Source organism: Salmo salar, chromosome 28 (assembly GCF_965601325.2).
Source record: "Salmo salar chromosome 28, fSalSal1, whole genome shotgun sequence".
NCBI classification, from domain to species: domain Eukaryota; kingdom Metazoa; phylum Chordata; class Actinopteri; order Salmoniformes; family Salmonidae; genus Salmo; species Salmo salar.
In genome coordinates, this window is record NC_138318.1 from 34684310 (window position 1) to 34828488 (window position 144179).

A 144179-nucleotide genomic window follows, 5' to 3' on the forward strand; every position below is an offset into this window, starting at 1 on the left:
CAGTAATAGATAGGATAGGCCTTGACTAGAATATAGTATATACATATAAAATGAGTAAAACAGTATGTAAACATTATTAATGTGATCAGTATTCCATGACTATGTACATAGGGCAGCAGCCTATAAGGTGCAGGGTTGAGTAACTGGGTGGAGGCCGGCTAGTGACTAAAGTTCAGGGCAGGGTACTGGGCGGAGGTCGGCTAGTGGTGACTATTTAACAGTCTGTGTGTGTGTGTGTGTGTGTGTGTGTGTGTGTGTGTGTGTGTGTGTGTGTGTGTGCGCTCCACACAGAGGAGGGCGTTGCAGTAGATGACAGGGGAAATCTAGACCTCTGCAGCGCTTCACCTCCTGGTTTCAGGCCCTGCTCTGAAGGGTTGGTCTCTGTGATATTGGGCCAGTCAAACAAGACCTTGTTGCTTCTCCTGAAAGGGAGCTAACTATTTTGAGAGAGGAGGACCATGGTCAGAATACTGCAAAAATATATCTGATTTGACTGAAACGTCACTAGTTTTATCAGTTAGTCAGTGAACTGTATAGTAAGGAGAGACTGTTTAGCCATTGTATAGTTTCTTAATTTAAGCTAGCACCTCTACTGCAGTTTGAGCACAAATCCATTTTTCATTCTGTCACTTACAATTTTAAAGATAGAATGATCAAACTATTAAAAAGTGTAAATTAAACTGTATGCTAGGAACTGTCAAACTGCTGCTATGGAATGAAAGTCCTGCTACATTACTACCTTACATTGAACCACAGCCAGATGGCTGCTACATTACCACTCCACATTGAACCACAGCCAGGTGGCTGCTACATTACCACTCCACATTGAACCACAGCCAGGTGGCTGCTACATTACCACTCCACATTGAACCACAGCCAGATGGCTGCTACATTACTACTCCACATTGAACCACAGCCAGGTGGCTGCTACATTACTACTCCACATTGAACCACAGCCAGGTGGCTGCTACATTACCACTCCACATTGAACCACAGCCAGGTGGCTGCTACATTACTACTCCACATTGAACCACAGCCAGGTGGCTGCTACATTACCACTCCACATTGAACCACAGCCAGGTGGCTGCTACATTACCACTCCACATTGAACCACAGCCAGGTGGCTGCTACATTACCACTCCACATTGACCCACAGCCAGGTGTCTGCTACATTACTACTCCACATTGAACCACAGCCAGGTGGCTGCTACATTACTACTCCACATTGAACCACAGCCAGGTGGCTGCTACATTACTACTCCACATTGAACCACAGCCAGATGACAGCTATATTACAGGTGTTGTTCTGCTGTTGTCATTTGTTGGCAAGTACATTTTTGTTGCATAAGAAATATAAGAATAGTCTCTCTCTCTCATATATATATATATATATATATATAGGAGTTATACACTACACAGTTTATTAGGACACCCATCTAGTACCAGATCGGACTCCCCTGTAGCCAAGAAGGGATGCACCTGGTCAGCAACAATGTTCAACGTTGCTCAATTGGTATCAAGAGACCTAACGTGTGCCAGAAAAACATTCCTCACACCATTACACCATCACCACCAGCCTGTACAGCCATTACACCATCACCATCAGCCTGTACCGTTAACACCAGGCAGGATGGGGAATTGGACTCATGCTGCTTACGTCCAAATCCTGACTCTGCAATCAGCATGACGCTACAGGAACCAGGATTTGTCGGACCAGGCGATGTTTTTCCACACCTCAGTTGTCCAGTGTTGGGGGTCACGTGCCCACTGGAGCTGCTTCTCCTTGTTTTTAGCTGATAGGAGTGGAACCCAGTGTGGTCGTCTGCTGCAATAGCCTGACGAGTTGTGCATTCTGAGATGTCGCTCTGCACACCACTGTTGTACTGCGCTGTTATTGGCCCGTTTGTGGCCTGCTAGCCCTTCTCCTTTGACCTCTCTTATCAATGAGCTTTTTTCGCCCACAGGACTGCCGCTGTCTAGATGGTTTTTGTTTGTCGCACCATTCTCAGTAAACCCTGGACACTGCCGTGCATAAAAATCCCAGGAGGCCGGCCGTTTCTGAGATACTGGAACGCTCACACCACGCTCAAAGTTGCTTCTGTCACTCGTTTTGTCGATTCTAACGTTCAATGGAACATTAACTGAATGCCTCGATGCCTGTCTGCCTGCTTTATATATCAAGCCACGACCACGTGACTCACTGCCTGTAGGAGCGAACTGTTTTCGTGAACGGGGTGGTGTACCTAATAAACTGGCTACTGAGTCTATTTCAGTACAGTATGTCATCAGTGGTTTTGCAGATCAGAGATGCTTACTTAGCCATTTCAATGAAGGAAAAAAAGACTAATCAAATGTTATTGGTTGCATTCACATATTTAGCAGATGTATGTATGCGTGTGTGTGTGTGTACGTATGTGTGTGTGTGTATATATATATATATATATGTTTGTGTGTATATATGTGTGTATATATGTTTGTGTGTATTAACTCAGCAAAAAAAGAAACGTCTCTTATTCAGGACCCTGTCTTTCAAAGATAATTCGTAAAAATCCAAATAACTTCACAGATCTTTATTGTAAAGGGTTTAAACACTGTTTCCCATGCTTGTTCAATGAGCTATAAACAATTAATGAACATGTACCTGTGGAACGGTCGTTAAGACACTAACAGCTTACAGACGGTAGGCAATTAAGGTCACAGTTATGAAAACTTAGGCCACTAATGAGGCCTTTCTACTGCCTCTGAAAAACACCAAAAGAAAGATGCCCAGGGTCCTTGCTCATCTGCATGAACGTGCCTTAGGCATGCTGCAAGGAGGCATGAGGACTGCAGATGTGGCCAGGGCAATAAATTGCAATGTCCGTACTGTGAGACGCCTAAGACAGCACTACAGGGAGACAGGACGGACAGCTGATCGTCCTCGCAGTGGCAGACCAGGTGTAACAACACCTGCACAGGATCGGTACATCCGAACATCACACCTGCAGGAAAGGTACAGGATGGCAACAACAACTGCCCGAGTTACACCAGGAATGCACAATACCTCCATCAGTGCTCAAACTGTACGCAATAGGCTGAGAGAGGCTGGACTGAGGGCTTGTAGGCCTGTTGTAAGGTCCTCGCCAGACATCCCCGGCAACAAGTCCGCTATGGGCACAAACCCACCGTCGCTGGACCAGACAGGACTGGCAAAAAGTGCTCTTCACTGACGAGTCGCGATTTTGTCTCACCAGGGGTGATGGTCGGATTCACGTTTAACGTCAAAGGAATGAGCGTTACACCGAGGTCTGTACTCTGGAGCGAGATCGATTTGGAGGTGGAGGGTTCGTCATGGTCTGAGGCAGTGTGTCACAGCATCATCGGACTGAGCTTGTTGTCATTGCAGGCAATCTCAACGCTGTTCGTTACAGGGAAGACATCCTTCTCCCTCATGTGGTACCCTTCCTGCAGGCTCATGCTGACATGACCCTCCAGCATAACAATGCTACCAGCCATACTGCTCGTTCTGTGCGTGATTTCCTGCAAGACAGGAATGTCAGTGTTCTGCCATCGCCAGTGAAGACCCCGGATCTCAATCCCATTGAGCACGTCTGGGACCTGTTGGATCGGAGGGTGAGGGCTAGGGCCATTCCCACCAGAAATGTCCGGGAACTTGCAGGTGCCTTGTTGGAAGAGTGGGGTAACATCTCACAGCAAGAACGGGCAAATCTGGTGCAGTCCATGAGGAGGAGATGCACTGCAGTACTTAATGCAGCTGGTGGCCACATCAGATACTGACTGTTACTTTTGATTTTGAGCCCCCCCCCCCTTTGTTCAGGGACACATTATTCCACTTCTGTTAGTCACATATCTGTGGAACTTGTTCAGTTTATGTCTCAGTTGTTGAATCTTGTTATGTTCATACAAATATTTACACATTTTAAGTTTGCTGAAAATAAGAGCAGTTGACAGTGAGAGGACGTTTCTTTTTTGCTGAGTTTATATGTATGTATGTATGTATGTATATATATATATATATATATATATATATATATAGTGTGATGGGATGTATAGACATTATTTACAGTATATTAATAGAATATGTAGTATATCTGTAGAATATATAGAATATTATATGTACAGTAATAGATAGGATAAGCCTTGACTAGAATACAGTATATACATATAAAATGAGTAAAACAGTATGTAAACATTATTAATGTGATCAGTATTCCATGACTATGTACATAGGGCAGCAGCCTATAAGGTGCAGGGTTGAGGAACTGGCTGGTAGCCGGCTAGTGACTAAAGTTCAGGGCAGTGTACTGGGCGGAGGTCGGCTAGTGGTGACTATTTAACAGTCTGATGGCCTTGAGATTAGAAGCTGGTTTTCAGTCTCTCGGTCCCAGCTTTGATGTACCTGTACTGACCTCGCCTTCTGGATGGTAAACGGGGTGAACAGGCCGTGGCTCAGGTGGCTGAGGTCCTTGATGATCTTCTTATCCTTCCTGTGACACCAGGTGCTGTAGCAGTATGCCGCCGGAGATGTGTTGGGCAGACCGCACCACCTCCTGGAGAGAGAGCTGTAGCAGTATGACGCCGGAGATGTGTTGGGCAGACCGCACCACCTCCTGGAGAGAGAGCTGCGGTCAGCATTTTGTTGTCTCCAAAAATGTTGATGTAGTATTGGAAAGGTCATTGTGTTTTACACCAGAAATTACTCTCAATTTGACTTCATTCAATCCTGCCAGGTTGCCTGGATAGAAATTCTTTAAAATGGAAGCAAGACATTTTTTATTTTGATCATTTATTTTGTGCTTTAGAGACAGGTATAATTTCACTTGTCTTTGGCAGTACTATATTGCTGTATGCTGTAATGACTCATAATCTACTAGTGAGATATGCTGTAATGATTCATAATCTACTAGCGAGATATGCTGTAATGAGTTCTTCATTAAATTGCTTCTCTTCAGCAGTCAGCTCCGCCAGTCTCGGCACAGAGGCAGCAGTGGGCATAAATTAACTCCTGGCTCTCAAGACATTACCACTGGCTATCTGTAGCTCGCTCCAGAGGTGTGCCCTGAGTACTTATAAGTGCTTAAAAATAACAGAGAAGTGGTGTGTGCATATGTATTCCCCCCTTTGCTGTGGAGCCCCTAAATAAGATCTGGTGCAACCAATTACCTTCGGAAGTCACAATAAAGTCCACCTGTGTTCAGTCTAAGTGTCACATGATCTGCCACATGATCTCAGTATACATACACCTGTTCTGAAAGGCCCCAGAGTCTGCAACACCACCAAGCAAGAGGCACCATGAAGACCAAGGAGCTCTCCAAACAGGTCAGGGACAATGTTGTGGAGAAGTACAGATCAGGGTTGGGTTATAAAAAAATATCTGAAACTTTGAACATCCCACTGAGCACCATTAAATCCATTATTAAAAAGAATATGGAAAGAATATGTCACCACAACAAACCTGCCAAGAGAGGGCTGCCCATGAAAACTCACGGACCAGGCAAGGAGGGCATTAATCAGAGAGGCAACAAAGAGACCAAAGATAACCCTGAAGGAGCTGCAAAGCTCCACAGCGGAGATTGGAGTATCTGTCCATAGGACCACTTGATGCCGTACACTCCACAGAGCTGGGCTTTATGGAAGAGTGGCCAGAAAAAAAGCCATTGCTTAAAGCCATTGCTTAAAGAAAAAAAATAAGCAAACATGTTTTGTGTTCGCCAAAAGGCATGGGGGAGACCCCCCAAACATATGGAAGAAGGTACTCTAGTCAGATGAGACTAAAATGTAGCTTTTTGGCCATCAAGGAAAACCCTATGTCTGGCACAAACCCAACACCTCTCATCACCACAAGAACACCACGTGGCAGCATCATGCTGTGGGGATGTTTTTCATCGGCAGGGACTGGGAAACCGGTCAGAATTGAAGGAATGATGGATGGCGCTAAATACAGGGAAATTCTTGAGGGAAACCTGTTTCAGTCTTCCTGAGATTTGAGACTGGGACGGAGGTTCACCTTCCAGCAGGACAATGACTCTAATCATACTGCTAAAGCAACACTCGAGTGGTTTAAGGGGAAATATTTAAATGTCTTGGAATAGCCTAGTCGAAGCCCAGACCTCAATCCAATTGAGAATCTGTGATATGACTTAAAGATTGCTGTACACCAGCAGGAACCCATCCAACTTGAAGGAGCTGGAGCAGTTTTGCCTTGAAGAATGGGCAGAAATCCCAGTGGCTAGATGTGCCAAGCTTATAGAGACATACCCCAAGAGACTTGCAGCTGTAATTGCTGCAAAAGGTGGCTCTACAAAGTACTGACTTTTTGGGGGTGAATAGTTATGCACGCTCTAGTTTTCAATTGTTTTGTCTTTTTCTTGTGTGTTTCACAATAAAAAAAATATTTAGCATTTTCAAAGTGGTAGGCATGTTGTGTAAATCAAATGATACAATCCCACCAAAAAAATCAATTTTAGTTCCAGGTTGTAAGGCAACAAAATAGGAAAAATGCCAAGGGGGTGAATACTTTCTCAAGGCACTGTAGGTAGGGCATAGTGTGCCATTTGGGATGCATCCTGGTATCCAGGTGTTTATTAGGAGAACGTGGGCTCCCAGTAGGGCTGACAGGAATACAAAACCCACATTTTCCCTTCTAGCTATCGATCCGTTCGACCTGTGTAAAACCAGGCATTGCAGATATTCCTGGTACAAGGCAAAACACTTGATGCAAGGCCATATTCATTAGGCATGAAATGTCTACGGATTGAAACAAGGAGAGACTACCTGGACTTTCTTTTCCTATGCAAAATACTTTCTTTAACGTTGTGCCTTAATGAACACGACCCAGGTCTGTTTTCTCATATTAGGACAAGAAGTGAGAAAGATCAGTTATGAGAGACCACACCGACACGGCAATTATTACAGTAGCTAGCCGTCGCCAGGCAATAAACCTGCTATCCTCTCCATGGTACAAGATCTTCTTCAAGAGGTAGACGTATCCACAGAAAAGCATTGAACGATATACAAATCAAAGTCCAGACACCAATACTGGTTTTACTTAAAACCCTCTAGATCAATGGAAACTGCACTAGATATGTTTGACTTAAAAGCCTCTAGATCAATGGAAAGCACACTAGATATTGGTTTTACTTAAAAGCCTCTTAAAAAGTGCATGCACTATAAAGTGACTGTATTTGTATCACTTAGTCATTTTATCTTGTGGATATAATTCATTATTTTTTAGACCATTACTCTCTGATTCCAAGAATCACCTGTGGATGTTTAGATTATTTTTGTTGTTGTTGTTGCAAGATGTTCTTTATTACAGGTGTCACGGTTGTCGTAGGATGAAGTGGACCAAAGTGCAGCGTGATTATCGTTCCACATATTTTATTGAACTGTGAAACTATGCAATACATACAAAATAAACTGAATGAACAAAAACAACAAACCGTGACGAAGCGTTAACATACACTTACTCAAAATCAATCTCACACAAACCCAGGTGGGAAAAACACCTACTTAAGTATGATCTCCAATTAGAGACAACGATGACCAGCTGCCTCTAATTGGAGATCATCCCACACAAAGCCCAACATAGAAATACAAAACTAGAACATCACAACATAGAAAATCTAAACTAGAGAAACCCCCCTGTCACGCCCTGACCTACTCTACCATAGAAAATAACAGCTTTCTATGGTCAGGACGTGACAACAGGAGTCCGTATATACTGAATAGTCAAATATAAAACTATCTAAGCCTGACACATTCTGTGCTAGGTCAGTGTCTACTTACGAGGAGGTTGTTAGTCATAAATACACACTGGAAACCAATGGTTCACCTGATTTCAACTTGTTAATACAGCACAATGGAATTTTAACAATATAACACAGCTATTAAACCAGAATAAAAATGCTTTATCGTTCTACAAATAACTTTTGAGATTGAGAAAGGTTCTTTATAGGAGGCTGTTAGTCATATGTACACACTGAAAACCTAACCTCCTGTAAATGTTTATTTGAATTAAATGTAACCTAGGCAAGTCAGTTAAGTACAAATTCTTATTTTACAATGACGGCCTACCCCGGCCAAATCCGGACGACGCTGGGCCAATTGTGCGCCGCCTTATGGGACTCCCAATCACGGCCGGTTGTGATACGGCCTGGAATCGAACCAGGGTCTGTAGTGACGCCTCTAGCACTGAGATGCAGTGACTTAGAACGCTGCGCCACTCGGGAGCCTTAAGAACCATTCTCAATCTCAGGTTCTATGTAGAATGATACAGCACTTTTATTCTGGTTTAATAGCTGTGTTATATTGTTAAAATTCCATTGTGTTTTATTACCAAGTTGAATCAGGTGTGCTAGCTCTGGAACAGCTGGGGGTCTCTGAGGAGAGAAGAGAGAACTACTACCTCAGTAGCCGTTCTCAAGTGACACAAGGCCATACACAAGTCTTTCACGAGACACCATCACTGGTCATAGTCGTATATAACATGTAATAGCGTAACACAACAGAGTAGATTAACCGGAATGACACTCTCACTCTCGGTTGCACAAAAAGAGCTGTGAGCAAACCACGCCACAAAATATTCTTATGAGCCACCTCTACATTTTAACTATTGCTAAAATTTAAAAGAACACTTTTCTGAACTGTAAAGAACCACTGAAGGGCTTAAAGGGTTCTTTGGGTCAGTATGGTTCCAGAATCATCATTCTAGAACCATCATCCTTCCTAAAGAACCCTTGAGGAACCCTCATTGGTTTTGTGTGTAATGGGTGATATCACCATTTTCAGATGAAGATCGGAGAAAGAATAGAAGACAGAAGAGCATTTCACTGTTTGCGAGGGAGGTGAGGCTCCATGGTGTAAACCTTTCCAATCCTGTTCACTTTTAAGGACGAACAATACAAATAAAACACAAGACAGTACTGACTGTTAACTGTACCTCAAAGAACAGTGAAACAGCCATTTAAGAATCCAATATGTAAAGATTTGAAGAGATATCCAGTGTATATAAACATTTGATGACATGGAAGCCTTTTCCCTTCTACTCTATTCCCTTGTACAGACAGCATCTGTTGTACCTGTGATGCCAGACAAACCTGTGATGCCAGACAAACCTGTGATGCCAGACAAAACAGTGATGCCAGACAAACCTGTGATGCCAGACAAAACAGTGATGCCAGACAAAACTAGCTGTGTGTCATCAGGTAAAAGGATAAGTAAGACTTGTACCTTTTACAGCCGGTTTTCACAGTATCTCCCCACCTGTCTCACAGGTCCCCGTGTCTGTTGTCCTGCCAGGTCCCTACCACTGCAGCCGCCGGTGACAGTAACGACCCACACAACCACTGGAGAGGAGGAAGAAGAAGATATGAAGAGGAGGAAGAAGAGAACTGGGCTCCCAGCAGCAAGCTCATCACTACGGCGAGTGTAAGAGTGAGTGAAGGAGGAGAGGAGAGATGAGACAGAGAGGAGTGAAAGAGAGAGCACAAAGGAAGGAAGAGAGAGAGTGAGATGGACAGAGAGGAGAGAGGGAGAGCACGAGGGAAGAAAGACAGACAAAGAGATGGACAGAGAGGAGAGAGGGAGAGCACGAGGGAAGAGAGACAGAGTGAGATGGACAGAGAAGAGTGAGAGAGAGCATGAGGGAAGAAAAAGAGAGAGGGAGAGGGACAGAGAGGGAGGGGTGGGGATAAAGAAAATGATATTGATCTATGGATAGATAGAACAGGTAAAGGAGGGGAAGTGGTCATCTTGGGATATATAAAGAAACAAAGAAACAGAGAGAGAGAGAGAAATTTGAAAGGATATCCAATGGCAAACAATATAGAAAGTAAAAGCCTTCAGTCACCTAGTGTCACCTGTTGGGTCCTGAAACGTGCTATGGCCTGCCTACGTCTGCTCTACTCTGCTTTAATGAGGTCTTAGAGCCGTTCACAGGTTGTGATCAGAATGCACATAACCATACAGTCCAAATACAGCTGCACGCTCCCTAGACTGACACCAGGACGTGAGACAGACCAAATGACACACAGGCAAACCAAGGTGATTATTTAGATGGATTCAGTATGAATACAGACATACAGTAGGACCACTAATACAGCTACATACAGTAGGACCACTAATACAGTTACATACAGTAGGACCACTAATACAGCTACATACAGTAGGACCACTACTACAGTTACATACAGTAGGACCACTAATACAGTAGGATCACTAATACAGCTACATACAGTAGGACCACTAATACAGTTACATACAGTAGGACCACTAATACAGCTACATACAGTAGAACCACTAATACATCTACATACAGTAGGACCACTAAAACAGTTACATACAGTAGGACCACCAATACAGCTACATACAGTAGAACCACTAATACATCTACATACAGTAGAACCACTAATACAGCTACATACAGTAGGACCACTAATACAGCTACATACAGTAGGACCACTAATACAGCTACATACAGTAGGACCACTAATACAGTTACATACAGTAGGTCCACTAATACAGCTACATACAGTAGAACCACTAATACAGCTACATACAGTAGGACCACTAATACAGCTACATACAGTAGAACCACTAATACAGCTACATACAGTAGAACAACTAATACAGCTACATACAGTAGGACCACTAATACAGCTACATACAGTAGGACCACTAATACAGCTACATACAGTAGGACCACTAATACAGTTACATACAGTAGGACCACTAATACAGTTACATACAGTAGGACCACTACTACAGTTACATACAGTAGGACCACTACTACAGTTACATACAGTAGGACCACTAATACTAATACATACAGTAGGACCACTACTACAGTTACATACAGTAGGACCACTAATACAGCTACATACAGTAGGAGCACTAATACAGTTACATACAGTAGGACCACTAATACAGCTACATACAGTAGGACCACTAATACAGTTACATACAGTAGGACCACTAATACAGCTACATACAGTAGGACCACGAATACAGTAGAACCAATAACACAGTTACATACAGTAGAACCACGAATACATCTACATACAGTAGGACCACTAATACAGCTACATACAGTAGGACCACTAATACAGCTACATACAGTAGGACCACTAATACAGCTACATACAGTAGGACCACTAATACAGCTACATACAGTAGGACCACTAATACAGCAACATACAGTAGGCCCACTAATACAGCTACATACAGTAGGACCACTAATAGAGCTACATACAGTAGGACCACTAATACAGCTACATACAGTAGGACCACTAATACAGCTACATACAGTAGGACCACTAATACAGTAGGACCACTAATACAGTTACATACAGTAGGACACTAATACAGTAGGGCCACTAATACAGTTACATACAGTAGGACCACTAATACAGTTACATACAGTAGGACCACTAATACAGTAGGACCACTAATACAGCTACATACAGTAGGACCAATAATACAGCTACATACAGTAGGACAACTAATACAGTTACATACAGTAGGAGCACTAATACATCTCCATACAGTAGGACCACTAATACATCTACATACAGTAGGACCACTAATACAGCTACATACAGTAGGACCACTAATACAGCTACATACAGTAGAACCACTAATACAGTTACATACAGTAGGACACTAATACAGCTACATACAGTAGCACCACTAATACAGTTACATACAGTAGGACCACTAATACAGCTACATACAGTAGGACCACTAATACAGTAGGACCACTAATACAGTTACATACAGTAGGACCACTAATGCAGTAGAACCACTAATACAGTTACATACAGTAGGACCACTAATACAGTAGGACCACTAACACAGCTACATACAGTAGGACCACTAATACAGTTACATACAGTAAGACCACTAATACAGTTACATACAGTAGGACCACTAATACTGTAGGACCACTAATACAGCTACTTGCAGTAGGATCACTAATACAGTTACATACAGTAGGACCACTAACAAAGCTACATACAGTAGGACCACTAATACAGCTACATACAGTAGGACCACTAATACAGCTACATACAGTAGGACCACTAATACAGCTACATACAGTAGGACCACTAATACAGCTACGTAGAGTAGGACCACTAATACATCTACGTACAGTAGGACCACTAATACATCTACATACAGTAGGACCACTAATACATCTACATACAGTAGGACCACTAATACAGCTACATACAGTAGGACCACTAATACAGTTACATACAGTAGGACCACTAATACATCTACATACAGTAGGACCACTAATACAGTTACATACAGTAGGACCACTAATACAGCTACATACAGTAGGACCACTAATACAGTAGGACCACTAATACAGTTACATACAGTAGGACTACTAATACAGTAGGACCACTACTACAGTTACATACAGTAGGACTACTAATACAGTTACATACAGTAGGACCACTAATACAGCTACATACAGTAGGACCACTAATACAGCTACATACAGTAGGACCACTAATACATCTACGTACAGTACGACCACTAATACAGCTACATACAGTAGGACCACTAATACAGTTACATACAGTAGGACCACTAATGCAGCTACATACAGTAGGACCACTACTACAGTCACATACAGTAGGACCACTGATACAGCTACATACAGTAGGACCACTAATACAGCTACATACAGTAGGACCACTAATACAGCTTACTACAGTAGGACCACTAATATAGTTACATACAGTAAGACCACTAATACAGCTACATACAGTAAGACCACTAATACAGCTACATACAGTAGGACCACTAATACAGTTACATACAGTAGGACCACTAATACAGTAGGATCACTAATACAGCTACATACAGTAGAACCACTAATACAGCTACATACAGTAGGACCACTAATACAGTTACATACAGTAGGACCAATAATACAGTAGGACCACTAATACATCTACATACAGTAGGACCACTAATACAGCTACATACAGTAGGACCACTAATACAGCTTACTACAGTAGGACCACTAATACAGTTACATACAGTAGGACCAATAATACAGTAGGACCACTAATACAGCTACATACAGTAGAACCACTAATACAGTTACATACAGTAGGACCACTAATACAGCTACATACAGTAGGACCACTAATACAGCTACATACAGTAGGACCACTAATAGAGTGCCCTCCATAATTATTGGGAATTAAAGAATGTTTTCTTATTTTGGTTCTATACTCAAAATGTTTGTAATGAAATCAAACAATGACCATGAGGTTAAAGTGCAGACTGTCAGCTTTAATTTGAGGGTATTTTCACCCATATCCGGTGAACCGTTTAGTAATTACAGCACGTTTTGTACAAATTCCCAACATTTTTTCGGACCAAAAGTATTGGGCCAAATTTGTGTGTTAAAGTACGTAAAAGTGAACTATTTGGTCCTGTATTCATAGCACTGAATGACTACATCAAGCGTGTGACTCTACAAATGTGTTGGATGCATTTGCTGTTTGTTTTGGTTGTGTTTCAGATTATTTTGTGCCCAATAGAAATGAATGGTAAATAATGTATTGTGTCATTTTGGAGTCACTTTTATTGTAAATAAGAATACAATATATTGCTAAACACGTCTACATTAATGTGGATGCTACCATGAATATGGAACCAAGTACTTTACTTTCTATTACTTGAATAGGTTGGACACATAGTGTAGGTGGATTTGTCCCAGTACTTCTGGTCCCCTAAAATGGAGGGGTTCACCGGATATATGGATTAAAAAAAACTCTAATTAAAGCTGACAGTCTGCACTTTAGCCTCATAGTCGTTTGATTACAAATCCAACATTTTTACTTTAAAGCCATGAGAAGAAACAATGCTTCACTGTCCCAATAATTACAGAGGGCACTGTATTAGCTTCTTACATACATTATGCAAAGTAGGTAATTCGTTTGGCCCACTCCTCTTGTGCAAACTGCTCCAGTTCTCCAAGTTTTGAAGGGTGCCTTCTCTCAGCTGCCGTTTTCAGATCTCTACATCAGTTTTCTATGGGATTTAGATCTGGACTCATTGATGACCACTTCAGAACAGTCCAGCGTTTTGTCTTGAACCATTCCTGGGTGCTTTTTAAAGTGTTTGGTATCATTGTCCCGCTGGAAGACCCATGACTTTCGACGGAGGCCCAGCTTTCTGACACTGGGTCCGACATTGCGCTCCAAAATACCTTGGTATTCTCCTGATTTCATGATGCCATGCACATATTCAAGGCACCCAGTGCCAACGGCAGCAAAGCAACACCAAAACATCACTGGAACTTCTCCATATTTAAATCAAATCAAATGTATTTATATAGCCCTTCTTACATCAGCTGATATCACAAAGTGCTGTACAGAAACCCAGCCTAAAACCACAAACAGCAAGCAATGCAGGTGTAGAAGCACGGTGGCTAGGAAAAACTCCCTAGAAAGGCCAAAACCTAGGAAGAAACCTAGAGAGGAACCAGGCTATGAGGGGTGGCCAGTCCTCTTCTGGCTGTGCCGGGTGGAGATTATAACAGCACATGGCCTAGATGTTCATAAATTTAACTATAGGGAAGGTGTTATTTTCTTTGAATGCTTACTTTTGTTTTCTGTAAACATAAAGATGGTGTGCTTTACCAAAAAGCTGTAATTTGGTCTCATCGGTTCACAGGACATTCTCCCAGAAGGATATTGTCAGTGTCCGTGTATAGGAGATGAGAAATAGAGTCAATCGCAGGACACTGAACTGAGTAAAACATACATCTTTACTCTAGGAAAAGTTCATCATACAAAATCCACGCCGGGATAAAACAATAACTATACATACAACGAACACGACCAACAGTAAAACAATAACGCACAAAACATCATGAATATCAGAGGGTTTAAATAGGGAAGTAATCATAACGAAATGGGAACCAGGTGTGAACAATGAAGACATAACAAATGGACAAGGAGAGGCACCAACTTCGGCGGAAGTCGTGACAGATATTGACTTGTTCTGGTTTGTTTTGACACATTGCAGCCAGGCTTTCTTATGTCTCTTTCATCAGTGGGCTCCTTCTGGGTCTCCTACCATATAACCCCCTTTCAATGAGTTAGCGACGGATGGTGCGAGTTGAAACTGTCTTACCTTGTTTCTGAAGGTCAGCTTGAATCTATGTGGCAGTTGATCGAGATGCTTTCTCCACCATTCGAACAATCCTTTTGTCACGGTTGTTGTCGGTGAATGAGGACCAAAACGCAGCAGGTACGTGAATGCTCATCTTGATTTTTAATTATCTTCAAAAATGAACATACAAAATAACAAAACCGAAAAACGAACAACTAACAAACAGTCTGGCAAAGCAAAGCTCAACACAGAACAATCACCCACAAATCACAAACACAAACACACCCTAATATATGGGACTCTCAATCAAAGGCAGATAGACAACACCTGCCTTCAACTGAGAGTCCCAACCGAATTAACCAAACATAGACATACACTCACTAGACTCCACATAGAACTACCTAGACATAAACCAAAACCCGGAAATACTAAACCAAACACCCTTTTAACAAACACACCACCCCGAACCACATAAAACAAATACCCTCTGCCACGCCCTGACCAAACTACAAAACAATTAACTTTATATACTGGCCAGGACGTGACAGTACCCCCCCTTAAAGGTGCTACCCCGGAAGCACCTTAACAAAAAAAAATAACCCCAAACAATACCCAAAAGAAAAATTCCCCCTTACTAAAGGGAGGGAAGGGAGGGTGGCTGCCGTCAACGACAGCACTGTGCTACACCCCCCCCTCCCCAACCCACCTATTTTTTGGAGGTGGCTCCGGCTCAGGCCGTTCCAGGCTGTCTGGGCAGTCTGGTAGCTCGGGACAGTCTGGGCAGTCTGGGCAGTCTGGCAACTCGGGACAGTCTGGGCAGTCTGGCAACTCGGGACAGTCTGGGCAGTCTGGCAACTCGGGACAGTCTGGGCAGTCTGGCAGCTCGGGACAGTCTGGGCAGTCTGGCAGCTCGGGACAGTCTGGGCAGTCTGGGCAGTCTGGCAACTCGGGACAGTCTGGGCAGTCTGGCAACTCGGGACAGTCTGGGCAGTCTGGCAACTCGGGACAGTCTGGCAACTCGGGGCAGTCTGGCAACTCGGGGCAGTCTGGCAACTCGGGGCAGTCTGGCAACTTGGGGCAGTCTGGCAACTCGGGGCAGTCTGGCAACTCGGGACAGTCTGGGCAGTCTGGCAACTCGGGACAGTCTGGGCAGTCTGGCAAGTCGGGACAGTCTGGGCAGTCTGGCAACTCGGGACAGTCTGGGCAGTCTGGCAACTCGGGACAGTCTGGGCAGTCTGGCAACTCGGGACAGTCTGGGCAGTCTGGCAACTCGGGACAGTCTGGGCAGTCTGGCCGCTCCGGCAGTTCAGGGCAGTCTGGCCGCTCCGGCAGTTCAGCGCAGTCTGGCCGCTCCGGCAGTTCAGCGCAGTCTGGCCGCTCCGGCAGTTCAGCGCAGTCTGGCCGCTCCGGCAGTTCAGCGCAGTCTGACCACTCCGACGACTGTTGACTGACGGGCAGCTCCGACGACTGTTGACTGACGGGCAGCTCCGACGACTGTTGACTGACGGGCAGCTCCGACGACTGTTGACTGACGGGCAGCTCCGACGACTGTTGACTGACGGGCAGCTCCGACGACTGTTGACTGACGGGCAGCTCCGACGACTGTTGACTGACGGGCAGCTCCGACGACTGTTGACTGACGGGCAGCTCCGACGACTGTTGACTGACGGGCAGCTCCGACGACTGTTGACTGACGGGCAGCTCCGACGACTGTTGACTGACGGGCAGCTCCGACGACTGTTGACTGACGGGCAGCTCCGACGACTGTTGACTGGCGGGCAGCTCCGACGACTGTTGACTGGCGGGCAGCTCCGACGACTGTTGACTGGCGGGCAGCTCCGACGACTGTTGACTGGCGGGCAGCTCCGACGACTGTTGACTGGCGGGCAGCTCTGATGATGACTGTTGACTGGCGGGCAGCTCTGATGATGACTGTTGACTGGCGAGGCTGGGTTTACGCACTTGCAGTTTAGTGCGGGGAGCGGGAACAGGACGAGTCGGACTGGGTGGACGCACTTCCGGGTCCGCACGAGAGACAGGAGCTGGAAACCCAGGGCTATGGAGGCGCACAGCCGGTCTAGATCTTACCTCCTGCACAACCCGCCTTGGCTGGATGGAACTAGTAGCCCTGTACGAGCGGGGTGCTCGTACAGGGCAGACTGGGCTGTGCAGGGGCCTGATGGTAGCCGTGCGTAGAGCGGGAGTTGGGTAGCCTGGTCCTCGGAGGCGTACCGGCGACCAGATGCGCTGCGCAGGCATCCTCCTACCAGGCTGGATGCCCGCTCTAGCACGGCACCTGCGAGGGGCTGGAATAACGCGCACCGGACTGTGCGTGCGTATGGGTGAGAGTGCGCTCCTCAGCCAAACATAGCGCTCTCGACCCCATACGCTACTCCATATAACCACGGGTAGCTGGCTTCCGGCTCTTCTTACGCCTAGCCAAACTACCTGTGTGCCCCCCCCAAAAATTTTCTTGGGGGTGCCTCTCGTGCTTCTCCTTCAGCGCGTACTTGGCCTCGTACCACCGCCTCTCTGCCTTGGCTGCCTCAATTTCCCACTGCGGGCGTCGATAATCCCCAGCCTGGTGCCAAGGTCCGGCCCCGTCCAGAACTTCCTCCCAGGTCCATTTCTCCCGCCAGTCCAACTCGAATTCCCTCTGCTCCTTCTTCTGCTGCTTGGTCCTTGAGTGGTGGGTGATTCTGTCATACAATAAGTTGTACTCATCCTTAAAAATGTCGTACTGGAGAGAAGAGGACCAAAACGCAGCAGGTACGTGAATGCTCATCTTGATTTTTAATTATCTTCAAAAATGAACATACAAAATAACAAAACCGAAAAACGAACAACTAACAAACAGTCTGGCAAAGCAAAGCTCAACACAGAACAATCACCCACAAATCACAAACACACCCTAATATATGGGACTCTCAATCAAAGGCAGATAGACAACACCTGCCTTCAACTGAGAGTCCCAACCCCAATTAACCAAACATAGACATACACTCACTAGACTCCACATAGAACTACCTAGACATAAACCAAAACCCGGAAATACTAAACCAAACACCCTTTTAACAAACACACCACCCCGAACCACATAAAACAAATACCCTCTGCCACGCCCTGACCAAACTACAAAACAATTAACTTTATATACTGGCCAGGACGTGACACCTTTGCTGCAATATTCCATCAAGTTCTCTCTTGTGGCCACATCCAGGGAGGTTGGCTACAGTGGTATGGGCCTTAAACTTCTTGATAACATTACATACGGTGGAAACTCACCACAGGTGATTTCAATTCCAAAGTAAAGATGAATCACCTGCTTGAAATCTCATTATTTCGAACTAATTCTAGAAGGTGCCGATAATATTGTCCGGACCTTTTTAGGATTTATTTTGTTGAATAAGCTAACATTTTAGTAAATTATTCAGATTTGTTTTGTTCAACTGCAACACAAAGACATACATATGTGGATACCTAAAGTTATTTATTTCTTTCAAATGTTTTTCTGGAAGAAAGTGCAAGGGTACCAATATTTTTGTCCATGACTGTATGTGTGGCCAACCATGTGCCTGACGAACTGTCCATCTGTTCTAATATGGCTGCCCTGCTGTGTCATGTAGGTTAGGGTGGTGAGGTGGGTTGAGGGGGATCAGAGATTGGTGGGGGCCACTAGACCCACGGGTTCTACCGATGATTTGCTCCATTATGGCTGTGCTGTGGTAGGACTGCAGATTATAGTACACAGCAGGGGGGGTTGGAGATAGATGGGGGTCGTCAGAGTGAAGCAGGGGGCTCTTCATAATCACCATATGTAATATAACTCTACGTACCGCCCCCTCACCTCTCCCATCACAGGCTCAGTCAAGCACGTAATGAACCCCAGAGCCAATGATCGTGCACAGGCATGGGTCGCTATCAATCAGGCTGGGCCGGGGCTGGGGGGGGGGTTGGGGGTGCGTGGGAGGAAGAAGAGGTGCTAGGGGGGTCTTGACACACACACACACACACACACACACACACACACACACACACACACACTCACACACACACACACACACACACACACACACACACACACACACACACACACACAGGGCGGATACTGATTCTGAACATACAGAAACAAGGATAGATGTCGGTGTAATTGTACTCTGGACAACACTCTGAAGGCATTGATGTGAAACTTAGATACAAAGCTGATTAGGGATGCGCACTTGCCTATCAGGTGACGTGCCTATCAGGTGGCAATGGAGGAAGAAGGAGATGGGGGAACAAAGTGAAAATGACATGGCTTGGGAACACCTCTCGGAGCCTGTGGCCGGAAAGGGGAAGACTGGGTGAAAGCATGAGGAGGTTTTCTAGGGCGTTCATTTCTGTGGAATCCAGCAGAAAAGTATCCTGAAGGCATAGAGCCAGGTGAAGAGAGAGTGGGAATTGTCATGTTATCAGACTTTGGGTTTTCATGCCTATATAATTATGCATAGCTTACCACCTTGTTAATACTGTTATGTTTTGTGTTTCTTTTTGTTTTTCAAGTCTTGTGCAATCACTCTCTTAGGAACCAGAAGGAGAACGTTGAAATGGAAGAAGTTGACAGCTCCAGTGGACATGTTATTATCAGTGTTCTATGAGAAATGGAAATAAGAGTGTGCTTGGTGTGACTATAGAACAGAGGCCATATGTCTCTGAGTTTGTATGGTGTGACTATAGAACAGAGGCCATACGTCTCTGAGTTTGTATGGTGTGACTATAGAACAGAGGCCATATGTCTCTGAGTTTGTATGGTGTGACTATAGAACAGAGGCCATACCTCTCTGAGTTTGTATGGTGTGACTATAGAACAGAGGCCATATGTCTCTGAGTTTGTATGGTGTGACTATAGAACAGAGGCCATACGTCTCTGAGTTTGTATGGTGTGACTATAGAACAGAGGCCATACCTCTCTGAGTTTGTATGGTGTGACTATAGAACAGAGGCCATATGTCTCTGAGTTTGTATAGTGTGACTATAGAACAGAGGCCATATGTCTCTGAGTTTGTATGGTGTGACTATAGAACAGAGGCCATACCTCTCTGAGTTTGTATAGTGTGACTATAGAACAGAGGCCATATGTCTCTGAGTTTGTATGGTGTGACTATAGAACAGAGGCCATACCTCTCTGAGTTTGTATGGTGTGACTATAGAACAGAGGCCATATGTCTCTGAGTTTGTATGGTGTGACTATAGAACAGAGGCCATATGTCTCTGAGTTTGTATAGTGTGACTATAGAACAGAGGCCATATGTCTCTGAGTTTGTATGGTGTGACTATAGAACAGAGGCCATACCTCTCTGAGTTTGTATGGTGTGACTATAGAACAGAGGCCATATGTCTCTGAGTTTGTATGGTGTGACTTTAGAACAGAGGCCATATGTCTCTGAGTTTGTATGGTGTGACTATAGAACAGAGGCCATACGTCTCTGAGTTTGTATGGTGTGACTATAGAACAGAGGCCATATGTCTCTGAGTTTGTATAGTGTGACTATAGAACAGAGGCCATATGTCTCTGAGTTTGTATGGTGTGACTATAGAACAGAGGCCATATGTCTCTGAGTTTGTATAGTGTGACTATAGAACAGAGGCCATATGTCTCTGAGTTTGTATGGTGTGACTATAGAACAGAGGCCATACCTCTCTGAGTTTGTATGGTGTGACTATAGAACAGAGGCCATATGTCTCTGAGTTTGTATGGTGTGACTTTAGAACAGAGGCCATATGTCTCTGAGTTTGTATGGTGTGACTATAGAACAGAGGCCATACCTCTCTGAGTTTGTATGGTGTGACTATAGAACAGAGGCCATATGTCTCTGAGTTTGTATGGTGTGACTATAGAACAGAGGCCATATGTCTCTGAGTTTGTATAGTGTGACTATAGAACAGAGGCCATATGTCTCTGAGTTTGTATGGTGTGACTATAGAACAGAGGCCATATGTCTCTGAGTTTGTATAGTGTGACTATAGAACAGAGGCCATATGTCTCTGAGTTTGTATGGTGTGACTATAGAACAGAGGCCATACCTCTCTGAGTTTGTATGGTGTGACTATAGAACAGAGGCCATATGTCTCTGAGTTTGTATGGTGTGACTTTAGAACAGAGGCCATATGTCTCTGAGTTTGTATGGTGTGACTATAGAACAGAGGCCATACCTCTCTGAGTTTGTATGGTGTGACTATAGAACAGAGGCCATATGTCTCTGAGTTTGTATGGTGTGACTATAGAACAGAGGCCATACGTCTCTGAGTTTGTATGGTGTGACTATAGAACAGAGGCCATATGTCTCTGAGTTTGTATAGTGTGACTATAGAACAGAGGCCATATGTCTCTGAGTTTGTATGGTGTGACTATAGAACAGAGGCCATACCTCTCTGAGTTTGTATGGTGTGACTATAGAACAGAGGCCATATGTCTCTGAGTTTGTATGGTGTGTCTTTAGAACAGAGGCCATACCTCTCTGAGTTTGTATGGTGTGTCTTTAGAACAGAGGCCATACCTCTCTGAGTTTGTATGGTGTGTCTTTAGAACAGAGGCCATATGTCTCTGAGTTTGTATGGTGTGACTATAGAACAGAGGCCATACCTCTCTGAGTTTGTATGGTGTGACTATAGAACAGAGGCCATATGTCTCTGAGTTTGTATGGTGTGTCTTTAGAACAGAGGCCATACCTCTCTGAGTTTGTATGGTGTGTCTTTAGAACAGAGGCCATACCTCTCTGAGTTTGTATGGTGTGTCTTTAGAACAGAGGCCATATGTCTCTGAGTTTGTAAAACTCACTGTGAATGTTAATCATGGTTTTTTTTGGTTCATGTTTTTTTATCATTGTTTGTTCGTTTATAAGTAATTTCCAGGTTTATGTAACTTGAACAGTAGGAAGCTATTGTTCAAGAAGAGGGACTGTTGGGTCAGATTTCTTGACTAATTGACTGAAATATACTTATTCATAATCTGAGGGAAGGAGGGGAATGTATATGGTGGACGCAATTAAGCTTGGAATGTACTGGGAATTAATTAGAGCTGGGGATTAGTGAGGAAGGGGGTCGAGGTCAGGTCAGGTCACGTTAAGGGAGAAGGAGCAGTTTATTGCCCGTGTCACTTCATTTTCTGCCTAGCAACAGAGATCTAATGGTTAGAGAGAAGGAGGAGATTCCACCCCAAACTGGAGTAAATATACCATCAGTGGTGGAACCATGTCTTTGTCTGATGCAGCTGTATTGACCCAATGGACGAATAAACTTGGTTTAAGCTTTCATAGTGTCCGTCGAGTTCTGACTCTGATAATTAGAACCTAACACTACTAATCTCTCAGCAGATATGCCTTATCACAGACAATTAAAATAAAATAACAAATCCTGGTTGAAGGTGTTCCTGCTTATTCCCTCCCATTTCCAGGAATCTTTCAACAAATGATTGCTGGAAAACTTGGGAAAATTACCAGAATTTTGCAACCTTACCTGCAAGTCATATTATGCTTGCTTGCAAAATGGTTTGTAATTCCTATTGGTATCCAGCCAGAGTTAGGATACCCAACAGTTGGAATTGTTATTCACCCGTAACCTGCATTCATAGTGTCTAACCATTCATAACGTCTAGCCATTCATAGTGTCTAGCCATTCATAGTGTCTAGCCATTCATAGTGTCTAGCCATTCATAGTGTCTAGCCATTCATAGTGTCTAGCCATTCATAGTGTCTAGCCATTCATAACGTCTAGCCATTCATAGTGTCTAGCCATTCATAGTGTCTAGCCATTCATAGTGTCTAGCCATTCATAACGTCTAGCCATTCATAGTGTCTAACCATTCATAGTGTCTAGCCATTCATAGTGTCTAGCCATTCATAGTGTCTAGCCATTCATAGTGTCTAGCCATTCATAGTGTCTAGCCATTCATAGTGTCTAGCCATTCATAGTGTCTAGCCATTCATAACGTCTAGCCATTCATAGTGTCTAGCCATTCATAGTGTCTAGCCATTCATAGTGTCTAGCCATTCATAGTGTCTAGCCATTCATAGTGTCTAGCCATTCATAGTGTCTAACCATTCATAGTGTCTAGCCATTCATAGTGTCTAGCCATTCATAGTGTCTAACCATTCATAACGTCTAGCCATTCATAGTGTCTAGCCATTCATAGTGTCTAGCCATTCATAGTGTCTAGCCATTCATAGTGTCTAGCCATTCATAACGTCTAGCCATTCATAGTGTCTAGCCATTCATAGTGTCTAGCCATTCATAGTGTCTAGCCATTCATAGTGTCTAGCCATTCATAGTGTCTAGCCATTCATAGTGTCTAACCATTCATAGTGTCTAGCCATTCATAGTGTCTAGCCATTCATAGTGTCTAACCATTCATAACGTCTAGCCATTCATAGTGTCTAGCCATTCATAGTGTCTAGCCATTCATAGTGTCTAGCCATTCATAGTGTCTAGCCATTCATAACGTCTAGCCATTCATAGTGTCTAGCCATTCATAGTGTCTAGCCATTCATAACGTCTAGCCATTCATAGTGTCTAGCCATTCATAGTGTCTAGCCATTCATAGTGTCTAGCCATTCATAGTGTCTAGCCATTCATAACGTCTAACCATTCATAGTGTCTAGCCATTCATAGTGTCTAGCCATTCATAGTGTCTAGCCATTCATAGTGTCTAGCCATTCATAGTGTCTAGCCATTCATAGTGTCTAGCCATTCATAACGTCTAGCCATTCATAGTGTCTAGCCATTCATAGTGTCTAGCCATTCATAACGTCTAGCCATTCATAGTGTCTAGCCATTCATAGTGTCTAGCCATTCATAGTGTCTAGCCATTCATAGTGTCTAGCCATTCATAGTGTCTAGCCATTCATAGTGTCTAGCCATTCATAGTGTCTAGCCATTCATAGTGTCTAGCCATTCATAGTGTCTAGCCATTCATAACGTCTAGCCATTCATAGTGTCTAGCCATTCATAGTGTCTAGCCATTCATAGTGTCTAGCCATTCATAGTGTCTAGCCATTCATAGTGTCTAGCCATTCATAGTGTCTAGCCATTCATAGTGTCTAGCCATTCATAGTGTCTAGCCATTCATAGTGTCTAGCCATTCATAGTGTCTAGCCATTCATAACGTCTAGCCATTCATAGTGTCTAGCCATTCATAGTGTCTAGCCATTCATAGTGTCTAGCCATTCATAGTGTCTAGCCATTCATAGTGTCTAGCCATTCATAGTGTCTAGCCATTCATAGTGTCTAGCCATTCATAGTGTCTAGCCATTCATAACGTCTAGCCATTCATAGTGTCTAGCCATTCATAGTGTCTAGCCATTCATAACGTCTAGCCATTCATAGTGTCTAGCCATTCATAGTGTCTAGCCATTCATAGTGTCTAGCCATTCATAGTGTCTAGCCATTCATAGTGTCTAGCCATTCATAGTGTCTAACCATTCATAGTGTCTAGCCATTCATAGTGTCTAACCATTCATAGTGTCTAGCCATTCATAGTGTCTAGCCATTCATAGTGTCTAGCCATTCATAGTGTCTAGCCATTCATAACGTCTAGCCATTCATAACGTCTAGCCATTCATAACGTCTAGCCAAGTTTCCATCCAATTGACAGCAGATTCATGTGAATATTCTAAAATATGTGCATTTTCCCACCACTAGTGTGTTTCCACCAAATAGACTATATTCTTGTGGATAAAAAAAAAATCAGTGCGTGAAGAATTAGTGCTTGAACATTTTTCATTTTTACAGCTGGCAGGTACCGTGCTGGTAGGCTAGTCTACATGAGGAGATTATCATGGATCATTTTTGTTGTTGACTAAATGTTTCTACCAAGTAACAAATGATCTGTCAGCATTTATACCATTTCATGACTTTACTCGCATAACAAAACGTGGCGACAGTCAGGGTTAGGAACATTGTGAGGAGACTACCTAAGCCGTTTAAACTGGAACAACCATTTCAGAAATGGGTGCAAAAAAAAATCTAACTAACTGATCTTATTTGTTTCGAAAAAATGTGTTATTCATCTTTATAAAAAGCATATGTATGTAAACATATACTATGGTAGCAATTGAAAGAACAACTTGTGGATTATGGGGAAATGATTAGACTAAAGGTGAGGACACAACAGTTCACCTGACACAAGACTGTTAGGCTTTCAAAAGGCACTTCAGACAAACTGATGGTCATTTTGGTGTACATAGAATTGAGTCATGAGTGCGTTCAAGTGCGTGTTCCGTGTTCCCGCGTCCGTGTTCCGGGTTCCGTGTTCCGCGGCTTATTTTCTTCACAATACGACAAACATAGGCTCATTATGTTCAGGACAACCCAGGGTATAACACATGTCAACATTGTAACTGCCGATCAAACATAGCGATCATAAATGTTGATTCTGTAAATGGTATGGGTTACTTACGGCTGTGTGGTTTGCTTAGTATGACATCAAAGCGGTATTTATTATAATACTCAACTTTTAGTTGTTTTCAGACGACAACAAATATGCACAAGTAGCCCGATTAGCAGGAGGAATGGGTGAATCTTCTTGTCACGCGAGGTTCTCAAGTTCACAACAGCTGAAACCCAAACAGAGCTGTGAAGCAGAGACCCTGAGCTCTGACTTCGTGTATAGCATGTTACTGTACAGCCAATGTGTTCCAATTTAGGCACTTGTCAATGTCAAAATCTGGCATTTTCAACCTGTATTTGGGATGACAGGGGCTGTGAGTGGAAAGGCAGACATAGTGAAATAGTGCAGTCCCTATTATTAGTTTTTAGCATAGGCCTTCATTTTCTGCAAAAACACTCCCTCATCACATTCTAGGCTAAGCAAGGTAGAATGGCAACTTGGCTGGGCTGTTAGATGAATCAGCCAGTTAGCTATGATGTAAAAAAAAAAGCTAACTAGTCTTTACATGATTTGAATTACCCAGAAGCAAGCACTTATTCCAGAGTATATCTTGGTCAGCACAGGGGAGGTGTGTGTGTCACTTCACATACAGTGCCTTCGGAAAGTATTCAGACCCCTTGATTCTTTCCACATTTTATTACATTACAACCTCATTCTAAATGTATATAAAAAATAGTTATCTACACACAATACCCCGTAATGACAAAGCAAAAATAGGTTTTTAGAAATATTTACACATTTGTTACGAATAAAAAACTGAAATATCACATTTACATAAGTATTCAGACCCTTTAGTTTAGTCAGTACTTTGTTGAAGCAACTTTGTCAGCAATTACAGCATCAAGTTTTCTTGGGTATAACACTACAACCTTGGCACACCTGTATTTTAATAGAGAGTGCTTCCATTCTTCTCTGCAGATCCTCTCAAGCTCTGTCAGGTTGGATGGGGAGCATTGCTGCACAGCTATTTTCAGACCAAAAATACATACCTTATTTACAAAAGTATTCAGACCCTTTGCTATGAGACTAAAATTGAGCTCAGGTGCGTCCTGGTTCCATTGATCATTCTTGAGATGTTTCTACAACTTGATTGGAGTCCACCTGTGGTAAATTCAATATATTGGAAATGATTTGGAAAGATAAACACCTTATAGTTAACAGTGCATGTCAAAGCAAAAACCAAGCCACAAGGTTGAAGGAATTGTCCGTAGAGCTCCGAGACAGGATTGTGTCGAGGCACAGATGTGGGGAAGGGTACCAAAACATTTCTGCAGCATCGAAGGTGCCCAAGAACACAGTGGCTTCCATCATTCTTAAATGGACGAAGTTTGGAACCACCAAGACTCTTCCTAGAGCTGGCCGCCCGGTCAAACTGAGCAATCGAGGGAGAAGGGCCTTGGTCAGAAGGACAACCATCTCTGCAGCACTCCACCAATCAGGCCTTTATTGTCAAGTGGCCAGGCAGAAGCCAGTCTTCAGTAAAAGGAACATGACAGCCCGCTTGGAGTTTGCCAAAAGGCACTTAAAGTACTCTCAGACCATGAGAAACAAGATTCTCTGGTCTGATGAAACCAATATTGAACTATTTGGCCTGAATGCCAAGCGTCTGGAGGAAACCTGGCCTGAATGCCAAGCATCTGGAGGAAACCTGACACCATCCCTACGGTGAAGTATGGTGGTGACAGCATCATGTTGTAGGGATGTTTATCAGCGGCAGGGACTGGGAGACTAGTCAGGATCGAGGGAAAGATAAATGGAGCAAAGTACAGAGAGAACCCTGATAAAAACTTGCTCCAGAGCGCTCAGGACCTCAGACTGGGGCGAAGGTTCACCTTCCAACAGGACAACGACCCTAAGCACACAGCCAAGACAACGCAGGAGTGGCCTTGGACAAGTCTCTGAATGTCATTGAGTGGCCCAGCCAGAGCCCGGACTCTAACCTGATCGAACATCTCTGGAGAGACCTGAAAATAGCTGTGCAACAGAGTTTGATCGGCAGAGAAGAGTGGAAGAAACTCCAGAAATACAGGTGTGCCAATTTTGTAGCATCATACCCAAGAAGACTCAAGGCTGTAATCGCTGCCAATATAAGGGCACAAGGTGAGAACCAAATGCAGACACAGGAGGCAGATGGTTGAGCTCTGATATTTATCATAACAAAAGGGGTAGGCAAAAGGCAGGTCGGGGACAGGGGAGAGTTCATAAACCAGGTCAGAGTCCAAACCATACCAGCCGATAGGCAGGCTCGAGTTCAGGAAAGGCAGGGGTTCAGTGATCAGGTCTGAGTCCAAACAGTACAAGGGGATAGGCAGGCTCGAGGTCAGAACAGACAGAGTGGTCAGGCAGGCGGGTTCAGCGTCAGGACAGGCAAGGGTCAAAACCAGGAGGGCTAGGCAAAAACAGAGACTGGGAAAAATAGGAGCTAGGAAAAACGCTGGTTGACTTGGCAAAACAAGATGAACTGGCACAGAGAGACAGGAAACACAGGGATATATACACTGGGGATAATAAGCGACACCTGGAGGGGGTGGAGACAAGCACAAGGACAGGTGAAACAGATCAGGGCATGACAGCCAAAGGTGCTTCATCAAAGTACTGAGTAAAGAGTTTGAATACTTATGTAAATGACTTATTTCTTTCTTTTTTTTAAATACATTTGCAAACATTTCTAAAAAACTGTTTTTGCTTTGTCATTATGGGGTATTGTGTGTAGACTGATGAGGGGGGAAAAAACGATTAAATCGATTTTAGAATAAGGCTGTAACATAACAAAATGTGGAAAAAGTCAAGGGAGTGATCCCCGCGCCCCCCCCTGCTGAGTTTGGGAACCACTGCCCTAAGGTACAGTATTGACTCTTAAGGTACAAACTGCAATTGGACAATTGCGTACAGTGGGGTATTATTGACATCTTTGATAAAGATGAGCAAAATTGACCGTATAAAATTATTTCAGTGGTGTGTTTGGTGTCGAAATGAGAATACACGGTTGACAGTTCTGGCAGCATGTAGGTCTAGTGTGTCTTCTGGTATGGTGGAGGAAAGTGAGGGGGATATAGCTAACGGTTCCCCTACAATCCACATGGATGGTCTTTAAGAGTTGGCTGAAGTTGTGGCCGATGTTCACTTGTCCATGGTGGTATATTATGAAACCAATAACTAGCCTACTGATTTTGCTGCACTCGTTATGTCTAGAGGTCCTAGCTACATGGTCTGTAACCTGACTCATTATGTCTAGGAGTCCTAGTCCTAGCTACATGGTCTGTATCCTGACTCATTATGTCTAGGGGTCCTAGCTACATGGTCTGTAACCTGACTCATTATGTCTAGAGGTCCTAGCTACATGGTCTGTAACCTGACTCATTATGTCTAGGGGTCCTAGTTACATGTAACCTGACTCATTATGTCTAGGGCTCCTAGCTACATGGTCTGTATCCTGACTCATTATGTCTAGGGGTCCTAGCTACATGGTCTGTAACCTGACTCATTATGTCTAGGGGTCCTAGCTACATGGTCTGTAACCTGACTCATTATGTCTAGGAGTCCTAGTCCTAGCTACATGGTCTGTAACCTGACTCATTATGTCTAGGGGTCCTAGCTACATGGTCTGTAACCTGACTCATTATGTCTAGGAGTCCTAGTCCTAGCTACATGGTCTGTAACCTGACTCATTATGTCTAGGGGTCCTAGCTACATGGTCTGTAACCTGACTCATTATGTCTAGGGGTCCTAGCTACATGGTCTGTAACCTGACTCATTATGTCTAGGGGTCCTAGCTACATGGTCTGTAACCTGACTCATTATGTCTAGGGGTCCTAGTTACATGTAACCTGACTCATTATGTCTAGGGCTCCTAGCTACATGGTCTGTATCCTGACTCATTATGTCTAGGGGTCCTAGCTACATGGTCTGTAACCTGACTCATTATGTCTAGGGGTCCTAGCTACATGGTCTGTAACCTGACTCATTATGTCTAGGGGTCCTAGCTACATGGTCTGGAACCTGTCTTGTTATGTCAGGTTGACTCGTCCTGTTGCATCACCCAACTTCTGTTGAGCTTCATTTGGCAGACAGATAGCCTAACATTCTCCTGCAAAATGTCTTGATAAACTTCTGAATTTATTTTTCCGTTGATGATTGCAAGCTGTCTTACCGTGGACTGATGAACATCAGGGCTTTTAGAGAAACTTTTGTAACCCTTTCCAGCTTTATGCAAGTCAACAATTCTTAATCTTGGGTCTTCTGAGATCTCTTTTGTTCGAGGCATGGTTCACATCAGGTAATGCTTCTTGAGAATATCAAACTCAAATTTTGTGAGTGTTTTTTTATAGGACAAGGCAGCTCTAACCAACATCTCCAATCTCGTCTCATTGATTGGACACCTGACTCCAATTAGCTTTTGGAGAAGTCATTAGCATAGGGGTTCACATACTTTTTCCATCCTACACTCTGAATGTTTTTAAATTATGTACTCAATATAGACAAGAAAAAGACAATAATTTGTGTGTTATTAGTTTATTATAAGTTCAGGCGCCACACCCTAATAGGGAAATTATTTCCCCCTTAATCAATTCACAATCAACTTTTTTTGTTTTTTTTATGTATTGTTTTTTATGTTTTTGAATGTGGACACAATTCGAACACTTTGTTTTTGTTACAATTTTTCTGAAATGTTTTATTCAAATATGCAAATGCATATCTAGGCAAAATTCATTTTTCTGGATGCTGGATGAAGTCAGCCTAAATATGTTTGTTTCATTTTGAAAAGACCGTCCAGAACCGTCCATAGCAGTTTGTAAATAAATACTTTTTAAAATTCTTCTATGTGTAGATAATAGGTATAATATATTGCACACCCAAAGCTGACTTGTGAAGGTGCTGGAGGGCCCTTTCTATCTGTAAAATACAGTTCTCTCTTCTCTCCTCAGGGACCTCCAGCCATTCCAGAGCTAGCACACCTGATTCAACAAGTTAATAAACACAATAATAAAACCTATGGAATTATAATTTGGCTATTCAACCAGAATGAAAAACCCTGTATGGTTCTACAAAGAACCTTTGCGATTGAGAAAAGTTATTTATAGAACCAATATCCATAAAGGTTATTTAAATAACAATAAAAAAGTGTAATAAAAAATAAAAAAGTGTAACCATATGGTTATATAAAACCTTTTATTTTTTGTTCTTTGTAAAATCTTAGGAAAAGGTTATTTATAGAACCATACATGTTCCTTTTAGAACCAGATGAGCATGGTTCTTTATAGAACCTTCAAAAAAGGTTCCATGTAGCATCATAAAGGGTTCCGCTATGGTTACAAGCCAATAAACCCTTATTTGGCACTATATAGAACCATTTGTTTTTACTGTGTACTCAGAGGTATCGTGGAAAGGACAAACATCATTACGTTGTCAGCCAGAGTCCCATTTGTTTATTTTCAAGCTACACACAATATGTTACATACAGCAGGTTTTTAAAGGACTAAAGAGTTTGGTCTGCTTCGTGTTTTCATTTTTGGCCATGGAAATTCAAGTATTGGGATATCCTGATACTAGTATCGTGAAATCCCGATACTGATAGCGTCACAACCCTACTATTGGGACACACCAAATGATTATTGGTGTAAGTGATTTCTCTGACTCACAGTAAGCTGATTTGCTATGAGAATGAATTAATCTGTTCATCTACAATGTGTACATACACTAATGTGATTGGTTATGGAAGAACACACACAGAATTCATTTCGTTTTTAGTTAATTAAAATGGATTGAGTTAGCAGGGGTTTAACATGTAATCAAACACACGTGTGCATTCATGCAGGCAAACACATGCACGCACACGCATGGACGTACTCACACACACACAGACACACACACACACACACACACACACACACACACACACACACACACACACACACCACACATACACACACACAGATGGAGAGAGCTCAGATGGAGAGAGCTCAGATAGAGAGAGGAATCACAGATAGACATCGTTAGCTTCTTACTGTTTCCATGGCGAACGCAAGGCAATACCCAGAATTAGATAGCCTTTGTAGCCTCTGTGCTGCGACTCCTTTCTATCATACAGACTGTCAGGCAGTTTGTGTTATATATGAAGTGAGGCTGCCCTCTTGTGGCAGTGAGATGCTAGTTTTGATGATCGGCCAGATTCAAGACTACCGTGCAAAATGTATAATCAAAACCAATGGGATTATTGAATATTTTCTGTCAAATAAGTTCTGCAATCTGAACACGCATTATAAAAAGAGGGAAGTAAATAGAAGAGGAAAGAAAAAAGGAGAGATGTCTCTGAGACCCTTCTGGGATTCTTGCCCAAGTTGTAAAAGTCCATAATGCACTCTCTGTCAACCAGGCATTTGTACTTTGGGATCCAGACAAGGTTACTCTCTCTCATACTGTATCTCCTTTCCAAAAACAGACGGAGGTAAATAAACCCCCTAAAGATACTGACTTTGACAGGTTCATCACGCGTGATCATTAAATCTCCCCAGCACAGCCAGAATAGACTAGCGTCAACATTGACATGATACTGGACTACTGACTGCTCATGCTTCTGCTACTTTAGCAGCCCGCCATTGATTATATTCTGTCTCAGTCTTTGCCTGGACTTTTTATGTTGTGTTTGAGTCATTGTGGGATCTTGGGGTAAATTAAAGCCAGTGTATATTTAACTGGCAGAAATGAATGGTGGCAGATGGCGCTAAGCTAACCAAATGTTAATCTTCATGCCTTTCCACATACCCTAACCTGAACCTGAACCTGAAACTACATAACCTTAACCTAAACCTAAACCTAAACCTAGTTCCTAAACTTAATTTGAACTCGTACCTTCTGTAGTGTGGTCACAAGACCTGTGTTTCAGCCACGTTCCAAAGAAGTTTGCAAGACACAAAAAGATGGAATAATTGGTCATTGATCATCACATTTATTTTGCGTCTAATTAATTAAAACGTGCTCTCTCTCTTGTTGCCTGTAGCAGCGCATACGTTAATACCTTGGGTCGCCGTGTCACGCTTATGGACCGATCTAGCTGTTTACACAATCACATGTGCAGACTATCGCTACCACAACTAATCAATAAGTTCTATGGCCTCAATTGTCCCCTTTTGTAGGCCTAAGCACCTGATGTTGCCAGCATACAGTACTAGCTTTAATCCTCTTGAATCGATCAGATACACAGTATTTTGTTGGGTTGATAATAGGCCTACAATGTAACAAATTGCTGTACATTTACAGCAAAAACTTTCACAGTTAGCTACTGAAATTCTATATTACAGTACAGTACTGTAAAGAGCAAAGCATTAATGGGGGCTCAACGGCGTTCCGCTACACTACAATTTTACACTGAAATATATCTGTTCTGCTATACAGCAGCATACTGTGAATTATGGTGCATTTGGGGAAATTGTTATGCGCGGTGAAAGAATCTTTGGCTCGTTAATGTATTTTGAGGCGAGCCTTGTAAGAGGCTTTATTGGTTGCATGCATTAGTGAGAATGCTGTACCCAACAGAATACAGTACCATAACGTTTTTTTTAAATATTTGTCCTGTAAATCTACACTAACTTACCAGCTACTGTGCTGTCAGTAATGTACTGTAATTCAGCACTATACTGTATTTTTCTAATCTAAAAACCTTTTCCTGTAAATCTACAGTAATTTACTGGCTACTGTGCTGCCAGGATTTTACTGTAATTCAGTACCACCCCCACAGAATACGGTACCATACTGTAATTTTGGAGCACCCAAAACCTTTTGTGGGTGCATGGGATTGTTGTGGCTCATTAACAAATGTTGAGGCGTGCCTTGTAAGAGGCTATACTTGTTGCAACCGTTAACGAGAGTGCTGTACCAACTTAAGTGGTATGTGGTAGTGGTTCCCTAACAATGAAATGTATATAGGGAACAGATCAGAGTGGCAGCAAGTCTCAAACCTTTAATGGTTGAGTGTTTAGCCATGTCCTTTTGATCTGTTCTGTAGTCACTACCAGTTTAGAAGCCTTTGTTAAAGCTCCTTAAAAGTCATTCTGAAAATCACTTTTTTCTCTCATGGCTAACTACCAGGAAGTTTGAAAAGACAGAATGAGTGGGCGGGGATCTTATATTCATGAGCTCTCCTTGACTGACAGCTCTTTGAAATGCCTATGTCAAGCAACTTGGATGCAGTGAGCAGTGCTGCAGTAGAAGCTCTAGCTGAGCCCTCAGAGCATGTGCAGACCAGCTGGCTGTCGTGTTCTCTGACATGTTCAATCTCTCCCTAGCTCAGGCCTCTATACCCACCCGCTTCAAGATGTCCCTGTGCCCAAGAACGGGAAAGTAACTGAACTGAATGACTTACTTCCATCATCATTAAGTGCTTGGAGAGGCTAGTCAAAGACCAAAGACACACTCAACCCTCTCCAATTCACCTACCGTCCTGACAGATCCACGGGCGACGCAATCACCATTGCACTGCACACTGCCCTTATCCACCTGGACAAAAGGTTGTGATACAGCCCAGGATCGAACCAGGGTCTGTGGTGACACATCTAGCACTGAGATGCAATGCCTTAGACCGCTGTGCCACTCGGGAGCCTCAAAATACAATTAAACTGTTGCAAAATATGCTTCATGAATTGTAGGACAGGCTGGTGAAATACCAATGACAAAACAGGTATTGAAAGTATTGAAATACTTATATCAAATATATGTAACAGTAATGCACTGTAAATTCTAGAAATACAGCATGTTAGTGTAGTCAGGTGTTCCATTAATATGCTGTAAATATGTGATACAGTAAAGGTCCTGTAAATCTACAGTAATGGTTACTGTGCTGGCAGTAATTTACTGTAAAACATTACAGGATTTGTTTTTCTCAAGATACTACCAATATGTTCTGTTCAACCTTGACAATTCTGCCCTGCTTCAACCTGATCATGGGCTTCTCAACTTGAGAATTAACCCCCCCCCCCCCCCCCCCATAGCCTGCTCTGACATGCCCCAGCAGCACTACACCCAAAGAAGAGACAGAACTATACAGATCGATGTGGTTGTCATGGCAATGGCCTACCCGGGCAGATTCATTTCACCAATCGATGGGGGGGGGGGGGGGGGGGTTCTTTTCTATCATGTGCAGCATCAGTTGGTCTGAATGGGAGGATGTGTCTATAGAGCTAGAAGAACCAATGTCCCACATACAGAACCCTCTTTCCTCTCTTTCCTCAGCATTAGGCCAGACAGACCGAGCAGGACACCACAGGATACTACACACCCAGCTGAGGTCAAGGAGAGAGAGAGAGAATAGACGGAGAGAGGAGGTGAGAGACGGAGAGAATAGACAGAGAGAGGGAGAGAATAGACAGAGAGAAGAGGAGAGAGAGAGAGAGACGGAGAGAATAGATGGAGAGAGAGAGAGAGAATAGACGGATAGAGGAGGTGAGAGACGGAGAGAATAGACAGAGAGAGGGAGAGAATAGGCGAAGAAAATAGACAGAGAGCGAGATGGAGAGAATAGACAGAGAATAGACGGAGAGGGAGAGAGATGGAGAGAATAGACGGAGAGAATAGACGAGAGGGAGAGAGATGGAGAGAATAGACGAAGAGAGAGAGAGAGACGGGGAGAGAATAGACAGAGAGAATAGACAGAGAGGGAGAGAGAGAGAGAGATGGGGAGAGAATAGATTGAGAGAGCGAGAGACGGAGAGGGAGAGAGACGGAGGGAATAGACAGAGAGGGAGAGAAAGGGAGAGAGACGGAGAGATTAGACAGAAAGAGAGCGAGAGAGGGAGAGAGACGGAGAGAATAGACAGCGAGAGGAGGTGAGAGACGGAAAGAATAGACAGAGAGGGAGAGAGAGAAGGAAAGAATAGATGGAGAGTGGTGAGAGACGGAGAGAATAGATGGAGAGGGAGAGAGAGAAGGAAAGAATAGATGGAGAGGGAGAGAGAGAAGGAAAGAATAGAGAGAGATGAAGAAAAAAGTCGGGAGGGAGAGAGAGAGAGACGGAGAGAATAGACAGAGAGGGAGGGATAGAGAGGAGAGAGACAGAGAATGGATGGAGAGGGAGAGAGAGAGGGAGAGAATAGACAGAGGGAGAGAGAGATGGAAAGAATATACAGAGAGGGAGAGAGGGGGAGAGGCGGAAAGAGACAGAGAGGGGTAGAGAGAGAGAGAGAGAAGGGGAGTACAGAGAGAGAGACAGAGAGAATAGATGGAGGGAGAGGCGAAAGTGATGGAGAGAATCGACTGATAGGGAGAGAGAGACAGAGAGAGAGAGAGAGAGTGAGAGACAGAGGGATTAAGAGAGAAGAAAAGTACTTTCTGGAAGAGAAAAATAAGAGAAGATATGTCTGTGGCCCTTCCCAGGATTTAAAGGGCCCCTGGTTCAGATCAAGCTCATGGGGATGCTGTTGTTGTCTCTCTGTCTCCACACCGGCCCCGTCACTGGAGGTAAGGCCACCCAACACCACCACTGTCTGTCTGTTCCCATTGACAACTCACTTTGCAGGGTAAGATGACACAGAAGCCCAGGGGGTAGGGGAATTGAGATAACAAAACACTTCAGTGTTTCAGTATTGTAGAGGGTCATTTTAGGTGCGTATAAACCGGTATAGAATATGTAACAGTTGGAGTGCTGGATTTGTAGTTTGTATTTGTTTGATAATTTATACAGGGAGAGACTCATTTTTCATTTATTTGATACAGTAGTATGACTAATGCTTGAAAAATAAAATGTCTCCCCCTGCATTTGAACTTGAGGTATTCTTTACTTTGATACTGCAAATGAGGGTAGTTTACAAATATATTTAGGAACTGATACATTCAACTTTAAAACCAATGTTTAAGACAATTAGTCTAGTCGTATAGTAGTTTCCACTGTCAACCTCGTGGCTGTGTGAATCACGACTGGAGGAGGGTTAAACACTGACACAATAATTCAGTTTTTTTCTTCTTGTTCCCTTTTCTTCCGGAAAAGGAAGTTTGACCAACAGACTTATTAGAAAAAGCGGAACTCCCTCTGACAAATTAATACAACTAAAATAGATCCTTAATTCAAATCATATACCATTTCTGAGTCCCATTTGAATCTGGTCAGGGCATCTATCCAAGCAGCAGCACGTGAATCAAAGTTTCATTAAAACTGACCTACAATCACCTACATGGTGAATCACCTACACGGTGTGCACAGCTACAATGATTGATCCCATGGATTGGGACTCTACCCCCTCCTCCCAATAGCCATGGTGAAGGTTGAGGGGGCCATAGATTGTCCTGTCTTTATTTAACGACCACCGCTTCCCCCTCCTTCTCCCTTCCCTGTTCACGGTGACGGGGCCCATGACATCTCCTGCGATTGTATCCTTGCTAAAGGGTAATAGCACCACTTTTCAACCTCGTATTCATTATCTCCAGCACCATACCAGTGTCTGCGTATGTGAAAATGGCACATTTGTAGGTTTTGTAGCAAAAAAAAGAGTTAAACAATAAAATGTGGAAACACACCATTTTCATTGCCCTTTAAACCCTAAAACTGTACAATAAAGTATTCTTCCTCTTCTAGGCATAATGAAGGCTGATGAGATCCAGAATTATGGCGGTGACACCATAAGCCACTCCCTGGCCCTGGTGCAGCATCTGGAGGCCCTGCTGGCTCAGGGGAACGGCAGCAATGTGGCCCTCAGGGTTCAGGTAGGCAGCTTGCCTAGAGGGTTAGTGAGGTGGGCAGAGACCAAAGGGTTGCCGGTTGAAATCCGAGGTCTGACTGGGAAAACTCTTCTGGGATGTGGGTGGCTGACCTTGTCCTCGAACCTGTGTGTGTTTGTGGGAGGGGATAAAGTGAAAATGACAAATCGTCTCTGTGACATTTGAAACAAACAAAGTAGTCTTCCTCCAGACGGTGGAGGTGATGAAGATGATCCAAGCCCACTCCCTGGTGCTGTCCAAGCCCACTCCCTGGTGCTGTCCAAGCCCACTACCTGGTGTTGTCCAAGCCCACTCCCTGGTGCTGTCCAAGCCCACTACCTGGTGCTGTCCAAGCCCACTCCCTGGTGCTGTCCAAGCCCACTACCTGGTGTTGTCCAAGCCCACTCCCTGGTGCTGTCCAAGCCCACTCCCTGCTGCTGTCCAAGCCCACTACCTGGTGCTGTCCAAGCCCACTCCCTGGTGTTGTCCAAGCCCACTACCTGGTGCTGTCCAAGCCCTCTACCTGGTGCTGTCCAAGCCCTCTACCTGGTGCTGTCCAAGCCCACTCCCTGGTGCTATCTAAGCCCACTACCTGGTGCTGTCCAAGCCCACTCCCTGGTGCTGTCCAAGCCCACTCCCTGGTGCTGTCCAAGCCCACTTCCTGGTGCTGTCCAAGCCCACTCCCTGGTGCTGTCCAAGCCCACTCCCTGGTGCTGTCCAAGCCCACTCCCTGGTGTTGTCCAAGCCCACTACCTGGTGCTGTCCAAGCCCACTACCTGGTGCTGTCCAAGCCCACTCCCTGGTGTTGTCCCTGCAGAGCCCTGTGTTTGAGGAGCTGCTGCTCAGCCGTTACGGCACCACCCTGGTTCTGCTAGAGACCGCTGAGTGTGCTGAGGTCTTTGATAAGTTCATCAGGTGAAAAGGGAGACACATACAGTGTGCTGCCGTCTTCAACAGGTTCATTAACAATAATAATAGTTTGGTGGGTGCTTAGATTTGTCCTATTTCACACATGTACAAGTGTGTATTAATACACGTGTGAATTGAAAATGTTTTTGTTTTTTTGCATATCCCAACACCCTGAGACACCCTTGGAGAGTGGGGACACGGTATGCCATTATCAACGGTGACCCTGGAGTAAATTAGGGTTAAGTGCCTTGCTCAAGGGCACATGAACAGATTTCTCACCTTGTCGGCTCGGGGATTCAAACCAGCGACCTTTCGAGGAAGAAAGTAATAAGTCACAAGAAATGATATCATAAGGAATTCCCCTCCTGACAAGTAATACATGGTTTAGGGTTCATGGAGGGGGAGGGAAGCAAAAAGTGTCAGGAGAGGGGGGGGGGGGGTTAACTCTAGATGTCATTCTACTGCTTTAGACTGTGTACTCTATATGGGTAACACGCTCAAACAGTTTTACTGTGTATTTTTATATAGCCATCTAGTGGGTGTACTTGGTAGCTGCAACCTCGTGATTCAGCTAGTCTCGGAAATCCCAGACCTAAATGCTGAATACCAGTGGAGGCTGGTGGGAGGAAGCACGGTCGGTGGGTGTCATAATATATTAATTAGTAAGTAATGAAAACCTAAATTGGTTTATGGAGGTGTAACCACATTGATCATAATCTACTGTTGAGGCTTACTCTGGCTGGCTACTGCAACCATAGAATTAGAATTCCTGTATAATTCCACTCATTAAGTTGAATGGAAAAACTTGTTCTAGGAATTATATCTCTATGACTGCAACACTAGACAGCGGTATATTGTGTACATCCTATAGGGTATAGGGTATTCTATAAGGTATAGGGTATTATATAGGGTATAGGGTATTCTATAAGGTATAGGGTATTCTATAGGGTATAATATAAGGTATTATATATATATATATATATATATATATATATATTATTTTTCTCACCTTTATTTAACCAGGTAGGTAAGTTGAGAACAAGTTCTCATTTACAATTGCGACCTGGCCAAGATAAAGCAAAGCAGTTCGACACATACAACAACACAGAGTACCACATGGAGTAAAACAAACATACAGTCAATAATACAGTAGAAAAATAAGTCTATATACAATGTGAGTAAATGAGGTGAGATAAGGGAGGTAAAGGCAAAAAAAGGCCATGGTGGCGAAGTAAATACAATATAGCAAGTAAAACACTGGAATGGTAGATTTGGTAGATTTGCAGTGGAAGAAAGGGTATTATAGTGTATAGGGTATTATATAGGGTATAGGGTATTCTATAGGGTATAGGGCATTCTATCCTATAGAATACCCTATACCATATATAATACCCTAAACCCTATAGAATACCCTATACCCTATAGAATACCCTATACCCTATAGAATACCCTATACCCTATATAATACCCTATACCTTATAGAATACCCTATACCTTATAGAATACCCAATACCTTATAGAATCCCCTATACCCTATATAATACCCTATATAATACCCTATAGAATACCCTATACCCCATATAATACCCTATATAATACCCTATAGAATACCCTATACCCCATATAATACCCTATATAATACCCTATGGAATACCCTATACCCCATATAATACCCTATATAATACCCTATAGAATACCCTATACCCTATAGAAAACCCCATATAATACCCTATACCCTATATAATACACTATACCCAATAAAATAACAAATACCCTATAGAATACCCTATACCCTGTAGAATACCCTATATAATATCCTATACACTATAGAATGCCCTATACCCTATAGAATACCCTATACCCTATATAATACCCTATACACTATATAATACCCTATACCTTATAGAATACCCTATACCTTATAGAATACCCAATACCCTATAGAATCCCCTATACCCTATATAATACCCTATATAATACCCTATAGAATACCCTATACCCCATATAATACCCTATAGAATACCCTATACCCAATAGAAAACCCCATATAATACCCTATACCCTATATAATACACTATACCCAATAAAATAACAAATACCCTATAGAATACCCTATACCCAGTAGAATACCCTATACCCTGTATAATACCATATACCCTATATAATACCCTATACACTATATAATACCCTATACCTTATATAATAACCTATACCTTATATAATACCCTATACCCTATATAATAACCTATACCTTATAGAATACCCTATACCCTATATAATATCCTATACCCTATAGAATGCCCTATATCCTATAGAATACCCTATACCATATATAATACCCTAAACCCTATAGAATACCCTATACCCTATAGAATACCCTATACCTTATAGAATACCCTATACCTTATAGAATACCCAATACCCTATAGAATACCCTGTACCCTATACCCTGTAGAATACCCTATACCATATATAATACCTTATACCTTATATAATACCCTAAACCCTATAGAATACCCTATACCTTATAGAATACCCTATACCCTATATAATACCATATACCCTATATAATACCCTTTATCCTATAGTATACGCTATATCCTATAGTATACCCTATACCCTCATAGATATCATCCTAACCAACTTGCCCTCTAAATACACCTCTGCTGTTTTCAACCAAGATCTCAGCGATCACTGCCTCATTGCCTGCATCCGTAATAGGTCAGCGGTCAAACGACCTCCACTCATCACTGTCAAACGCTCCCTGAAACACTTCAGCGAGCAGGCCTTTCTAATCGACGTGGCCCGGGTATCCTGGAAGGATATTGACCTCATCCCTTCAGTAGAGGATGCCTGGTTATTTTTTTTAAATGCCTTCCTCACCGTCTTAAATAAGCATGCCCCATTCAAGAAATTTAGAACCAGGAACAGATATAGCCCTTGGTTCTCTCCAGACCTGACTGCCCTTAACCAACACAAAAACATCCTGTGGCGTTTTGCATTAGCATCGAACAGCCCCCGTGATATGCAACTTTTCAGGGAAGTTAGAAACCAATATACACAGGCAGTTAGAAAAGCCAAGGCTAGCATTTTCAAGCAGAAATTTGCTTCCTGCAACACAAACTCAAAAAACTTCTGGGACACTGTAAAGTCCTTGGAGAATAAGAGCACCTCCTCCCAGCTGCCCACTGAACTGAGGATAGGAAACTCTGTCACCACCGATAAATCCACTATAATTGAGAATTTCAATAAGCATTTTTCTACGGCTGGACATGCTTTCCACCTGGCTACCCCTACCCCGGTCAACAGCACTGCACCCCCCACTGCAACTCACCCAAGCCTTCCCCATTTCTATTCTCCCAAATCCAGTCAGCTGATGTTCTGAAAGAGCTGCAAAATCTGGACCCTTACAAATCAGCCAGGCTAGACAATCTGAACCCTTTCTTTCTAAAATTATCTGTCGAAATTGTTGCAACCCCTATTACTAGCCTGTTCAACCTCTCTTTCGTGTCGTCTGAGATTCCCAAAGATTGGAAAGCAGCTGCGGTCATCCCCCTTTTCAAAGGGGGGGACACTCTTGACCCAAACTGCTACAGACCTATATCTATCCTACCCTGTCTCTCTAAAGTCTTCGAAAGCAAAGTCAACAAACAGATTACCGACCATTTAGAATCCCACCGCACCTTCTCCGCTATGCAATCTGGTTTCAGAGCTGGTCATGGGTGCACCTCAGCCACGCTCAAGGTCCTAAACGATATCTTAACCACCATCGATAAGAAGAAATACTGTGCAGTCGTATTCATTGACCTGGCCAAGGCTTTCGACTCTGTCAATCACCACATCCTCATCGGCAGACTCAACAGCCTTGGTTTCTCAAATGATTGCCTCGCCTGGTTCACCAACTACTTCTCTGATAGAGTTCAGTGTGTCAAATCGGAGGGCCTGTTGTCCGGACCTCTGGCAGTCTCTATGGGGGTGCCACAGGGTTCAATTCTTGGGCTGACTCTCTTCTCTGTATACATCAATGATGTCGCTCTTGCTGCTGGTGAGTCTCTGATCCACCTCTACGCAGACGACACCATTCTGTATACTTCTGGCCCTTCTTTGGACACTGTGTTGACAACCCTCCAGACGAGCTTCAATGCCATACAACTCTCCTTCCATGGCCTCCAACTGCTCTTAAATACAAGTAAAACTAAATGCATGCTCTTCAACCGATCGCTGCCTGCACCTGCCCGCCCGTCAAGCATCACTACTCTGGACGGTTCTGACTTAGAATATGTAGACAACTACAAATACCTAGGTGTCTGGTTAGACTGTAAACTCTCCTTCCAGACTCACATCAAACATCTCCAATCCAAAGTTAAATCTAGAATTGGCTTCCTATTTTGCAACAAAGCATCCTTCACTCATGCTGCCAAACATAGCCTTGTAAAACTGACCATCCTACCGATCCTCGACTTTGGCGATGTCATTTACAAAATACCCTCCAATACCCTACTCAATAAATTGGATGCAGTCTATCACAGTGCCATACGTTTTGTCACCAAAGCCCTATATACTACCCACCACTGCGACCTGTACGCTCTTGTTGGCTGGCCCTCGCTTCATACCCGTCGCTAAACCCACTGGCTCCAGGTCATCTCCAAGACCCTGCTAGGTAAAGTCCCCCCTTATCTCAGCTCGCTGCTCACCATAGCAGCACCCACCTGTAGCACGTGCTACACCAGGTATTTCTCTCTGGTCACCCCCAAAGCCAATTCCTCCTTTGGCCGCCTCTCCTTCCAGTTCTCTGCTGCCAATGACTGGAACGAACTACAAAAATCTCTGAAACTGGAAACACTTATCTCCCTCACTAGCTTTAAGCACCAGCTGTCAGAGCAGCTCACAGATTACTGCACCTATACATAGCCCATCTATAATTTAGCCCAAACAACTACCTCTTCCCCTACTGTATTTATTTATTTATTTATGTATTTATTTTGTTCCTTTGTTGGTGACAGAGTTTCCTATCCTCAGTTCAGTGGGCAGCTGGGAGGAGGTGCTCTTATTCTCCAAGGACTTTACAGTGTCCCAGAAGTTTTTTGAGTTTGTGTTGCAGGAAGCAAATTTCTGCTTGAAAATGCTAGCCTTGGCTTTTCTAACTGCCTGTGTATATTGGTTTCTAACTTCCCTGAAAAGTTGCATATCACGGGGGCTGTTCGATGCTAATGCAAAACGCCACAGGATGTTTTTGTGTTGGTTAAGGGCAGTCAGGTCTGGAGAGAACCAAGGGCTATATCTGTTCCTGGTTCTAAATTTCTTGAATGGGGCATGCTTATTTAAGACGGTGAGGAAGGCATTTAAAAAAAATAACCAGGCATCCTCTACTGAAGGGATGAGGTCAATATCCTTCCAGGATACCCGGGCCACGTCGATTAGAAAGGCCTGCTCGCTGAAGTGTTTCAGGGAGCGTTTGACAGTGATGAGTGGAGGTCGTTTGACCGCTGACCTATTACGGATGCAGGCAATGAGGCAGTGATCGCTGAGATCTTGGTTGAAAACAGCAGAGGTGTATTTAGAGGGCAAGTTGGTTAGGATGATATCTATGAGGGTATAGGGTATACTATAGGATATAGCGTATACTATAGGATAAAGGGTATTATATAGGGTATATGGTATTATATAGGGTATAGGGTATTCTATAAGGTATAGGGTATTCTATAGGGTTTAGGGTATTATATAAGGTATAAGGTATTATATATGGTATAGGGTATTCTACAGGGTATAGGGTACAGGGTATTCTATAGGGTATTGGGTATTCTATAAGGTATAGGGTATTCTATAAGGTATAGGGTATTCTATAGGGTATAGGGTATTCTATAGGGTTTAGGGTATTATATATGGTATAGGGTATTCTATAGGATATAGGGCATTCTATAGGGTATAGGATATTATATAGGGTATAGGGTATTCTATAAGGTATAGGTTATTATATAGGGTATAGGGTATTATATAAGGTATAGGTTATTATATAAGGTATAGGGTATTCTATAAGGTATAGGTTATTATATAGGGTATAGGGTATTATATAGTGTATAGGGTATTATATAGGGTATATGGTATTATACAGGGTATAGGGTATTCTACTGGGTATAGGGTATTCTATAGGGTATTTGTTATTTTATTGGGTATAGTGTATTATATAGGGTATAGGGTATTATATGGGGTTTTCTATTGGGTATAGGGTATTCTATAGGGTATTCTATAGGGTATTATATGGGGTATAGGGTATTCTATAGGGTATTATATAGGGTATTATATAGGGTATAGGGGATTCTATAGGGTATTGGGTATTCTATAAGGTATAGGGTATTCTATAAGGTATAGGGTATTATATAGTGTATAGGGTATTATATAGGGTATAGGGTATTCTATAGGGTATAGGGCATTCTATAGTGTATAGGATATTATATAGGGTATTCTACAGGGTATAGGGTATTCTATAGGGTATTTGTTATTTTATTGGGTATAGTGTATTATATAGGGTATAGGGTATTATATGGGGTTTTCTATAGGGTATAGGGTATTCTATAGGGTATTATATAGTGTATTATATGGGGTATAGGGTATTCCATAGGGTATTATATAGGGTATTATATGGGGTATAGGGTATTCTATAGGGTATTCTATAGGGTATTATATAGGGTATTATATGGGGTATAGGGTATTCTATAGGGTATTATATAGGGTATAGGGGATTCTATAAGGTATTGGGTATTCTATAAGGTATAGGGTATTCTATAAGGTATAGGGTATTATATAGGGTATAGGGTATTCTATAGGGTATAGGGTATTCTATAGGGTATAGGGTATTCTATAGGGTTTAGGGTATTATATATGGTATAGGGTATTCTATAGGATATAGGGCATTCTATAGTGTATAGGATATTATATAGGGTATAGGGTATTCTATAAGGTATAGGTTATTATATAGGGTATTATATAAGGTATAGGTTATTATATAAGGTATAGGGTATTCTATAAGGTATAGGTTATTATATAGGGTATAGGGTATTATATAGTGTATAGGGTATTATATAGGGTATATGGTATTATACAGGGTATAGGGTATTCTACAGGGTATAGGGTATTCTATAGGGTATTTGTTATTTTATTGGGTATAGTTTATTATATAGGGTATAGGGTATTATATGGGGTTTTCTATAGGGTTTTCTATAGGGTATTATATGGGGTATAGGGTATTCTATAAGGTGTGGGTATTATATAGGGTGTTATATAGGGTATTCTATAAGTTATTGGGTGTTATATAGGGTATTATATGGGGTATTATATAGGGTATAGGGTATTCTATAGGGTATTCTATGTGGTATTCTATAGGGTATAGGGAATTATATAGAGTATATGGTTTTATATAGGGTATAGGGTATTTTATAGGGTATAGGGTATTCTATAGGGTAAAGGGTATTCTATAGGGTATAGGGTATTATATTGGGTACAGGGTATTCTATAGGGTAAAGGGTATTATATAGGGTAAAGTGTATTATATAGGGTATAGGGTATTCTATAGGGTAAAGTGTATTATATAGGGTAAAGGGTATTTAATAGGGTAAAGGGTATTCTATAGGGTATAGGGTATTCTATAGGGTAAAGGGTATTATATAGGGTATAGGGCGGGTTTTCCCAAACTGGGGTACGCGCAATGCCGTCGGGGGTACGCCAAATAAAAATGTGATTTACATAAGAAAATTTAAATAATAATAAAAATATTCACAATTTCAAACAGTCCATTTATATTTTCCAACGGGGCTATACATCTGGGTGAGGTTTTTTTCTCACCTGAGTAGCCTCGTTTCACGCCAAAAATACAATGAAACCATCTAGTGTTCAGCGAAATAACAACACAATGTCAAATACAGGTAGCCTAGTAAAATAATTAACATCCAATCACATTAACGCTTTCGCGGGAATTCCACTAACAGTCCGTATGTAGCCAAACATCGCTGCTGCTCATTCCATTTGCTCGAAAATTGATAAATGGTTAAAAAAAGAAAGACCCGCATCCATAGAGACACATACCAGCTCTACTGGTAGTACTGCTACTACTAGCAGTACTACACCTGCACCTGTCGACAACACAAGTTGTTCTGCTTCCACGAGCACATCCAATGCTAGCATCATTAATTCTACATTTGATGTTAGCCCAGCTAGCATGGACACTGACCGTTGTGAATCTGATAGTGACAGTTGTGAATCTGATGCAGCCAAAGCGCTACTGCCCCCTTACCCGTGAACAACAGACAGGGACGTTGGACCATTGAAGAGGCGCAAATATGATGAGAACTACATTGATTTGGAGTTCACTTATATTGGGCTTAGTGCCTTTCCTCAGCCACAGTGTGTTGAATGTGCAAAAGTACCATCTCACAACTCGATGAAACCTTCACTCTTGTGCAGACATTTAGAAACAAAACATGACAGTTTGAAAAACAAGCCACGGGAGTTTACAGGGAGTCTCTAACTATATTCAATGTGCGGGACAAAACTGAGGCTATGATTAGGAAGTTGGAGCTCTTCTCTGTCTGCATTAACAAGGACAACACACAGGTCTTTCCATCATTGTATGATTTTTTTTGTGTGCAAACTAACTCAAGCTTACAGACAATGTCAAATGTGATATAGCGAAGCACCTGAGTGAGTAGGTGTGCAATTACACAGGTACTTTCCTGAAACGAATGACACAAACAACTGGATTCATTAACCCTTTCATGCCCTGCCTCCAGTCCACTTACCTATATCTGAACAAGAGAGTCTCATTGAAATTGCAACAAGTGGTTCTGTGAAAATTGAATTTAATCAGAAGCCACTGCCAGATTTCTGGATTGGGCTGCGCTCAGAGTATCCTACCATTGGCAAATCGTGCTGTTAAGACACTGATGCCCTTTGCAACCACGTACCTATGTGAGAGTGGATTCTCGGCCCACACTAGCATGAAAACAAAATACAGGCACAGACTGTGTGGAAAATAATTTAAGACGGAGACTCTCTCCAATACAACCCAACATTGCAGAGTTATGTGCATCCTTTCAAGCACACCCTTCTCATTAACCTGTGGTGAGTTATTCACAATTTTCGATGATCAAGATGGCTAAATAAAGAGCAAAATTATTGATTATTATTATTTGTGCCCTGGTCCTATAAGAGCTCTTTGAGCTCTCACTTCCCACGATCCGGGTTATGACAAAAACTCACACTCATTCTTATGTTTAATAAATGTATTGTGTGTGTGTGACAGGCTTACAATGAAGGTAAATAACAACATTTGAGAGTGCGCTGACCCCGGCGCTAGAGGGGATACACAGCTGGAGGTTAAATGTTTGAAGGAGTACAGGACTATAAAAGGTTTGGAAATCACTGATATAGGGTATTCTACACGGCAGGGTTTCCCAAACTCTGTCCTCGGGACCCCAAGCGGTGCACATCTTGTTTATTTGCCCTAGCACTACACAGCTGATTGAAATAATCAACTAATCATCAAGCTTTGATTATTTTAAAAATCTGTGTAGTGACAGGGCTCAAAAACAAATTGTGCACCCCTTGGTGGTCCCGAGGACAGAGTTTGGGAAAAGCTGCTACAGGGTGTTTAGGCCAGGGCTATTAACCTCTGATCCTACGAGGTCCAGAGCCTGCTGCTTTTCTGTTCTACCTGATCATTAATTACACCCACCTGGTGTCCCAGGTCTAAATCGGTGACTGATTAAGGGGAAGGAAGCTTATTCTGGCTGGCTAACAATAGACACCACTAGACAGGAGAAAATACTCTCTAGGCTTCTGTATGCCAGGTACAGCCTACTACCATAAATAGCTTTGCTCTGTTGCCATTTTGGTTGGGGTTTGAGTTTCTGTCTTGGCTGGAGATACCCACGATAAAGTCAGACTTTTAATAATAATAATAGCAACTCAGACTATTCTGTGGAGGTTGGATGTATTTGGATCAAGTACAACATAATTTCCTTGGGTATAACATAACATGCATTTGGATGATCAAAGGCTTACTGTGTGTGCAGGTGTGGGTTTAGAGAGGACGTCATTACTTTACATACATGACCTCTTTCCCTTGATCGACCCCATTCTCATCTCTCTCTGTCTCTCTCTGTCTCTCTCTCTCTATCTGTCCCCTTCTCATCTCTCTGTCTCCCTCTACACAAGCTGGCCACTAAATACCGAGTCCAGGGCCTTCAGCAGGGGGTCACCCAGTACGACTCAGAACCTGGCCAGCTCCTCTGGACACGCGGTGGAATGGTACTGTACTGTTTATTTATTTTTATCTCACGTTTATTTAACCATGAAGTCCCATTGAGGTCAGAGGACGTCTCCCTTGGGAAAAGGTAACCTCCCTCTTTATGTTGTAATATAATGTATATGTTGTGGTTATATGAATGGAGGTCGGGGTGTCGTCTGATATAGTTTGGTGAACTCTGTAAATATTTATTTTTTTAACTACTTGGAATAACGTTTCCAGCTGAAGTCTATACATTATGAAGTCCATACATTAGTCTTTACAATAAATATTGCATTCATTAAAGGCCCAATGCAGTCCAAAACCATTTTGGAATAATACTGTGAAATTGTGAAAATTATGATATGACCTTTTAGTGTAAGAGCTATTTGAAAAGACTGCCTGAAATGTCCCCCTGTTTTAGTGGGTCATCACCAGGCGGTAAATTAGTAATTTGACCAATAAGAAAGAGTTCCAAACCGCTCTGCCAATAACAGCTAGTTTTCAGTTTTCCCCTCCCCATTGAGACCACACTCAGACAGTCTTTGCAAAATTCTTCCTTGAGAAACTGCTTTTCGCTAAGAAGATATATATTTTTTTTTTACCATTTTAATTGAAAACAATCACAGTAATATAATTAATTGTTACCCAGTAATGATTTGATATTGAGATAAAAACACTGCATTGGACCTTTAACAATTAGTTAAACTAGTAAAACATGGACTGGACAATAATAACGTTGACAACATTGCAGGTATGCCCTTCAGACTGGAGAAGTGGCCCTGAGGGACACCTGTCTGCAGTATCTGTCCTGGAACCTGTCCTCCGTACTGCAGAGTGAGGAGTGGACCACCGTCAGCATCGACCTGCTGATGAGCCTGCTGCAGCGTTTAGAACTCATCTCGCAGGTACAGTAGGCCTACTCCTTGGTAGCCTGATTGCAGATCTGTTTGCACTGTCTGGCCGACTCCTTGTCAATAATTGTCACATAATTGTCTGCCTCATCCCAGCTCTGTTTTATGGCAATACAGCACAAACAGATATGGGAGCAGGCTAACTCCTGTGTATTACTCCATCTTATGATCATGTACAGAACTATTGAACAATTTTGAACTTGTATGTGTGTCTTTGCAATGTGTATACTGCATTTATTTAGTTACTTTTATTTCTTATTCTTATTCTTTTGTTAAAACTGTATTGTTGGTTTAAGGGCTTGTAAGTAAGCATTTCACTGTAAGATCTACACCTGTTGTATTCGGCGCATGTGACTAATAACATTTGATTTGATTTGATTTATGTACTCCTGGCTGCAAAATGAATTTCCCTGATCTGAAGGAACAATAAAGTTCTAAAATGTGACTTTGAATTTCAGAGTGAGATGGAGCTGTTCACGGCGCTGGAGGCCTGGATCAACCAGAACGAGCCGGATTCTCTAACAGCGGAGAATGCTCTCAGAGCCGTCCGTTACGGCATGATGCTCCCGTGGGAGCTCTTCCGGCTGCAGACCCTGTCTCCTCTCCTGGCCCGCTACCAGGAGTCGGTCCGTGGCCTCCTCTACCATCCCACCAGTTCCACTCTGCCTCCCCCCTCCACATGGCAAAGTACTTTGACGTGAACTGTAGTCTCTTCATGCCCAGGAACTACCTCTCCACAGCCTGGGGGAGTCCTTGGGTCATCAACAACCCCACCAGCTTCCAGATGCATGCTGGGTCCCAGCAGCCATGATGTCAACAAGAGGGTAACCTGGAATGCCCTGTTCTCGCCCCGTTGGTTACCCCCAGTATGAGGACCATACACTCTGAACAGAGCTACATGCAGCTGACACAAGTCGACGGAGGGCGGCCGCACATCATTATTACCCCCGCTACATCGAGTGCAGACTTCGCCGGGGTGAGTTTCCAGAAGATGGTGGTGGTGATGAAAAGGCAGCAGGGGAACATGGTGGTGAGACATGTTTATAACTTCCACCAGAGCACAGAGGAAACTGGGGACTTCCTGGTGGAAGCCAATCTGCACTGCAAGATGTCTGAGTACCTGGTTGATGGTTCCCTCCATCTACACATCGTGGTCAAGCCGCTCTACCAGACCCTCATCTCTAGCAAGAAATGACCCCCTTCACTCTTTCTATACATCCCAATTCTGTATCATTCTGCCCTAAGTGTGCACTTGTTCACTTCCCTTCATTCATGTGGAGGAGTGCATGAGTGCACACTTCGGGAGAAATTAGCCTCCTCCATTTTCGTACATGCAGTGACACAATGTAAGCCAAGCACTGTCCTCTTTAAACATCACACTCATATCACATAATACACAAAGTCAAGGGAGAACCAACTAGCCAACCAACCCCATCATGTCTGCAACCAGCCAACCCCATCATGTCTGCATTCAACCAACCAGCCAACTAGCCAGCCAGCCAGCCACCTAGCCAACCAACCTAATCATGTCTGCAACCAACCAGCCGACCTACCAGCCAACCAACCAACCAACGAGCCAGCCAGCCAACCAACCAACCAACGAGCCAGCCAGCTAGCCAGCCACCCAACCAACCCCATCATGTCTGTAACCAACTAACCAACCCCATCATGTCTGCAACCAACCAACCCCATCATGTCTGTAACCAACCAACACACCAACCAACCCTATCATGTCTGCAACCAACCAACCCTATCATGTCTGCAACCAACCAACCCCATCATGTCTGCAACTAACCAACCCCATCATGTCTGCAACCAACCAACCAACCAACCAACCACATAATGTCTGCAACCAACCAACCAACCAACCAACCAAATCATGTCAGCAACCAACCAACCAACCCCATCATGTCTGCAACCAACCGACCCCATAATGTCTGCAACCAACCAACCCCATCATATCTGTAACCAACCAACCCTATCATGTCTGCAACCAACCAACCAACCAACCCCATCATGTCAGCAACCAACCAACCCTATCATGTCTGCAACCAACCAACCAACCAACCAACCAACCAACCCCATCATGTCTGCAACCAACCAACCCCATCATGACTGCAACCAACCAACCAACCAACCAACCAACCAACCAACCAACCAACCCACCCCATAATGTCTGCAACCAACCAACCCCATCATGTCTGCAACCAACCCCATCATGTCTGCAACCAACCAACCCCATCATGTCTGTAACCAACCAACCCTATCATGTCTACAACCAACCAACCCCATCATGTCTGCAACCAACCAACCCTATCATGTCTGCAACCAACCAACCAACCAACGAAATCATGTCTGCAACCAACCAACCCCATCATGTCTGCAACCAACCAACCCCATCATGTCTGCAACCAACCAACCAACCCCATCATGTCTGCAACCAACCAACCAACCCCATAATGTCTGCAACCAACCAAATCATATCTGTAACCAACCAACCCTATCATGTCAGCAACCAACCAACCCCATCATGTCTGCAACCAACCAACCAACCCCATCATGTCTGCAACCAACCAACCAACCAACCAACCCGTAATGTCAGCAACCAACCAACCAACCCCATCATGTCTGCAACCAACCAACCAACCCCATCATGTCTGCAACCAACCAACCAACCAACCCCATAATGTCAGCAACCAACCAACCAACCCCATCATGTCTGCAACCAACCAACCAACCAACCCCATCATGTCTGCAACCAACCAACACCATCATGTCTGCAACCAACCAACCAAACAACCAACCCCATAATGTCAGCAACCAACCAACCCTATCATGTCTGCAACCAACCAACCAACCCCATCATGTCTGCAACCAACCAACCCCATCATGTCTGCAACCAGCCAACCCCATCATGTCTGCAACCAACCAACCAACCCCATAATGTCTGCAACCAACCAACCAACCCCATCATGTCTGCAACCAACCAACCAACCAACCCACCCAGTCATGGCTGCAACCAACCAGCCAACCAACCAAATCATGTCTGCAACCAACCAACCCCATCATGTCTGCAACCAACCAACCAACCCCATCATGTCTGCAACCAACCAACCAACCCCATAATGTCTGCAACCAACCAACCCCATCATATCTGTAACCAACCAACCAACCCTATCATGTCAGCAACCAACCAACCCCATCATGTCTGCAACCAACCAACCAACCCCATCATGTCTGCAACCAACCAACCAACCCCGTAATGTCAGCAACCAACCAACCAACCCCATCATGTCTGCAACCAACCAACCAACCCCATCATGTCTGCAACCAACCAACCAACCAACCCCATAATGTCAGCAACCAACCAACCAACCCCATCATGTCTGCAACCAACCAACCAACCAACCAACCAACCCCATCATGTCTGCAACCAACCAACACCATCATGTCTGCAACCAACCAACCAAACAACCAACCCCATAATGTCAGCAACCAACCAACCCTATCATGTCTGCAACCAACCAACCAACCAACCCCATCATGTCTGCAACCAACCAACCCCATCATGTCTGCAACCAGCCAACCCCATCATGTCTGCAACCAACCAACCAACCCCATCATGTCTGCAACCAACCAACCAACCAACCCCATAATGTCAGCAACCAACCAACCAACCCCATCATGTCTGCAACCAACCAACCAACCCCATCATGTCTGCAACCAACCAACACCATCATGTCTGCAACCAACCAACCAAACAACCAACCCCATAATGTCAGCAACCAACCAACCCTATCATGTCTGCAACCAACCAACCAACCAACCCCATCATGTCTGCAACCAACCAACCCCATCATGTCTGCAACCAGCCAACCCCATCATGTCTGCAACCAACCAACCAACCAACCAACCCCATAATGTCAGCAACCAACCAACCAACCCCATCATGTCTGCAACCAACCAACCAACCCCATCATGTCTGCAACCAACCAACACCATCATGTCTGCAACCAACCAACCAAACAACCAACACCATCATGTCTGCAACCAACCAACACCATCATGTCTGCAACCAACCAACACCATAATGTCAGCAACCAACCAACCCTATCATGTCTGCAACCAACCAACCAACCAACCAACCCACCCAGTCATGGCTGCAACCAACCAGCCAACCAACCAAATCATGTCTGCAACCAACCAACCAACCCCATCATGTCTGCAACCAACCAACCAACCAACCAACCCACCCAGTCATGGCTGCAACCAACCAGCCAACCAACCAAATCATGTCTGCAACCAACCAACCCCATCATGTCTGCAACCAACCAACCAACCCCATCATGTCTGCAACCAACCAACCAACCCCATAATGTCTGCAACCAACCAACCCCATCATATCTGTAACCAACCAACCAACCCTATCATGTCAGCAACCAACCAACCCCATCATGTCTGCAACCAACCAACCAACCCCATCATGTCTGCAACCAACCAACCAACCCCGTAATGTCAGCAACCAACCAACCAACCCCATCATGTCTGCAACCAACCAACCAACCCCATCATGTCTGCAACCAACCAACCAACCAACCAACCCCATAATGTCAGCAACCAACCAACCAACCCCATCATGTCTGCAACCAACCAACCAACCAACCAACCAACCAACCCCATCATGTCTGCAACCAACCAACACCATCATGTCTGCAACCAACCAACCAAACAACCAACCCCATAATGTCAGCAACCAACCAACCCTATCATGTCTGCAACCAACCAACCCTATCATGTCTGCAACCAACCAACCCCATCATGTCTGCAACCAGCCAACCCCATCATGTCTGCAACCAACCAACCAAGCCCATAATGTCTGCAACCAACCAACCCCATCATGTCTGCAACCAACCAACCAACCCACCCCATCATGTCTGCAACCAACCAACCCCATCATGTCTGCAACCAACCAACCCCATCATGTCTGCAACCAGCCAACCCCATCATGTCTGCAACCAACCAACCAAGCCCATAATGTCTGCAACCAACCAACCCCATCATGTCTGCAACCAACCAACCAACCCACCCCATCATGTCTGCAACCAACCAACACCATCATGTCTGCAACCAACCAACCAAACAACCAACCCCATAATGTCAGCAACCAACCAACCCTATCATGTCTGCAACCAACCAACCCCATCATGTCTGCAACCAACCAACCAACCCCATCATATCTGCAACCATCCAACCCCATCATGTCTGCAACCAACCAACCAACCCCATAATGTCTGCAACCAACCAACCAACCCCATTATGTCTGCAACCAACCAACCAACCAACCCACCCAGTCATGGCTGCAACCAACCAGCCAACCAACCAACCGGCCAACCAACCCCATCATGTCTGCAACCAACCAACCCCATCATGTCTGCAACCAGCCAACCCAATCATGTCTGCAACCAACCAACCCCATCATGTCTGCAACCAGCCAACCCCATCATGTCTACAACCAACCAACCCCATAATGTCTGCAACCAACCTACCAACCAACCAACCAACCCCATCATGTCTGCAACCAACCAACCAACCAACCCACCCAGTCATGGCTGCAACCAACCAACCAACCAACCAACTGGCCAACCAACCAACCCCATCATGTCAGCAACCAACCAACCAACCAACCAAATCATGTCTGCAACCAACCAACCCCATCATGTCTGCAACCAACCAACCCCATCATGTCTGCAACCAACCAACCCCATCATGTCTGCAACCAACCAACCCCATCATGTCTGCAACCAACCAACCCCATCATGTCTGCAACCAACCAACCCCATCATGTCTGCAACCAACCAACCAACCAACCCCATCATGTCTGCAACCAACCAACCAACCCCATCATGTCTGCAACCAACCAACCCCATAATGTCTGCAACCAACCAACCCCATCATATCTGTAACCACCCAACCAACCCTATCATGTCAGCAACCAACCAACCCCATCATGTCTGCAACCAACCAACCAACCCCGTAATGTCAGCAACCAACCAACCAACCCCATCATGTCTGCAACCAACCAACCCCATCATATCTGTAACCAACCAACCCTATCATGTCAGCAACCAACCAACCCCATCATGTCTGCAACCAACCAACCAACCCCATCATGTCTGCAACCAACCAACCAACCCCGTAATGTCAGCAACCAACCAACCAACCCCATCATGTCTGCAACCAACCAACCAACCCCATAATGTCTGCAACCAACCAACCCCATCATGTCTGCAACCAACCAACCAACCCCATCATGTCTGCAACCAACCAACCCCATCATGTCTGCAACCAAAAACCTACACTCGATCCCTCCGATGTCAACAACTACAGACCAGTATCCCTTCTTTCTTTTCTCTCCAAAACTCTTGAACGTGCCGTCCTTGGCCAGCTCTCCTGCTATCTCTCTCAGAATGACCTTCTTGATCCTAATCAGTCAGGTTTCAAGACTGGGCATTCAACTGAGACTGCTCTTCTCTGTGTCACGGAGGCTCTCCGCACTGCTAAAGCTAACTCTCTCTCCTCTGCTCTCATCCTTCTAGACCTATCTGCTGCCTTTGATACTGTGAACAATCAGATCCTCCTCTCCACCCTCTCCGAGTTGGGCATCTCCGGCGCGGCCCACGCTTGGATTGCGTCCTACCTGACAGGTCGCTCCTACCAGGTGGCGTGGCGAGAATCTGTCTCCGCACCATGCGCTCTCACCACTGGTGTCCCCCAGGGCTCTGTTCTAGGCCCTCTCCTATTCTCGCTATACACCAAGTCACTTGGCTCTGTCATATCCTCACATGGTCTCTCCTATCATTGCTATGCAGACGACACACAATTAATCTTCTCCTTTCCCCCTTCTGATAACCAGGCGGCGAATCGCATCTCTGCATGTCTGTCAGACATATCAGTGTGGATGACGGATCACCAGCTCAAGCTGAACCTCGGCAAGATGGAGCTGCTCTTCCTCCCGGGGAAGGACTGCCCGTTCCATGATCTCGCCATCACGGTTGACAACTCCCTTGTGTCCTCCTCCCAGAGTGCTAAGAACCTTGGCGTGATCCTGGACAACACCCTGTCGTTCTCCACTAACATCAAGGCGGTGACCCGATCCTGTAGGTTCATGCTCTACAACATTCGCAGAGTACGACCCTGCCTCACACAGGAAGCGGCGCAGGTCCTAATCCAGGCACTTGTCATCTCCCGTCTGGATTACTGCAACTCGCTGTTGGCTGGGCTCCCTGCCTGTGCCATTAAACCCCTACAACTCATCCAGAACGCCGCAGCCCGTCTGGTGTTCAACCTTCCCAAGTTCTCTCACGTCACCCCGCTCCTCCGCTCTCTCCACTGGCTTCCAGTTGAAGCTCGCATCCGCTACAAGACCATGGTGATTGCCTACGGAGCTGTGAAGGGAACGGTACCTCCATACCTTCAGGCTCTGATCAGGCCCTACACCCAAACAAGGGCACTGCGTTCATCCACCACTGGCCTGCTGGCCCCCCTACCTCTGAGGAAGCACAGTTCCCGCTCAGCCCAGTCAAAACTGTTCGCTGCTCTGGCACCCCAATGGTGGAACAAGCTCCCTCACGACGCCAGGACAGCGGAGTCAATCACCACCTTCCGGAGACACCTGAAACCCCACCTCTTTAAGGAATACCTAGGATAGGATAAAGTAATCCTTCTAACCCCCCCCCCCCTTAAAAGATTTAGATGCACTATTGTAAAGTGGTTGTTCCACTGGATATCATAAGGTGAATGCACCATTTTGTAAGTCGCTCTGGATAAGAGCGTCTGCTAAATGACTTAAATGTAAATGTAAATGTCTGCAACCAACCAAATGATGTCTGCAACCAACCAACCAACCAACCCCATAATGTCAGCAACCAACCAACCAACCCCATCATGTCTGCAACCAACCAACCGACCAACCCCATCATGTCTGCAACCAACCAACCAACCGACCAACCAACCAACCCCATCATGTCTGCAACCAACCAACACCATCATGTCTGCAACCAACCAACCAAACAACCAACCCCATAATGTCAGCAACCAACCAACCCTATCATGTCTGCAACCAACTAACCAACCAACTAACCAACCCCATCATGTCTGCAACCAACCAACACCATCATGTCTGCAACCAGCCAACCCCATCATGTCTGCAACCAGCCAACCCCATAATGTCTGCAACCAATCAACCAACCAACCAACCCCATAATGTCAGCAACCAACCAACCAACCCCATCATGTCTGCAACCAACCAACCAACCCCATCATGTCTGCAACCAACCAACCAACCAACCCCATCATGTCTGCAACCAACCAACACCATCATGTCTGCAACCAACCAACCAAACAACCAACCCCATCATGTCTGCAACCAACCAACCAACCCCATCATGTCTGCAACCAACCAAACCCATCATGTCTGCAACCAGCCAACCCCATCATGTCTGCAACCAACCAACCAACCAACCCCATAATGTCTGCAACCAACCAACCAACCAACCTACCCAGTCATGGCTGCAACCAACCAGCCAACCAACCAACCGGCCAACCAACCAACCCCATCATGTCAGCAACCAACCAACCAACCCCATCATGTCAGCAACGAACAAACCAACCAACCCCATCATGTCAGCAACCAACCAACCAACCCCATCATGTCAGCAACGAACAAACCAACCAACCCCATCATGTCAGCAACCAACCAACCAATGCTATCATATCTGCAACCAACCACCACCAACCAACCAACCAACCAACCAACCAACCAACCAACCACACAACCAACCCCATCATGTCAGCAACGAACCAACCAACCAACCCCATCATGTCAGCAACCAACCAACCAACGCTATCATATCTGCAACCAACCAACCAACCAACCACCCAACCAACCCCATCATATCTGCAACCAACCAACCAACCAACCAACCAAGTCATGGCTGCAACCAACCGGCCAACCACATCATGGCTGCAACCAACCAGCCAGCCAGCCAGCCAGCCAGCCAATCGGCCAACCACATCATGTCTGCAACCAACCAACCAACCAACCAACCCCATCATGTCTGCAACCAACCAACCCCATCATGTCTGCAACCAACCAACCAACCAACCCCATCATGTCTGCAACCAACCAACCAGCCAACCCAGTCATGGCTGCAACCAACCAACCAGCCAGCCAACCAACCAACCAGCCAGCCAGCCAGCCAACCAACTGGCCAACCACATCATGGCTGCAACCAGCTAACCAACCAACCAGCCAGCCAACCAACTGGCCAACCCCATCATGTCTGCCACCAACCAACCAACCAACCAACCAACCAACCAACCAACCGGCCAACCACATCATGTCTGCCACCAACCAACCAACCAACCAACCAACCAACCAACCAACCAACCAACCAACCAACCAACCAACCAACCGGCCAACCACATCATGGCTGCAACCAACCAGCCAACCAGCCAGCCAGCCAACCAACCAACCAGCCATCCAACCCATCATGTCTGCCACCAACCAACCAACCAACCAACCAACCAACCAACCAACCAACCAGCCAATTGGCCAACCACATCATGGCTGCAACCAACCAGCCAGCCAAACAACCAACCAACCAGCCAGCCAACCAACCAGCCAGCCAGCCAACCAACCAACCAACCAGCCATCCAACCGCATCATGTCTGCCACCAACCAACCAACCAACCAACCAAACGGCCAACCACATCATGGCTGCAACCAACCAGCCAGCCAACCAACCAACTGCCACCAACCAGCCAGCCAACCAACTGCCACCAACCAGCCAGCCAAACAACCAACCAACCAACCAACTGCCTCCAACCAGCCAGCCAGCCAACCAACCCCATCATGTCTGCAACCAACCTGCCAACCAGCCAGCCAACCAACCAACCGGCAACCAACCAGCCAACCAACCGGCCAATCAACCAGCCAACCCCATTATGTCTGCAACCAACCTGCCAGCCAACCAACCAACCAACCAATCCCATCACGTCTGCAACCAACCAGCATGTCTGCAATGTATGGAATAAATGGATAGCAGACAATACCTGTTTGATGTTTGATAACATTTTGTACAGTATGTATATTCAAGATCAATATGACTTACAAGCTTTGCTTTAGCGATGTTTCAAAAGCTATTTCTCTGTGCTATTATACCCAAAAGGAGGAGGTTGATAATATCTGTTTCCTCTTCATTGACATTACCGTTGATGATATCTCTTGCTTGCAGTACTATTCAGTAAAGCAAAGTTATTCCAGGACAGATTGACTGTGTTTGTGTTTCCAATATTTAAGAGTGATGTATTACAAGTAGCCTATGCCTATTGTTATTGATTATGTCGGCATATGAGTGCAAACAAAAGTGGAACTTCAAGTTTCATTTCATGTAAATCATAATACACTTGAAATGAATATGTTGTATTTAGCCTACAAGAAAACATGCGGATCATTGATCACACATAGCCGTACTCAGATACTGTAATAAAGTAATACAATACTGTAATACAGTACGCACAACTACAGTATGGACTACAGTTCCCACCATCCTTTACGCCCAAGCAGGAAGAACGTTCGTAATATAGGCCAATGCCACTCACTCTCTGATCCAAGTTAGGAGCTTTCAGCTGCCAGCCGTGGCCCATTATGTAAGTGCCGCTGAGAATTATTTGCAGTGCCATTGCAAAACGACCCGTTTCCTGACCGTTTTGCAAGGTGTGCAATTGTAATATTGCTCTTTGCACGGACACACACGGTTCAGACGCAAAAAGGCTCCAAGTGCATGAAGATCGCGGCTTGTATTCTGCATCCTTGTTGCAAAGCAAGCCGCTGAAGCAAGCTTCGGTGCGAGTGCGATGGAGGGAGGGAGTGAGAAAGAAGGCAAAGTCTCTAGTGCATCCCCTCCCCCCCATCAAAGCAAAGGGGAAATGTCTCAGCCAAAGGGAGGTAAGACTATATTACATGCGATCTGTGCAAAACGACTGAAATGCAATTAGTTATGCATTGTCTGCAATGTGCATTGCTACAAGTTGAATATCGTCAATGCATGTTAAAGTTTATGCGGTAAAAGGGTCAGTTGCATTTCCTGTTTAGATCTTCCCCTTTGCAGAGTTCCTGGTAAAACGAGTCTGTCTGTCTGTCTACTCTCAGCATATAATAGCTAGATGCTTTTTGCTCATGTTGGTGGTATTTGCAGTCCTCTTGTACCAGGGATGTTATAACCTAATTAAAGCTGTCACATAGTCAGCAACTCCCTGCAGACATATTGCAACGCCTTTTATATAAAGCATGTACGGTCACATGCACATTTCGACGAGATGTTGCCTTTGCAAGGTAATGAATCAAATGCATTTATTGCAGTGTATCGAGTAACTGTAAACTTTACTATTACAGTACGTGCGTTGTAAACGGGGAGTCAGGGGGCACGATTACAATGTGACAACATGCAGCTTTCAATTGGTTAAGTTCAGTTCAAACTGCTCAGGATAATCACACTGAACTTCTTCTGACAATTTTATTAAATGCAGTTTTATTTTCACTGTTAGTGGTGCATAATGGAAATTATTGGGACGCCTATAGACCTAGGTAGACATTTTATAAAAAGCTAAATATAGATTTGCTGTATTTAAGTCTACTGTATTGAGGTGAACAGTTCAAGAAACAGGGCAGTAGGCTATTTAAAATACGAGTCTCCAAGCAAAACATCCCTGCCACATTCACCAAGTAAAAGCTCAGACACAGGTAGGATTGCCAAACGGTTACCTGCTGACAGTACTTAGTGCCTGCAGTCAATCTCTAGTGTTCACACAGCAAAGACCTTGGAAGTTGTCAGCCACTCAGCCTGGTTAAAATTCTACTAAGCAGAAGATGGCAGAGTTTTTTGTTTTGTTTTATTTGGCAATGCATAGCTGTGTGTATTGCTTATGGTCTAGATTGCAAGCTATCTGCTCAAATGTTGCTATTTTGTAGAAAACCCTTGTTGATACTAGCCAGATGGCCACAGGTGTATAACTATCTAGCAAGATGACGAAGAAAACGATTTAATTCACTCGCCATAATCCCATACTGCCAGTCCAGCCCATAATCAAATGTTTAGCTAGCTAACGTTAGCATATTCGCTAGCTAAGGCCACTGCACTAACTCAGCAGCTGTTACATGGATGCTAGCTAATCCATTGTGATTTAATTATAATGTCAATACCTGCTACAGTGGTTAGCTAGCTTGGAGGAAGTATTCAGTGCATTGCGTCTGCACTAAGCTAGCTACTATCCCATAGCCCACATTGCATATGAAGTCTGACTGGCTCATCTATGGATGTACGGAGAAAATGCCCTCTTTTTCCTTTTTTTGGCTCCCCCATGTGGGGGGTTCGTGCTCTCTAATTGGCTCAAAGTCAAGTTGTTGGCTACTGATGAGCATTGCGATTCTACAAGTATAATCAGTAGGTTCGTGGCTACCGGGTCGGCACGCAGCAGGTACAGCTTCTGTGCTAGCAAGAGAAAGAACAGCTTGCCACTGTATTACGTGTCTGTCGACAGTCAGATTCTCATTTGTTTCTTGCTTAAGTTTCTCTCAAGGTGGACCACTGAACAAGAAGACTAGACCTAGAGACAATCTCTATAACCCTCTGGAATGTATTGCTATTGATCTCCGTTGTGCTTGATTAATTAATCAATTAAGGTCACTGATCAATTAGAAACTCCCCTCACCTGGTTGTCTTGGTCTTAATTGGACACACAGTGACAAAAAAACACAAGTCACTCGTCTCGTACCTCCATGGAATGAGTTTTGACACCCCTGATGAATATTTTCAGAGAGTATTTTCAGCGTTTTCACAACATGGGCCTAATTGTCCTGTTACTCCGATCCATCTAAACTCATTCATTGGATGATTCCTTTCCACTTTCCACCTAGACAGTGGAGTTCTTAACTAATCAGTGGCCTTACTTGATCAATGAAGAACAAAGGGAGAAGTGAAAATCCGCAGACACTCAGCCCAACCATCTGCAATTGGAATGGTGTAAAGGATGCACATGTCCCATAGCTGCAGTCCTCTGCACTTAGTGGACCCTACTGCATTCCTAAGGCCAAGGCAAACATCTATTTTAACACATCATCAAGGAGAAACATGCGTATGATTTGCATAGCCAGGAGGGCTATTATTGGGTGTGTCCCAAATGACACCCATATTCCCTGAATAGTGCACTACTTTTGACCTAAGCCCAACGGGTGCTGGTCTAAAGTAGTGCACTACATAGGGAATAGGGTGTCATTTGGAACGCATCCAACTACTTTGTGAGGTCGTCTAGTATGGGCTCTCCAATTGCAGATGGTTGGTTTTCACATTCCGAGGCTCAGGTTAGATTATTGCGTAACTAACAGGTTACACACCTGTTTTGTTGAAGTAAATGTTTTGTCTGTAATCCCCCACCAAACACACACACACACGTGAATGTACAGACGACACATGACGGTGTGTTTAGCAACCAAGCCGATGCGTGCGCATCTTCGGCGCAAAACGGACAGGGTTGGCTTAGAATCATGGGGTTATTGACAACATATAAAGTATATTTAGTCTCCAATGTTTCTTGAAAACTTAAATACATTTGCACAATAAGCACTTGTTGTCGCTCAAATACGTCATTACAGTTATTAGTTACTTAGCTATCGAATTTTTCCCATATTGTCAGACTTGGTATGAATCAAAACGCCTAAAAACACTTAAATAAAACTAGCTGAAACAAGCCACCTACGAACCCCCACCATAGTAGCTTCTTGTCTTTGTTTCTAGCTATCTGGCCATCCAGAATCACAACAACACACAGCTTTCTACACCTGCACACGCACAGCACACACTCTGGCTGGCTGTGCAGGATATGACCAGCTAGTGGCTCGCCCCTGATTGGCAGCAATGTTTACCTTTACCTGTGGGCTTCTGTCAATACAGGTGAAACGTCAACCTCCCCACACACACACTGGTGTTGCAGCTAATGATTAGGTGGACGCTTTCGATGTGGTTAATACAAAGCCATATTTTAATTTATGGACTCGGCTGGTTTGGAACTTTTATGTGATATTAAGACGGAACACTGTGTTCACACTTTTTTGTTTAATCTGTGCAAAATAAAATGCCTGCAAAACAGTTTCCATTGAGTATTTCCATTGTTAGAAATGCTGCACACCAGACGTTGTAGTGTGAGCATGCCTTGCAGATACATATGTTCTTTTCTTTAGTAAGGACTCTGGAAAAGCATTAAAAAAATAAATAAACTCAAATGCTGTGATAGCAAATGCCAAAGAATTGATCAAGAATTTAGATATTCTGCAAATGATACTGGCTCCTGCTCTAATTGTTGTGCAAGATAAGTGCATGCGAGTGTCAGGCCTAGGCTAGGATGGGTTTACAAAAGGGGGGGGGCTACCAGACACATCTATTACAACGTGTGTTTCCGTCATGTCAGTAGGGACTAGGGAGTAAATGATGCTGTGAGTCTTTATAAAAAAAAAGAAATACAAAAAATGCAGTTTGGCCCAGAGATGGACCGTTGTGCTTTCATCATTGTCTGTTGTACTGTGCTGTGACACTGGGGATGGTGATGGCAGCAAGTCAGCCAGTCAGTGGCCCGCTCAGTGCGTGTCCCTGTCCTCTGCCGTCTGCCACTGTAGCCCAGCCTCAGCCGACCCTCTTGCCCCAGCCTGGCCTGCACAAACACCCCATTTGTCATGCAAATAGACCCTGCGTCGTTTTCAGCTGCACAGATAGTAAATTTGCTGTTTCGACGGGCCTATTGTTGGTCCTGTTCCAAGCCTATAGTGGCTTTCTGCTGCAATAACAGTAGGATTGTTCACTGCATTGTTAGCTGATGATCCACTAAGTGTGTTGTGTGTGTGTGTGCAGAGATGGAAAGTATTTGTTACGTATATTTGAAATACAGTGCCTTTATAAGGTATTTATACCCCTAGAGTCTAGGGGTATAAAGCTGTAAGACAACAACTTGTGGAATAAGTCTAGGGCCTAGACTTATTCCACAAGTTGTTGTCTTATAGCTTGAATTGAAAATGGATGAAATATTTTTTTCTTCTCTCACCCATCTAGACACAATACCCCATAATGACAAAATATATATATATTTTTTTAGAAATGTTTGCACATTTGTTGAAAATGTAAACAGAAATATATCATTTACATAAGCGTTCACACCCCTGAATCAGTACTTTTTTTTTGCTAGAAAGGCATTTCACTGTACTTCTGACATTGACACTTGTAGAACCACCTTTGGTAGCGATTACAGCTGTGAGTCTTTCTGGGTAAGTCTCTCAGAGCATTCCACACCTGGATTGTGCAACATTTTCCCATTTATCCTTTAAAAAATTCTTCAAGTTCTGTAAAATTGATCATTGCTAGACAACCATTTTCAGGTCTTTCCATAGATTTTCAAGTAGATTTAAGTCAAAACTGTAACTCGGCCACTCAGGAACATTCACTGTCTTCTTGGTAAACAAGTCCAGTGTAGGTTTGGCCTTGCGTTTTAGATTATTGTCTTGCTGAAAGGTGAATTCATCTCCCACTGTCTGGTGGAAAGAAGACTAACCAGATCTTCCTCTAGGATTTTGCCTGTGCTTAGCTCCATTCCATTTATTTTTTTTATCCTGAAAAACTCTCCAGTACTTGACGTTTACAAGCATACCCATGACATGATGCAGCCACTATGCTTGACAATATGGAGAGTGGTTCACAGGAATGTGTTAGATTTGTCCCGAACATAACACTTTGACTAAAGACATTTCAGCTTTTCATTTTTTTATACATTTGGAAACATTTCTAAAAACATAATTCCACTTTGAATACTTTCTGAAGGCACTGTATGTATTTCAATACTTCTGAGTATTTGTACTTTGTATTACACTGGACTGAACTCCCAATGTATTTTGCAATAAGATACTTTTGAGGGCTTTAATTTGTATTTTTTGAAAATCTTTTTTCTGTACCATTTCTTTTTGGCCCCCTTTCAACCTGCATTGGTATCAGAAGTTTGATTTGCGCTATGGTCTGATAATAGTGTATTCTAAATGTGTATGTAAAAATGAACAATTGCAATGCATGCTGAGTATTATTCTAATGAGCTCCACCCTGGAGCAAGGCCAATAATAATACCCAGTGTGATTTGCAGTTCATTTTGGTATGTTCATTTTCACATTTACATATAAGCAATTCAGCAGACACTCTTATCCAAAGGGACTTACAGTCAGTGCATTCAACTAAGGTAGATAAAGAATCACATTTCAGTCATAGCAAGTAAAACGTTTCTGTAACCGTTGCTAAGAATGTTGTTGCTGTTCGAGCCGACTTCTTGCAGATTTAGCACATTGATTCACAGTCCGGCATGCATCATGCTCCCTAGTACAGTAACAACTTACACAGTTACAAAATCAAGATGTAGCAGCAGGAATAGAAATGTCTACTCAAATTCCAACATAATAACACTGTCTGCAAGAGGGCATGTACTGAACTATACTCTACTTTAATGTACTGAACTCTACTCTGCTTTACTGTGATGTCCAAACTTGTGAAACATGAGGAGAATGACATTCATATCCTTAACAGATCAGGGACCCATGATGTAATTCCGGTACGGTAATTCCGTTACCGGGTGTAAATCCACTTCACATACTGTAGTTCAATAACCAAAATAGATTTTTCTAACTCGAGGTGTCATGTCATAGCTGACACCCCATTCTTTCTGCAGACATTTTTTTTCATCTTAATTCGTAGCAGATATTCAGCAGTTTTTGGAAAACGTGGTCGTGTAAACCTGAGGGGGATTTTACTGTATTTTCATTACCAAAGTTTGCATCTGCATATTTCTTCCATTAAAATCGTTTTTGTAACATTTTCAGTGGAAATTAAGTATTCCTTGTGCATAGAGTTGTATGGTTTGTTAAACTTTCAAATCAATGGTTTGTTTGGCATACATTTGAATATAAAAATTAATCAAAGCTCAAGTCCGTTATCGTGGAATTGCCGGAGACCACCACACCAAGCCATCTGTGCAGGATAAAGCTTGATGCGTCAGGACAGTGGTTGGCAAATAAATGTCAACACAAAGTACAACTTAGTCAGACTGCGAGACAAGACAGTAGATGGCTCCACAGGGTTAATATGACAAATGCATCTTCACGAGCCTTGAGCTCTCTGTGACGATCTCTGTGCTGGAGCTCTCTGATAGGAGCATAAATCTAGTCTCATCTTCATTCATCCTGCCTGGAGCCAGCCACCCCGCGGTGAATGCGATCACAGCAGGTCTCCAACAGTGTTTTCTCGCTCCCTGATCTCAAAGGGGAAGGGGAAGAAGTCTGCATCTACTCTGTAGCTGATCTTTACCGCACATCAAGCAGGTCAAAATAATACATTCAATGCATCACAGCTGAATCGTAACATTCATCTTGAAACCTCATCAGGCTTCCTGAATAAGCAATCAGCTTTCTCTACACGTCATTGACGCGGCTGACACACATTTCTCCTGGCATAACCTCCCTCCCTGCAACTATAATCCTACAATTGTTTTTATTTAACCTTTTATTTTACTGAAGGGACGTTTTTAGGACAATCAGTTTGGTGTGTCTGATGGGCTATAGTTAATGTATGTTTTAGTAAATCAATGTCATGTGTCTGAAACAACATTTCTTGGTTCCTCTATGGCTGCGTTTACACATGCATCTAAATTCGGATCTTTTGCCCAATTATTGGCAAGAGCTGATCTGATTGGTCAAAAGACCAATTAGTGTTAAAAGATCAGAATTGGCCTGCCTGTTTAAACCCAGCCTATCAAGATAGAGGGTGAACTTTGGCTCCCTGGCTCTGCTGGATGCAATAAATAAGCCTAGCCATTGTCATCATGGATGGATCAAAGGTGTTTTGATATTAAAGCATTCGGGTGGCAGTGCACTTAGCTGCCCCCTGCCTGATTACCAGTTGGACCTTGTGTGCAATTGACCAATAAAGTGATCTCTCTTAAATCCCCCCAGCTAGCACACTGAGAAAAAGAGAGCTTGATGACCTGCAAATTACTGCTCTCCGGTTACCACCGAGAGAGTACATCTCATCGCATGGCATGCTATCCCACAGTAACTTTATCCCAAATGGCACCCTATTTCCTACATAGTGCACTACTTAGGGAAAATCTGTGCACTATATAGGGAATAGGGTGCCATTTGGGATGGTATGACAGTACTCTGGATGTGGGACAGACAAGCTTTCTGGAGGTAAATAGACAAGACATTTTGATCCATGTTTTTAAAATGGTGATTGGGAAAAGTGCCTGGATTTGAATAGGAAGTGCTTTTAATTATGTGAAATCCAGCTAAAAAGAAATGGTGGTCTAACTTGCACGTTAACAACACCCCTGTTAGGGTTTTATAAATGTAATGGATGTTACGCTGCTTCCTTAGCGAGTACTGTGGCTTCCTGCTTCGGCTCACACCGAGGCTCAAACCCAGCACTTCTGCCTTCCTAGCACCTATGATCGCCCTCCTGAAACGTCTTACCAGTTGGCGCCACGCAAAAAAGCTAACTATTCACTGATGCAGGTGAGGACACTATACAGTGAGGGGAAACAAGTATTTGATCCCCTGCTGATTTTGTACGTTTGCCCACTGACAAAGAAATGATCAGTCTATAATTTTAATGGTAGGTTTATTTGAACAGTGAGAGACAGAATGACAACAGAAAAATCCAGAAAAACACATGTCAAAACTGTTATAAATTGATTTGCATTTTAATGAGGGAAATATGTTTTGCAGAGGGGGTCAAATACTTGACTTAGTACTTGGTGGCAAAACCCTTGTTGGCAATCACAGAGGTCAGACATTTCTTGTAGTTGGCCACCAGGTTTGCACACATCTCAGGAGGGATTTTGTCCCACTCCTCTTTACAGATCTTCTCCAAGTCATTAAGGTTTCGAGGCTGACGTTTGGCAACTCGAACTTTCAGCTCCCTCCACAGATTTTCTATGGGATTAAGGTCTGGAGACTGGCTAGGCCACTCCAGGACCTTAATGTGCTTCTTCTTGAGCCACTCCTTTGTTTCCTTGGCCGTGTGTTTTGGGTCATTGTCATGCTGGAATACCCATCCACGAGCCATTTTCAATGCCCTGGCTGAGGGAAGGAGGTTCTCACCCAAGATTTGACTGTACATGGCCCCGTCCATCGTCCCTTTGATGCGGTGAAGTTGTCCTGTCCCCTTAGCAGAAAAACACCCCCAAAGCATGTTTCCACCTCCATGTTTGACCGTGGGGATGGTGTTCTTGGGGTCATAGGGAGTATTCCTCCTCCTCCAAACACGACGAGTTGAATTGATGCCAAAGAGCTCCATTTTGGTCTCATCTGACCACAACACTTTCACCTAGTTGTCCTCTGAATCATTCTGATGTTAATTGGCAAACTTCAGATGGGCATGTATATGTGCTTTCTTGAGCAGGGGGACATTGCGGGCGCTGCAGGATTTCAGTCCCTCACGGCATAGTGTGTTACCAATTGTTTTCTTGGTGACTATGGTCCCAGCTGCCTTGATCATTGACAAGATCCTCCCGTGTAGTTCTGGGCTGATTCCTCACCGTTCTCATGATCATTACAACTCCACGAGGTGAGATCTTGCATGTAGCCCCAGGCCGAGGGATACTGACAGTTCTTTTGTGTTTCTTCCATTTGCGAATAATCACACCAACTGTTGTCACCTTCTCACCAAGCTGCTTGGCAATGGTCTTGTAGCCCATTGCAGCCTTGTGTAGGTCTACAATCTTGTCCCTGACATCCTTGGAGAGCTCTTTGGTCTTGGCCATGGTGGAGAGTTTGGAATCTGATTGATTGCTTCTGTGGACAGGTCTTTTTTACAGGTAACAAACTGAGATTAGGAGCCTCCTAATCTCAGCTCGTTACCTGTATAAAAGACACCTGGGAGCCAGAAATCTTTCTGATTGAGAGGGGGTCAAATACTTATTTCCCTCATTAACCTTTATGGGCTAGGTCCCACCTACTCAACAGCCAGTGGAATCCCGTGGCGCGATTTTCAAATACCTTAGAAATGCTATTACTTGAATTTCTCAAACATATGACTATTTTACACCATTTTAAAGACAAGACTCTCGTTAATCTAACCACACTGTCCGATTTCAAAAAGGCTTTACAACGAAAGCAAAACATTAGATTATGTCAGCAGAGTACCCAGCCAGAAATAATCAGACACCCATTTTTTCAAGCTAGCATATAATGTCACAAAAACCAAAACCACAGCTAAATGCAGCACTAACCTTTGATCTTCATCAGATGACACACCTAGGACATTATGTTACACAATACATGCATGTTTTGTTCATTCAAGTTCATATTTATATCAAAAAACAGCTTTTTACATTAGCATGTGACTAGCATGTGACTAGCATTCCTACCGAACACTTCCGGTGAATTTACTAAATTACTCACGATAAACGTTCACAAAAAACAGAATTATTTTAAGAATTATAGATACAGAACTCCTTTATGCAATCGCTATGTCCGATTTTAAAATAGCTTTTCGGTGAAAGCACATTTTGCAATATTCTGAGTAGATAGCCCGGCATCACAGGCTAGCTATTTTGACACCCACCAAGTGTGTCACTCACCAAACTAAGACTTACTATAAAAACAATTGGATTACCTTTGCTGTTCTTCGTCAGAATGCACTCCCAGGACTTCTACTTCAATAACAAATGTTGGTTTGGTTCAAAATAATCCATAGTTATATCCAAATAGCGGCGTTTTGTTCGTGCGTTCAAGACACTATCCGAAGGGTGACGCGCCCGACGCGTTTCGGTGACGCGCCCGACGCGTTTCCATTACCGTACTTCGAAGCATGTCAAACGCTGTTTAAAATCAATTTTTATGCGATTTTTCTTGTAAAAAAGCGATAATATTCCGACCGGGAAACCCTGTTTTAGTTCAAAGACGAAAAAATAAAAACATGGTGTCGCCTCGTGCACGCGCCTCAGTCTCATTGTCCTCAGATCGACCACTATCCAAATGCGCTATTGTTTTTCAGCCATGGCCTGCAAAGCCACCATTCATCGTTCTGGCGCCTTCTGAGAGCCTATGGGAGCGTTAGAAAATGTCACGTTATGCCAGAGATCCCCTGTTTTGGTTAAAGATGATCAAGAAGGCCAAGAAATAGTCAGAGAGAGCGTTTCCTGTTTGGAATCTTCTCAGGTTTTGGCCTGCCAAATGAGTTCTGTTATACACAGACACCATTCAAACAGTTTTAGAAACTTTAGGGTGTTTTCTATCCAAATCAAACAATTATATGCATATTCTAGTTACTGGGCAGGAGTAGTAACCAGATTAAATCGGGTACGTTTTTTTATCCGGCCATGCAAATACTGCCCCCTATCCCCAACAGGTTAAAATGCATATCAATTTATAACATTTTTGACATGCTTTTTTCAGTTTTTTTGTTGTTATTCTGTCTCTCACTGTTCAAATAAACCTACCATTAAAATTATAGACTGATCATTTCTTTGTCAGTGGGCAAACGTATAAAATCAGCAGGGGATCAAATACTTTTTTCCCCTCACTGTAGGTTCAGGAGTTCGTTTCACACATTCCCATGTGCCACGTAAACATCTCTCTCTCGACTCTCCAGCCACTTGTGGTGCGTGTGGGTGTACTGTTGAATAAAACAGGACGTCACCTGGTCCACTTGGCACCATATACAGTTGAAGTTGGGAGTTTACATACACCTTAGCCAAAAACATTTAAACTCAGTTTTTCACAATTCCTGACATTTAATCCAAGCAAATATTCCCTGTCTTAGGTCAGTTAGGATCACCACTTTATTTTAAGAATGTGAAATGTCAGAATAATAGTAGAGAGAATGATTTATTTCAGCTTTTATTTCTTTCATCACATTCCCAGTAGGTCAGAAGTTTACAAACTCAATTAGTATTTGGTAGCATTCAAATATTTGGTAGCATTTAAATTGTTTTAACTTGGGTCAAATGTTTTGGGTAGCCTTCCACAAGCTTCCCACAATAAGTTGGGTGAATTTTGGCCCATTCCTCCTGACAGAGCTGGTGTAACTGAGCCAGGTTTGTAGGCCTCCTTGCTCGCACATGCTTTTTCAGTTCTGCCCACAAATCTTTGATAGGATTGCGGTCAGGGCTTTGTGATGGCCACTCCAATACCTTGACTTTGTTGTCCTTAAGCCATTTTGCCACAACTTTGGAAGTATGCTTGGGGTCATTGTCCATTTGGAAGACCCATTTGGAACCAAGCTTTAACTTCCTGACTGATCTCTTGAGATGTTGCTTCAATTATATCCACATAATTTTCCTCCTCTTGAGCCATCTATTTTGTGAAGTGCACCAGTCCCTCCTGCAGCAAAGCACCCCCACAACATGATGCTGCCACCCCCGTGCTTCACGGTTGGGATGGTGTTCGGCTTGCAAGCCTCCCCCTTTTTCCTCCAAACATAACGATGGTCATTATGGCCAAACAGTTCTATTTTTGTTTCATCAGACCAGAGGACATTTCTCCAAAAATTACCATCTCTGTCCCCATGTGCAGTTGCAAACCGTAGTCTGGCTTTTTTAATGCGGTTTTGGAGCAGTGGCTTCTTCCTTGCTGAGCGACCTTTCAGGTTATGTCTATAGGACTCGTTTTACCGTGGATATAGATACTTTTGTACCTGTTTCGTCCAGCATCTTCACAAGGTCCTTTGCTGTTGTTCTGGGATTGATTTGCACTTTTTGCACCAAAGTACGTTCATCTCTAGGAGACAGAATGCGTCTCCTTCCTGAGCAAAATGACGGCTGCGTGGTCCCATGGTGTTTATACTTGCGTACTGTTGAACGTGGTACCTTCAGGCGTTTGGAAATTGCTCCCAAGGATGAACCAGACTTGTGAAGGTCTACAATTCTTTTTCTGAGGGCTTGGCTGATTTTCTTTTGATTTTCTCATGATGTCAAGCAGAGGCACAGAGTTTGAAGGTAGGCCTTGAAATACATCCACAGGTACACCCCCAATTGACACCAATGATGCCATTTAGCCTATCAGAAGCTTCTAAAGCCATGACATCGTTTTCTGGAATTTTCCAAGCTGTTTAAAGGCACAGTCAACTTAGTGTATGTAAACTTCTGATCCACTGGAATTGTGATTAAATCAAATAAGCTGTCTGTAAACAATTGTTGGAAAAAATACTTCTGTCATGCACAAAGTAGATGTCCTAACCGACTTAACAAGAAATGCGTGGAGTGGTTGAAACACTTAGGTTGGAGTCATTAAAACTAGTTTATGTAAATTTCCAACTTCAACTGTAAGTAACTGGAAGAAATGTCCCTGCAGTTCCACAGATTGTGTGTCATCTAATCTCGGGGACAAATTTGTTTTCTTTCCTTCTTTCTGGACTGTAACACCCTAGCCTCTCACATCCAGCCAACTCAACAAGGCCACTAGGCCTACATCCTGTTGTAGCCTGGCCAACTCAACCAGGTCACTAGGCCTACATCCTGTTGTAGCCTGGCCAACTCAACCAGGTCACTAGGTCTACATCCTGCTGTAGCCTGGCCAACTCAACCAGGTCACTAGGCCTACATCCTGCTGTAGCCTGGCCAACTCAACCAGGCCAGTAGGACCTACATCCTGCTGTAGCCTGGCCAACTCAACCAGGCCAGTAGGATCTACATCCTGCTGTAGCCTGGCCAACTCAACCAGGCCAGTAGAACCTACATCCTGCTGTAGCCTGGCCAACTCAACCAGGCCAGTAGGATCTACATCCTGCTGTAGCCTGGCCAACTCAACCAGGCCACTAGGCCTACATCCTGCTGTAGCCTGGCCAACTCAACCAGGCCAGTAGGACCTACATCCTGCTGTAGCCTGGCCAACTCAACCAGGCCAGTAGGACCTACATCCTGCTGTAGCCTGGCCAACTCAACCAGGCCAGTAGGACCTACATCCTGCTGTAGCCTGGCCAACTCAACCAGGCCAGTAGGACCTACATCCTGCTGTAGCCTGGCCAACTCAACCAGGCCAGTAGGACCTACATCCTGCTGTAGCCTGGCCAACTCAACCAGGCCAGTAGGACCTACATCCTGCTGTAGCCTGGCCAACTCAACCAGGCCAGTAGGACCTACATCCTGCTGTAGCCTGGCCAACTCAACCAGGCCAGTAGGACCTACATCCTGCTGTAGCCTGGCCAACTCAACCAGGCCAGTAGGACCTACATCCTGCTGTAGCCTGGCCAACTCAACCAGGCCAGTAGGACCTACATCCTGCTGTAGCCTGGCCAACTCAACCAGGCCAGTAGGACCTACATCCTGCTGTAGCCTGGCCAACTCAACCAGGCCTCAACCAAACCTACATCCTGCTGAAGCCTGGCCAACTCAACCAGGCCTCAACCAAACCTACATCCTGTGGCTAATATGCTATGAGAGAGTTTGCAGACTGCAACGCTTGGAATCCTAATTAATGCTAGCTCATGTTAGGCTGCTACCAGGCCAACAACTGTTACGTCGGTGCTTCCCTTCATTTACAAGTTATCCACTTGATCTTACTATTGCTTTGGCCCATTCTTCATACTCTTGCAGATGTGGTCTAAAACCAGGTATACTAAATAGGATCTGAAGATCGCATACCCCCATAGTTGAGCAGTGATCTCATGTTGTAGTCATGGAGGTGAAGTTAGCTGCCGACCTAGTTAACCGCTACTTAGGCAGCACTGTGCTCTGCCGTGACCTGGAGCTGATACCCTCAGCACGCAGAGCACTGCCGTCAGTATCGTTTAAGTCAACCCCAGCCGTGTAGGAAGTGTATCGCCATGTGACTGCTGGTGAAGACATGGTTCCCAAAAGAGCTTCATAATATAACAGCTGTAACCTAATGGATCCATATGTATCTGACATCTTTGAAAGTGTATGGTATCTGACTGCCAGGACGGTCAGAAGTGGCATAACAGCCGCAGGCTCAAGAGGAGTTATTTTCATCCCATCTCTCTGTCTCCATTTCTTTGCCCTGGCCCTGTCTCTCTTTTCCACTCCATGGCTGCCCCCCCCCCCCTCCCCATCTCTCGTTCCCTCACTCCCTCTCGCCTTCCTGCCATCCCTCTCGCGGATGTCTGATTCATCTTTCTTCCTCTGGGTCTGTGTAATTCCATTGAGGGACTTTTGGGATTGTTGGAATTCCCGGCATGCGTGTGTGTGTGGGTTTGGAAGAGTGAGAATGAGCGGGTTGGTTGGTTCCGCCTGCTTTGAATGCCATCCTGGGTTTATTATCAGCATGGCTGGGCATGGGCCTGTCTGGCTGCACTCTCACACTAAAGCTTTTGCTCCAGATTTACAGTGCTCAAAGCACTCACTCTGAGGCCGCCTTGGTTTCAGCACAGATCGCTCTGGCATAGTCCCCTGGCTGTTAGCATGCCGTCTCTGACAGGACATGTTTCCCCTGGCTGTTAGCATGCCGTCTCTGACAGGACATGTTTCCCCTGGCTGTTAGCGTGCCGTCTCTGACAGGACATGTTTCCCCTGGCTGTTAGCATGCCGTCTCTGACAGGACATGTTTCCCCTGGCTGTTAGCGTGCCGTCTCTGACAGGACATGTTTCCCCTGGCTGTTAGCGTGCCGTCTCTGACAGGACATGTTTCCCCTGGCTGTTAGCGTGCCGTCTCTGACAGGACATGTTTCCCCTGGCTGTTAGCGTGCCGTCTCTGACAGGACATGTTTCCCCTGGCTGTTAGCGTGCCGTCTCTGACAGGACATGTTTCCCCTGGCTGTTAGCGTGCCGTCTCTGACAGGACATGTTTCCCCTGGCTGTTAGCGTGCCGTCTCTGACAGGACATGTTTCCCCTGGCTGTTAGCGTGCCGTCTCTGACAGGACATGTTTCCCCTGGCTGTTAGCGTGCCGTCTCTGACAGGACATGTTTCCCCTGGCTGTTAGCGTGCCGTCTCTGACAGGACATGTTTCCCCTGGCTGTTAGCGTGCCGTCTCTGACAGGACATGTTTCCCCTGGCTGTTAGCGTGCCGTCTCTGACAGGACATGTTTCCCCTGGCTTCGTTACATGCTGAAGGAAACCGATTACAAGACCTGCTTGGTTGGTGGAATTTCATGTTAACATTAGGTGTGGCAAAGACAGCAGGGCAAAGACTCCTTCAATTGTCTTTTCTTTTGGCTTCAGTACTTCTCGCTGGTATTTTAGTTTTGCCGTCTTCACCCCTGACGCTAAATCTTTGAGAGAGCGAGCTTCTCCCCAGTGACCTCTTGCTGGCATCTCACAACATGCTTGTCTTCAGCCCATGTGCTGCAAATCACTGGGAATGATATACTACTTTTAATTAGGTTGCATTTCAAAACAAACTACATCGAATGCTGAGATCAGCGAGGAAAAAGCTGATGCTTTGAATATTTTGACTTCAAATTGTGCAAGATAATGTGGAATAACTAAAAACAGCAACTGTATTTGCATAGCTTGCAATAATTTCCTCTCACAGTTGTGAAAATATATGATACAAGAATTGTAATGTTAGGAAGGCCTGTTGAAGAAGACATGTTTTTGAGATGAAAATATTCTATTGGCTCAGGACAGACAATGCAGCGTATTATCTTATTCCTGCCCTGTACACTGTAAATTATATAATTTATTGATTAGTGGAAAAATATATATCCATTACATATCAGGATATTTATTTATGACAATATAGGCCTATCGCAATATTATTTTGGACGATATCGCAATATTATTTTTGCGCTAGTCAGCTCAGCTGTAAAAGGTGAGCCAATATGTTTTCAGCACTTTTTTAAAAATTTTATTTCGATGACTTTATCAAAACTTGTTTTATCACGGGTCTCTTTTTTGTTCTGCCGCAGGTTCTGTCCCTTGTGATTTTTCTTTCTGGAGAAATCTGCCAAAGTCTGCATCACAAATGGTGCCCTATTCTCTTTCTAGGGCTCTGGTCAAAAGTAGTGGATTCTATATGGAATTGGGTGCCATTTGGAAATGGCTCTGATCTAACCACTTTAACATGTTGCGTGACTGTGTGAGTGAATGCAAAGTTAATTCTTTGGCATGCAGCTCAGTGCATGACTGTCTCTTTCTATCATTATGAGTTGCTGCCCTTTGCTTACATGTCTCCCATCTCTCATGCATGCAAATGTGAAATGAATGTATAGCTTACAGTATAGGTAAGCTGTTAAGTCAGTGTGTGACGTGCATGCAGCAGGGATCTCAGGGGGCTGTGTCTGTGGACTGGAGATGGAAGCTGTTGTCTTCGCAGAGCGTGCCGCATCTTGTTCCATCCCATCGAGCCAGAGACTTGGAGGCTGAGGACCGTGGAGTTTTGCTGAATCCCCTGTCAGCCTTAGCAGCATGGCATGCATAGTCATGGAGATAGCCTGGGGAACCTGGTACTCAGCCATGGCCACTCACCAATTTCTTCATTTTGGCAAAGTGTTGGTAATGAAACGGTTAGAGAGCCTGCCTGTAGCATACCCTGCCAGCCTGGCAGAATGGAAGAAAGCTTGGTGGTGCTTAACCAGTTTTTGTTTTGGCAAAGTCCTTGTAATGAACTGGAGAGTCCCTCGCCAGCCTGCCTGGCATTGACATGCATAGGCTAGTCATGGAAAAAGCTTGATGAATGTGGTGCCTGGTGCTCAGTCATGTTAATAACCACTCACCAGTTCTTTATTTTGGCAAAGCCTTGGTAATGTGCGGCAGGTAACCTAGTGGTTAGAGCGTTGGACTAGTAACCGAAAGGTTGCAAGATCGAATCCCCGAGCTGACAAGGTAAGAATATATCGTTCTGCCCCTGAACAAGTAAAAATGTCACAGCACTATTTGAGGGAGCAGTGGGAAGCGCTAAGTGCTTGTCCAAGAGGATGTAACATTGCAAAGCATTCAGTTCAATGCATTGTTTGTCAGCTCTTGAAATAAAATGAATATAAAACGTTCTACATCACTGAATACACTCCGGGTGTTGAATGGAGCAGTGAACTCCTATTTTTACATTCTGAAACCTGCAGTTGGTAGAGTACAACTCCTTTGTGGTTTGGTTTGGTTAATTTCCATTCAAACAGTCATAGACGTAGGCCTATTAGAAGACTAGCTAGTGTCGGTTTGCAGATGCTATTGTTGTCTGTGTTAATACGTGTGGGAGGGGCCCAAAGTGACATTTTGGTGCAACAAAGCTGCTTTTGGGAAGTGTAAACCGTGAGGCATTGAGGCCACGGGGACGTTACAGCGGCGCATAGAGATAGTGGTGGCACGCTGGACTGTGTGTGTTTGTCTGTGCTTGTGAGGTTTCGATCAGAATGTGTTTTTTTTTTTTTTTCTGTGACGGAATTAATGTTTTCCAGCTAATGGGGATCCTAATAAAATAGACAATTTTTCTTAAAAGTGAATAATAATTGTAGTTGAGTTCATTGAGTATCTTTTTTATCACGGCTTACTGGAACTGCACCTGCAGTACATCGTAGCACAGACGTTGCATTGTCAGGTATGTTTACCATCAAGTACTGCTGTGTGTGCGTGCAATGTGCATAGCATTCTCACAAATACTCAGGAAGAAACTCCACTTCTACGATTCAGATCATCCAAACTGCCAGTTCAGTTACTTGAAACAGTTCCTCACGCTCCCAAACATTCCGATCAAGCCAAAAAACAAAACAATAGGCAATATGGTTCCTCCCTCCTCCTGGGAGGAAGCATAAGTATACTCCCTCCACTTTAAAGATCTATGTACTTACTAGGTGACGCCACCACCGCCCATAGCCAGGTGGTGGGCGTCGCCTCGTAAGTACATAGATCTTTTAAAGTGTGGGCGTGTCTGTGTAGCTCTGCTGCGTGAGTGAGCAGGATTAGAAATACTATTTGAGATCTTTTTGAATATATTGAGCGTTTGCTTTAGTCTGCCTGGAGTACCAGGTGGGTGTGGTTTCCACTTGTGGGATTTTCTATTGGTTCTGTTGCAACAGGCAAGCTCTATCAAGCACAGCTAAAGTACATGACAGGATTTTGAAATAGTACTTGAACCCAGGTCTGTGTGTGTGGAAGCACTAGCTGCTGTGGTCCAGTCAGGGGAGGTGTGATCCAGATGCTCTGGTGAACCACACACACACACACACACACACACACACACACACACACACACACTCTTTGTCGGCGACGGCAACCTGTCACTCACACCCTCAGGAGTGTCCATAATGCCTGTTACCGTGGCATGGAGCCCAGATGTAGAGAGCTCTAACTCACGTGGCTCCAACGCTGCAGACATATCTCACAATCGCAGCGGCCTGTTACATTCAATTAGGTTCTGGAGTTAGTCACCGCATCCAACCGTAAGTGTCTGACGGGCTGTGGGCTGCTGGACTCAGGCTCTGGGCCCTACAGCAGTGGAAATACACTGCAGGATGAGACATCTGAGATGACTAGAAGTAACATTTTAAAAACTCAGGAAGAAACTGCACTTCTACGATTCAGATCATCCAAACTGCCTTTCTAACTTTGTTGAACGTGAATTGCTGTCTTCAGGTGTATGTGTTGGTTTATAATTGTGTTGTTCTACCAGTTGTTCATTGCTGTTATTTCTCTCCTTTCAGGTAAAAGGAAGCCTGGGCTCAAGCTCTCCAAGGAAGTGTTTGAGCAGCCTCCTGCTGCTGCTGCTACGTAAGCCTTTCACTCTTCAATATCTTCTTTACATCTACATCTACATCTTTACATTAAAATTTTTACATGTGTGTGTCCCGTGTGGCTCAGTTGGTAGAGCATGGTGTTTGCAACGCCAGGGTTGTGGGTTCGATTCCCACGGGGGACCAGTATGAAAAAAAAAAATAATAATAATAATATGCATTCACTACTGTAAGTCGCTCTGGATAAGAGCGTCTGCTAAATGACTAAAATGTAAATGTAAAAATGTACATCTTTGCCTTCAGAGTGTATTCATACCCCTTGACTTATTCCACGTTGTGTTGTTTTACAGCCTGAATTAAAACATTTGATTAAATATAGAGTACCAGTCAAACAGTTTGGACACACCTACTCATTCAAGAGTTTCTTTATTTTGACTATTTTCTACATTGTAGAATAATAGTTAAGACATCAAAACTATGAAATAACACATGGACTCATGTAGTGACCAAAAAAGTGTTAAAACAAAATCAAAATATTTTTTATATTTGAGATTGTTCAAAGTAGCCACCCTTTGCCATGATGACAGCTTTGCACACTCTTGGCATTCTCTCAACCAGATTCACCTGGAATGCTTTTGAAAAGGGAATTAATCTCCCAGTGTTTGGTGGAAAACAGATTGAACCAGGTTTTCCTCTAAGATTTTGCCTTTGTTTAGCTCCATTTTGTTTCTTTTTTTTATCCTGAAAAACTCCCCTGTCCTTAACGATTACAAGCACACCCATAACATGATGCATCCACCACTATGCTTAGAAATATGGAGAGTGGTACTCAGTGACATGTTATGTTGGATTTGCCACAAACATAACACTGTATTTAAGACAATTTGTTGTTGTTGCAGTATTCATTTAGTGCCTTGTTGCAAACAGGATGTATGTTTTGGAACATTTTTTTAATAATGTACAGTGTTCCTTCTTTTCACTCTGGTATTGTGGAGTAACTACAATGTTGTTGATCCATCCTCAGTTTTCTCCTATCTCAGCCATTAAACTCTGTAATGGTTTTAAAGTCACCATTGGCCTCATTGTGAAATCCCTGAGCGGTTTCTTTCCTCTCCGGCATCTGCGTTAGGAAGGACGCGTGTATATTTATAGTAACTGGTTGTATGTTTTTAAGCACATTGTTACTCCTCAACTTATTTAGGCTTTTCATAACAAAGGGGTTAAATACTTATTGACTCCAGACATTTCAGCTTTATATTTTTAATTAATTTGTAAAATAAAAAAAATAAAAATGTATGACATCATTCCACTTTCACATTGTGTGTAGGCCAGAGACGCAACATCTCAATATAGTCAAGGGATGTGAATACTTTCTGAAGGAACTGTATATCACAGCTCTTTGTATTACGACACTGCATTATTCACCTTGTGTAATTACAAAAAAAAACTCAAGTACAATCCAGTCACTAAAGTAGTAATAGTACGTGTATTTGTACCAAACAGTTCGGTACAGGAACCTCGGTTTGGTCTGTGAACCTGAATGAAGACATATAAATCACTAGGCCTATAGGCTGTGCCTACACTGTGTTGTATGCCCCTTTTAGTAAATCTAAGCTGAAAAAACATTGTATGCTGTTCTGTTAAAACAACTAGAGCCTATGCGCACATTGTGATCAAAATCCAAATCTTAATTGCCACATTTCAAACTGTCATTTTGTGAGGCGCAGCCGGGAACTTGTTCTGTATGAAGCTGAGTGGTGAACTGAACAAACCAGGAAGATACTCCATGATCATTTAAAAATCTCCAGTTTGGGAACATTTTGGTTTCCCAGTAGAAGAGTTAGTAGGAAATCAACTAAATATATTGAATTTATAAGATAATTAATTGATTTTCCCTAAGATAAGAGATATTAATAGAATGCGTCAGTGCTTTGTATTTTCCTTCAACTTCCTGAAGACCCATTGGGAGCGGAAATGTGTTTGTCCGGCACTATGTAGACGTCAGCATGATGCTAATGACAACCTCTTCTGGTAGATGGAAAGCCTTTCTCAAAAACATTCTCATTTAAATGTTAACTACAAAGTAGACTATGGATATCTGGCAGAATGATATCATTATTTACATCAATCCCGTGGCGATTTTGTTCGGCAAACTCTGCAATCACATGCACGCTACAGAAGCACAGCTAACCAAGCAAGGATCTTGCTGATGGGCACATAAATTAAAGTTGCGCTATGCAGAAATCGCTCCGCCATTTCCTGGTTACTAAAACTCTTAGTTCGCCTAATTTCAGTTTGTGACAAAATAAACTAGTATTGTGTAGAGAATCATTTTACCATCTAAACCGCTGTGAAATATATTTTCCATAACCAAAAATATTGTTGTTTCACCCCCCCAAAACTACAGCAACTGTTGGCATTTTATTTCCCCACTGTACCAAATCGAACCGTGCCCCCCAAAACCGCAATACATACCAAACCGTGGGTTTGGTGAACTGTTACACCCCTACCTACTATGTAACAAAATTCTATTACCATTTTATTATTAAGTTGTTACTAGTGTAATTACAAAACTCTTTGGGCACTCCGAGTCGCCTCCATCACCTAAGCCGCCCGCTGTCATGCTGTAACACAGGTGGTGTCAGTGGACTTGGAGCCTATATTGACTGTGGGCACAGAAGCCCTTTTTACTAGCCTCAGATTCATGTTGAATCCAGTCTTCCACTGTTGGTAGCCATCGTAATCCTTTGGGACGAAGTGAGACTAAAGCTCAAGGGATTTCCCTGAGCCATTCTGCCCCAAGCGGTCCAACTTCTTTTCCAATAGACCAAACATGCCTACCGTTAAACCGTGTACCCTGCTCTTGACATCAAAGCCGCAATGTATTGTTGGTATGAGTTTATGATGCATGTAATTCCATTTTTATAAACTTATGCATAAAGACCGTTTTTTTTTTAGATGGAATATCATCAATCTACATTGCACAATATATGTCCATAAATTGTAACAACCTTTTTTAATATAAAGTGTTATCCTGTTTTGCTATGAGGCATAGTAATACGGATATGATGCTGCTTAATCAACATGATGATCCTAAAGATGTCAGTGATGGCTCCATTTCCTCCCAGTAAGGGGAGAAGGAGGCTAGTTAGAGATTACCTTTTTGGATGTGTTCACCGATAAGTGGTTCACAAACGGATGTTTTTGGAGCAATGTGTCAGTGAATATCGTTAATAGTATAATTTCAGTGTCATGATGATGATGTTAACTCAAGACGAACACTGTTTCTTACATTAATATCTACATGCATTTTTTTTCCCCAGAACATTTTGATATCTTAATGAATTAATGCATGCAGTTGTTCATGTACATAGTTTTTTTTAATCCTAAAACAACTGTTTGACTACTTTACAGACCCCCAAGAGATTTGGATTCGAAAGCTTGTGTGACCATTGGAGAGAAGGTACTAATTACCAAACTGAACTGTTTAGTGTCGGTTACTCTCTCACATTCTTACCTTTCGTCTACTACTATGTTTCTTCCCCACACGTTCCTTCAAACCTTTATTTAAAACTGAAGCACAAACTTCAGGTTTAACATCTGGGTGAAGTTGGCGTAACTTTATGTATACAGTGTTTAGACGGTACGAGGTAAACGGCAAATGTTTTCAATGAGAGCATGACGGTAAATGCCGTTGAGGCTGGCGGGGAGTTCAAATATTTCAACTTTTGCCGTCTGCCGTAGTGTTTTCTTCTACCGGATGTTGATTTACACTGTTTGTTTACTGAAATCACCATAACAATGCATACCTTCATGACAGAACAATGAGACAGATATTACACATCCAGTGTAATAGCTAAGTGTGAAGCATCCGGTTGGCGTTTCCACTCACTACCAAATATGGTGATGAGAGGAAGTCCAGTGGACGGCAGTGGGAGAAGTTGGATTTTGGCCAACATTCTGCAAATTTTCTCATTTGATGAAACATTTTGATATCCATACTGTTTTCTGTTTCTAAAAACTATAATAATTCTATCAAACAGAGTGGACTGTGTTTTGTAGACTTAACGCTTTGCCAAAGTTGTACAAAAAAATTGCGTTGTTTTATAAGGAGTGCAAAGGTGAATTGAGTTATTGCACACGTGCACTTCAGAGTAGGCGTTCCCTAACGGAAATATGCAAATAAATGCTAGAACATGCCAATAGGATCTCACTAACTCGTGCTTGGCTCTGCCAACCTCCTTGCTTGTTCTGTCCACTGATTCATTTACTCAGACCAGAGCCTGTCGTTTCCAATTGATCTTGGGTTAGTTATAAAAAATCTTTGCTGTCGGGCTGGCTTGCTTTTACCGTCCACCTTCTTTCTTGTCCCGCTATGCCGACTGGTATGACGGTTTTCCCTTGGTCTGAACGCAGCACTAGGTTGAGTAAGATTCTCTCTGTGGTTTGGATACAGAAAGATGAAAGCTTGGCTCAATTAAACATTATGACTCGGATCGAACACTTCTGATTGTAGGCAGACTGGAATGTGTTTAACTTCCTGACGGGCAGTAAAAATATTTATTTTAAACTTATCAAATAAGTGGAATTTTCCATTGGTGAAGATGCTGTCTTTTTCCCTCTTATAATTTAGCCTGAAGTCAAAGTTGGGGCAACCATTGATTTAGTTGTTGTATGAAGTGAGAAAAAAGACACAAGTTCCCATTCTTTACTGGAACCAGTAGTTCAGATGAAAAAGGGTCATTTGCGGTGTCTTTCGACTCAGCCCCCTTACCATGTTCAATGCTTTCCCTGTTGATTAGAAACTGTTGGTTGGAGTAGTTGCTTAAACAAAGACATTGCTCCGAGCCGAAGCAGCACTCTCAGACAAAGAGGAATACCCCCGGTCAGTCATTCTCTTTAGTGCTTTTCACTCTCTGTTACTGTTTTGTTTTCACCAGATGAGAATTGGGTAAAAAAAACAAGGAACTCTAGTGAATCATCTATTTACCCTGCTCAATTTGTGTTCAGTGATTACATCAAGGAAGGTAGAAAGGGTGATACATTTTTTTTTCTTCCTTATTACATCATCGTGTCACCCATTCATGTTTGATCCGTCACTGTCGAGCCTGACACGCCTCTCTCCCCTCTCTGCCGGTCCTGAGCAGAACTTTGTGGTGAAGGCAGATGACCTGGAGCAGATTGGCGAGCTGGGGAGAGGGGCGTACGGCGTGGTGGACAAGATGAGGCACATGCCCAGTGGCCTGATCATGGCCGTCAAGGTATGTGAGATTTGACGCTGTAACTGGTGTTCTCTTTAAAGGGATCTAGGGCTACGTTTACACAGGCAGCCCAATTCTGATATTTTGCCTAGTTATTGGCAAAAGAGCTAATATGATAGGTCAAAAGACCAATTAGTGGAAAAATATCAGAATTAGGCTGCATGTGTAAACGCAGCCTTAGTCATGTTACTATAGCTAAGCACTTTGGCTTTATTTACACAGGCAGGCCAATTCTGGTATTTTTCCCCACTATTTGGTCTTTTGACCAATCAGATCAACTCTTATGCCAACAATTGGGCAAGAGATCAGAATTGGGCTGCCTGTGTAAACAGCCATGGTGACAGCTGTTGATGTAATAAGTAGGATGGATGGATTTGATGTCCTTTCCCTCCCACCGTAGAGGATCCGTGCCACAGTGAACACCCAGGAACAGAAGAGACTGCTGATGGACCTGGACATCTCTATGAGAACAGTAGACTGCTTCTACACAGTCACCTTCTACGGTGCACTCTTCAGAGAGGTAGCCAGCTTCTTTATAAAAATAATTTCAAAAATTACAATTAAATAATAATACTAAAGTCTTATGTAGTGTTTTTCTAAAATCCAAAGACTCTTTGTCTATTGTAATCTTTAGGTGTAGCGTATTAATTGTTTGTGTATTTGGATCCCCGTAAGTTGTTAGTCACAGTTGGTTTCCTCTACTGCTGGTCTTCTTCATTACTATGTTAAACATAGGCTTCCTACAATGTCATTACAGAGATGTTGGAGGACAGAGCCTTGTAAAGATGCTGTCAAACATATTGGTACCCTTATACTTTACAGTGGAGTGCAACAGTTTTATATTTTCAAAACTAGTTGGTTATTTTTACCCAGTAGGCACCTGCAACTTACAAAGAGTAGGATAAATTATACTTTCCAAGAAACACTCGCCTCCCACCAAAGTAATTAGAATTTTGAATAATTTAGTCCAGGCCATTTTTGACTTAAGTGCAAAACCTTAATTTCAGTTTTGATCAGTTGTATATCAAACTAAATGTGAACACCATTTTTTATTTTTTATTTAATTTCAACTTATTTTAGAAGTAATTGTGAATCATGCATGGGTCCCTATATATTTGACTGCATCTATGTTCAGAGAGGCAGTTATTTAGCAACTAACTTAGTCCTCTTCATTTCTACACTATATACAAAAATATGTGGACACCCATTCAAATTAGTGGATTCTGCTATTTCAGCCATACCTGTTGCTGACCGGTGTATAAAATCGAGCACATCAGCCATGCAATCTCGATAGACAAATATTTGAAGTAGAACGGCCTTACTGAAGAGCTCATTGACTTTCAACGTTACACTGTCATTGGATGCCACCTTTAAAACAAGTCAGTTCATCAAATTTCTGCCCTGCTAGAGCTGCCCCGGTCAACTGTAAGTGCTGTTATTGTGAAGTGGAAACGTCTAGGAGCAACAACGTCTCAACTGTGAAGTGGTAGGCCACACAAGCTCACAGAACGGGACCGCTTGCAACATTCACTACCGAGTTCAAAACTGCCTCTGGAAGCAACACCCGCACAAGAACTGTTAGTCGAGAGCTTCGTGAAATTGGTTTCCATGGCCGAGCACGCACACACAAACCTAAGATCACCATGTGCAATGCCAAACATCGGCTGTAGTGGCGTAAAGCTCGCCGCCATTGGACTCTGGAGCAGTGGAAATACGCTCTCTGGTGTGATGAATCACGCTTCACTATCTGGCAGTCCAACAGATGAATCTGGGTTTGGTGGATGCCAGAAGAATGCTACCTGCCCCAATGCATATGTAAAGTTGGTGGAGAAGGAAAAATGGTCTGGGGCTGTTTTTTTTCATGGTTCAGTCTAGGCTCCTTAGTTCCAGTGAAGGGAAATCTTAACGCTACATCATACAATGACATTCTAGATGATTCTGTTCTTCCAACTTTGTGGCAACAGTTTGGAGAAGGCCTTTTCCTGCTTCAGCATGACAATGTCCCCATGCACAAAGTGAGGTCCATACTGAAATGGTTTGTCGAGATCGGTGTGGAAGAACTTGACTGGCCTGCACAGAGCCCTGACTTCAACCCCACCGAACACCTTTGGGACGAATTGGAATGCCGACTGCAAGCCAGGCCTAATCGCCCGACCTCAATAATGCTCTTGTGGCTGAATGGAAGCAAGTACCCGCAGCAATGTTCCGACATCTAGTGGAAAGCCTTCCCAGAAGACTGGAGGCTGTCATAGCAGCAAAGGGGGGGACCAACTCCATATTAATGCCCATGATTTTGGAATGAGATGTTCAAGAAGTGGGTGTCCACATACTTTTGGTCATGTGGAACGTAAGACTTCCTGATTTACACACAACATTGTACTGTAGGACTGGGCTGCCATCCAGACAGACGGGTACCATGACGCCTTTTTCCTCATGTAGAGATGTTAGATGATAGAGCCGTGTATGTTGTAGTCAAGATAAACAAATAAAGAATTCCTGATATTGCCGGATGTAGTTACCTACCACTTGAAGAGAAGAGAGCGTTCCACAGGATATCCATCTGCAGCGGAGCACATTGGAAAAAGCTCCTTCCTGTTAGCCAATCTGTGTGTCTGGAATGTGGTTCTGTTTTTCCAATCCTTCCCTCTACTGCTCTCTCCATAGCCCCCTTTTTCCATTCCCACCCCCTTAACCCTTAAACTCTGACCTTCTCTATCTGTTGTATCTGTGTTCCCAGGGTGATGTGTGGATCTGTATGGAGCTGATGGACACCTCTCTGGATAAGTTCTATAAGCAGGTGATAGAAAAAGGCATGACCATCCCTGAAAATATCCTGGGAAAGATGGCTGTCTCGGTGAGTAGGACTACTTCTTTTTACTTCCTTTCCTCATGTAAATAGGACTAACTATGTCATATAATTCAGCCTAGAGACCAAGCGGAATATTACATGTGTAATGTAGGACAGGGTTTCCGTTAGCTGGTAATTGCCGGCTTTTGGCCGATTTTTAAATGAATGAAAAGCTGATCAATAACATTGTAGCCGGCCAAATTGTCTGAGGGTGTCCACCTGCTGAGGAGAGAGAGAGAACGCGAGAGAGGAGCCTTGGCCTAGACTACTGTTGATCATGAAGATGGAGGTCTTTTTAATTTGAAGTATAACAAAAGTATTAAAATAAAAGTTAGCATATGCCTACAGTGAAAAGCCTACAAGGCAGGGCTCCAGACTGTGACCATTTTAGTCGCAATTTGCGACCCTTTGACTTGGCTGTGCAAGTAAAATAAAAACGTGTCGGTTTGGGCTGCACATTCATTCACCGCACTAAAAACTTCCTTTTTCTTTTGTTGGAGGCTCAAACCATGATTTGGTCATACAGTAAAGTATCCTCATGATTCCTGTAATAGAAGTGTCTGCCAGCATGCCCCTGTACCTGTTTCGGTGGCGCCTGCTGCTGTGTTGAGCAGCCACTCGCTCTCTCTTTTCACAGGGGGAAAAAAATTACCTGGGAGGAAGAAAAGTGTTCTGATTTTATAACATTTTAAAATCCAAAAGCTGGGGGGGACGCTATCATGTCACAGATGGGGAGAGGATGTTCTCAGCTTTCTGTAGGTACATTATCATTAACCTATTGGATACGGGGGTCACTAGCCTTTCAAGGTAATTGCTGCAATATAGCCTGTTCAGGTTTAAACCAATTCACAAGTCTTCTGTTTCATTCTGTTGAGCCATTTTCTGTGGCCAAATTAAGTTCCAACTGTAATGTTATGTTTGACACAGTATAATATCCTGCTCATTTTCCCTATAAACAATAGCTTGACTTAACTTTTATTAGGATAATATCAAAAGTAAGAAGCGTTTGAAGGTTTGGTGTGGCTATTAGCCTATTATACTGCAGGCCTATGATAAAGGCAATGCGCACCGGCTGACTCCAACTGGCAGTTGAACTTGAGGAAGAATTTTTTAGGCCTACTGGATTTACTCCTGTAATCTAACAATATAATGCTCACCTTTATAAAAATATTCTAATTGAAAATGAATGAATTAGCCTCCTGTAAACTTACACAAGTAAGTATTCACCCACTTGGACTTTTTCACATTTTGTGTAAATTAAATGTTAAAAATACTAGTTGGTTATTTTTACACAAAAGTAAATAAATAAAAAAATGTGTTGGTTGCATAAGTGTTCCGCCCCCTGATTCAATACTTGGTAGAAGCACCTTTGGCAGCAATTACAGCTGTGAGTCTTTGGGTAAGTCTATAAGCTTTGCACATCTGGATCCTGCGATATTTGGTCCACTCTTAACAAAATTGCTCAAGCTCGGTCTAGTTGGATGGGCACTGTTGGTGAACAGCAATTTGTCATATTCTCAATTGGATTGCGGTTTGGGCATTGACTGAGCTATTCAAAGACATTCAGGTTGTTGGCTTTGGCTGTGTGTTTAGGGTCATTGTCCTGCTAGAAGGTGAACCTCCGCCCCAGTCGCAGGTCTCTTGCTGGATGGTGAACCTCCGCCCCAGTCGCAGGTCTCTTGCTGGATGGTGAACCTCCGTCCCAGCCGCAGGTCTCTTGCTGGATGGTGAACCTCCGTCCCAGCCACAGGCCTCTTGCAGACTGAAACAGGTTTTCCTCTAGAATTTCCCTGGATTTGGCTCCATCCATCTTGCCCTCAAACCTGATCAGTTTCCCAGTCCCTGCCGATGAAAAGCATCCCCATAACATGATGCTGCCACCACCATGCTTCACCATGGGGATGGTGTTCTCAGGGCGATAAGCAGTCTTGGCTTTGACCAGATAACTTTTTTCCACATTTTCTATGTCTCCCACATGTCTTTTGTCAAAAATATTTTTTTACAGCAATGGCTTTATTCTCACCACTCTTCCATAAAGCCCAGGTAATAGTTGTCCCATGTACAGTTTCTCCCATCTCAGCTGTTGATCTCCTCAGCTCCTTCAGAGTTGCAATTGGCCTCTTGGTTGTTTCTCTGACTAATGGGGTGAATACTTAAGCAATCAAGACTTGGTTTAGGAGGTGAACACTTATGCAGAAACAACCTATCTGATAAAGAAATTAATGTTGGTGTCGTGGCATAGCTCTCTCCCTCTCTGGGGTAGGCCTAAGCTTTTTATATATACACAATACCAGTCAAAAGTTTGGACACCTACTCAAGCAAGGGTTTTTATTTTTACTATTTTCTTCATTGTAGAATAATAGTGAAGACATCAACTATGTAGTAACCAAAACTTATAAAATATTTGTATTATTTGAGATTCTTCAAAGTAGCCACCCTTTGCCTTGATGACAGTTATACACACTCTGGACATTCTCTAAACCAGCTTCACCGGAAATGCTTTTCCAACAGTCTTGAAGGAGTTCACACATATGCTGTGCACTTGTTGGCTGCTTTTCCTTCACTCTGCAGTTCAACTCATCCCAAACCATCTCAATTTGGTTGAGGTCAGGTGATTGTGGAGGCCAGGTCATCTGATGCAGCACTCCATCACTCTCCTTCTTGGTCAAGTAGCCCCTTTACAGCCTGGAGGTGTGTTGGTTCATTGTCCTGTTGAAAAACAAATGATAGTCCCTCAAACACGAAACCCAAACTGGCTGTGCACGTGCGGTATCGCGCAATCACGACACGCAAGTTAAAATATCAAAACAAAATATGAACCAATTATATTCATTTGGGGACAGGTCAAAAAGCATTAAACATTTATGGGAATTTAGCTAGCTTGCACTTACTATCTAATTTGTCCTTTTTAGCTAGCTTGCTGTTGCTAGCTAATTTGTCCTGGGATATAAAGTTATTTTACTTGAAATGCAGAAGGTCATCTACGCCGCCAATTAATCCACACAAAACGGTCAACCAAATCATTTCTAGTCATCTCTCCTTCCAGGCCTTTTCTTCTCTTGACTTTATATTGCGATTGGCAACTTTCATAAATTTAAGTGCATTACCGCCACTGACTTTGTTCGTCTTTCAGTCACCCACGTGGGTATAACCAATGAGGAGATGGCACGTGGGTACCTGCTTCTATAAACCAATGAGGAGATGGGAGAGGCAGGACTTGCAGATCGCGATCTGCGTCAGAAATAGAACTGACTTCTATTTTAGCCCATGGCAACGCAGACGTCGTTGGCACGCGCAATAATTGGATAATAGATTTCTGAATTTATTTGCAACGCTCGCACACGCGACATGAGCGGTGTAGTCACCCTGTAAGCCCAAACCAGATGGGATGGCCTATCGCTGCAAAATGCTGTGGTATCCATGATGGTTAAGTGTGCCTTGAATTCTAAATAAATCAGACAATTTGGGGGTACTTTGCTGGTGACACTATCACACCTCCGTAATTCACAGTGGGAGCCACACATGCAGAGATCTGTTCACCTACTCGGTTGGAACCAAAAATCGCAAATTTTGTCTCAACAGACCAAAGGACAGATTTCCACCGATCTAATGTCCATTCTACGTGTTTCTTGGCCCATGCAAGTCTCTTATCTATTACGTACCCCTCTTGGAGGAGGGAACACAACACCCTGCTACATCTCAACTCCCCGAGGAGTGAAAAAAGTATGATCGTAGGTGCGGGGAAGGACGACGGAGGCAGAGATATACAGTTTACTGGGAATTTATTATTCCTTAACACAGTAATGTGGGGAAAAGGGGCTGGACGGAACCAAAGTAAAAGTTAGTCCCTGGTCCGCCCAGGTCTTACCTAGTGTGCATAGACAGATTCAATACTACGGGTTATGTATTCCCGCAGGCCTCTTGCCTAAACACTCCTAAGGTGCATTTCCCATCCCCCGGGAACAAATGAAACAGAATAATTACCAATACTTTAAGTGAACAGTTTCAACAATCAAAACCACTAAGTCATATTGGCATACACATACCTCTGATGGAGCAGCTACAAAATAATAGCAACAAAACTTGTACTAACCAACACAGGACATAAAAGGAAGCTCTCCTCCCTGAGGGAGGAACACTGGCTTTTATCAAGCTGGAGGAGTTGGTAATTGAAGAGACAGCTGTTTCCCCTGACGAGAGGGAGGGGTCAGAGCTCCAATTAGCGATGGAGCCGACCAATCAGCTGCTTTAGGATTCCAGGAAGCCATTTCCTGAACCACACACACATACAAACCCACAACACAGAAACTGGGGAGCGTAACAGTGTCCTTTAGTTGTGGTTTCTTTGCAGCAATTCAACCATGAAGGCCTGATTCATGCAGTCTCCTCTGAACAGTTGATGTTGAGATGTATCTGTTACTTGAACTCTGAAGCATTTATTTGGGCTACAATTTCAGAGGCTGGTAACTCAGAAATCTGCAGCAGAGGTAACTCTGGGTCTTCCTTTCCTGTGGCGGTCCTCATGAGAGCCAGTTTCATCATAGTGCTTGATGTTTTTTTGCAAGTTCCTTAAATTTTCCATATTGACTGACCTTCATGTCTTAAAGTAATGATAGACTGTTGTTTCTTTTTGCTTATTGAGCTGTTCTTTCCATAATATGGACTTGGTCTTTTACCAAATATGGCTAACACCCCTACCTTGTCACAACACAACTGATTGGCTCAAACTCATTAAGAAGTAAAGCAATTACACAAATTAACTTTTAACAAGGCACACCTGTTAATTGAAATTCATTCCGGGTGACTACCTCATGAAGCTGGTTGAGAGAATGCCAAGTATGAAAAGCTGTCAAGGCAAAGGGTGACTACTTTGAAGAATCTCAAATAAAATATGTTGATTTGTTTTATTACTACATGATTCCATATGTGTTATTTCATAGTTTTGATGTTTTCTATTATTCTACAATGTAGAAAATAGTAAAAATAAAGAAAAATCCTTGAATGACTAGTCCAAATTTGTCTGGTACTGTATATATTTTTATATTAATATAATACATTGGAGGCCTACGTCAAATATTGACTGGCTCTCATCAAGCTGCCCACTCAAGAAAAAACTTCAAACTGTAACCAGTGCCTGCAACCTGGTTCAAGTGGTCTGCCAACCTACCAGGGTGTTTACAAACAGCACAGGAATGAAATCATCAACATGTGTGGATCACATCTTTACTGCAGAAATTTGCTTTACAGCAGTATCCAAATCCATAGGATGTAGTGATCACAATATAATAGTCATATCTAGGAAAACCAAAGTTCCAAACTCTGGGCCTAATATAATGTATAAGAGGTCATACAATAAGTTTTGTAGTGATTCATAGGTTGATGTAAAGAATATTTGCTGGTCTGTGGTGTGTAATGAGGAGCAACCAGACGCTGCACTTGACACATTTATGAAATTGCTTATTCCAGTTACTAATAAGCATGCACCAATTAAGAAAATGACTGTTAAATCCCCTTGGATTGATAAGGAATTGAAAAATTGTATGGTTGAGAGGGATGAGGCAAAAAGTATGGCAAATAAGTCTGGTAGTCCAACTGGGAGTCCAACTGGCAAACGTACTGCAAATTTAAGAAATCATGTTAAATGAAAATAAACTATACTATGAAACAAAGATAAATTCTATAAAGATTGAAAAAAGCTTAAATGAAATTTTGGGGAAAAAAGCCAACTCGTCTCCATCATTCATTGAATCAGATGGCTCATTTATCACAAAGCCTTCCCCGTAGCTCAGTTGGTAGAGCATGGTGTTTGCAACGCCAGGGTTGTGGGTTCGATTCCCACGGGGGGCCAAGTACAAAAAGAAGAAGAAAAAAAAATCGTATGAAATGTATGCATTCACTACTGTAAGTCGCTCTGGATAAGAGCGTCTGCTAAATGACTAAAATGTAAAATGTAATGTAAATATTGCCAACTACTTTAATGACTTTTTCATTGGCAAGATAAGCAAACTTAGGGATGGCATACCAGCAACAAACGCTGACACTACACATCCAAGTATATCTGACCAAATTATGGAAGACAAGAATTGTACTTTTGAATTCCGTGAAGTCAGTGTGGAAAAGGTTAAAAAAATATTGTCTATCAACAATAAGCCACCGGGGTCTGATAATCTTGATGGAAAATTACAGAGGATCATAGCAGAAAATATTGCCACTCCTATTTGCCACATCTTCAATTTAACCCTACTAGAAAGTGTGTGCCCTCAGGCCTGGAAGGAAGCTAAAGTCATTCCGCTAACCAAGAATAGTAAAGCCCCCTTTACTGGCTCAAATAGCTGACCAATCAGCCTCTTACCAACCCTTAGTAAACTTCTGGATTTTTTTTTGCACGGCACTTACTCAAATGACTGATGATTGGCTGAGAGAAATTGATGATGCAAAGATTGTGAGGGCTGTCTTGTTAGACTTCAGTGCAGCTTTTGACATTATCGATCATAGTCTGCTGCTGAAAACTTATGTCTTATGGCTTTATGCTATAATGTGGATAAAGAGTTTCTTGTCTAACAGAACACAGAGGGTGTTCTTTTCATGGAAGCCTCAAACATAATCCAGGTCAAAGTAGGAATTCCCCAGGGTAGCTGTTTAGGCCCCTTGCTTTTCTCAGTCTTTACTAACGTCATGCCACTGGCTTTGAGTAAGGCTAGTGTGTCCATGTATGCGGATGACTCAACACTATACACGTCAGCTACTACAGCAACTGAAATGACTGCAACGCTTAATAAAGAGCTGCTGTTAGTTTTGGAATGGGTAGCAAGGAATAAGTTAGTCCTAAGTATTTCCAAAACTAAAAGCATTGTATTTGGTACAAATCATTCACTAAACCTCAACTACATTTTGTAGTGAATAATGTGTAAATTGAGCAAGTTGAGGTGACTAAACTGCATGGAGTAACCCTGGATTGTAAACAGTCATGGTCAAAACATATTGATACAACCAGTAGCTAACATGGGGAGAAGTCTGTCTATAATAAAGTGTTGCTCTGCATTCTTAACAACAAGGCAGGTCCTACAGGCCCTAGTTTTGTCGCACCTGGACTACTGTTCAGTCGTGTGGTCAGGTGCCACAAAGAGGGACTAGGGATAATTGCAGTTTGCTCAGAACAGGGCAGCACGGCTGGCCCTTAACCTCTATGGGCTAGGTGGGACGCTAGCGTCCCCCCCCGTGGTGCACTCCATCAACAGCAGGTGCATTTCAAGAGCGGCAAATTTGAATCCAAATAAATGTCAAAATTCTAATTTTTCAAACATACAACTATTTTACACCCTTTGAAAGATAAACATCTCCTTAATCTAACCACGTTTTAGAATTTCAAAAAGGTTTTACGGCGAAAGCATAAATTTAGAGTATGTTAGGACAGTACATTTACAAGAGTTGTGTGTAATGTTTTGTCAAGTCAAAGACAGGGTCACCAAAACCATAAAACCAGCTAAAATGATGCACTAACCTTTTACAATCTCCATCAGATGACACTCCTAGGACATTATGTTAGACAATGCATGCATTTTTAGTTCTATCAAGTTCATATTTATATCCAAAAACAGCGTTTTACTATGGCATTGATGTTGAGGAAATCGTTTCCCTCCAATAACCGGCAGTCAAGTCAACACCACAAATTAAATAATTACAATTAGAAAACATTGGTAAAATATTATATTGTCATTTAAAGAATTATAGATTTACATCTCTTGAACGCAATCAACTTGCCAGATTTAAAAATAACCTTACTGGGAAATCACACTTTGCAATAATCTGAGCACTGCGCCCAGAAAAATACGCGTTGCGATACAGACTAGATGTCATGTTGGGGAGATCTAAAATCGAAAATACTATGTAAATAATCCATTACCTTTGATTCTCTTCATCAGATGTCACTTCCAGGTATCACAGGTCCATAACGAATGTAGTTTTGTTCAAAAAAGCTCATCATTTATGTCCAAAAATCTCCGTCTTGTTAGCACATGATCTAAGCCAGCCGGACTTCTCGTCATGAACGAGGGGAAAAAAATATATTTACGTTCGTTCAAACATGTCAAACGTTGTATAGCATAAATCATTAGGGCCTTTTTTAACCAGAACATGAATAATATTCAAGGTGGACGAATGCATACTCTTTTATAACGTATTGGAACGAGGGTACCCAACATGAACTCGCGCGCCAGGTGTCTAATGGGCCATCATCGTTCCATGGCTCTTGTTCGGTCAGATCTCCCTCCAGATGACTCAAAACACTTTGTAAAGGCTGGTGACATCTAGTGGAAGCAATAGGAAGTGCCAAAATATTCCTCAGCCCCTGTGTTTTTCAATGGGATAGGTTTAAAGGTAATACAACACATCAGGTATCCACTTCCTGTCAGAAAATGTCTCAGGGTTTTGCCTGCCAAATAAGTTCTGTTATACTCAGACACCATTCGAACAGTTTTAGAAACTTTAGGGTGTTTTCTATCCATATATAATAAGTATATGCATATTCTAGTTACTGGGTAGGATTAGTAACCAGATTAAATCGGGTACATTTTTTTTATCCAGCCGTGCAAATACTGCCCCCTAGCCCTAACAGGTTAAAAGTACACCGAGAGCGAACATTAATGACATGCATGTGACTCTCATGGCTCAAAGTGGAGGAGAGATTGACTTCCTCATTACTTGTTTTTGTAAGAGGTGTTGGTTGACAAGCTGAAGGTACCGAGCTGTCTGTTTAAAATACTAGCACACAGCTCGGACACCCATGCATACCCCACAAGACATGACACAAGAGGTCTCTTCACAGTCCCCAACTCCAGAACAGACTATGGGAGGCGCACAGTACTACATAGAGCCATGACTACATGGAACTCTATTCCACATCAGGTAACTGATGCAAGCAGTAAAATCTGATTTAAAAAGCAGATAAAAATACACCTTATGGAACAGCGGGGACTGTGAAGTAGCACAAACACAGGCACAGACACATGCATACACACACATGATAATATACACACTATACACACACGTACACATGGATTTTGCGTTGTAGATATGTGGTAGTGAAGTATGGACCTGAGGGCACACACTTATTGTGTTGTGAATTCTGTAATGAATGTATTATGTTTTTAAAAATGTATAACTGCCTTAATTTTGGCGGACCCCAGGAAGAGTTGCTGCTGCCTTTGTAGCAGCTAATAGGGATCCATAATAAATACAAACGGGCCCTACACGCAATGCCCTGATGCATTTAGTGCTCAAATCTCCGACAATAGGCTATAAAGTTTACATATACTACAGATGAAAACACAAGGAATAGTGTTTTTGTAATTAGTTATAGGCTGTTTTTAAGGACACGTAAATGTGGCTCATTTGGCCAATATCCCTTGTTTATTGATGATGATGGTTTTGTTAGTGGACGGCCTAATGTGTTACTCACCCAGTGCATATAGATGACCGGTAAATTTCTCAAATGTCCGATAAATTGAAAAATCTTTCACACCCCTTGACTTTTTCCACATTTTGTTGTTACAGCCTGGATTTAAAATGGATTCAATGTAGATTTTTTTTGTCACTGACCTAAACATAATACCCCATCATGTCAAAGTGTAATTATGTTTTTCAAAATTTTTACAAATGAAAAGCTGAAATGTCTTCAGTCAATAAGTATTCAACCTCTTTGTTATGGCAAGCCTAAATAAGTTCAGGAGTAGAAAAGTACTTAACATATCACTAAATAAGTTGCATGGACTCATTGTGTGTTCAATAATAGTGTTAACATGATTTTTTTGAATGACCAACCCATCTCTGTACCCCACATACACAATTCTATGTATGGCCCTTTGTCAATTTCACATGAGTGGGAATACAGATATGCATATGCTCGTGACAGATACCTTTTTTTATTTTTTTATTTTTTTAAGTTTGGGTGTGAATCAGAAAACAACTAGTCGGCATCGGGTGTGACCATCATTTGCCTCATGCAGCGCGACACATCTCCTTCACTTAGAGTTGATAAGGCTGTTTATTGTGGCCTGTGGAATGTTGTCCCGCTCCTCTTCAATGACTGTGTGACGTTACTGGACATTGGCGGGAACTGGAACACGCTATCGTACACGTCTATCCAGAGCATCCCAAACATGCTCAATGGGTGACATGTCTGGTGCGTATGCAGGCCATGGAAGAACTGGGACATTTTCAGGTTCCAGGAATTGGTCCTTGCGACATGGGGCAGTGCATTATCATGCAGAAACATGAGGTGATGAATGGCACGACAATCTCATTAAAATGTCCATCACTGAAATGCAATTGTGTTCGTTGTCCTTACCTTATTCCTGCCCATACCATAACCCCACCACTACTATGGAGCACTCTGTTCACAACGTTGACATCAGTATACTGCTTGCCCACACATCTTCCCGGTACAGTTGAAACTGGGATTAATCCGTGAAGAGCACACATCTCCAGCGTGCCAGTGGCCATCGAAGGTGAGCATTTGCCCACTGAAGTCGGTTACGATGCCGAACAGCAGTCAGGTCAAGCCCCTGGGGAGGACGGCAAGCAGATGCAGATGAGCTTCCCTGAGACGGTTTCTGACCATTTGTGCAGAAATTCTTTGGTTGTGTGTACCCACAGTTTCATCAGCTGTCCGGGTGGCTGGTCTCAGACTATCCCGCAGGTGAAGAAGACGGATGTGGAGGTCCTGGGCTGGTGTGGTTGCACATGGTCTGTGGTTGTGAGGCCGGTTGGATGTACTGTCAAATTCTCTAAAATGACATTGGTGGCTTATGGTAGAGAAATTAACATTTTAAATGATCTGGCAACAGCTCTGGTGGACATTCCTGCAGTCAGCATGCCAATTGCACACTGCCTCAACTTGAAACGTCTGTGGCATAGTGTTGTGTGACAAAACTGCACATTTTAGAGTGGCCTTTTATTGTCCCTAGGACAAGGTTACACCTCTGTAATGATCATGCTGTTTAATCAGCTTCTTGATATGCCACACCTGTCAGGTGGATGGATTATTTTGGCAAAGGATAAATGCTCACCAACAGGGATGTAAAACAATTTGTGCACAACATTTGAGAGAAATTTTGTGCGTATGAATAAGTTCTGCAATCTTTTATTCCAGCTCATGAAACATGGGACGAACACTTTACATGTTACGTTTTATATTTTTGTTCAGTATATTAACATGTTGCCAGTCTCTCGACCAAGAGGCTATTACTGTACAAAATGACTGAATTCATGCTAGATGTTTAATATACTAAGAATGAATAAATACTAGATGCAAACCAATGGGTATGTCTGGGAAGTTAGACCTGCATTCCTCATGTTGATATCCTTCTCCAGCTGCTGATGTGTTCTGTTCTAATGTTCCAACCTCCCTCGTTACAGACAGTGAAGGCTCTGGAACATCTGCACAGCAATCTGTCAGTCATCCACCGAGGTAAGAACAAGCACAGAGTTAAATAGAACGTTTTATATACGGTATGTTATGTATATCTCTCTCTTGGGTACACCTTAAAACAGTTTGCACTAGTGTCCATCTTTTTAAATCTGGAAGCTTTAGCGGAGAAACCTGCCACATCTGTTTGCGACGTTACAAAAACAACGATGTTACTTGAAACAACATTTTACATAGCATTTTTACATATGTGTTTTGTGGGCTGTGTTGAGCGAGACAGATATACTGCTTCGTAGTTATGTTGCTGAGGCTAAGGAAATCACTTTAAAAGATGCTATACAGTAGGTCTGTATTGGACTAACGGACTCCAAAATCTGTGATTTCTCTTTCACTTCCATCTCACGCCACTCTTCTATTTCTCTGTTTTGTTCCTCCTCACTCACTCACTCACTCACTCGCTCACTCACTCTCCCCTCAGATGTGAAGCCATCCAACATATTGATCAACACCCAAGGGCAGGTGAAGATGTGTGACTTTGGGATCAGTGGTTACCTGGTGGACTCTGTGGCCAAGACCATGGACGCAGGCTGCAAGCCCTACATGGCGGTGAGCGGTTGTGTGGGGGTGGGTGGTTGTGGGTGAGCGGTTGTGTGGGGGTGGGTGGGTGGGTGTGTAGTAGGAGAGGTTTCCGGGATTTAAAAGAGACAAAATAAATCTATTGGTCAAATCTACTCAATAAAAATCAAAGAGTGTAGTTAGGCTTAAGCTGGCTCAGTGAAGAACTGTTTCAGGAGAGAGATATGATACATGAAGTACCTCATACCTCGGCACAATGATCTGGTACATCCTGTAATAGCTGTTACCCCGGCACATTGATCTGGTACTCCCTGTATATAGCTAGCTGCACATTGATCTGGTACTCCCTGTATATAGCTAGCTGCACATTGATCTGGTACTCCCTGTATATAGCTGCACATTGATCTGGTACTCCCTGTATATAGCTGCACATTGATCTGGTACTCCCTGTATATAGCTGCACATTGATCTGGTACTCCCTGTATATAGCTGCACATTGATCTGGTACTCCCTGTATATAGCTGCACATTGATCTGGTACTCCCTGTATATAGCTGCACATTGATCTGGTACTCCCTGTATATAGCTAGCTGCACATTGATCTGGTACTCCCTGTATATAGCTAGCTGCACATTGATCTGGTACTCCCTGTATATAGCTAGCTGCACATTGATCTGGTACTCCCTGTATATAGCTAGCTGCACATTGATCTGGTACTCCCTGTATATAGCTAGCTGCACATTGATCTGGTACTCCCTGTATATAGCTAGCTGCACATTGATCTGGTACTCCCTGTATATAGCTAGCTGCACATTGATCTGGTACTCCCTGTATATAGCTAGCTGCACATTGATCTGGTATTTCCTGTATATAGCTAGCTGCACATTGATCTGGTACTCCCTGTATATAGCTAGCTGCACATTGATCTGGTACTCCCTGTATATAGCTAGCTGCACATTGATCTGGTACTCCCTGTATATAGCTAGCTGCACATTGATCTGGTACTCCCTGTATATAGCTGCACATTGATCTGGTACTCCCTGTATATAGCTAGCTGCACATTGATCTGGTACTCCCTGTATATAGCTAGCTGCACATTGATCTGGTATTTCCTTGATTTGGCTCTACTCTTGTTTTATTTTATTCCTTGTGTTACTATTTGTTAATTTTGTATTATCATTTTTTTTAACTCCGTTGGGGAAGGACCGTTGGGAAGGGAGCATAAGCAAGCATTTCACGGTTAAGTCTTCACCCGTTGTATTTGGCACATGTGACAAATAAAATGTTGATTTGGATTTGTTACTCTTAATTAATTAACCTAATAAGTTTGACTGAGCAGAGCTGAGTTGGCCACTTACACCATATATGTGTAAGTGCTGGAGGTCTGTTATGTCAATAGTCATGCACTTAAAGGGTAGAACGCATGAGTTGTCACTCACCAATGTGAAAACACTGACTTAGTAACTTAGTTCTAGTCACGATCTGGTTACCTATAAGTACAAACATAGTTATTTTGGGGTTATTACATATTTATGAACTTATTTCTGCACATCTTCTAAGCTTACACAATGCCCTATTTCTCAAAGTTATGTGGAGGATCTAATCTAGTCTGTGCTACTGAGTTTGTATGCTAGCTCGGAATCTAGCTCAAGCTGGCTAATGTTAGCTAGTAGCCATGCTAGCATGTAATTACATTCCAGACCAACTGTTGGCAGTGGTGAGCTACAATCCATCAAACAAGGAGCAGATGGGGCATGTGCATCAATGCAGCATGCCCTTCAGACTTTGTGGCTGTGTTATTATCATTAGCATGGCAGGTTCAGGTACCTTTTTGCCGTGGGCTAAAAACAAAAGAGAAAATCATACCTGCTTGTTCTAATTGTGTAGTACCTCGTCTGTTCTCCTTTCTGTTTTGTCAACTTTTCGGCATGGTCTCTGAAGTAGCCTAGGGCAGTTTGGTAACTTTTTCCACCTTGACTTAGTGCAAGCGCGCTAGCTGACGGACATCTGGAATCTATCTATTTTGGGTTTCCCTGACTCCATCGGCCCGGCAAAGCTCCTGTCTCCCCCTCGCCTGCACTCTTTTCAAAGTTTTACCATGGGATCTGTTAGTCTGCTGTACATTTATATTACATTTTAGTTCGCTTTCTCTCTTTGCTTCTAATCTGCGGTTATGTTTTGGCTGTGTTAGTTGTGTTCTAGCTGGTCTCCAGTAGTTTGGCTCTAGCTTGCCGACCATAACCGTGGTTGTTGGCTAGGCTGGCTAAGCTAATAGCTAGTTGGCTAAATAGCTAACGTTAGCTGGCTGGCTAGCTTGCTGGCTAAGTTAACTGCATATAGCTAGCATTCTTTGATAACTGGTTAGATGGTGTTATGTATTTTCAAAACTTTGGTTTACTTTAATGCAGCTGTAATCTAGGTGTTGATAGCAACTGGCTGACTCATGCACGGCTGGTAGGGCTAATGTTAGCAGGCTAGTTGGCTAGCAACCTTGCGAGTTGATTTGTAATGATACATTCATAAAGTATTTGCTTCTAAGTTGGCTGAAAATGAAATTGAAACCAGTAGTCATCAGTGCAAACGATTTGGTTTAAGTTGAAGTTCTACATTTGAAGTTATTTCTGTTGGAGTTTACATTATGTCAAATCAAATCAAATTTATTTATATAGCCCTTCGTACATCAGCTGATATCTCAAAGTGCTGTACAGAAACCCAGCCTAAAACCCCAAACGGCAAGCAATGCATGTGAAAGAAGCACGGTGGCTAAGAAAAACTCCCTAGGAAAAACTCCCTAGAAAGGCCAAAAACCTAGGAAGAAACCTAGAGAGGAACCAGGCTATGAGGGGTGGCCAGTCCTCTTCTGGCTGTGCAGGGTGGATATTATAACAGAACATGGTCAAGATGTTAAAATGTTCATAAATGACCAGCATGGTCAAATAATAATAATCATAGTAGTTGTCGAGGGTGCAACAAGCACGTCCGGTGAACAGGTCAGGGTTCCATAGCCGCAGGCAGAACAGTTGAAACTGGAGCAGCAGCACGGCCAGGTGGACTGGGGACAGCAAGGAGTCATCATGCCAGGTAGTCCTGAGGCATGGTCCTAGGGCTCAGGTCCTCCGAGAGAAAGACAGAAAGAGAGAAAGATAGAATTAGAGAGAGCATATTTAAATTCACACAGGACACCGGATAAGACAAGAGAAATACTCCAGATGTAACAGACTGACCCTAGCCCCCCGACACATAAACTACTGCAGCATAAATACTGGAGGCTGAGACAGGAGGGATCAGAAGACACTGTGGCCCCATCCAACGATACCCCCGGACAGGGCCAAACCGGCAGGATATAACCCCACCCACTTTGCCAAAGCACAGCCCCCACACCACTAGAGGGATGTCTCCAACCACCAACTTACCGTCCTAAGACAAGGCCGAGTATAGCCCACAACGATCTCCGCCATGGCACAACCCAAGGGGGGCGCCAACCCAGACAGGAAGACCACATCAGTGACTCAACCCACTCAAGTGACGCACCCCTCCCATGGACGGCATGGAAGAACACCAGTAAGCCAGTGACTCAGCCCCTGTAATAGGGTTAGAGGCAGAGAATCCCAGTGGAAAGAGGGGAACCGGTAAGGCAGAGACAGCAAGGGCGGATCGTTGCTCCAGCCTTTCCGTTCACCTTCACACTCCTGGGCCAGACTATACTTAATCATAGGACCTACTGAAGAGATAAGTCTTCAGTAAAGACTTAAAGGTTGAGACTGAGTGTGTCTCTCACATTGGTAGGCAGACCATTCCATAAAAATGGAGCTCTATAGGAGAAAGCCCTACCTCCAGCCGTTTGCTTAGAAATTCTAGGGACAATTAGGAGGCCTGCGTCTTGTGACCGTAGCGTACGTGTAGGTATGTACGGCAGGACCAAATCGGAAAGATAGGTAGGAGCAAGCCCATGTAATGCTTTGTAGGTTAGCAGTAAAACCTTGAAATCAGCCCTTGCCTTAACAGGAAGCCAGTGTAGGGAGGCTAGCACTGGAGTAATATGATACAATTTTTTGGTTCTAGTCAGGATTCTAGCAGCCGTATTTAGCACTAACTGAAGTTTGTTTAGTGCTTTATCCGGGTAGCCGGAAAGTAAAGCATTGCAGTAGTCCAGCCTAGAAGTAACAAAAGCATGGATTAATTTTTCTGCGTAATTTTTGGACAGAAAGTTTCTGATTTTTGCAATGTTACGTAGATGGAAAAAAGCTGTCCTTGAAACAGTCTTGATATGTTCTTCAAAAGAGAGATCAGGGTCCAGAGTAACGCCGAGGTCCTTCACAGTTTTATTTGAGACGACTGTACAACCATCCAGATTAATTGTCAGATTCAACAGAAGATCTCTTTGTTTCTTGGGACCTAGAACAAGCATCTCTGTTTTGTCCGAGTTTAAAAGTTTGCAGCCATCCACTTCTTTATGTCTGAAACACAGGCTTCTAGCGAGGGCAATTTTGGGGCTTCACCATGTTTCATTGAAATGTACAGCTGTGTGTCGTCCGCATAGCAGTGAAATTTAACATGATGTTTTCGGGAATAGGCTGGCTTGCCGGTCCTCCATATTACATCACACGCCGGAAAAACATTTTCCTTCAGCATGCTTCAGAATTCGGATCGGTTTTGCCTCCCGAGTGACGCAGCAGTTTAAGGCACTACAGATCTGGGTTCGATCCCGGGCTGTGTCGCAGCCGGCCACAACTGGGAGACCAATGAGGCGGCGCACAATTGGCCCAGCGTCGTCCCGGTTAGGTGAGGGTTTGGCCGGGATGTCCTTGTCCCATCGCGCTCTAGCGACTCCTGTGGCGTGCCGTGTGCATGCACGCTGACACGGTTGCCAGTTGTGCGGTGTTTCCTCCGACACATTGATGCGTCTGGCTTCCGGGTTAAGAGAGCAGTGTGTCAAGAAGCAGTGCGGCTTAGCAGGGTCATGTTTCGGAGGACGCATGGCTCTCGTCCTTCGCCTCTCCCGAGTCTGTACGGGAGTTGCTGCGATGGCACAAGACTGTAACTACCAATTTGGATTTCATGAAATTGGGGAGAAAAAAGGGGTAAAAGGTAAACGAAAAAAAGATGTTATAACCTTAATAATTATGTAAAAAATAGAAACTAGAGGTGTAACTTTGCATTGGGCCTTTTGATGTGTATACTAATGAAAATCCATATGTTACACGTGGTAATGTTTATGATCGCTACCCTTTTAATAACCTCCAGTGTGCTCAAACAGTGTGTCCACAGAGCCTTTGATTGGCTGAGGCAGTTTTTTAGGGCCATGGTAGCGCTCAGAGAACAGACTGGGCTGTGTGTGTTGAAGAGGTACAGATGACGGAGGAGGTTGGGTCGTCTAGGACAACTGTCAGTTAGCGACGCTAAAGTGATGTCACCCGTGTCTCGTTCTTTGTCTTTCTGTGTGTGTGTGTGTGTGTCATTCTGTCCCCTAGCCGGAGAGGATCAACCCAGAGACTAATCAGAAAGGCTACAACGTCAAGTCTGACATTTGGAGTTTAGGAATCACTATGGTGAGCCTCTATTTTATATAACTTTTTATTATGAATATTTATGCAGATTAATTTATTATAACAAAATTGTTATGTGATTATTACACTAGTAGGTCTATTTTTTATTTGATTTTTTCTACATTTAAACTAGCAACCTCTGATACCGTAAGGTGCAGGTACAGTAACCACAGATAAATAATTGTATTTTATTTTTCCTGAATGATGTCTTCACTATATAACCAGTACGTTGTATTCATTGCCAGTAATAGCATTAAGTGAGCAGATCGAGTTCTATTGAATTGAAATGCATTGCTGTTCATATAGGACAGGTTCTTCATGTTCAAGAAAAGCCCTGCCTTCTCTGTGAGACACGATGACACACAACGGCTCTGCTCTAGACTAACTGGTGTCTAGACATTTTATTAGGAGAGTTGTTACATATTCCTACCTCTCTCATTTGCACGTCCTGAACTGTGTCACACCCAAGAACAGTTTTGGTTTTTAAAATAAATGTGATGGTCCTCCAACTGCCTATGGTTGTTTTCAGTAATGTAATACTGTCTAGGGTCATAAACCACCCAATTTCAGGCTTTTATCTACGTAATATTTCGTTTTCTGCATTTTATGTACGGTAATACAATGATGCGTTCATATACCTGTGCCCCCTTCTTCAGATTGAACTGGCCATCCTGCGGTTTCCCTATGACTCCTGGGGCACGCCCTTCCAGCAGCTGAAGCAGGTGGTGGAGGAACCATCGCCCCAGCTCCCTGCTGACCAGTTCTCCCCTGAGTTGGTTGACTTCACCTCCCTGTGGTATGTTCTCTTCTCCCTGTAAAGCAAGCCTGGTCCTATATCTGTTTGGGCTGTCTTTCCAACTCTATGGTCATTGTCATGCTTGTTATGACAGAGACGACAGTTAGAGTTGGCAAGACATCAGATCTAGGACCAGGCTAGTTGTACATCATCTAGTCCCTCCAGGCTGTAGAGCTGTGGTTTAATTCAGCCGGGTCAGATGTTAAAGCAGGACTTTCCAGCAGTGGATCAACAACATTGTTTTATACCCCGGTGACTCAACTGTTTATGTGACAATAGGAAATTGGAATACCTGAGTAAACCTCTCCTCTGGCTTGAATGGAGACTATATCCTCCTGTGGAAGAGTGGTCTATAAACATGTAAAAGGGGGCATTGGGGATACTCTTACCTCACAGGCATGAATTTTAAGCCTCAGCCCTACCCATGCCCACAAAGTTCAGACCCTACCCCAGCCATGCCCACAAAGTTCAGACCCTACCCTAACCATGCCCACAAAGTTCAGACCCTACCCCAGCCATGCCCACAAAGTTCAGACCCTACCCTAACCATGCCCACAAAGTTCAGGCCCAACTCTACCCAGGCCCGATTGCTTTTGCCAAATGATAGGAAATCAGAAATAACTTCCTTCGTTAGTATCCATTAGGCACAGCTGCACAACATAACTCTTAAAGAGGAAATTGCGTCTTAAAAGGAAAATGACATACTTTGTAATAGAATCCACAAAATTAATTAATACATTTTAGAGTGAATAATTATATGTATTCATATTTATAATACAGTTATTAGTATTCTTAATAATGACAATCTGGATGTGTCCAATGGGGTAAATGCAGATGGATAAACCCCAACTATGCTGCATGTTAGGCTAAAGTTGATCATGCTTATTGCTAACAGCACATCTGATAATATAGGCCATGTATAGAAATTGTATTTTAGATGGTGTCAGCATCATTATTATTTAAAACATTTTGGAGGTGGAATGTCTTTTCTAAAAAGTCACCAGAACTGAGCTTTTCAGTCCTTCCACATACAAATTAGCTCGAGGAAGACCCCGGACCCTCTAAGCAAGGGGACTGGAATTGGGCAATCTCGCAGTTTAATATGTACAAAATTAGCCTCTTTCTCTAAAAGCATGATGGTCATGACTTTCTTAGATGAAAGGGGACATTAACTTGGCCCCAAACAATCAATCAGATCCAGTTTCAGTAAGGAGACGTTAACATGGCCCCAGACAATCAATCAGATCCAGTTTCAGTAAGGAGATGTTAACATGGCCCCAGACAATCAATCAGTTTCAGTAAGGAGACGTTAACATGGCCCCAGACAATCAATCAGATCCAGTTTCAGTAAGGAGACGTTAACATGGCCCCAGACAATCAATCAGATCCAGTTTCAGTAAGGAGACGTTAACATGGCCCCAGACAATCAATCAGATCCAGTTTCAGTAAGGAGACGTTAACATGGCCCCAGACAATCAATCAGATCCAGTTTCAGTAAGGAGACGTTAACATGGCCCCAGACAATCAATCAGTTTCAGTAAGGAGATGTTAACATGGCCCCAGACAATCAATCAGTTTCAGTAAGGAGATGTTAACATGGCCCCAGACAATCAATCAGTTTCAGTAAGGAGACGTTAACATGGCCCCAGACAATCAATCAGTTTCAGTAAGGAGACGTTAACTTGGCCCCAGATAATCAATCTAAGATCCACTTAAGTTTCAGTCATGGGATTTTTTTTGTTGCTTTTACCCCTGAGCGAATTAACTCCCACATGGCAGAAGGGAGGATAGATCACAGGCTGAACACTTTACTACAATTTTTTTATTATCTCTGTCTCTCTCGTTTCTTCGCAACTATTATTTTTACCCTGTTAACTGTTCCACGTTCGCTTGCAGCTGATGCAATCATTCAGTGTGCCTGGACTGGGAGATACGTTACCAGATATTACTAATCTAATCTTCTATCTCATTGCCCATTTTCATTCTCAGCTTAAAGAAAAATTCCAAAGAGCGGCCAAACTACCCAGAACTCATGGTGAGTGTGTTTTGAACTTAGGAGATCTCCCGTTATGTGGACACAATAATGTGTCCTCTTGCATTTACTATTAGTTCACCACTAGATGGCAGACTTAGTCCAGTGATACATAATGTTTTGTAATCAATCAAATTTCAATAAAATGTACTTATAAAGCCCTTCTTACATCAGCTTACATCAGCACAAAGTGCTGTACAGAAACCCAGCCTAAAACCCCAAACAGCAAGCAATGCAGGTGTAGAAGCACGGTGGCTAGGAAAAACTCCCTAGGAAAAACTCCCTAGAAAGGCCAGAACCTAGGAAGAAACCTAGAGAGGAACCAGGCTATGAGGGGTGGCCAGTCCTCTTCTGGCTGTGCCGGGTGGAGATTATAACAGAACATGGCCAAGATGTTCAAATGTTCATAAATGACCAGCAGGGTCAAATAATAATAATCACAGTAGTTGTCGAGGGTGCAACAGGTCAGCACCTCAGGAGTAAATGTCAGTTGGCTTTTCATAGCCGATCATTGAGAGTATCTCTACCTCTCCTGCTGTCTCTAGACAGTTGAAAACAGCAGGTCTGGGACAGGTAGCACGTCCGGTGAACAGGTCAGTGTTCCATAGCCGCAGGCAGAACAGTTGAAACTGGAGCAGCAGCACGATCAGGTGGACTGGGGACAGCAAGGAGACATCAGGCCAGGTAGTCCTGAGGCATGGTCTTAGGGCTCAGGTCCTCCGATTGATAGAGAGAAAGAGAGAGAGCATATTTAAATTCACACAGGACACCGGAAAAGACAGGAGAAATACTCCAGATATAACAGACTGACCCTAGCCCCCCGACACATAAACTATTGCAGCATAAATACTGGAGGCTGAGACAGGAGGGGTTGGGAGACACACCTCCCCATTTAATAATCTCCCCACTTTATTTAGATTTTTATCTAATCAATGCTATTGATTATATTTCAAACTGTTGTTGAGGATATTATTTTGATGTTATATTTGATTCTGCATAAATCAGTCTCTTCTTTTCTTCTGGTTTCTTCTCTCCATCCCAGCAACATCCCTTCTTCATCTCCCATGAATCCTTAGACACCGACGTGGCTAGCTTTGTCAAGGTCATCCTCGGGGACTGACGAGCGCCCTTATCTAACCCAACCCAATGCTCTGACCAATGGCCACTGGGGAGGCGGACCTACAAAAAAAAGCACCAATCACAAACCCTATTACCTGAGGGACTCCACCCTCTCCCTAGTTCCCGACCCCTCCCTTTGGCACAGTGAAGATGGACATTAGAGGAACTGAGTGAGGAATTATCCTTAAGGCCTTAAGCCCTTGCATATTAGATATGGGCAGGGGGCCAAGATGGGGAAATTACTGAAATGTTCAGTATTGGAGCACCGGCCCATATATAATCTGGATTAATTTAAATGTATAATAATATCTGTATGAAATGTGATCCCCCGACCTCTAAATTTGTCCCACCCTTGTTACTGTACTAGACCCAGTACTAAAACATAGATTTCATTGTTAATGTTAGTGAATTAAGCAACGTGTGGATTATGCCCTGTCCTATACAGTACCACAGTATGAGTCATAATAGCCATAAAACCTAGCAGTCAAACAGGGAAATATTTGCAATTGTTTTTCCACCATTCATTTTTCCCCATTGGGGATTTTAGAAACACTTAAAATAAGGGCTGTGTTTCGTGTAGACTTACCGTGCCATGACGTTTTGATAACCATGTAAATCTCTCTCAGACAAGGTGACTTTTATCAATATATTCACCTGTATTTACCCCCCCAAAAATGAAATGCTAATTAGCTGCTAATGTTGCTATCATAAAGATCTACAAATGTCGTGATGATCTGGACTGCCGAATCGAGGCAAAGGTAAGAATCTCTGGATCACAGGAGGCTGCTGAGGGGAGGACGGCTCATAATAATGGCTGGAACGGAGTAAATGGAATGGCATTCAAACACATGGAAACCATGGAAACCATGTGTTGGATACTATTCCATTTGTTGTGTTTCAGCGATTACTTTAAACACATCCTCCCCAATTAAGTTGCCACCAGCCGCCTGCGCTCTGGTTTAATTATCTGATGTTAGTAATTAATACATTGGCTGCATTTCTTTAAATGGGCAATTCTGTGAAGTGTCTTGTGCAAGTTTTAAATTGACACAATACCTGTTAGCAAAGGTGTTTTTTTTGTGTTTTTTTTAAAACGTTTAATTGTATTTGATATGCAGGAGCTTGCAGGGATTTGTAATTGGCGTGTTGTCTGCTTTGATGCTAATAAGCATTTTTTTTTTTATCTGAAAGTCACCTTGTCCTAGAGAGATTTACATGGTTATCAAAACGTCACGTCGGGTTAAACAGCTCTTATTTGAAGTGTATCTAAAATCCCCTATGGGATAAATGAATGGTTGAAAAACGATTGGAACCATTTCCCTGTTTGACTGCTAGGTTTCATGGGTATTAGGACACTGTGGGTCTCTAATGGTCAATCCCTGAAATATTTTCAAACCCAATGTAAGAAAACAGAAAAACTTTTTTTTTTTTTTTAAAACAACTGAAAGTGATATGAATATATCTATGTATAATCTCAATGTTTGTACTATACTCAAGCTCAAGTGTTGTATTGGTTTACTAATTCACTGCATGTACAGAAAATATATAATATAGAATGGACTGGTATCAGTCGCCTTTGAAAGACCGAGAGATTCAGATTCTCGACTGTCCAGTGGTTAAGCATTACACAAGTCTGTAATGGTTGGAGGTCTCATTCAGAAGTGCAGTGGGTTTGTCAAAGGAAGTTACTGCACTTTGCTCTCAACTGCTCTCTCATGTATAGGTCTACTACGCATTGGGCTGTGTGTGTGTGTTTATGTGGGCGCCTTCTATGTGTGTTACACGTGTTTTAAAGTGAAGTATATGTGGTCGTTGTGGTTCCTAGTCACTTCCTGAATAATTTTTCTCTTCTGAGCCAGTCACAATACTTTCCCCACTGTATGTTGAACTGGAATCGAATAATAGTTATACTGATATTATTATTATTATTTATTATTATATAGCTTATATTTATGTATACTGATACAGTATACTGATATATTAACTGCCGTTTTCCCTTTGAAAACTTAGTATTAACAATATACTGTCTTATTTTACTGTGTGTGTGTGTGTGTGAGTGAGGTGTCGTTCTTGACAGAATGCTTTAATGAAACAGTTACTCATAACACAAGCCTTATCTGTGCCTCTAAAAATACAGAAAACAAAATAACTGTTGCCAGGTAAAGAGATGTTCTGTATTCAACAAGGCAAGTTCCCCCCCCCCCCCCCCCCACACACTTTATTCACTCGGCGGCATGTGCCCCTTTCTGTCCAATGGGGTAATTTATGGACAATATTTAGGGTGCCTCTTTTGGCTCAAGAACACCCCCCGGAGGCAAACATAATGTACAGTCCTTTTGTACAGTGTTAACTTCTCCACATTACTCTATATATCATCAAATCTACTCTACCTGCTGAACACTGCAGGAGCATATAGACTCACAATTAGCTTGCGTAGGTTATATAACGAAGCTGTTTCTGCATTTCCCCCTCCCCTCCCTCCCTCCACATTTTTTCTTTATCATTAAGTTTACCTACTTGGACTACAGTATCATATTAACTCACCACTTGCTTGCATAGGTTTCAAAATGTATTTGTTAGCATACTCTCACCCCTCTCCACCCCTCCCGACCGACCGAACCCAGTCTACTAGATGGTGACAGTCATGCCAGTCTTTGGTTTCACAACTGTGGGATGAATAGAGTCGTTTTCAGTGGTAGTTTGATGCCGTGTCATAACACATACAACTCATTTACATGAGATTTAAAATACATTTTTTTTAAAACACTTCTGAAACTGCATTCTAGTTTGACGGAAGCCTTGGATGTTGCTTGTCATTCTTGTGGTGGCTGATACTGTATAGAAGTCGACATCCGTTAATTTCTGCTGCTTTCTGAGAGTGACTGGCAGGATGGCTGATGCTCTTGAGCCTCTGCTATTATGGAAGAACTACTGTAAATGTTATGATGCGGGAAAATGGGAAGGCAGGATGTAATCACATTTCAATAATGAAATGCACAGTTCTCTTTTTTTTTTGTGCTTTCGTGTCCGTGTGTGTCCTGCTTTTGAAACTTTCAACAGTTCTTTTAGCAAACAATTTCTATCTTATTTCAATGTTGCTTAACGAGAAAACAAATCTATTACGAACTCCAGACATTCATACCTGTATTCCTGTCTTGTACTCATTTTGCAAAGTAGACCCAGATTTGAATATGTTATAACTTAGTGTAACTGTGTTATCTGTTCCACCTTGGTGTTGAGTCTGAGTTCCGCTGTTCTCTTTTGTCCAGTATCCCGTTCTGTTCTATCAACTATACAAACATCCATGCGTTGATGTCCTCCGCTTGTCTGTAGAGACAATCAGCCCTGGGCTATAAAACCTTTCCTGTCCTTCTTATCAATATGAGCTGTTGTAGCACCTTCCTCTTGCCACCACCATCCAAGAGCCCATACCATTACCAGACCCCCTGCATTCAACCACCATCCAAGAGCCCATACCATTACCAGACCCCCTGCATTCAACCACCATCCAAGAGCCCATACCATTACCAGACCCCCTGCATTCAACCACCATCCAAGAGCCCATACCATTACCAGACCCCCTGCATTCAACCACCATCCAAGAGCCCGTACCATTACCAGACCCCCTGCATTCAACCACCATCCAAGAGCCCGTACCATTACCAGACCCCCTGCATTCAACCACCATCCAAGAGCCCATACCATTACCAGACCCCCTGCATTCAACCATCATCCAAGAGCCCATACCATTACCAGACCCCCTGCATTCAACCACCATCCAAGAGCCCATACCATTACCAGACCCCCTGCATTCAACCACCATCCAAGAGCCCGTACCATTACCAGACCCCCTGCATTCAACCACCATCCAAGAGCCCATACCATTACCAGACCCCCTGCATTCAACCATCATCCAAGAGCCCATACCATTACCAGACCCCCTGCATTCAACCACCATCCAAGAGCCCATACCATTACCAGACCCTCTGCATTCCACAGTAGTGGATCTATTGTGATTTGCCCCTTGGCATGACAGGTACAGTGGTACAGTACATGCTGTGCCATCAACACACATAAGTGCTAAGGTCTGGTCACCCACAATGTGGCACTGTTTTCCCCCTGCAGCTTCTGAAAACCACTGAGATCATAAAGACCAACGTCTCTTTTGAACAGTGTTCCACTGTTGGCTGTTCTAATGGCCGTGTTGCATGACTGTTACTGTCTTCTGCTGGTCCAATGTTTAATAATATTAGATTATATGCTCATAAGATTCAAGTCATGAAACCAAAATATATTGATACTAAAGCAACTAACTAATGTTGTGTCCAGAAATCTCTAGCCATCTCCCACAATTTTGAATTGGTCAGATCATCCCTGCTTTCTTTTGTCATTATTTTTTTAAAATGTTTTAAATCTTTCTCTCACACTGTTCCTGTCTATTCCTAGAAAGAGCTCTGAGTCTTAGTGTGGCCACCCACTGATGTCCTGGCCAGGTCCCTAATAGGCCCAGTCTCTTCTCTATTCTTCACACACACCCTCATCATCACTCTGATTTATTCATTGGGTGGGCCAAGGAGCTGGAACACGAGAGTTCAGGCTGAGGAGAGCGAGACTAATTCAGGGACATGGTGTCTGTACCCACCTATTCCTTTGTGACAAGACTCTTACTATCAAATCAAACAGCTAGCCAGAGCCCACGCAAGATGTGCAATATTTGGTTCTGTGTGCCAACATTTGTGCCCTGATTGGAGGGATGATGGGCTGTTGGTAGAACACAGGTTGTTAGTGATGCTGTTCCCGTCTGCTAGTTATCATATCTGGTATTTTTTGACTTCTTATTTTATCCTTGCTTGATGCTGTTTAGGCCTTGCTTGATGCTGTTTAGGCCTTGCTTGATGCTGTTTAGGCCTTGATGCTGTTTAGGCCTATCTTCGAACACTGAAAATCTTTAATATCGTTAGCATCATATAACGTTTCCTACCGCTTGCATTTGGTGAAAGGAAGTTTTAACTCAGCCGATATTAGGGGCAGTTTGTGTGGTTACTGTTTATTTTAATTTTTTAAAATTTATATATTTTATTTAACCTTTTATTTAACTAGGCAAGTCAGTTAATAACAAATTCTTATTTTACAATGACGGCCTACCCCGGCCAACACTGGGCCAGTTGTGAGCCGCCCTATGGGACTCACAATCACGGCCGGTTGTGATAAAGCTTGAAATCGAACCAGGGTCTGTAGTGACGCCTCTAGCACTGAGATGCAGTGCCTTAGACCGCTGCGCCACTAACGAGTTTGAATTTACTAGAGGTATGATTTCAAGTGTTGTTGATTGATATGATATATTATTTGTTATTTTTGTCACGTACAGTTGTTGATATTGAATTTTTGTTGGGGGTAGAGGATAGTGCACAGTTTTATTCTGACTGTATTTTGTGTGTGTGTGGGGGGGGGGGGTCTTCTATTCTTGTAGGGATCTAAACTCCACAAATATTCCAACTAGGATAGTAAAACAAAGATAATTCTCCCTCGTGGGGACATTTTCCCACATCCCCATGAGGACAATCTATTTTAGGTTTAGGGGTTAGGGTTAGTATAAGAGATTTGGGTTATGGTTACGAGTTAAGGTTAGGGTTAGCTCTTAGGGAAAGTAGGATTTTGAATGGAAATACATTTTAGGTCCCCATGAGGATAGAAGAACATAAAATGTGTGTGTGTTATGGGACATGTCTAATACAGTCAGTGGATAGGCTGGAGGGCAGTGCTATATTTATCCCCTCTGTTTCTGAACTGAGCTGAACTCTCCTGGAAGATACTAAGACTAGTCACGTCTGACACACACACACTCACAGTAGGCATGATGGAAGGATGATTTCCCGCCTCTCGTGTGTGTGTCAGTTAAAGTCGGTGATTCTATTTGCGTGCTCGTTAGTAGTACCCACCTGCTGTTGAAATTGTCACCCAGGGTTTGTCATCGTGGCAGGATGTCACAGTGGAAAATATGTCCAGTCAACTCTCCATCCTCACGTGTTCTCATATCCCGCTGTCTGACTCTTCCAGGTTTCTGACTTATCCCATTTTGTTTTTCCCAGCTGTGTATTTTGAGACTTTGTATTGGTAAAACGGGAATTCTTCTTTCGGGAATTGGAGGGTTGGTTATAAAAAAAAATGTCACAGGTTAAACAGGTAGGGATGAGTCATTGTCTGAAATGTTGAAAGCTAAGAATCATAGGATGCTGTTTTTGTCACCATCTTCCTCTTCCTTCTCATGCCTGATAAAACCAGTGACATGATGACTTCCCATCCAAACTGGAAATGAAAAGATTTTTGTCAGTTTGTACTTTCCCCATTGTTAATGTTAGTTTCTGGAATACAGCTGTTGTCTTCTCTACTCAAGCATCAGCTAGCCCTCTTTTCAGAAGCTGTAAATGAATCGTAATCAAAAACAAATTGCTGTTCTGTTATGCATTTGCCAGACTATATCAAGTGTAAATCTGTTGTTTGTGAAGTGTGTGAAAACTCTGCTTTTGTTTTCACACATTATTGCAAAACCATTTTTGCTTAAATGTTATTTTTTAAGGTGAGCTGTGTAGCCATCAGACTCACTTTGTTGGAATATGGAAACTTTTGGAGCTTAGTGTCTCTGTGGCCGATGGATACCTGGCTGCAGGTACTGTACATGCAGCTGTGCTTGACTCGTGTTGTGCTCTTTTGTGGGGGATCCGATTCAAGCCAGGCTTGTGTTTGTGGGAGTTGGGATGATGCGAATGCATTGGGGAGGGAGGGTGGATGAGTCCATATTGTCAATGCTGACTGGTTTCAGAAAATACATTTGCAGAGATGGTTTCAAATGCTACTGTAAGTAAAATGGAGAAGAGCGAGGGGGCATATATTCTATTGTATGATGGGCGGGTGGGCAGGGTTACCGTGGCAACATATCGTGGTGACCATTGCCGTGGGGAAGTGAAGTTCTCAGTATATTTACACGTTGATTCTCTTTAAAGCTTCTGATTTTTAAAAAAGACTGATGACTGTTTTTGCTTCTTAGAGCTAAATGAATTTCTATTAAATATTTTGAAAAGATTGCTCAAACTGATTGTGTGCAATTGTAATGATGGAAATTCAATAAAAGGTATTTTTACACAATAATTGTGTGTGTCCTCTTTCTTTCTCATTCTTCTTTGTGTCTTTCTGAGAAGGGCCAGCCAGGACCGGGGCAAGGAGGAAAAAGGCATTTTGAGGATGTTTTTCTTTTTTTTTCTTTTTTTCTGGCTCTGGCCCAACGTTAAAAGAGCAGACTGACGGACTGAAACCTGTTGACGACAGAGAAAAAGAGAGGTTTGTTACGTAGTACTGACTGACGTAGTACTGCACTACAAAGACAGAGGATGTGTCCCAAATGACACCATGCCCCTAGTGAGGAGCCCTATGGGCCCTGGTCGAAAGTAGTGCGTTATATGGGTGATTCTACAGACGTGCAAATTGCTGTCCCACCCCCCAAAATAAGATAAAAAAATATATATATATATATAACAGTTAGTGGTTCCTCCTTTTAAAAGTTGCGAGCTTACATTGTGGGACTTGGAGGTACCCAGCGTCACTGCTTCATTACTCCAGACCACCACAAGGGGGAGTTAGAGCACTCATGCATTTGGGTCCCAAGGTTTTTATATGACCAATCATATCGAGTGGTTCCAATGACGAATTTGATGTGAGCCACCCGTCCCTGGCGACTTTCTTTAGCAAAGATGGCATAAGCAAATGTAAGTAGTTATAATGTCATAACGAGTCAAGCAAAACATGTACAGTTGAGAGAATTCTGTTAGTTAATGTAGAGATAAACGATTGTGCATATTTTTTTTGTCATAAAGTTCATTTACAAAAATCGCTATTTAGCATCTCTTTTTGCTTTTCAGTCGTATCCAATACCAGGTGTATCAAACTCCATTATTTGTATGATGTTGTGTCTGCATGTATGTATTACGATTATACACTTCAACAGTGTTTACCACTCCTGCTCCTGGGACATCAATGATTACACATTGTAACTATGCAATAGACTAGAAACATGATTTAAGTAAAGGCTGATTTTGTAATTCATATATACAGAATAAAAAACAGTACATCCTGCCAGCACACCCACCAGCGTGCTGAATGACGCGTGGAAGAGGGAGAGGAATGTGATGGGAGTAACAATCCAGGCTATTTGCTCTGAGACCGGCATAGTAATGTAATGGAGCAGGTTTCGAACCCTCAACATTCTAGCCTGAAGTCCAGCACGCTATCAACTGGGCCCAAATGTATAAATTGGAGTTGGGGCAGATTGTGGCTAAAAACACTATCAATTGGAGTCTTTAACATGTGGAAAGGGGAAAAGGTATTATTAGTTTTTCACAAGCGTAGCAGGATGGGCTATTAGCTGAACAATAGACTATTCAACCTTTACTAAAGAATTGTTTAATAGCCGAGCTAGGTGGGAACCCCCCCTTCCCAACTTGCAACAAATCATTTGTATCTACCTACACAGGTATCTACTACCTACACAGGTATCCATCTACCTACACACGGTTCATGTTCTGATATATATATATATATATATTGGTCATGGCTCCCGAGTGGCGCAGCGGTCTAAGGCACTGCATCTCGGTGCAAGAGGCTTTACTACAGTCCCTGGTTTGAATTCAGGCTGTATCACATCCGACCGCGATTGGGAGTGCCATAGGGCGGTGCACAATTGGCAAAGCGTCATCCGGGTTTGGCCGGGGTAGGCCTTCATTGTAAATATGAATTTGTTCTTACCTGACTTGCCTAGTTAAATTTAAAAAAAAATGGCGGCAACCGCAGCACAATCAATGGTAGGAGAATGGTGGCTGGTGCTGAAAATATAGCTAACTTGTTATGCAAGTGTTGCACACCAACAGATGGAGAAAACCTACACCAGTCGAGCCATTCATTTCAACAATAATCTTCATTTTAATTTGACTTTACAAACAAGAGGGCTTAATTGGAGTCTATTTCTTCGGAGCCTTTCTTCCTCAAAGAAATCTCAAGCCATGATACCTAAAAAAGGAGGCAAGAGTGAATTATTGTGGAACACATAACAGTCCGTGAAGTGTAGGCTACAATATTTTATGTACCTTTTGCTTTGTAAATAGCCAAACTTACCATCAAAAATCAAGTATGGGCCTGGTCCCTGGCGAGATCTTCTTCCTTTTTTTCTGTAGAAATGTTTATCAAATTGCTCAAGAGCCACGGTTGATTTGTCTGTGAAGATGGCATTATTGAATGTCTCGCCAGCTTTGATCCATGCCAGGGCCTGCAGGACGCGAAGTTCTTTGTTTGTCAGACAAATCATTGGGTTGAAACTACAGAACAGTACAAAACAAGCGAACACACATGGTTAATGTTCTGATAAGAACAACAACAACAACAATATAACATTTCTTACCGAGCCTTTCCATAAGTCCACGCAAGTTTCTTCAACTGTCTTCTGACTGTAATTAGTGCGTAAAGCCTACAACTATTTTAGCACCATTTCGCACTGCTCTGAGGCAAGCATGGGGACTGGTCTAGATAAATCAATGCGATTTTTATTTTCACTTGATCTCGCAGAAATGTTATGCTCTTAGTGTAACCTTTATGTAACTAGGCAAGTAAGTTAACAACAAATTCTTGTTTACATGGACAGCCTACTCCTTCCTCGTGCCCTGCGGGGATTCTTCAGCTAAAGTGCTAGTACTGTACTGCCAACCATCATGTTGTACAGCGCCATATTTTCCATTCCATCCTAATGGAATCCCAGAGGGTTTTTCTTGGAATAGAAAAGCATAATATTAATCAAATTAATTAAGAAAGTACCAGTCAAAAGTTTGGACACACCTTCTCATTCCAGGATTCTACGTGATTTGTACTATTTTCTACATTGTAGAATAATAGTGAAGACGTCACAACTATGAAATAACACCGGTCTCCCGCGTGCCCTGCATTCTGTAGTACAGACATGGCCTGCTCTCCCTTATGTAATTATTAGGCACTTTCCCATGTTTACTACAGTATGTATTCTAGACTGCACAGTAGCCTAATAAACAAATAAACACATTTTGTTGATTAAATAATAAAAAATACTCCTTCAAAATGCAGATGTTGATTTAGTTATGGATCCATAACGAATTACTATGGGAATAAATATCACTTATTTACAGAAATATTGGAACAAAGTTGTCTAATGAAGGCAAACAATTTAGAATCCTCCAATCCTGTAGTCTACTCCCGACAGTCACATTGTACAGCACCATATTTTCCATTCCATCCTAACGGAAACCCTGAGGGTTTCATTTTTTCATTTTTCTCTGAATGGAAACACCATAATATTAATCAAATTAATTAAGCCAAATTTCTTAAAATCAATACCATACTACTATGTTATTACAAAAAAGGTTTTAAATTCTCTGTAATGCCAATATGGAATACTATCAAATGATTCTCAAAGATACCCTCTGGTGGTCAAACTAGCAATAACTTGCAGTAAGAGAAAAAATGGCTGACAATTAAATGACGTGCCACAGAATGCTGCGGCAGCATGCATGGGGTGCCGCAGTATGACGCAACTTTTAAAGGAGGAAGTAAGTCTCCACACGTAGGACATTTATTTACATCATGATATGTTCTAATTCAATCCAAGGCAATAACAAACATATTGTTCAATTAATTTAGTACCAAGTCATTATTTATAAACCTATTTGTATTGATAGGTGGCTGTCCCAAACCCTGTATCCTAAACTTCATGTTTTAAATAATAAAGAAATGTATTATCTATATGTATATATATATATATATATATATATATTTATTTAAATGTTGCACTTATTCTTCTTGAGTTGTTCTATTACAAAAGTATATATTTCTCTCAATTTAAAAGTTTTGAAAATCTGGTTAAAAATTATGTTTTTTCTATTTTGTTAATTTGGTATGCAAATAATGATTAGTCAATATGTTCTCTACTGTGCATGGTTTTTCTCCCTTTATCACAACATTTTCACTATGTTTTAGTAATGACAGAATGTAGTGGGGTGGTAAGGAATTCCGGTAAATATTTGAAATATGCAATACAAACAAAGTGTGTCAGTAGTATATACCATATGTCTACCTGACATGTTGGAAGACGTGTGCGCTGAAAGTTTGGGAGAAACGGGATACAATAAAAAAAATAAAAATAATTCTTCCGGAATTTACACGACTTCTGTAGAACTACCTATATAGGGAATAGTTGTCATAGTCCGTGTATGTAGGTGGCAGGGAAGTCAGGCGCAGGAGAAAACAGAGTGGTTTAAAAATGGAATATTTATTTCCAAAACCAACATAGAAAAGAATCCGGGTAAAACAATAACCCGTCGCACACCGATACAGAAACAACACGTACATCACAAACAAACAATCACCAACAGAGAAATGAGGGGAATCAGAGGGTTAAATACACAACATATAATTACTGGGATATGAAACAGGTGTGTAAAGAGACCAGACAAAACCAATGGAAAATGAAAAACTGATCAATGGTGGCTAGAAGGCCGGTGACGTCGACCGCCGAACACCACCCAAACAAGGAGGGGCATCAACTTCAGTAGAAGTCGTGACAATAGTGGGCCATTTGGGAAGTACACAGAGCGTGTTGGGACCCGCTGAACTTCAGCTAAATACTGGAAGTAGGAGGATATTTCCGAAAAAAAATCTATTCTCTAAATCTCCTGCAGGGAAAAAACAAGGGGTGCGAGAGTAGGGTGAGAAAAGCAAAACAAAGCTAAAAGCACACCACCCGGTGAGAGAGGAGCAGACAACACCACCCGGTGAGAGAGGAGCAGACCACACCACCCTGCTGAGAGAGGAGCAGACCACACCACCCTGCTGAGAGAGGAGCAGACCACACCACCCGGTGAGAGAGGAGCAGACCACACCACCCGGTGAGAGAGGAGCAGACCACACCACCCTGCTGAGAGAGGAGCAGACCACACCACCCTGCTGAGAGAGGAGCAGACCACACCACCCGGTGAGAGAGGAGCAGACCACACCACCCGGTGAGAGAGGAGCAGACCACACCACCCTGCTGAGAGAGGAGCAGACCACGCCAATACCTCAGAAAAAATGGTAGACCTCCACAAGTCTGGCTCATCATTGGGAGCAATTTCCAAACGCCTGAAGGTACCACGTCCATCTGTACAAACAATAGTACGCAAGAATAAACACCATGGGTCCACACAGCCGTCGTACCGCTCAGGGAGGAAACGCGTTCTGTCTCCTAGAGATGAACGTACTTTGGTGCGAAAAGTGCAAATCATTCCCAGAACAACAGCAAAGGACCTTGTGAAGATGCTGGAGGAAACAGGTACAAAAGTATCTATATCCACAGTGAAACGAGTCCTATATTGACATAACCTGAAAGGCCGCTCAGCAAGGAAGAAGCCACTGCTCCAAAACCGCCATAAAAAAGACAGACTACGGTTTGCAACTGCACATGGGGACAAAGATTGTACTTTTTGGAGAAATGTCCTCTGGTCTGATGAAACAAAAAAAGAACTGTTTGGCCATAATAACCATTGTTATTGTTGGAGGAAAAAGGGGGAGGTTTACAAGCCTAAGAACACCATCCCAACCGTGAAGCACGGGGGTGGCAGCATCATGTTTTGAGGGTGTTTTGCTGCAGGAGAGACTGGTGCACTTCACAAAATAGATGGCATCATGAGGAAAGAAAATTATGTGGATATATTGAAGAAACATCTCAAGACATCAGTCAGGAAGTTAAAGCTTGCTCACAAATGGGTCTTCCAAATGGACAATGACCCCAAGCATACTTCCAAAATTGTGGCAAAATGGCTTAAGGACAACAAAGTCAAGGTATTGGAGTGGCCATCACAAAGCCCTGACCTCAATCCCATAGAATATTTGTGGGCAGAACTGAAAAAGCATGTGCGAGCAAGGAGGCCTACAAACCCGACTCAGTAACACCAGCTCTGTCAGGAGGAATGGCCCAAAATTCACCCAACATATTGTGGGAAGCTTGTGGAAGGCTACCTGAAACATTTGACCCAAGTTAAACAATTTAAAGGCAATGCTACCGAATACTAATTGAGTGTATGTAAACTTTTGACCCACTGGGAATGTGTTGAAAGAAATTGTACATGGATGAACGCTTTTGAATATGTAATCCTGAGACAGGTGTTTTATACAACAGCCTTCTTCTGTGTGTTCTCTTTTCGACTCCCTCCACATTATTTGCAATCAAATGCCAGAATTTTCTCCATCTCCTTCTCCATCTCCTTAGCTATTGTACTCTGCTTCCACCGGGTGTTCCACTGATTTCAAAACTCTTTCCTCCAGAAAATGGAGAGCATTAGCAACACGATTGAAAGTATTACAAATGGGAACACGATTGAAAGTATTACCTAGCTAAACATACTGAGCAGCTCAGAGAATCTTGGTACATGGCAGACAGGATAATAATGAGGTCAGATATTATTATGAATATTATTATTACTATTACTGTCAGTCTGTGACCGACCACCTTGGAAGGCTGAGGTCAGGGGTCAAACCTAAGCTGCTGTAGCCTCTTCATGGTGTCCAGCTCCGACCGTTTGGAATTCCGCTCTCACTAGAATGTTGGATATAGTTCAACCACATTTAGTTTTGACGACCCTTAACTTTTCTGTGTGCTGTTGTTCTCCTTGGCCTCTTCCGATATCATATTGCATCCTCTCTCACCATGGAGTTTGGTCTTGGCCTGACAATGTACTCATAGACAATCTAGGAAGGACACCTTTCACTTATCTTTGGGAGTGAGGGGTTGGTTTGACACTGTTATTGTCTCATATAATACTTGTTGCCCAACAGTTGAACACTGACTTCTGGCCTTAATACACACCTGTTGATGCAATAATCAGATGTGGTTAAACGCTAACTTTTAAGATCTGTGTCAACCAGCCCTCAGGTTTGCCAAAAAAGGAAATTCAGATGACTCATTCTATTGAGGTTTTAAAAATGTCAAAATGTGCCCCTGTTATTCTCACAAAATGTTGTGCCATTTTGGAACGTGCATATTGTATGTCCACGTTGCACTCTAGCTCTAGGTAATGTTCCTGTATGGCCCAGCGGGGTCCTGGGTTGTGTGAGTACTATGTTGCCTCGTCTATGCCCTGGTTTGAATTTCACTATATAAGCGACTGGCTTCCCATACTGACAGTTGATGATGTCATGGAAACTAGTCTTTCTGAGTGCACTTAAACATTTGAGAATGATTTTGTAATGAAACGCAGCCTGTCTCTCTTTTTGGTAAAGGGGGGGGGGGAGCAAATGGAGGGCTGTGGTTGAGGTGGAGAAGGAGGGGTTTTGTTAGGTTCACGTTCATTAAACAGAATCTACCTGTGTTGAACTTGTACTTTTTCAACATTTATGATTTTATGTAACCAAAAGCAGCCCTTTACATCCTCCCTGGTCGAAGGCAAGAATTCGCTCTGTTCCACCTCTGATATTTGAAAAAGAAAAAAGGTCTGTAGGAAAAAGAAAAGAGAAGGCCATTAATGCATATTTTACGGCCCAGCCGGACACAGCTTTTAAATCGTCTCACTGTACATATATCACAGAACAAAGACCTACGTGACCCTTTCATTCTGCAACCCACGCCCTCCACTCTCTTTCTGCAGCACTACTCATGCAAGACCAGTTTAACATAACGGGGAGCCACTTAGGCCGGTGGGTTAGTAGCCGTGTGATGTGATGACTGGTGTAGCCGGGAGCAGTGGATATTTGTATTCCAGTTGGGGGAGCAAAAAGGCCCAGCTAAAGCATACGGTCTTACACAAAGATAAAAGGGCTTCTAAATCAAAGTCAGAAACTCTTCACCTAACCCTCTTTCACCCGTGTCTTACATGTCATCCCAAATTCACAGAGGTCTGTAATTGACAGAGAGATTGCAAAAGTAACTTCGCTGAATAACAATGGAGGTTTTGTATAGGGGAGAATGTGCATGTGTGTGTGCATGTTTGTGTGTCCATAGTAGAGAGAGTAAAGCCAGTGAGAGTTGGAGTACTTCTTCTCGAATGGTAACTGAGCAAAGTTAAGCTTGTTCGGGGGGGGGGGGGGTTAGACAGGAGCTTGTACACCTGCGTTTAGAGTAGCTTCTTGGGAAAGGGAAGGAAACAGGACATGAAATTCAAACAACATCCTGTTGCCCAAACCCCCCCCCCCCCCCCCTCCCCCCCCAACCCCTATCCCTGGGCTGTTTGTTCTGCTGTTATTCCTGCCTCCTGTGTAGAAAATGGGAAAGAGATGAATCAGGGTGGAGAAGGGGGTGATGGATGGGGGTGGGGGTCGCTTCCTGCTTTCTGGTATATGCTCATCTCCACTATATCCATTGGCCTGACTGACCTGACAGACTGACGCACTCACTGACTCTTGACCATTCATCTTTTTTATTCAAATCGGCGGAATGGAATCAGATCCTGTTGTGAATGTGGGAAACGGGATTCCCTGCCTTGTGTCAGTTCACGTCTGTAATTCTATTTCCGAGTGTGTTTGTCTATGAGACAGAGAGCACGTTCTTATCTGTAAATATAGCTGACGAGGTATGAGCAAGCTTTCTAGTCAGTCACTTCAAAATAAAGGATCCTCTTCCTTGTTGGAATAGTGTAATACAAATGACAAAATACTCAGAAGTAATTTAAATATTGTGTGTGTGCGCTTGTGCTTGTGTTTGCGTGTTCACAAAAGAAAAGAAGGAAAGACGGTTGATTCTCACCCTTTTCTAGTTGGTTAATGACTGAAGAAACACATGTATGACCTACAGTGTGCCTGTCGGTGCAGCCAAGAGCAATTCAAGCACGAATAAACCTTGTGCTTTGCAAATCAGCATGGCCTGTGTATTCTTGTCAGATAGTCCCAGCTAGCACATTTGGTTCCTTGTTGGAATGTAGGTTTTTGGTTTCACATCTGTTGTGTTTCCTGAAGTGAAAATTTTACCTGTTTTGGTGAACGTTTATATTTTTGGTCACTCTGGTTCCTTAAATGTTTCCTGGAAGGTTTAATAAATGTTCTGAGAATGGAAATTTTAGGTTATTTTGAGGTAATTAAATATCGCTCTGAGAACGGAAATGAAAGGTTATTTTGAGGTAATTAAATAACATTCCGAGAACGGAAATTATAGGGTATTTGGAGGTAATTAAATATCGCTCTGAGAACGTAAATTAAAGGTTATTTTGAGGTAATTAAATAACTTTGAGTACGGAAATTCTAAGTTATTTGGAGATAATTAAATATCGCTCTGAGAACAGAAATGAAAGGTTATTTTGAGGTAATTAAATAACGCTCTGAGAACGGAAATAATACGTTTTGAATGTTTTAATAAGACTATTAATACTGCTAGCTTATTTTTAGGTTAACTTTTTTAAACTCCAAGCACAGATTGGAAATTCGTTTCCTTACACATTAATCATAATATTTTCTTTATTGTGACATGGCACCAGTGGGATTTGAACCTATTACAATATCTTCTGTTGTATGCCCATGGAATTAGTCCACAGTGCCACCAGGATGGAGCTACAATGCCATGTTTTTATACACATATAAAGCGGTTCATTTTAGTCTATTCAAACAGACCCCATTTCAAATGAAACAAGCACCCATAACAAGATAGAGGATTAGAGTTTGTTGATGCTGAGAACAGAATGTTTTTAAATAGCATTCTTAGAACGTTCTGTGAAACGTTACTAAAGTTTTTTTTAATGGTTTTTATGGAATGTTTTCTTAACATTCTCAACAATTTGAGAACATGACTTTAAGTAGAACCATGAGGAAACCTGTAGGAAACTTTATGCTGAAGTATTGAAATTCCCACAGATTAATGTTATTTCTTAACATTCTTGGAGAAAAATGTAAGAGCATTACTTTAAATTGAACCATGAGGAAACCTGTAGGAAACGCTATGCTGAAATACTTAAATTCCCACGGAAGAACATTGTTTCTTAACGTTCTCTGAACTATTTGAGAACATTTCCAATTTTAAACCAGTTGGAGAACATTCGTAGAACGTGTTTGAACTTTTAGGGAAAATTCTGTTAACTGAATTTCCTTGGTATTTCATTAGTTTTTCTTGTCAAGTAAATGTGCCAAGACTGTTCCAAAGTCAAGCAACTATCCCGCACCATTCCTAGAAAATTATGGGAAGGTTGTATGCAAAATAACCATAGGACAACCACGCCTTCACCATCCCCAAGAAACATGGTTCTCAGAACGTTAAGTGCTGCGTACAGTACAAGCACACTTATCAGTGCAAGATGCACATGCTCAATTTTAGGAGTTGATGGTTCCCACACACACACACACAATACACGCACGCACACATGCACACACACGCAGTACAGTGGCCACAGAGAGTGGAGGAAGTGGGGCCCTGCTAAACAGGAAGTGACTGTGTTCCGATTGTGTGGTGGAAGAAGAAGTGTTAAAGTTATTAGCTGAATTGGAGCAGGGTTTTTAGGGGGCATCCTGTGCACAACTAGTGCTTCCTGCCCCCACGTCCACTTGTCACAAAACAACAACAGAGCAGATTGGAGGAGAGGGGAAGGTAGTGGGAGAGGTGGGCAGGGGGAGAGGAGAGGAAGGGAAGAGGGAGAGGAGGGAAGAGGAGAGGGGGTAAGAGGGAGGGGAAAGATGGAGGGAGAGGAGAAGATATATACTATAAGAGATTGGACATTTGACTTGACTTCTGTACTCACTGACAAGCCAACACATTAACCCACCGCTCCCAGATACAGGACTTCTGTACTCACTGACAAGCCAACACATTAACCCACCCCTCCCAGATACAGGTGCAGACACTCAGGGAAAGTCAATGTAATAGAGGAATATGTGTGCCACTGTATCCACATCCTATACACAGTTTCCTGTCTGCAATCACATTGATGGAAAGTTAAGAGAGAGACAGTGTGAGAGAGAGACAGTGTGAGAGAGAGACAGTGTGAGAGAGAGACAGTGTGTGAGAGAGAGAGTGTGTGTGAGAGAGAGTGTGTGTGAGAGAGAGAGAGTGTGTGTGTGAGAGAGAGGTTGTGTGAGAGAGTGTGAGAGCATTTTGTGTGAGAGAAAGTGTGTGAAAGAGAGAGGGTATGTGTGTGTGAGAGAGAGAGAGAGAGAGAGAGAGAGAGAGAGAGAGAGAGAGTGTGTGTGAGAGAGAGGGTGTGTGTGTGAGAGAGAGAGAGAGAGAGAGAGAGAGAGAGAGAGAGAGAGAGAGAGAGAGAGAGAGAGAGAGAGAGAGAGAGAGAGAGAGAGAGAGAGAGAGAGAGAGAGAGAGAGAGAGAGAGAGAGAGGAGAGAGAGGAGGAGAGAGAGAGAGAGATGGATGGAAAGTTAATGTTTGACATTTTACACAAACACACATGCTACTGTATGTACAATTACTGACAAAAGAACATCTGACTAGTCTTCATTATCAAATCGAGAAAGAGAGAAAATGAGTGAGAGAGGGAGAGTGTGTGTGAGAGAGAGGGAGTGTGTGTGAGAGAGAGGGAGAGTGTGTGAGAGACGGAGAGTGTGTGTGAGAGAGGGAGAGTGTGTGTGAGAGAGGGAGAGTGTGTGTGTGAGAGAGAGAGAGTTTGTGTGAGCGAGAGAAAGAGTGTGTGAGAGGGAGGGAGAGTGTGTGTGTGAGAGAGAGGTTCCGAAGTTACAAATTGAGCAGCAGCTGCTGAAAAACAAGCAACAAACGAAGAAGATGGGCTTTTGAAAAAGTAACTATTTTTCATAAAATTATACAGTTATCTTAGCTAGCTGAATTGTTTACCAGTTACTAGGCAGTTGCTAGGGACTCTCCTGGAAGAAGCTAGCTAGCTAACAAAGAATATCTAGTTAACAGAAGAAAAGAAAGACAAAATAAGACAAAATAAGGACAGAAGACAAAGGACATCAAAGTAAAACAGTCCTCTATAGACACAAGAGACAATAATACAAGAAACAATGCTGTTTTGGAAAAGGTAGGCTTCTATTGCAACTTTGTAGCCAACATCACCAGCGTTGCTATGGAAATTGTTTACCCACCAGACATCCAAACAGAGAAAGCTAAGAAAAGTTTCAAAGGTTTGATGATGGCTCAGAACCATAAATGCCTGTTTGCAGATATTACCAGTTGCAAAACAAGAGCAAATTTTATATTTAATACCAAATGAGGGCACATATGGAAAAGGGTTATTTGCAACCATTTCCCTTTCTCAAAAAAGAGAGGCATCAGCCAAGGATGTCATATCAGCATTTTTGAAGAAGCTGACCAGAGCAACATGTATCAAACAGTAAACTTCTACAATAATGGAACTGTATTGATACAAGGCAATGATTCAAGCCCCCAGGCTTTTGAGAATAGGTTTGCTACCCTAAAAGCAGAAGCTGAACTCATCTCAGAAACTGAGGAAAAAGAAAAGGAGGGCGATGGAGAAAAGCAGGCCCCAACGGTCTCTGTGACCCAGCAAGAAGCCCTTACTGTCCCTCTACCTACCTCACCTGCAGCAGACAGAGCCAAGGACATGCCTACAACACCAAGAACACCTGCTATGCAACGTTTCCACAACACCCTCTCTGTAGTCGAAGCAGAGGTCATAGAACTCAGAGAGAACAAGCTTCAAGAGAATGACACTGTCCAGAAACTAAAAGAGATGAAACAGTTCAGGAAGGAAAGCAGAGCATCTATTGCTAAATTAGAAAGCAGAATGGACAAACTGAGTCAGACAACTGATGACCTCAGAGACCATCTGAGCACAACAAGAGAGGAGCTAGAACAAAGAGAGAGGTACATTGACCCCCTCAACCACCAGCTAGTCATTATGTCCTCTGCATCTAGAGAACATGTCCACCAGCTTGGTACAACACAAGAAGAACCTGAGACCAGCATGGCCTCCACCACACAGCCTGATGACACTGCACCAGCGTCCCAGTCTGCTCCAGCCCAGATCAGCCTCCCAGTCTGCTCCAGCCCATGTCAGCCTCCCAGTCTGCTCCAGCCTATGTCAGCCACCCAGTCTGCTCCAGCCCAGATCAGCCTCCCAGTCTGCTCCAGCCCAGGTAAGCCAACCAGCGTCCCAGTCTGCTCCTGCCCATGTCAGCCTACCTGCTTCCCAGTCTGCTCCAGCACAGTGTGCTCCAGCCCAGATCAGCCTCCCAGTCTGCTCCAGCCCAGATCAGCCTCCCAGTCTGCTCCAGCCCAGTGTGCTCCAGCCCAGATCAGCCTTCCAGTCTGCTCCAGCCCAGATCAGCCTCCCAGTCTGCTCCAGCACAGATCAGCCTCCCAGTCTGCTCCAGCCCATGTCAGCCTCCCAGTCTGCTCCAGCCTATGTCAGCCACCCAGTCTGCTCCAGCCTATGTCAGCCACCCAGTCTGCTCCAACCCAGATCAGCCTCCCAGTCTGCTCCAGCCCAGGTAAGCCAACCAGCGTCCCAGTCTGCTCGTGCCCATGTCAGCCTACCTGCTTTCCAGTCTGCTCCAGCACAGTGTGCTCCAGCCCAGATTAGCCTCCCAGTCTGCTCCAGCCCAGATCAGCCTTCCAGTCTGCTCCAGCCCAGTGTGCTCCAGCCCAGATCAGCCTCCCAGTCTGCTCCAGCCCAGATCAGCCTCCCAGTCTGCTCCAGCACAGTGTGCTCCAGCCCTGGTCAACCTACCAGCTACCCAGTCTGCTCCAGCCCATGTCAACCTACCAGCTACCCAGTCTGCTCCAGCCCATGTCAACCTACCAGCTACCCAGTCTGCTCCAGCCCATGTCAACCACCAGCTACCCAGTCTGCTCCAGCCCAGATCAGCCTCCCAGTCTGCTCCAGCCCAGATCAGCCTCCCAGTCTGCTCCAGCACAGTGTGATCCAGCCCAGGTCAATCTACCAGCCTCCCAGTCTGCTCCAGCCCAGGTCAACCTACCAGCTACCCAGTCTGCTCCAGACCAGGTCAACCTACCAGCCTCCCAGTCTGCTCCAGCCCAGGTCAGCCTACCAGCCTCCCAGTCTGCTCCAGCCCAGGTCAACCTACCAGCTACCCAGTCTGCTCCAGCCCAGGTCAGCCTACCAGCCTCCCAGTCTGCTCCAGCCCAGGTCAACCTACCAGCCTCCCAGTCTGCTTCAGCACAGTGTGCTCCAGCCCAGGTCAACCTACCAGCTACCCAGTCTGCTCCAGCCCAGGTCAACCTACCAGCTACCCAGTCTGCTCCAGCCCATGTCAACCTACCAGCTACCCAGTCTGCTCCAGCCCATGTCAACCACCAGCTACCCAGTCTGCTCCAGCCCAGATCAGCCTCCCAGTCTGCTCCAGCCCAGATCAGCCTCCCAGTCTGCTCCAGCACTGTGTGCTCCAGCCCTGGTCAACCTACCAGCCTCCCAGTCTGCTCCAGCCCAGGTCAACCTACCAGCCTCCCAGTCTGCTCCAGCCCAGGTCAGCCTACCAGCCTCCCAGTCTGCTCCAGCCCAGGTCAGCCTACCAGCCTCCCAGTCTGCTCCAGCACAGTCTTCTCCAGCCCAGGTCAAGCTACCAGCCTCCCAGTCTGCTCCAGCCCAGGTCAAGCCACCAGCCTCCCAGTCTTCTCCAGCCCAGGTCAAGCCACCAGCCTCTCAGTCTGCTACAGCCCAGGTCAAGCCACCAGCCTCCCAGTCTTCTCCAGCACAGGTCAAGCCACCAGCCTCTCAGTCTGCTACAGCCCAGGCAATCCTTATTGATTCAAATGGAAGTTCTTAGTCCAGGAAATATTATTCCCTAGACACCAGGTGTATAAGTTCTGGTGTTCTACAACTGACAGTGCAATGCAGCTACTCAGTCAGACCAGGGTTGACACCCCCGACAACATCATCATAAACACTGGCACAAACGACCTTCATGCCAAAGGTGTATCTGGGGCAGTGAGAAGAGTGGCAGAACGAGCACAGGCTATGTTCCCAACAACCGATATAGTTGTGTCCACTCTCCTACCAAGAAAAAACTTCCCAGGACAGTTGATGGACAATATAAATCAACAGATCACTGTGGACTGTGCCTCACTGCTCAACGTCAGAACGGCTCACCACCCCACTCTGACATGTCAACACTTATACCATAATGTACATCTGGATCAGGACAGGATCAGAACCTCTGCCAAGGACCTAAAGGATGCAACAGTTGGCAGGGACCCACACACCCATCACCCCAGCAGCAGAGGCCCCCCGCTCCACTTTCTGAAACGACAGTACCCCCACCATCCCCAGGAGAGAAGAGCCAGACACGGCTTATTACAGCACAGCTCTACTAGACCAGGCCCATCACAACACAGCTCTACTGGACCAGACCCGTCCCATCACAACACAGCTCTACTAGACCAGGCCCAACACAGCACAGATTTACCAGACCAGACCTGCCTCAGGACAGCACAGCTCTACTAGACCCGGCCCATCACAACACAGATTTACCAGACACGTCCCATCACAACACAGCTCTACTGGACCAGGCCCATCACAACACAGCTCTACTGGACCAGGCCCATCACAACACAGCTCTACTAGACCCGGCCCATCACAACACAGCACTACTAGATCCAGCCCATCACAACACAGCTCTACTAGACCAGGCCCATCACAGCACAGATTTACCAGACCAGACCCGTCCCATCACAATACAGCTCTACTGGACCAGGCCCATCACAACACAGCTCTACTGGACCAGGCCCATCACAACACAGCTCTACTAGACCCGGCCCATCACAACACAGCACTACTAGATCCAGCCCATCACAACACAGCTCTACTAGACCAGGCCCATCACAACACAGCTCTACTAGACCAGGCCCATCACAACACAGCTCTACTAGACCAGGCCCATCACAACACAGCTCTACTAGACCAGGCCCATCACAACACAGCTCTACTAGACCAGGCCCATCACAACACAGGTCTACTAGACCAGGCCCATCACAACACAGCTCTACTAGACCAGGCCCATCACAACACAGGTCTACTAGACCAGGCCCATCACAACACAGCTCTACTAGACCAGGCCCATCACAACACAGCTCTACTAGACCAGGCCCATCACAACACAGCTCTACTAGACCCGGCCCATCACAACACAGCTCTGACCTCTACTCCGGGGTCGGGCAGAACACTGTCCTTCAGAGAAGTACACCACATGATGCAGTCCACACCATGTATCATTCAGATCATCAGCCTCCATATGCTGAGGTAACCTCTGGCAAAAGACACCTAGAACAATCAGAGATAGGAGAGGTGCGCCAACTACTGCAACTAATATGCAGACTACTGGGCTAGACAGACCCTTTAATTCTCTCTCTCTCTCTCTCTCTCACACACACACACACACACACACACACACACACACACACACACACACACACACACACACACACACACACACACACACACACACACACACACAGGGTTGCAGATTGCATTGTACTTATTTTTTGTGCAATCTTATTCCATTCTTATTAATTTGTTTACAATTATTCTTTATTTTATTGGCACCGGTATTATAATAATAATTGTATGTAATGGTGTATATGTGTGTATGTATGTACAGTTGAAGTCGGAAGTTTACATACACCTTAGCAAAATACATTTAAACTCAGTTTTTCACAATTCCTGACCTTTAATCCTAGTAAAAATTCCCTGTCTTAGGTCAGTTACGATCACCACTTTATTTTAAGAATGTGAAATGTCAGAATAATAGTAGAGAGAATGATTTATTTCAGCTTTTATTTCTTTCAACACATTCCCAGTGGGTCAGAAGTTTACATACACTCAATTAGTATTCGGTAGCATTGCCTTTAAATTGTTTAACTTGGGTCAAACGTTTCGGGTAGCCTTCCACAAGCTTCCCACAATAAGTTGGGTACATTTTGGCCCATTCCTCCTGACAGAGCTGGTGTAACTGACTCAGGTTTGTAGGCCTCCTTGCTCGCACATGCTTTTTCAGTTCTGCCCACACATTTTCTGTAGGATTGAGGTCAGGGCTTTGTGATGGCCACTGCAATACCTTGACTTTGTTGTCCTTGTTACATTCCCCAGTTTGTGTATTTGTGAGTGTGCGTTTCAGGAAATGGCTTCCTGAAATTCTCCCCAAGCAGCTGATTGGTTGGCCCCCATTGATGATTGGAGAGCTGACACGCCACCGCGTCATGACGCAGCTGTCTTCAATTACAGACTCCTTCTGAAGCAATATAAGCCAGTGTTCTGTTTCTCAGAAGAGGAGGAGACGATTGCTGAGAGAGAAGGCTGATGGCTATATCATATTGGTTGTTGCTAACAGAGTTGGTATGTACTGTGCTAGATGATTGCTGAGAGAGAAGGCTGATGGTTATATCATAGGTTGCTGAGAGTGAGACAGTACATACCAAAACTGCCTATGTTAGTTGTTGCTGGGAGCAGCCTTGGTATGTTCTGTGTTAGTTTGTTGCTCAGTCAGAGAGCTTATTTGATATCCTGTGTTTCTCTTTTTTTTTGGTGAAATTGTTTATAATATTCTGTTTCATTTGTTCCCGAAGGGGAAGGCACCTAGGGAGTGCTTAGGCAAGAGGTCCGTGGGCATACATGACCTGTAGTATTCACTGTCTATGCACACTAGGTAAGACCTGGGCGGACCATCCCCTGTATTTTTGTTAGTGCACCAGGTGGTGCTAGTTAGGTAGGCAGGTAAGGTAGGAGAGGGGGCTTTGATATTTACTTTCTTTGCTTTGGTTCCGTCCAGCCCCTCTTCCCCCAAATTACCGGGTAACGGAATAAATTCCTTGTAAACTGTAATTCTCTGCCCTTTTGTCATCCTTGTTCATACCTCTTTCACACCACGGAGAGTTGAGTTGTAGCAGGGTGTTGCGTTCCCTCCTCCTAGAGGCGTGCGTAACAGTCCTTAAGCCATTTTGCCACAACTTTGGAAGTATGCTTGGGGTCATTGTCCATTTGGAAGATCCATTTGCGACCAAGCTTTAACTTTCTGACTGATGTTTGAAATTTTGCTACAATATAGCCACAATTTTCCTTCCTCATCAAGCCATCTATTTTGTGAAGTGTACCAGTCCCTCTGCACCAAAGCAACCCCCACAACATGATGCTGCCACCCCCTTGCTTCACAGTTGGGATGATATTCTTTGGCTTGCAAGCCTCCCCCTTTGTCCTCCTAACATGACAATGGTCATTGTGGCCAAACAGTTCTATTTTTGTTTCATCAAACCAGAGGACATTTCTCAACAACAACAAAAAATATCTTTGTCCCCATGTGCAGTTGTCAACTGTAGTCTGTCTTTTTATGGGGGTTTTGGGGCAGTGGGTTCTTCCTTGCTGAGCGGGCTTTCAGGTTTTGTCGATATAGTACTCGTTTTACTGTGGATATAGATGCTTATGTACCTGTTTCCTTCAGCATCTTCAGAAGGTCCTTTGCTGTTCTGGTATTGATTTGCACTTTTCGCACCAAAGTACGTTAATCTCTAGGAGACAGAACGCGTCTCCTTCCTGAGCGGTGTGATGGCTGCGTGGTCCCATGGTGATTATACTTGCGTACTATTGTTTGTAAAGATGAACGTGGTCCCTTCAGGCGTTTGGAAATTGCTCCCAAGGATGAAATAGACTTGTGGAGGTCTACAATTTGTTTTCTGAGGTCTTGGATGATTTATTTTGATATTCCATGATGTAAAACAGAGGCACTGAATTTGAAGGTAGGCCTTGAAATAAATCCACAGGTACACCTCCAATTTGACTCAAATGATGTCAATTAGCCTGGAATCATCATTTGGCATAAGCAGGATTTAGCACTGAATGAAATGAAAAAAGGTACTAATCACATTTGGCTAAAACTTAACAAAAGTACAATCTATTGTGACAATGATTTATTCATATGTGCAGCTTATGCTCCTCCAGATTCATCATATTTTGATCTGTTTTTTGACATTCTCCATACAGAAATCATTCCATTTCAGGCAGAGGGTAAAGTGCTTCTTTGTGGAGATTTCAATGCGAGAACAGGTTCTGGGCTGGACTACACTGATGCGGGAGGTAACCACCACATATTTGGACACCCCTTGTTGTACAGTAGCCCTATTATAAATAATAGAAACAGTCCTTACCAAATACTGAACAAAAATGGGAAGGAGTTAGTGAATCTCTGTCGAGGCTTAGGCCTGTACATGCTTAATGGTAGAATCAGAAGGGACTCTTTAGGTCAGTTTACTTACTGCTCAGCTCTTAGGACAAGTGTAGTCGATTATGCCATCACTGACATTGACCCCTCCTCCATTAGTGCATTCACTATCAGACCACAGACACCGTTGTCAGATCAACTTATTTCTGAAGAAATTAACCGCCAATATTCATTAAAAAAAACAGCCCAATAAACTCTACAACATAAAGCAATCGTGCAGAGAGATTCATTGAAACATTGAACTCAAATGAAATGATAAACTCTGTACACTTCTTCAATAACTCACAATACCAAAACAAAAGGTGTCAATTCGGGCTGCTCAAAACATCAATTGTGTATTCCAAAAAGCAGCATTGAAAGCAAATTTGAGAAAACCAAAGAAATGCAACATCAGAAACAAAATGGTTTGATAATGAATGGAAAACAATTAGAGAACACCTAAGACAAATGTCAAATGCAAAACAACCCAGAGCTACGCTATGAATACTTTGAAACAGTATAAACACACACTGAAATGCAAGAAACTGAATTATACCAACAAGACACTTGATGAAATTGAAAACGCAATTGACCAAAATCGGTTCTTGTCACAGCGGTCGATGAATGGAGACCAAGACGCAGCGTGGATAGTGCTCATTTTCAATAATTTTAATTAAGACACTTTACAAAATAACAAAAACGACCAACACAGTCCCGTCAGGTACTTAGACTAGAACGGGAAACAACTACCCACAACCCCAAAGGAAAAACAGGCTGCCTAAGTATGGCTTCCAATCAGAGACAACGAAAGACACCTGCCTCTGATTGGAAACCATACCCGGCCGAACATGAAAACCAACACACAAATATACAACTAGAACAAACCCACATAGAAACAGAAAACCCAAAATACATACAAAACAACCCCCCTGCCACGCACTGACTATACTACTATGGCAAATGACCTCTTTCACTGGTCAGGACGTGACAGTTCTGGGACATGTGGAACAATTTAAGCATGACAAAGCCACTAGAATTAGCCATACAAGATAAAGGAATTTGGAAAGCTTATTTTGATAATCTATACAAAACATCCCACAAAAAAATGTATAAATTCTAGAAAAGTTGAACATCCTTGAATCAGTCATTAAAAACAACTAAAATCCATTAGATTACCCAATAACCCAACAAGAACTAAATGAAAAGCTCAAATCTATTAAATCATAGAAGGCTTGTGGTCTAGATAACATCAAAAATGAAATGCTGAAAAACAGCACACCTGAGTTGCAAAATGCTGTACTTAAATTGTTCAACATGGTTTTAACTTCTGGCTGCTTCCCTGATGTCTGGAACCAGTGGCTCATCTCCCCTATCCACAAAAGTGGAGACAAATCAGACCCCAATAATTACAGGGGATTTTTCATAAACAGTTACTTGGGAAAGGTTTTCTGTAGCATTTTGAATTCAAGAATTCAAACCTTCAAGAAAAAAATGTAATAAGTAAATGTCAAATTGACTTTCTCCCCAACCATCACACTGCTGACCATATATACACCTTACACACAATATTTAAAAAACACGTCCACCAAAAAAACAGAGGGCCAAATCTTTGCTTGCTTTATTGACTTTAAAGAAGCATTTGTTTCTGTTTGGCACTAAGGGCTATTCTACAAAATTCTCCAAAGTGGGCATGGTGGTAAGGTGTATGACTTAATAAAATGTATGTACACAGAAAACAAGTGTGCAATAAAAACCAAAGAACAGAATTGCTTTCACAACGTCGAGGTGTGAGACAAGGCTGCAGTTTGAGTCCAAATCTTTTCAACATTTATATCAATGAATTAGCAGACGTTGGACGATTCTCCAGCCCCAAGACTCACACTATATTTGACATATACCTGCTATATGCTGATGACTTGGTACTTCTATCACCAACCAAAGGTCTTCAACAGAACCTTAATATTCTAGAGCAATATTGTCATAATTGGACCCTGGCAGTAAATATACATATATATACTGCCAGGGTCCAATTATTTATATATATATATATTTTTTTTTAAATCATGATTTTCCAGAACAAACCCAGATGTCAGAAACACAAATATAAATTCACTCTGAACAACACCATAATTGAATACACAAAAAATGACACATACCTTGGTCTGACCATATCTGCATCGGGAAACTTTAATATGGTAGTGAATGCAGTCAAAGAAAAAGCCCGCAGAGCATTGTATGCAATAAAAATGAAATGATTCAATATTAACATCCCAATTAGAATTTTGACAAATATTTGACAGTGTAATACTACCAATAGCTCTTTACGAAGTGAGGTTTGGGGGCCACTCAATAAACTGGACTTTAAAATGTGTGACAAACATCCAATTGAAGCCCTACATGCAGAATTCTGTTGGAAAATTCTACATGTCCAGAGAAATACACCAACTAATGCATGTAGGGCAGAATTGAGCTGCTTTCCAGTGGTAATTGGCTACATCTAAATTCAAGTCCAGATTCAAGTCTTCAGTTTAAAGCACTTCAAACCCGAGAGCTGAGCCCAGAAACGAGCCCTCTCAGTCAGCTGGTGTTGGACCTCACCAACCAAGCTGACACCAGCACTGCTTAAAAAGAAATAATTCCAATAAACAAAATCATGAACCAATCAAAGGACTCATATTTACAACATTGGAAAATTGAAACAAAATCCCAAAGCCAATTAAATTGCTCTCTGACCATAAACAGGGAATATGAATTTGGCTGGTTATCTCTACTCTGTCAGAGGTACGAAGCAGAGACAGATCCTTACCAAGTACAGGCTGAGTGACCACCAATTGGCAATAGAAACCGGCAGACATGAAAAGACATGGCTACCCAAAGAGGAGCGTGTATGTGGTCACTGCACGACAGGGGAGGTAGAAACAGAGATGCACTTTTTCCTCTACTGTGATAAATATTCCTCACCAAGAAATTCATTATTCACAGAAATGACTACATTTATTCAAAATTTCAACTTATTAAACCCAGAGGAAAAACTAAAAATACTCATGGGCGAAGGAGCAATGGCTCCTCTTGCAGCCAAATATGTATTTGTCTGCCATAGCCTGAGAGACACTGAATAATAACATCTCCATAGTAAATAATACTAAATAGTCATTACTATTATTGTTATTGCTATTATTGTTATTCAGATTATTGTTATCACTATTATTGTTGTTTATTATTCCAAATAGTGGTATGGGTAGTAGGGTGATGGTAATGATAGCAGTTTAATGATGGTGGTGGTGGAAGTAGTAGTAGTAATGATGATGGTAGATGTAGAACTGATGTAAAGGTGAAGATGACAGTTAGTTAGTTATAGTTTCATTTTCCATGTTTAGCTTTTTATATTTATTACATTTCTACTATATTGTGTGAAAGTGAGAGAGTAAATGACTCCTCTCTCCATCCCACCTCTTCCGTGCCCCGCAGTCATCTGATGTGTATGATCAGTAATTGGGTAAATAAAGGACAGGACGTCACAATATATTATACAACTAGTCCCCACCATCCTCCAATATATTATACAACTGGTCCCCCCACCATCCTCCAATATATTATACAACTGGTCCCCCACCATCCTCCAATATATTATACAACTGGTCCCCCCACCATCCTCCAATATATTATACAACTAGTCCCCACCATCCTCCAATATATTATACAACTGGTCCCCCCACCATCCTCCAATATATTATACAACTGGTCCCCCACCATCCTCCAATATATTATACAACTGGTCCCCCACCATCCTCCAATATATTATACAACTGGTCCCCCCCACCATCCTCCAATATATTATACAACTGGTCCCCCCACCATCCTCCAATATATTATACAACTGGTCCCCCCACCATCCTCCAATATATTATACAACTGGTCCCCCACCATCCTCCAATATATTATACAACTGGTCCCCCACCATCCTCCAATATATTATACAACTGGTCCCCCACCATCCTCCAATATATTATACAACTGGTCCCCCCCACCATCCTCCAATATATTATACAACTGGTCCCCCACCATCCTCCAATATATTATACAACTGGTCCCCCACCATCCTCCAATATATTATACAACTAGTCCCCACCATCCTCCAATATATTATACAACTGGTCCCCCCACCATCCTCCAATATATTATACAACTGGTCCCCCACCATCCTCCAATATATTATACAACTGGTCCCCCACCATCCTCCAATATATTATACAACTGGTCCCCCCACCATCCTCCAATATATTATACAACTGGTCCCCCCACCATCCTCCAATATATTATACAACTGGTCCCCCACCATCCTCCAATATATTATACAACTGGTCCCCCACCATCCTCCAATATATTATACAACTGGTCCCCCACCATCCTCCAATATATTATACAAATGTTCCCCCCACCATCCTCCAATATATTATACAACTGGTCCCCCCACCATCCTCCAATATATTATACAACTGGTCCCCCACCATCCTCCAATATATTATACAACTGGTCCCCCCACCATCCTCCAATATATTATACAACTGGTCCCCCCACCATCCTCCAATATATTATACAACTGGTCCCCCCCACCATCCTCCAATATATTATACAACTGGTCCCCCCACCATCCTCCAATATATTATACAACTGGTCCCCCCACCATCCTCCAATATATTATACAACTGGTCCCCCACCATCCTCCAATATATTATACAACTGGTCCCCCACCATCCTCCAATATATTATACAACTGGTCCCCCACCATCCTCCAATATATTATACAACTGGTCCCCCACCATCCTCCAATATATTATACAACTGGTCCCCCACCATCCTCCAATATATTATACAACTGGTCCCCCACCATCCTCCAATATATTATACAACTGGTCCCCCCCACCATCCTCCAATATATTATACAACTGGTCCCCCACCATCCTCCAATATATTATACAACTGGTCCCCCACCATCCTCCAATATATTATACAACTGGTCCCCCACCATCCTCCAATATATTATACAACTGGTCCCCCACCATCCTCCAATATATTATACAACTGGTCCCCCCACCATCCTCCAATATATTATACAACTGGTCCCCCACCATCCTCCAATATATTATACAACTGGTCCCCCACCATCCTCCAATATATTATACAACTGGTCCCCCCACCATCCTCCAATATATTATACAACTGGTCCCCCCACCATCCTCCAATATATTATACAACTGGTCCCCCCACCATCCTCCAATATATTATACAACTGGTCCCCCCACCATCCTCCAATATATTATACAACTGGTCCCCCACCATCCTCCAATATATTATACAACTGGTCCCCCCACCATCCTCCAATATATTATACAACTGGTCCCCCCACCATCCTCCAATATATTATACAACTGGTCCCCCCACCATCCTCCAATATATTATACAACTGGTCCCCCCACCATCCTCCAATATATTATACAACTGGTCCCCCACCATCCTCCAATATATTATACAACTGGTCCCCCACCATCCTCCAATATATTATACAACTGGTCCCCCCACCATCCTCCAATATATTATACAACTGGTCCCCCCACCATCCTCCAATATATTATACAACTGGTCCCCCCACCATCCTCCAATATATTATACAACTGGTCCCCCACCATCCTCCAATATATTATACAACTGGTCCCCCACCATCCTCCAATATATTATACAACTGGTCCCCCACCATCCTCCAATATATTATACAACTGGTCCCCCCACCATCCTCCAATATATTATACAACTGGTCCCCCACCATCCTCCAATATATTATACAACTGGTCCCCCACCATCCTCCAATATATTATACAACTGGTCCCCCCACCATCCTCCAATATATTATACAACTGGTCCCCCACCATCCTCCAATATATTATACAACTGGTCCCCCACCATCCTCCAATATATTATACAACTGGTCCCCCACCATCCTCCAATATATTATACAACTGGTCCCCACCATCCTCCAATATATTATACAACTGGTCCCCCCACCATCCTCCAATATATTATACAACTGGTCCCCCACCATCCTCCAATATATTATACAACTGGTCCCCCACCATCCTCCAATATATTATACAACTGGTCCCCCCACCATCCTCCAATATATTATACAACTGGTCCCCCCACCATCCTCCAATATATTATACAAATGTTCCCCCCACCATCCTCCAATATATTATACAACTGGTCCCCCCACCATCCTCCAATATATTATACAACTGGTCCCCCCACCATCCTCCAATATATTATACAACTGGTCCCCCCACCATCCTCCAATATATTATACAACTGTCCCCCACCATCCTCCAATATATTATACAACTGGTCCCCCACCATCCTCCAATATATTATACAACTGGTCCCCACCATCCTCCAATATAATATACAACTGGTCCCCCCACCATCCTCCAATATAATATACAACTGGTCCCCCCACCATACTCCAATATATTATACAACTGGTCCCCCCACCATCCTCCAATATATTATACAACTGGTCCCCCACCATCCTCCAATATATTATACAACTGGTCCCCCACCATCCTCCAATATATTATACAACTGGTCCCCCCACCATCCTCCAATATATTATACAACTGGTCCCCCCACCATCCTCCAATATATTATACAACTGGTCCCCCCACCATCCTCCAATATAATATACAACTGGTCCCCCCACCATCCTCCAATATATTATACAACTGGTCCCCCCACCATCCTCCAATATATTATACAACTGGTCCCCCCCCATCCTCCAATATATTATACAACTGGTCCCCCCCCATCCTCCAATATATTATACAACTGGTCCCCCACCATCCTCCAATATATTATACAACTGGTCCCCCCACCATCCTCCAATATATTATACAACTGGTCCCCCCACCATCCTCCAATATATTATACAACTGGTCCCCCCACCATCCTCCAATATATTATACAACTGGTCCCCCCACCATCCTCCAATATATTATACAACTGGTCCCCCACCATCCTCCAATATATTATACAACTGGTCCCCCAGCATTCCTCCAATATATTATACAAATGTTCCCCCAGCATTCCTCCAATATATTATACAAATGTTCCCCCCAACATCCTCCAATATATTATACAAATGTTCCCCCCAACATCCTCCAATATATTATACAACTGGTCCCCCCACCATCCTCCAATATATTATACAACTGGTCCCCCCACCATCCTCCAATATATTATACAACTGGTCCCCGCACCATCCTCCAATATATTATACAACTGGTCCCCCCACCATCCTCCAATATATTATACAACTGGTCCCCCCCACCATCCTCCAATATATTATACAACTGGTCCCCCCCACCATCCTCCAATATATTATACAACTGGTCCCCCCCACCATCCTCCAATATATTATACAACTGGTCCCCCCCACCATCCTCCAATATATTATACAACTGGTCCCCCCACCATCCTCCAATATATTATACAGCTGGTCCCCCACCATCCTCCAATATATTATACAACTGGTCCCCCACCATCCTCCAATATATTATACTACTGGTCCCCCCACCATCCTCTTTACGCTTTGTTTTACTATTGACAGTTACAGCTGATTTCGGGATTGTATATCGATTTGCTCTCCTTAAACATAAGTCATCTGATACATTTTTTTCAGTCTTTGAATTGTTTAATCAATTCAAATTGAATAAATCAAACAGTCTCTGAATTATCCTAGTGATCATGGGTTCCCGAGTGGCGCAGCTGTCTAAGGAATTGCATCTCAGTGCTAGATCCGTCACTGCAGACCCTGGTTCGATTTCAGGCTGTATCACAACCGGCTGTGATTGGGACTCACATAGGGCGGTGCACAATTGGCCCAGCGTCGTCCGGGTTAAGGTTTGGCCGGGGTAGGGCGGGGTTGTTCTTAACTGACTTGCCTAGTAAATCAAAAACATGCGCGCTCATTTTCCCAGGCTAAACAAGCTGGCTAGCTGATCTATGCTAGTTTGGCAAAACGAATTTGCTAGTTATACAACCATGTAACTAAGACATTCACTGGAAAGAAACTTGAAAATCATGTTTTGTTTTGTTAAATAGTCATGACTGGTTTGAGATATCTGTCGTAAGATGACTGTAGCGAAGGATATGTTGAGATCAGCAAACCACTCGCCCACACAATGTCATACACGCTACGCTGTCTGCCATCTGCCCAGTACAGTTGAAAACGGGATTCGTCCGTGAAGATCACACTTCTCCAGCGTGCCAGTGGCCATCGAAGGTGAGCATTTGCCCACTGAAGTCAGTTACGACACCAAACTACAGTCAGGTCAAGACCCTGGTGAGGATGACGAGCACGCAGATGAACATCCCTGAGACGGTTTCTGACAATTTGTACAGAGATTCTTTGGTTTCATTAGCTGTCCGGGTGGCTGGTCTCAGACGATCCCGCAGGTGAAGAAGCCGGATGTGGAGGTCCTGGGCTGGTGTGGTTACACGTGGTCTGCGGTTGTGAGGCCAGTTGGGCGTACTGCCAAATTCACTAAAACTACATTGGAGGCGGCTTATGTGTTGTGTGACAAAACTGCACATTTTAGAGGGGCCTGTTATTGACCCAAGTACAAGGTGCACCTGTGTAATGATCATGCTGTTTAATCAGCTCCTTGATATGCCACACCTGTCAGGTGGATGGACTATTTTGGCAAAGGAGAAATGCTCACTAACAGGGATGTAAAAATATAAAAATGTATATTTTTAAATGTGTGAATTTAACATTTCTGGGATAATTTATTGCAGCTCATGAAACATGAGACCAACACTTTACATGTTGCATTTGTATTTTTGTTCAGTATACGTTTGCAATTAGCTGACCCAAACAGCCACAACATTCTCAGTAACTGTTACAGAAACATTTTTACTTGCTATGATAGTGATATGTGTTGTTTATCTACCTTAGTTGAATGCACTGACTGTAAATCACTCTGGATAAGAGTGTCTGCTAAATTACCAAAATGTACATGTATATGTGAAAATGAACATCCCAAAAGTAACTGCAAAGTACAGTGGGTATTATTATTGGCCTGTTTCGGAATCATGACTAGATGGGATACAGTTTGGACATGGTTCGTCAGGACTTCAAACAGCCGAAGCTAAGTAACATTAACATGATGCCTTCTAATTGCAGTCGTTGTACTTATAATATACAGGAGAACGATCGCCTTACGGCAAGGATAGCTGTGCTGCAAGCCCAGCTTCAGACGCGATCGTTAGGCAAGGGCAATTTCAGTGTAGGAAAGGATGAAACAGCGTCTGTGCCACCAGTAA

The 144179-nt window shown here is 43.3% G+C and overlaps 1 protein-coding gene and 2 pseudogenes across 2 annotated transcripts; 2 read left to right on the forward strand and 1 right to left on the reverse strand.

The window, feature by feature from the left end:
* LOC106589872 (G protein-coupled receptor 142-like) overlaps positions 1–786 on the reverse strand; it is a 5015-nt pseudogene extending 4229 nt beyond the window's left edge.
* Positions 787–37132: 36346 nt separating this feature from the next.
* LOC106589893 (BTB/POZ domain-containing protein 17-like) lies at positions 37133–50546 on the forward strand (annotated as a pseudogene).
* Positions 50547–60001: 9455 nt separating this feature from the next.
* mkk6c (MAPK kinase 6c) lies at positions 60002–115800 on the forward strand. 2 transcript variants are annotated; one of them, NM_001136550.1, is given in 12 exon segments: positions 60269–60359; positions 79023–79089; positions 82467–82515; positions 84200–84313; positions 84714–84833; positions 87051–87167; positions 98577–98628; positions 99065–99192; positions 104633–104710; positions 105364–105503; positions 107493–107538; positions 108578–108655. In NM_001136550.1, coding segments are annotated over 12 exon segments (1080 nt in total).
* The last annotated feature ends 28379 nt before the right edge of the window (positions 115801–144179 follow it).

Bases quoted from the DNA above. Each gene is read 5' to 3' on its own strand.
- mkk6c (XM_014180279.3), top strand. From the start codon at position 60,269: ATGGAGGGAGGGAGTGAGAAAGAAGGCAAAGTCTCTAGTGCATCCCCT. The intron at 87,168-98,576 runs GTGAGTAGGACT...CCCTCGTTACAG, and splicing joins TGGGAAAGATGGCTGTCTCG to ACAGTGAAGGCTCTGGAACA. The intron at 104,711-105,363 runs GTGAGCCTCTAT...CCCCTTCTTCAG, and splicing joins GGAGTTTAGGAATCACTATG to ATTGAACTGGCCATCCTGCG.